At 42.4% G+C, this 122,141-nt stretch overlaps 8 protein-coding genes, 1 non-coding gene and 1 pseudogene across 11 annotated transcripts; all 10 read right to left on the reverse strand.

Annotated features, from left to right (window-relative positions):
- Positions 1-10,240: 10,240 nt before the first annotated feature.
- Positions 10,241-19,557, reverse strand: LOC133005010 (leucine-rich repeat-containing protein 23-like). Its single transcript, XM_061074599.1, has 14 exons — positions 19,360-19,557; positions 14,759-14,846; positions 14,051-14,103; positions 13,845-13,912; positions 13,432-13,578; positions 13,270-13,335; positions 12,556-12,643; positions 11,872-11,981; positions 11,627-11,747; positions 11,358-11,499; positions 10,950-11,080; positions 10,718-10,854; positions 10,365-10,569; positions 10,241-10,267 (listed from the first exon to the last, which is right to left on the reverse strand). The coding sequence occupies exons 1-14, from the start codon at positions 19,555-19,557 to the stop codon at positions 10,241-10,243; spliced, it is 1,581 nt and encodes a 526-aa protein (XP_060930582.1).
- Positions 19,558-24,122: 4,565 nt separating this feature from the next.
- Positions 24,123-29,556, reverse strand: LOC133005011 (transmembrane protein 209-like; annotated as a pseudogene).
- A 1,068-nt stretch (positions 29,557-30,624) lies between these two features.
- LOC133005699 (leucine-rich repeat-containing protein 23-like) lies at positions 30,625-33,482 on the reverse strand. Its single transcript, XM_061075460.1, has 8 exons — positions 33,435-33,482; positions 32,696-32,805; positions 31,899-32,019; positions 31,651-31,792; positions 31,311-31,441; positions 31,079-31,215; positions 30,745-30,949; positions 30,625-30,657 (listed from the first exon to the last, which is right to left on the reverse strand). Exons 1-8 carry the CDS (start codon positions 33,480-33,482, stop codon positions 30,625-30,627), a joined length of 927 nt encoding a protein of 308 aa, XP_060931443.1.
- Positions 33,483-34,151: 669 nt separating this feature from the next.
- On the reverse strand, positions 34,152-44,580 carry rbm10 (RNA binding motif protein 10). The gene is made up of 23 exons (XM_061074411.1): positions 44,493-44,580; positions 43,908-43,966; positions 43,275-43,818; positions 43,012-43,182; positions 42,840-42,909; positions 40,972-41,045; positions 40,016-40,102; positions 39,809-39,869; positions 39,552-39,710; positions 38,980-39,140; positions 38,705-38,802; positions 38,352-38,439; positions 37,998-38,202; positions 37,793-37,902; positions 37,629-37,710; positions 37,065-37,156; positions 36,756-36,947; positions 36,170-36,364; positions 35,913-35,969; positions 35,564-35,758; positions 35,270-35,317; positions 35,123-35,178; positions 34,152-34,869 (listed from the first exon to the last, which is right to left on the reverse strand). The coding sequence occupies exons 2-23, from the start codon at positions 43,922-43,924 to the stop codon at positions 34,779-34,781; spliced, it is 2,853 nt and encodes a 950-aa protein (XP_060930394.1). The 5' UTR covers positions 43,925-43,966; positions 44,493-44,580; the 3' UTR covers positions 34,152-34,778.
- Positions 44,581-45,731: 1,151 nt separating this feature from the next.
- On the reverse strand, positions 45,732-49,472 carry LOC133004875 (rho-related GTP-binding protein RhoA-C-like). Its single transcript, XM_061074416.1, has 5 exons — positions 49,414-49,472; positions 48,681-48,836; positions 47,768-47,888; positions 47,534-47,664; positions 45,732-47,448 (listed from the first exon to the last, which is right to left on the reverse strand). Exons 2-5 carry the CDS (start codon positions 48,834-48,836, stop codon positions 47,275-47,277), a joined length of 582 nt encoding a protein of 193 aa, XP_060930399.1. The 5' UTR covers positions 49,414-49,472; the 3' UTR covers positions 45,732-47,274.
- Positions 49,473-50,522: 1,050 nt separating this feature from the next.
- Positions 50,523-56,425, reverse strand: usp21 (ubiquitin specific peptidase 21). The gene is made up of 11 exons (XM_061074600.1): positions 56,270-56,425; positions 55,457-55,513; positions 55,223-55,340; positions 55,013-55,127; positions 54,424-54,543; positions 54,246-54,310; positions 53,969-54,156; positions 52,563-52,641; positions 52,362-52,469; positions 50,721-50,835; positions 50,523-50,616 (listed from the first exon to the last, which is right to left on the reverse strand). Exons 1-11 carry the CDS (start codon positions 56,423-56,425, stop codon positions 50,523-50,525), a joined length of 1,215 nt encoding a protein of 404 aa, XP_060930583.1.
- Positions 56,426-57,360: 935 nt separating this feature from the next.
- arhgef3l (Rho guanine nucleotide exchange factor (GEF) 3, like) lies at positions 57,361-63,397 on the reverse strand. Of its 2 annotated transcripts, none has more exons than XM_061074414.1 (13): positions 63,211-63,397; positions 62,765-62,813; positions 62,610-62,660; positions 61,968-62,024; positions 61,753-61,860; positions 61,499-61,657; positions 61,050-61,112; positions 60,513-60,609; positions 60,018-60,094; positions 59,557-59,814; positions 58,721-58,891; positions 57,943-58,135; positions 57,361-57,842 (listed from the first exon to the last, which is right to left on the reverse strand). In XM_061074414.1, the coding sequence occupies exons 1-13, from the start codon at positions 63,246-63,248 to the stop codon at positions 57,595-57,597; spliced, it is 1,569 nt and encodes a 522-aa protein (XP_060930397.1). In that variant the 5' UTR covers positions 63,249-63,397; the 3' UTR covers positions 57,361-57,594. The 2 variants fall into 2 exon arrangements, with proteins under 2 accessions (XP_060930397.1, XP_060930396.1); XM_061074413.1 differs by having other exon boundaries at positions 61,962-62,024.
- Positions 63,398-69,207: 5,810 nt separating this feature from the next.
- Positions 69,208-82,451, reverse strand: uba1 (ubiquitin-like modifier activating enzyme 1). 2 transcript variants are annotated; one of them, XM_061074221.1, is made up of 26 exons: positions 82,260-82,451; positions 79,076-79,192; positions 78,935-78,993; positions 78,645-78,813; positions 77,433-77,567; positions 77,234-77,340; positions 77,046-77,136; positions 76,818-76,950; positions 76,633-76,730; positions 76,392-76,538; positions 76,078-76,254; positions 75,799-75,906; positions 75,612-75,692; positions 74,839-74,991; positions 74,126-74,291; positions 73,781-73,977; positions 73,492-73,556; positions 72,855-73,050; positions 72,202-72,276; positions 71,908-72,097; positions 71,644-71,729; positions 71,448-71,540; positions 71,143-71,334; positions 70,629-70,730; positions 70,436-70,536; positions 69,208-70,354 (listed from the first exon to the last, which is right to left on the reverse strand). In XM_061074221.1, the coding sequence occupies exons 2-26, from the start codon at positions 79,190-79,192 to the stop codon at positions 70,219-70,221; spliced, it is 3,174 nt and encodes a 1,057-aa protein (XP_060930204.1). In that variant the 5' UTR covers positions 82,260-82,451; the 3' UTR covers positions 69,208-70,218. The 2 variants fall into 2 exon arrangements, with proteins under 2 accessions (XP_060930204.1, XP_060930203.1); XM_061074220.1 differs by lacking the exon at positions 82,260-82,451 and adding an exon at positions 80,651-80,868.
- Positions 70,910-71,011, reverse strand: LOC133007916 (small nucleolar RNA U6-53/MBII-28). The gene has a single exon (XR_009680207.1). It is a non-coding gene; the product is annotated as a small nucleolar RNA U6-53/MBII-28 (small nucleolar RNA).
- A 2,066-nt stretch (positions 82,452-84,517) lies between the features above and the next one.
- Positions 84,518-92,593, reverse strand: camkvl (CaM kinase-like vesicle-associated, like). Its single transcript, XM_061075446.1, has 11 exons — positions 92,499-92,593; positions 91,134-91,265; positions 90,888-90,962; positions 89,953-90,091; positions 88,850-88,970; positions 88,214-88,289; positions 87,905-88,041; positions 87,646-87,724; positions 87,450-87,537; positions 87,151-87,159; positions 84,518-85,984 (listed from the first exon to the last, which is right to left on the reverse strand). Exons 1-11 carry the CDS (start codon positions 92,591-92,593, stop codon positions 84,518-84,520), a joined length of 2,418 nt encoding a protein of 805 aa, XP_060931429.1.
- Between the last annotated feature and the right edge of the window lie 29,548 nt (positions 92,594-122,141).

The raw sequence follows: 122,141 nt of genomic DNA on the forward strand, positions 1-122,141 counted from the left end.
GTAAAAGGCTTACTTTTTTTTGGCAGTAGGTGGTGCTATCAGGACATACAGATAGATCTGTTCAGGTCAAAACACTCTTGTTTCTCTTCAGATCGTATAAATCTTTCACATTTGCAACAGTTTAAGACATCAAAGGAATCTATGACCACTGGCAATGACATTAGAGCAAACTGACAAAGAACTCTTTGATTAATGAATCCTATGAAGTGTTCTTAAAGCCTGGGTTGAGTTAAATAGTAACTCACAAACAATCATTATTCTTTTATCTTATAATATAAAGTGTGTATTTGTCAGGTTTGATGAAGCAGATGGACCCAGGATGTAGAGTTTAAAACAGGAGTATTTGTAATGGAAATGTCCAACAGAAAAATAAGAATAAACGCAGGAATCTCAGAAAGGCAAAAACTGAACAAAACTAAAAGCATACGGGGGGACAAACATATTGACGGCAAACCGACAAGGAAAAAGGGGAAGCACAGAGACTTATATACACACACAGAGAAGGCAGGGGCAATTGAACACATCTTACCTCAGTTTGGTGACTTTGCAATACAACTACAACTACTAAATCAGAATTTAACAACCAACAGTGAGTGGTGACGACAAGCAGCTGGTGAACATTTGATAAAGCTAACTGCGGGATGGCTAACAAGCGAAAGCTTATATGTGTTTACCCGTTGCTATTGAAACTTAACAGGCGCACAGTTGAGTCCAAACGTGAGAATCAAATACATCAGTTAAAAAAAAACGTGCTCTGCAACGTCAACTTCTGCAGCTGAAGATGTTGCATCAGAAACACAAACCATGAGTTACATCATATTCCTCTTCTTCTTTTTAAAAATCTTGCAAAAACACATTTTGGAAATTTGAAGTTAAAATGTGGAAATGATACATCCGTTTACTGGCTCCACCACCGAAGACATCGTCCATTATGAGCGATAACGATGTAAATGTGTTATTCTTAATGAAACATAATACACACATAAAAAATAAATTTCTGCAGAGAAAAGTATGTATTACATTGTGAATTCATACAGGTGATATAACAAACTGATACTTTTCACCCACACACTAGTGCTAGTGCGACCCTGTGCATTTCACGAGGCCACAGTCTCACAGCTCCCACCGTGGTATAAAAGTGCTCATTCTAAAATGTATGTACACTTTATGCCAAGATCAGTCATTCACTGAATGGCAAGGCATATTACATAAAATTTAAAAAAAAACTATGGTGCATAGACAGTAATATTAGAAAAATGTATGAAAATGTTTCCCAACCACATAAAGCTTGTTAATTAGACACAAGCTCTGAAGCAAGTAAGAACGCAAAACTGCATCATACGGGAATAAAGCTAAAAAAAAAGGTGCATTCTGTACAGTATCCTGACATCCACTGTTACAGGATCAGTTCAGTTCATAATGTATTACCACTGTTGAGGTAACTGTAGAGTCAAACAAAAATGAAGACATGATGATCATGGTGAAGTGTTGCGTGCTAGGCTTTGTCCCTTTGTCCAGGACGTTCCTCTGTCAGGATGTTGAGGATCCAAGCACTAGAACAACAATCTGTATGTAGTCTGTATATCTGTATTTTGTTATATATTTATACTGATGTGCACATTCAATTGAAAAATAAAGCTGAACTAACTAAAGGGAGAATCATCAATGCATCAGTAGCAAAAGCATGGATGATTTGAATGTATGAATGAATAAGTCAATAAATGCACCCACAGTGTGGAGACCTGTAGATAATACCACATCAATGATATGCGGTATGCCCCAAAATATTTGATTTAATTACCTTAAAGGGACTCTTACCTTTGTTGCATTTTTACACTTTTTTTGGATAAGGTTAAATTGGTATTAATAAGGTAATGACACTCTAAAATGCAAGACAGACCCACGAGGAGTAAAAACAAACAATTATTTCACTCTCATAATATTTAGTGAAAACTTCAACCAATAAAATTCTTCGGACCGAAGGACCTTATTGGCCGACAGACCTGTCTGTTTGCTGCATGGACATGCAGGTTTTCCGTCTGCTTCTTGTGGCGCATTCGGGCCCGCGTCATCAAGGCATGTGAATGTAAATGTATATAACTTACCGAATCCATTGCTTTGGTAAACAAAAACTCACGTGCGTGCGCGGAGGCAGTAGATTGTAAGTCTGCTTGTAAATAAAGTTTCTTCAAAAAAACACCGCGGATGGGAACGAGGGGGTGGGGCATTGGAGGAAGGCGGGATGATTTGAATGTGCTGTAATTCTCAAATGCAACAAAGGTAAGAGTCCCTTTAAAGGGACTACCTTTCAGACTTACAATCTACTGCCTCCGCGCACGCACGTGAGTTTTTGTTTACCAAAGCAATGGATTCGGATTCAGAAGCACCGGTAAGTTATATACATTTACATTCACATATGATGACGGGCCCGAATGCGCCACAAGAAGCAGACGGAAAACCTGCATGTCCATGCAGCAAACAGACAGGTCTGTCGGCCAATAAGGTCCTTCGGTCCGAAGAATTTTATTGGTTGAAGTTTTCACTAAATATTATGAGAGTGAAATAATTGTTTGTTTTTACTCCTGGTGGGTCTGTCTTGCATTTTAGAGTGTCATTACCTTATTAATACCAATTTAACCTTATCCAAAAAAAGTGTAAAAATGCAACAAAGGTAAGAGTCCCTTTAATAGTCATTTTTTGCGATTATTCCTAATAATATACGTGACAGTCACGTGGGTTTATGTTTCAGATTGATCAGTAAATGACAGCAGCACCCAGGTGGAACGTTTGGCACGGAGCAGGTGCACCCCGGGCTCTCTGTTTGGGGGTAACTTCCGCCCACGTGTCAGGTGCAGTCTGGATCATGAACTGAATGCTCCGTGTCTCTAGTGCTGCTGCATCATCCTGTCTTCCACAGGTGAGTAGTGGGTGAGAGTCACCGACATGAACTCCTTAAAGCTTAACTTGATCACCACGAGTGTTATTGAGACATATTGATGTTGTTTTGATTATTTTGTTCGACGGTTAAAAAACCCTTTGAAACTCCGCTGGACCGGGAGGCGGTAGACACTGGCGCCACCAGGGGGTTGTTTTACCTGCGCGTAGTCTTGCAGGCAGGTCGCTATAGTTTTAGTGTTTACTTTACACAGTGTGTATCTCAGCCCCGACACACATATTTTATATAAAGTAATGTATTGTTATTTTGCCTTATAAGGACCAGTTATAAGCTAATGTTCAATATGTTTGTATTCTTCCTGAGTATGGTTGCAAATTCCGGGAATTTTCAAAGTTGGAAACTTTCCATGGGAATTAACGGGAATATAGGGGACTATACTAGCCTGACGTTCTCATCTCATCATCTCATCGTCATCCGCTTATCCGGGGTCGGGTCGCGGGGGGAGCAGCTCAAGCAGGGGGCCCCAGACTTCCCTTTCCCGGGCCACATTGACCAGCTCTGACGGGGGGATCCCGAGGCGTTCCCAGGCCAGTGTTGAGATATAATCTCTCCACCTCCTGGGTCTTCCCCGAGGTCTCCTCCCCACTGGACGTGCCTGAAACACCTCCCAAGGGAGGCGCCCAGTGGGCATCCTTACCAGATGCCCGAACCACCTCAGCTGACTCCTTTCTAAGTAAAGGAGCAGCGGCTCTAATCCGAGTCCCTCACGGATGACTGAGCTTCTCACCCTATCTCTAAGGGAGACGCCAGCCACCCTTCTGAGAAAACTCATCTCGGCCGCTTGTACCCGCGATCTCGTCCTTTCGGTCATCACCCAGCCCTCATGACCATAGGTGAGGATAGGAACGAAGATCGACCGGTAGATCGAGAGCTTTGCCTTGCGGCTCAGCTCTCTTTTCGTTACAACGGTGCGGTAAAGCGAACGCAATACCGCCCCCGCTGCTCCGATTCTCCGGCCAATCTCACGCTCCATAGTACCCTCACTCGCGAACAAGACCCCGAGGTACTTGAACTCCTTCACTTGGGCTAAGGACTCATTTCCTACCCGGAGTAAGCAATCCATCGGTTTCCTGCTAAGAGTCATGGCCTCAGATTTAGCGGTGCTGATCCTCATCCCAGCCGCTTCACACTCGGCCGCCAGCCGATCCAGTGAGTGCTGAAGGTCACAAGCCGATGATCCAATGAGGACCACATCATCCGCAAAAAGCAGTGACGAGATCCTCAGACCACCGAACTGCAACCCCTCCCATTCAATGAGTATGACTGCAATGAGTACTCATACTCATTATTCTAGTCAGAATATGAGTCTGAGACCGCTCCATTGGGCTGTGATTATGGGGCGTGTTTCAACGGAACCAGGAAACAAAATGCCTCTTCGCTCAATTGGATAGACCTACAACCAATCAGAGCAACGTAGTATGTGACGTATGTCAAGCGACGCATAGTTGTCAGTTGTCTGTTTCAAGAGTTTGTTCACTCTATAAATAAATCAATGGAAATGCTGCAAATGCCGCTCGTATATCCACCGGAGGCAAAGCCCCCAGGAAGCAGCTGGAGACCAGGGCTGCTCGTGAGAGCCCCGGCCGCCGGCGGCGAGAAGAAGCCTCACCGCACCTTCCCGGTTCCGGGACCGAGGCTCTGAGAGAGATCCGTCGCTACCAGAAATCTACGTAGCTGCTGATCCGCCAGCTGCGCTGCAGAGCTCCGCTGTCATGGCTCTGCAGGAGCCAGCGAGCATACACTTCCTTGTTGCTCCAACATTAACAGCGTCCCAACATGTGTCTTTTGTCTCATATGTGCTGAGGAACGTAGCGCGCCCCCCCCCCCCCCCCCACTCTCTTTTTATTTATATGACTGCTTGTGTGGCTGCAGCATCGGGGCCAGCTGATAAATTAAACTTTTTATGAATCCCGTAGGAGGACGGCAAAAACATCTGTTCGATCTACAAATGCCTTGATCGCGTTCCTCTGTTCCTCTTTCAAAATGAATGCGCTGTCGATGTCTGCTGAAACAGACTCGATGGCATCATCGACACATCTCAGCTCATAGATATAAACACTATATATGTCTAAATATGTCTCAGCTCTCCAGCGGCAGGCAGCGCTCTTTGCTGACGTGGTTGACTACGTCACTGTAGATCATCTGTCAATCATCGTATAAAGCCCGCCCTGACGATCTGATTGGTCCGTACAGCTTCTGTACGAGCATAGTTTCTCCCCAACGGAGCGACTCCAGACCGAACTTCCCGAACAACAAATGTTGTGGGCGGGGCTAAGTTCGTCTGGCACCCAGGCTAGGACTATACAAGAATAAACGGGAATTAACTGGATATGTTGTGGGTAATTTATACTAACTGTATTTACCTTGTCGATTAATTGATCATAAAGAATTTCGTCGAGGACATTATTTTGTCTTCGACGAAATTCTGTATCGTTCACTGCCAACACTGCGAAGCTATACGTCTCCATGAGCGCATGCGTAGGAGGGCAGAATATCCGAGTTGCCTGAACGCAGCACAGTGATGACGTTAGCAGCTGTAGGAAGCAGTCCGGAGTTAAACTCTACAAGCCCGCTGGGGGACCGGCGGCTGGCCGCTTGGAGCTAGCTGGATTTGACGGTTCTCAACGTCTCAGTCCGGTTGTTGTCATGTCATCAATCCCAGAACCTCACCCAGACCCGGGTCTGTACGGGTTCCTTTCCCCGTAGACTGAGGGTCCGTGTGCGGACATTAAGCCGAGCTCCGCAGCTAGCTTTCGAGCTAGCGGAGGCTAGCTCGAAAGCTAGCCTCTTCGGACCCGGACAGGGCCGAGTTTGGTGGAGGGGCTCCGGGAGTGAGAACGTGACAGCGGCCGGAGTAGGAGGTCGAGGGCGGCGGAGTCCAGCTAGTTCTCAGCGGCTAGTTGCTCTCTCAGCGGGGCTGAAGAGTACAGCAGCGTATATTTTCAAGTGTAAAGGCCGCCGCATGCTTCTGCGTTTTCACGGGAACGGAGACGCAGGAGCCCTTCCGGGCCCCTCACGGCCCTTCCTACGTCCTTACGTGCGTCGGCCAATTTTTCTAACTAGACGGCAAAGCCCCGTAAGCGTCACCCGGCCGCGAGGGCTGTGATTGGTCTGCTGACTACATCATTTCCGGAGTCGCATTTCCGGTTCATGCCCGGAAACCACGGAAGATTTAGAAGACCGAATATGGACCAGATAGAAGAGCACTTGGCAGAAGAGATCCGACACTATGTCCACTAGTATAACCCGTCACTAACCGGCGGATTTTTCCGCCAGAAAAAGGCTCTGCGGAGCCGCCGTGGCGATGTAAATAAATCGCTCTTCTTCGTGCAACACACGAAGAAGAGCCGACTTTGACAAAAAACATTACTGCGCCTAGTGTTCTGGTGGGGAATTGCATGGCAACACGCGCAACGGTTGGAGAACCATGAATGAGAACGAGTCCTGCGTTACAGCTGCGTGCCTGCGGGCTCCTGACGACGCAGAAGCATGCGCCGGCCTTAACCATTGAACGATCCCGTTTTACTGCCACAAGAGTTGTTCATCTTGTAATAAAGATCTCAATGAGGAAACACGCTGTGTTTTTTCTATTTTCACTGCATTTAAACAGCCCGTAAATAGTGAATTTTAATATAAAAATATTAATGATTAATCGAAAATTCGTCATTAACTCTCCCGACGATCGATTAAGACAATTTAATCGAATGCCCATCCCTACTTGTCATATACAGACATACATATAAACATTTTGCTTTGTCATTGGCTGATTTGAGCCCTGAGGAAACTTTGGGCACTTGACTATATGCTTCTGCATTGATGTGTCATTCTTAACATAGGTCTTTGCACAGTATTTGCAAATGTACACAGCCTTTCCTTCTACATTGGATGGGGGAAATGTCTCCACACATGAGATAGTGCACGTGGCATTGTTCTATAATTGATGGATAAATGAATGGAAATAGGCTAGATGAACAGATGAACAATCCTCAATCATGCTAATATATTTCCCCCAGTAATATCATAGAAACTTACCTGACTAGTCCTGCTCACTACAGCAGGCCTCAATAGCCCTGCTGTAGTGTGAAGGATGCTGTGAATTATCTGTGCATGTGATGGAAGCATGCACAGTGGAGGGTTGAAATTCAACGTGCAGCGTGTGCTGCATTCCATACATCTTTAAAATTTAGTTTTGAATGATGCTTTTATTGCTCAGCGTTTAATTTGCGTAGTTTTTTTTTTTTTCAAAATAGATATTGTAAGTAAGGAGACGTAATATTTACAACACATTCCATTACAAAGGATAATTGAATGTATGTTTTATGCACTTTAAAATTCAGTTATCAACTATAACAGAGACTGACACTCATAGGAATGCATGTATTTGAAATTGTGTTGAATTTGAATAAGATTCAGTCTGGATTTTGAACTGAATGCTCTCTGTCTTTATTTCTGCAGCATTCATGCTGTATTTTACAGACATACTTTGTTGCTGCTGAAGTACCATCCTGGGATCCGTAACAAATGATGGGGGCTTGTCCGTGATCTCTCTCCATAAGAATCATCAAGGGGAGCAGATCCAGTGATATCAGAACCACGAGGCCAAGGCGAGGTGATTGCAGCCGTGACAACAGCTGGGCGGTTTCCATGAGGGGAGATCAGAGTCCAAGGAGGGTCTTCATTCTTCCAAGGATACCGCACTGCTGTTTCATCACACACATCATGTCCACCGCACGCAAAGAACTTGTATGGAACATCAGGAAGAACTTGTTCAAACTCTCGGGCAGCGACCAATACCAGCTGGAACGGGACATCGCAACTGACAATCAAAGTACACCTGATCTGAAGCCCACAGATGAAAACGTTTGTGTTGATTATATCCTTGACTATATTAACTCTGATTCTTTACTCAGTTCTGAGGATGGGGAAATTAGTCAGTTGTTAATGTTGAACGATTTGGTACGTGAGATAATTAATGATCGTGATACAATTGTCATTGCAATTGGGGTAACTTAGGAACATGAGACACTCACAACTACATCAGATAACATCGTAGATCAAACCCCTGGGTCACATGACGCTACCAGTGATATGTCAAACACTAGACACTATAGTGCTACTCCAGCAGCCACACTCCAGAACATACAGGACACTAACCGTAGCACAGACACCACCAGTCAAAGTGTGCACCAGCTCTAAGTAATGGATGAAGAGCTAGGCAAGAGGCTACAACACTACAAAGATATAGCAAATGCAGAACATCACAGTCCAGGTGAGCCCCATGCCACACCAGCTGCCACGTCATATCCCAGCTACGTTCAATACTGAGAAGATGGTTTCTTTAAAGGACCTGTCCCATCTTCAGCTTTTGGAGTTTAAGTTACATTGGGGGCAGATTGGGTACCAATCAGATATAGCAGTATATGTAAGCAGATAGACGAGGGAGTCAGGGAGGGTTTCACAGGGACAGAAGTGATCCGAGCTGTGCTGAGGATAGTTAAACCAGGTGCCTTCAAAGACATGCTCACCCACAAAGATGACATTACAATCGGTGAACTCAAGGGCTTCCTCAGGCCTGATCTTGGTAAGAAGGCCAGTACGGAACTGTTCCAGGAACTAATGTGTGCCAAACAAAGTGAACAAGAACCGCCTCAACAGTTTCTGTATCGCATGATGGGAACAGAAAATCCTCTTTCAGTCAAAGCAGGCCAACACAGACATTCAATATGACCCGAAAACCATCCAGGAAGTTTTCCTGCACACCATCTACCAGGGCCTGGCGTCTAAACACACGGATAACAGACAACAGTTAAGACCACTCCTGTCGAACAATCAAGTGACTGAGGAAGACACTGTCAGTCAAGTTATGAAGATTCTCAGCGACCAAAATGAGCACCAGCTAGGTTATGGTCTCAGAAGGAACAGAAAGCAACACATTCACACAGTGTGCGAATGTGGATGATAAATGGAAGACTGCGCACAAGAAAGAACACCAGACAATACAGCTCAGTGCTCAGGTTGAGACTCTGACCAACATGGATGCAGCTTTAATGGACCAGCAAACGACAGCTATGCACATAATACACCCAAAGTCCATACCTGTCGGATTGCTTGGTCAAGCACACAGCCCTCTTACATCCATTCCCAGGAAAATTCCTCCCTCCACACCAGGCCTACCCTCTCTCACTGTACCACCTGTCAACACCAGGGCTTAGAGAACTGTAACCACTGTTTTGTATGTGGAGACCCAGGACATCGGACTGTCAGCTGCTTAAAAAGAGCCAGGCAGCAGGGAAACGGGAACTGACTTCGGTTGAGGGACAACCAGATGATGTGACAAAAGAGCTGGTGAAACTTTCCCCCAAGAAACACCAGAAACCCCTGACATGACCATACCCACAGCACCACTGATGGGCAGAAAAAGTTTGCTCAAATGTTTTATCAGTGGCTATGAAGTGTTGTTTGATTCTGGCTCACAAGTAAGCATCATTGACAGGTCGTGGAGAGAGACATTTATCCCCTGTCACCTAGCACGACCACTAGAAGAGCTCCTTGACCAAGCAGAAAGCCTTAATGTATATGCTGCCAATGGACAGTCAATTCCAGGTCAACCTCACTGGAAACGACAATCCAAACCCTGCAATTCAGGTCCCCTTCCTGGTCAGCCAGCTCAGTCTCCCCCAGCCTTTATTAGGAGCTAATGTTCTCCAGGAAAAGAGTCTTCGACTGAAACACAAGCCACTATTATAGGTCTCCTTCGAAGAGTCCTTAGAGTGGAAGAAGAGTTCATTTCATTCAGGCAACATTCAGAGTATGCAGGGAAGATATGACTATCCCAGCTGGAAAACATTATGTGTACGGTGCATGCAGAGTACCATCCAGCTTCGACACCTCTGACTGTTTTCCTATATGAATACCCAGAAGAAAGTACTAGCTTAGAACAGCGAGTTCTAGCTTAGAACAACGGGTTCTAAGCTAGAGTTTAAATCAGTGAAGTGGGAAGTCGACTTCCTGGTTGTGGCAGCAGTGTGATTATGCTGTGTGGAAATGCCACAGACAACTGAATATGCAACTGTGAGTACTTTTCACATCTTTCATGTCACTGTCCCTTTAAACTGCATTTTAACGTTTTATTCTTTCAAATATTGGCTGTAAATATGTGAAAACACGACACAAGCAATTTTATTAATTCATTAATGATGCATCATATAGTTTGCACAATACTTCACGGCCACAGTCACCCATCCACCTGTCTTTTCAGGAAAGGCAAGGATGTCAAACACTTCCTCATTTAGACTGTTCCTCTCGAAGATCCTGAAATGTTACAAATGCATTAGGAAAACCAGAAAAACTTTTTTTTTTTAGGCTTGATCACACCACAAAGAGAAATTAAAAGGTTTTCTAGCTTTACCTTGATGGTCTGCAGGGCGTCAGCCCTCTCCTCGGGGGAGACAGGTTCTTTGTCAATTTGCTCCAGCTGAGGCACAAGAATCAGCACACTTGTTCGGTAGTCTGTGGTTTCCACCAGTGGGTTGTCAGAAAGCACCAGAGTACGCAGGGTTTTTGACATGAGCCCAAGGCCGTGTAGGGTATTCTCATCTGAGATTGAATTGCCTCTAAGGGGACGAGACAGATATTTTGGGGATATATAATCTGGGACAAATCACTTTGTTCACAAATCACTTTAATTGGTGGTTTATGAATTAATAATGAGTGCAATAGGTCACTGGTGTTACCATTGTATCAGGCTGATAAAATGTATACCTGACATTGAGGTATTGAAGACACTTCATTTTGGGGCTGAGACCATCCAGAGATTCCAGTTGGTTCTCTCTCAGATGAAGGGTGGTGAGGTTCTCTAACTTCTCCAATCCCTCCAGACGGTTGATTTCATTTTGGGCCTGAACAGAGACCAAGGATAGTTGCAGGCAACAGTTTTCTGGTTATTACATACATACAAGGGCCATTAACCGAATCATGGTAGGGTTTTTATTACCAGATATAATCGTTTCAGGTTTGGAAGGTTAATGCCATCAGTGGTTTCAAGGAGATTTCCTCTCAGCTCTAGAGTTACCAGGTTGCCAAAACAGCCCATCTGAAGGCTGTTCATTGTCTTCAGAGCGTTACCTGCCAAAGAGATTTCAAAACGCCATGTTACAACCCTTCCAATGATATATATTAGGGAATAGATATTTGATATCTTGCTGGGGAATAAAGAAAGTGTTACAACTACAACTAAATGATAGTAAAACCCCTTCTAATCCAATAATCAGTTATGGTATCTTATTATGACTTCCCGAATATAAAAGGAGAAGCAAACTATTTCTCATTTCCCAGACCACTCTTCAGGATCAGTCCCTTGCATGACATCACCCAAAACAGCACTTCAACTAAAAGAACAAACCTGTAAGATTGAGGGTCTCTAAAGAAGGTCCAACTAGGCCGCCTAGGTCTGTGAGCTGGTTGGCAGCCACACTCAGCAACTGCAGGTACTTTAACTGAATGAAAGGACTTCCTTCCAAGCATGCCAAAGCATTATTGTCAACCTGCAGAAGAAGAGGTGCATTCAGGATTTACCATCACTTATAGTGAACGATAGAGACAGGCCCAGAAATGTTAGTGTCTAAAGTTTAGAGTTTAGGCTCTAAACCAACAAAGACGAGAGCTTCTTGCCTTCAGGGAAATCAGATCCATCAGAGATGCCAGAGGGGTTAGAGCGGTGAGGTGGTTATTGGACAAATCCAGCAAACGAACGTGAACATAGCTGCTAATTGCAGCAATGTCATTCAGTCGTCTGAGGAGAAACACATAAACAAATGGATAAATTGTAAGGAATCAGAAGACAAAAACATGATGACATGAAATTAAAACTACAGGCAAAAGGTAATTTCATTTCACTCGTATCTTTGTCTCCTTACTTGTCTTTTAAGTCTAGTTTGACAAATGCATGCCCAAGTCCATTTGCTGTTCGGCACAGTAACGACAGCCCCTCACCTATGGTTTCCCGGGTCAAATTGCAAACCGTCACCTGTTGAACACAGGGATGATATCAAATAATAATTTCATTATCAAATAACTATAAACCCCAACAAGTCATGGCTATGCGCCTTGAGATAATGTATATTATGATTCGGCGATATACATATAAATTTGAATTTGTATGGGTTCATGTCTCCACACTGCAGCTTAAGGATCAGTTTGTACAGTCCATTCTTTTAATGCTGCTGGTTAAATGTTACCTACGTTACACCTGTAACCTCCACCTAATGGTTTAATCCATTTCATTATATTTGAGGTGGTGGTGTGGGGATGAAGCCAGGTCAACTTTTTTATATATGAAAATAACCACCTGTTAGAACCTTTATCTGATGGTGTAGTTATTATAAAATGAAGTATGGCTTTAGAGTGACTAATTTTGTCCTTTTATTAGTCTTATGCTCTAGTGTTTGTTTGTTTTGTGTGCTACAGGATGCCTAAAATTACCCTTAGGATCACTAAGGTATCCAACCATTTCCCAGAGTCCACCTTCCTGGCAGCATTAACATCCATTTACTAAATGTGTGAAAATTCAGTGCGATTCATTTAATCATTATTACCTTTACCGTCTCATCCTCTTCCTCTCCCACTCCATCTTCCTCATCAATTCCCTCCAACATGACTGTGTCTTCCTCCTTTTGGCAGTAGGTGGTGCTATCAGGACATACAGACTGATAGATCTGTTCAGGTCAATACACTGTCTTGTTTCTCTTCAGATCGTATAAACCTTTCACATTTCCAACAGTCTAAGACATAATAGGAGTCTATGACAACTATCAATGACATTAAAGCAAACTGACAAAGAATTCTTTGATTAATGAATCCTTTGAAGTGTTCTTATATTATGCCTGGGTTGAGTTTAATAGTAACTCACAAACAAGCGTTATTCTTTTATATTATAATATTCAGTGCATTCATCTGAACAACCAAACTCAACAGGAAACTAAATTGAGGAAAAGACCATAATAGCACAACAGCTGATACATTTTCTGCAGCACTTTGCAGAACTGAGGCCAAAATGTAATGACAAGAAGACACAAGCAATTGTTATGTGCACATTTATTAATGATGCATTAAATACTTTACAAATCATTTCACAGTCAACCATCCACCGGTCTTGTCAGGAAAGTCAAGGACGTCAAACACTATCCCATTTAGGCTATTGTTGCTAATCTTAAGGTTCCGCTGTTTCCTCTTCTTCAAGTTCCTGAAATGGTAAACATGCCATTAGAAACACCAGAAAAACAAATTATTATTATTTAAACGTTTTCTAGCTTTACCTTGATTGACTCTTTGGCCTCAGTCCTGTTCTCAGGTGAGACAGGTTCTTGGTCAATTTTCTCCAGCTGAGGCACAAGAAGTAGCACACTTAGTAGGTAGACTTGTTTCGACCAGCGGGTTCTCAGAAAGTACCAGAGTACGCAGTGTTTTTGACACGAGACCAAGGCAGTGTCTCGGCGAATCGGCCACCTTCAGTGCCCACATTACCTCCGCAGTTAGGACTTAATTTCTCGTCACAGCATCGGTTATCGACGCCTGCTTGGTAGCCGAAGAGAGAGATGTGCTGATCCGCGTAGCAGGTGGCGTCGCTGTGGCGAGAAAGCCGGTGATGGGAGTAGCTTTAGCTTCGCTAGCAGAAGCACTCTGATGCTTGCTTCCTTTGGCATGGCTCACTAATGCCGCCTCTCCCATGTTTGAAACATCAAAAGTTTGCCACCACACAACCGGCATTTTGCTCGTCCCAGGTCTTTGTCTGGTGTTACCCATGACATGTATTTGTCCATGTGAAGCCACGCATAGTTGAATCGAAACTTCCCTGGCATCTTGCATTTATCCTGCCCGCTTCCCCACCGACCTTTTCAATTTAAAAGTGAAGCTGTGACAACTCAGGTTTCTCGTCATGTTCTTCGGCTGCAGGACACACTGAAACACAAAAACACACATACAAGGGCCATTAACGGAATCATGGTAGGTTTATTATTACCAGATATAATCGTTGCAGGTTTGGAAGGTTAATGCCATCAATGTTTCAATGAGATTTCCTCTCAGCTCTAAAGTTACCAGGTTGCCAAAACAGCCCATCTGAAGGCTGTTCATTGTCTTAAGAGCGTTACCTGCCAGAGATTTCAAAATGACAGCATCCCTTAAATGACCATGTGGGGTCCTCAGTGTTCCTTTTGTCCTGTCACATGTGTTTTGATTTGATTGTTTCATTGTGTTCACCTGTGAGTTATCTGCCAGCCTTTATAAGTCACCTGATTCTCTTTATGTTTGCCGAGTCTTGGAATTGGCAACCTTGAGTTAAGTACGTGAGTTAATCAGAGAACCTCTTGTTTATATACTATTCCTTTGTTTAACCTTTTTTGTCTTGAGATCTTTTTGTTACCTGTTTTTGGACCTCCTAAGTTTACTCTGTTATTGACCAGACTGTGTTTTTTAGTTGTCTGGTAGTATTCTTAGTTGCTGTTAAAACCAGATGAATGCCTCTGCCTGAACTAAGTAAAGATACCTTTTTTTCCCTACAAACAACTAATCCGTGTCTATCTATGCATCTGAGTCATCACCCCTCATAGCCCAGTGGTAGGCAATCCGCCTCTCACACGGGAGACCCAGGATTGAATCCCGGCGATCCTTACAGTTATGGTATCTTATTATGACGTCCTGAATTAAAAATGAGAAGCAAACTATTCCTCATTTCCCAGACCACTCTTCAGGATCAGTCCCTTTCATGACATCACCCAAAACAGCACTTCAACTAAAAAAACAAACCTGTAAGATTGAGGGTCTCTAAAGAAGGTCCAACTAGGCCGCCTAGGTCTGTGAGCTGGTTGGCAGCCACACTCAGCGACTGCAGGTACTATAACTGAATGAAAGTATAGTGATTAATGTTTGACAATCCTACCTGTAATGATACAACATGTAAACTGCATCAGTTCACATCTTCTTCCTGAGTTCTGTAAAGGATGCATGAAATAATAATGTAAACAAAATAAACATAAATATTACCTGCCTCACATGTCTAACCCATCACAGAGTAAACACAATGACTTAACGTGGGTTCACAAACAACATTTGAAAAGGAACAATGCACTTTACATTCGTTCTATGCAAATCCCAAAAGAGAACTTCATCTCCCATAATGCCGCGGGTCGCTGCGGCGCGAGTCGGCAGCACCTCAGAGGAAAACGATGCAGCGCTAACTCTTGATAGTGAGGGCAACATATGAAAATCTGGGAAGTAAATCCTTACCAAGAAATTTCTTCACAATTGTGTTTAGGAAGGTGTGTAATATCATGTCTTAAAATGTTGAAATTCAACTCCCGTGGGAAACCTCCTAAAAAATTGCTCAAAGTTGGGGTACCTGTAACCGATTTTTGAAAAATCGAAAATGTTAAATTTGGCTTTAAGTAACTTGTGAGGGGTCAAACTAGGGGTTTTTCATGATTCTGAGTTGATTGCAAGCATTAGTTTTTCACCAAAACCACTCCTTAGTGCAAAAACAGCCACCCCCACTTTTCCCACTCACTGCATTTTCAGCCATTATTCACGAATAAAGGGTTCCAAAAACAATAAAAAATTAAAATAAAAATAACCCAGTTAACACCATGAAAAATTCTATCTTTTTTCTATTTGTCTAAAGCAGAGGTCTTCAACAGGGGGTCCGCGACCCCTAAGGGGTCCGCGGAGGTACTGCAGGGGGGTCGCGAAATCTTTGGTTGATTAGACAATTTTAAAAAAAATTATTATTTTTTTTTTTTTTTTCACGAATTTAAATGTCTTTCAATACACATTAACATGCATCCAACATATTGTGAGGCTGATTTGACCCTCTGCCTAACAACCTCCATCCATCCAAGATTAGGTAAGTTGTTTGCTACCCATCAGGGTCCGACATCTCACTAATGTGGGAGTATGTGTGCCATGCACAGATAGCTTGAGGATTCACTGTCTCTTCTACATGTATGTTAAAAATAAAAACATGAATCTGTGAATTACTTGAATAGCTCAGTGTTGTATGCAAGATGTACAGTGGGAACGGAAAGTATTCAGACCCCTTTAAATATTTCACTCTTTGTGTCATTGCAGCAATTTGCAAAAATCAAAAAAGTTCATTTTATTTCTCATTAATGTACACTCAGCACTCCATCTTGACTGAAAAAAAAACAGAAAAGTAGACATTTTTGCTAATTTATTAAAAAAGAAAAACTGAAATATCACATGGTCATAAGTATTCAGACCCTTTGCTGTGACACTCATATTTAAATCACATGCTGTCCATTTCATCTGATCCTCCTTGAGATGGTTCTACTCCTTCATTGGAGTCCAGCTGGGTTTAATTAAACTGATTGGACTTAATTAGGAAAGGCACACACCTGTCTATATAAGACCTTACAGCTCACAGTGCATGTCAGAGCAAATGAGAATCATGAGGTCGAAGGAACTGCCCAAAGAGACAGACAGAATTGTGGCAAGGCACAGATCTGGCCAAGGTTACAAAAGAATTTCTGCAGCACTCAAGGTTCCTAAGAGTACAGTCCTTACATAATCCTTAAATGGAAGAAGTTTGGGACGACCAGAACTCTTCCTAGGCATGGCTGTCCAGCCAAACTGAGCAATCGTGGGAGAAGAGCCTTGGTGAGAGCGGTAAAGAAGAACCCAAAGATCACTGTGGCTGAGCTCCAGAGATGCAGTAGGGAGATGGGAGAAAGTTCCACAAAGTCAACTATCACTGCAGTCCTCCACCAGTCGGGGCTTTATGGCAGAGTGGCCCGACGGAAGCCTCTCCTCAGTGCAAGACATATGAAAGCCCGCATAGAGTTTGCCAAAAAACACATGAAGGACTCCCAGATTATGAGAAATAAGATTCTCTGGTCTGATGAGACCAAGTATGAACTTGTTGGCGTTAATTCTAAGCGGTATGTGTGGAGAAAACCAGGCACTGCTCATCACCTGCCCAATACAATCCCAACAGTGAAACATGGTGGTGGCAGCATCATGCTATGGGGGTGTTTTTCAGCTGCAGGGACAGGACGACTGGTTGCAATTGAAGGAAAGATGAATGCGGCCAAGTACAGAGATATCCTAGAAGAAAACCTCCTCCAGAGTGCTCTGGCCCTCAGACTGGGCCGAAGGTTCACCTTCCAACAAGGCAATGACCCTAAGCAGACAGCTAAAATAACAAAGGAGTGGCTTCGGAACAACTCTGTGACCATTCTTGACTGGCCCAGCCAGAGCCCTGACCTAAACCCAATTGAGCATCTCTGGAGCAGTGTTGGGAGTAACGGCGTTTAAGTATAACGGCGTTACTAACGGAGTTATTTTTCAGTAACGGAGTAATCTAATTAATTACTTTTGTCATCGTTACAACGCCGTTATCGTTATTGATAATGTAAAGTGGCGCGTTACTACAATTTGGTTGAATGAAGCGTGCGGTGTCATATTACACCCCAGCTGCGTGGAGAGAGCAGGGCGTGGGGATGACGACACCGTTGCAAACGCGATGATGATTGGCTGGGTGGGCGCGCGGATGCCCTGCTCACGCTGTCTCACTGCACGCTCTGACTACAGCTCAAGACAGCGACAATGGCGACGAGCCAGGGAAATTCAAACTTCGCTGGCTGCGGTCACAGGAGTTAAAGGATAAGGCTAAGGCAAGTTTGCTGGCAGAGTGCCGTAAAATTGTCCATGAAGAACCACAGCCAGGTACCAGCAGCACATCTTCACATCACACAGATTCAGCCAAAGAGAGCGATTTCTTTGCTCTTGAGGAGGATGAGGACACCTCTTCAGCAGAAAACCAGGTGGCAGACTATGTTAGATCTTCAGAACAAAACTTAAACTCTCTGTGTGGATTTTCTCTCATCAAGAAAATTTCACTACGTTACAATGCTGCTACTCCATCTAGTGCACCTGTTGAGAGACTGTTCAGCCTGGGCAAACTTGTTTTCTCTCCGAAGAGGAACAGGCTGTCGGACAAAAGATTTGAAAAGCTTCTCCTCCTACGTTACAACCACTGGTTTAATTGTTAGATGAGAGGAGTATTTCAGTGTAGATAGATTAATGCATTGATCATTTTCACTGAGAATGAACAACATGTTAAGCTACATTGAGAGTTGGATAGTGCTCTGTTTATTGTGCAATAATATACAGGTTCAGAGAATTGCACTACTTAAAGGTCAAATTTTCGATTGTTTCTTTTACAGAGATTTGCACTATACTTAATGGCCAGATCTTCCTTTGTTACTTTTTACCCAAGTTTACATTTGCGTGTTTTGCACTTGATTGCAAAGTGTGAATAGCTGAATATTATTTATTTTTAACATTTCATTTTGTTACTGTTCTGAATATTTAAGAGTTGGATAGTGTTCTGTTTATTGTGCAATGGTATACAAGTACAGATAATGGCACTACTTAATGGCCAGATTTTCCTTTGTTTCTTTTTACCCAAGTTTACATTTGCACTTGAATTTTATTTTCAATATTTATTTTTATATGTTTTAATTCTATGCATCATTTGATTTTAGCAAATGGCTGCAATGAAACAGAGTGAAAAATGTAAAGGGGTCTGAATACTTTCCGTACCCACTGTATGTTTATAAATGGCAGTGGCATGGCCACCCTGTACCTTGCACATGTTAAAATTAAAAACATGAATATATGTTCCTGTGTATTATTTGAATAGCTTAGTATTGAATGCACAATATCAGGGTAGTTATGTTCATACATGGCACTAGGGCCAATTTAATATAAAACACAATTTTATACAATATATATAGTAGGGGGTCCCTGCTCCATCTCTCCATCTGTTTGGGGGTCCTTGGCCTGAAAAACGTTAAAGACCCCTGGTCTAAAGCAATAGCCTTATGGAAAGGTAATAATTGTCAGGGCAGCATTAGTTTTTCACCAAAACTGCTCCCTTGTGGAAAAACAGACATTTGGATTTTTAAAGTAGCGTTATTCGTTTATTTCAGTATCTTGCAGAGTGCTGTGCAGCTGCACCCTCTGTTGGAGACAGGGTTAGGGTTAGGTTAGGGTTAGGGTTAAAACTTTTAAAGGTTTCCTTGTAAGCAGGCAAAGTTTCGAGTTGCTTCATGAGTTGACAGTACAGCCGTGCCCACTTGGCGTATTGGTGATGCCCCGCAGCTGCAAAGATGTCTAGCATCCTGGTGACAATGCAGGACAGGTGCCCATTGTGGTCTGCAAGCCATTCAGTTCTGATGAAGATCTTGATTACATCTACCATGTAGTGGTACTGCACCCAGAGGCGTTCTTCCTCCTTTGGCAAGTCTTTTAAAGATTTCTTCAAACCCCTGTTCAAACACTATAACAACTGGATCTGTGTGTCTGGCTCCCATTTTCCCATCAGCTACCTTCTCCATCAAGGTCCTCATTTCACCAAGCTCCTCCTCAGTGAAGGCATGTTTCATGATGTGCTGATAGATGGCTGCATCAATTAGGAGGTGAGCACGGATTGCCTTGTCAAAACATCCTCCATCCAGGATGTGGTTGGCTGTCGTACTCCCTGGATAGATCAGCTGGATCAGCTCTAGTAGTCCAGAATCCTCCATGATATTACCCAAGGATCCAAGTTAGGACTTCAGCAGGTGAAATCCACCCAACCGTGGAATGATGGGTAGATTTGCCTGGTTTATGATGTCCACAGCTTTGAGCCAGATTAGGAGATTGAACGTCACTATAGTGACTTTGTCTTCAGAGAGCCGCATGCACTCTTTGAGAGCGGTGAAGATGGTGTTGTGGTCATTAGGGTCACCTTCGATGACTGGGAGGAAGTTGATCAGCGTGCTCTGCTTGGCATCATCTGCATGGATACGTTTCATCCAGCCATTCCAGTTGGACTGTGATAAATCAGGATCCTGTGCTTTGATCACCCACCCTGCTGCCCAGAGTGTATCGCCCGGAGTGAGGAGTGGCTGGTCTTGTGTTACAAAGGAGGAGAGCTCAGCGATGGGAAGAAATGTGATGGTGTTTATTACAGTCTGTTTTCTGTTGGTGAATGGAAGAATCTTCACTTCTTGCAGTGGCTTGCAGACCACAATGGGCACCAGGATGCTAGACATCTTTGCAGCTGCGGGGCATCACCAATACGCCAAGGGGGCACGGCTGTACTGTCAACTCATGAAGCAACTCGAAACTTTGCCTGCTTACAAGGAAACCTTTAAAAGTTTTAACCCTAACCCTAACCTAACCCTGTCTCCAACAGAGGGTGCAGCTGCACAGCACTCTCTCCTTGCATATATACAAACCCGGGACTGGATCCTTCTTAAGAGCATGTCTTTGGACCCTAGTGACTACGGGTGGACACTAGGTGTTCAGGGATATGAGCCAGTTCCAACACTAGACCCCCTGCAATTGCAATGGAGATTGCAGCGACCGCCAGTGCAGCTGCAAAAAGAATGGTGTCAAGTGTATCTCGGCATGTGGAGTTTGCAAAGGCATTACGTGCAAGAATTGTGTTCATGATGATGTTCAGTTTGGAGAAGACTCAGACATTGACACATGAAGCGTGTGGCAGAGTGGATCAGTATTATGCAAGATACTGAAATAAACGAATAACGCTACTTTTCAAATTACAATGTCTGTTTTTCCACTAAGGAGCAGTTTTGGTGAAAAACTAATGCTGCCCTGACAATTATTACCTTTCCATGAGGCTATTGCTTTAGACAAATACAAAAAAGATAGAATTTTTCATGGTGTTAACTGGGTTATTTTTTATTTTTTATTGTTTTTGGGGAGGCGGGGGGGGGGGGGGGGGGGTTTGGAACCCTTTATTCATGAATAATGGCAGAAAATGCAGTGAGTGGGAAAAGTGGGAGTGGCTGTTTTTGCACTAAGGAGTGGTTTTGGTGAAAAACTAATGCTTGCAATCAACTCAGAATCATAAAAAAACCCTAGTTTGACCCCTCACAAGTTACTTAAAGCCAAATTTAACATTTTCGATTTTTCAAAAATCGGTTACAGGTACCCCAACTTTGAGCAATTTTTTAGGAGGTTTCCCACGGGAGTTGAATTTCAACATTTTAAGACATGATATTACACACCTTCCTAAACACAATTGTGAAGAAATTTCTTGGTAAGGATTTACTTCCCAGATTGGTCAAATATCTGCTAAAATGCCCTTACTATGAAATAACTCTTAAAACTCCTGACAGCACAGACCTGCGCTTTACACCTGACAGCTGTCCGATGGAGCGCTTTCAGAAACCAGTCACAGTAACATGCGTTAAACGTTGGAGTGAAACTTAGAAGCGGAACACTCCGTTAACGTACCTGTCTCTCAGCTCCAGATGCAGACAGAGAGACAGGTTACCGTTACTGAGCGGAACGTACCAACGCGCGACAGGGGGGTCTATGGGTGCACAGACCAGAATACTGATACACCGCATATTAACTGGGTTCCTATGGTGATGAAAAACCTCGAAAAGTCATGGAATTGTAAAATGTTTATTTCCAGGCCTGGAAAAGTGTTAGAAAAAAATTAAATCCCAAAAGTTATGGAGAAGTAGTGGAAATTTGTTATGTTCATATTTTCATGGCGTTCATTTACGCTTAGTTTTAAATAATTCATATGCTTTTAAAAGAAATACGCTCAGAATATAAGCAGGCATATACTCACTGCAGGGTTTTTAAAGTTAGCTGGAATATAAAAACACACCATTACATGCATACAAAATAAAATTATTTAATTTCAAAAGGGCTGCCGAAATCCCTGCGACGCTATTAAACAAAATGGCGCCACCATCGTGTAAAATGTATCGCCGTTAAAGTTAAATGACAACATTTACAACAACATATTAACACTCAAACCAGCAGCGCAGTGTACTCGTATTTACAATATGTAATTTTAACCTTTAATCTTTCAAAAGAAATTATAAAATAGCGCGGAGCATTTCCGCAGGTGGCCTTGAAAAGTGCTTGAAAAAAATTAAATCCCAAAACTTTTGGAGTAGTCATGGAAATTTGTTATATTCATATTTTCATGTCGTTCATTTACGCCAAGTTTTAAATAATTCATATGCTTTTAAAAGAATACGCTCAAAATACAAGCAGGCCTAAACTCACTGCAGGGTTTTTAAAGTTAGCTGGAATATAAAAACACACCATTACATGCATACAAAATAAAATTATTTAATTTCAGAAGGGCTGCCGAAATCCCTGGCGCCACCATTGTGTAAAATGTATCGCCGTTAAAGTTAAATGACAACATTTACAACAACATATTAACACTCAAACCAGCAGCGCAGTGTACTCGTATTTACAATATGTAATTTTAACCTTTCATTTTTCAAAAGAGATTATAAAATAGCGCGGAGCATTTCCGCAGGTGACCTACCCTCAGCAACTTTCGGAGGAATACAAAAGGTGATGCACAGCAGGTAACGTTAATAAAATAAAATAACTAATAAAATTCAAAAATACAAATTATAAATAAGAATGAATAAAGTACATTTCTAACTGTTACACCTCTATGTGGAGACAGAAAGACATTTGGGATATATGATCTGGGACAAATCACTTTAATTGGTGGTGTATGAATTTATGAGTGTGTAGAAGAAAAATAACAAAGTGTGTGAAACCTATGTTGTGGTTGAAAAGTAAGTTGTATGACCTATATCTACATACATATACAACATGTCCAAATACTGTATGACCTGAACTGTTTATGACTTGAAAACTGTCAGGGCCTTTTTATCACTTTTTTACTCTCAAAGAACTGAATGTATGTCTGCTTATCTCCAAAGGAAACATATGTAAATCAGTTGTCTGTGTTAAGATTCCTCTCTCAACCTGCGCCTACAGAACCAGTCTGAACTGGCCCAGCAGTTCTCCCATATAAGATCCTTGCATTTGACTGTCCTGCATCTTCACTCTGAAATCCTTGTGACTCTGTGTGAATCATTTCTGAAGAAAGCTCCTATTAAAATGCACAAAGACAAATTTGGTGTTTCCAGCCTCTTGTATTTCCATCCCAATTTGGTGTCAGAAGTGGGATTGCACGTCTGGGCGCATCTTGACTCGGTGTCTCCGGATCTATCTGGTGAGAACTAAATTTCAAGTGGATTTTATACCAGAAACACTGTTACAGAGAAGTGGGATAAGGGGATTGGATCCTCCAGACGGGTGAAAGCCCGGTATATTTTTAACCAAGGTTTAGAAGAAACCTGGAAGTTAGACTGACGAGGTACCTTAAGAAGAGTTTGTTAAACAACACAACCACAGAGAGACATAATACTGAGTTGTATTTGCATTGTGTGAAACAAGACTCCAAAAGCACGCTATGTAGAGAACCTCTTTAAGGCACTATGATTCATGTTAGTCAGGCAGGATATTTGAAAGTGTATTAAAAAAAAAAAAAAAAAAAAGAGATGAATTGAGAAATTAACAGTAACCAAGTAATTACAAGAAGAAACAAGCAAACATGTAAACTTATTAAATTTAATGAATGGCTGATGACAGGTCAGGATAAATGGCTCTCTCAGCTCCTTTGTAAAAGACATGTATCCAGAGGCTTTTCATTTGTTCTCCGTCACAATTAAAATGAACACTAAACATAATAATGTGCACGTACAAAAATTTGTGACAAAGCAAAACTCCAATAATTACTCCAATTTTTACAAGTAACTTCAAGCACATGTGGGGTGTATGTCCATTACTGCAGTCATCATTCTACAACAGATTAGAAAATAAACAAACAAGAAAAAGCTGCATACTAACATTTTACTGATGCTGAAGAACTAAGTCCAAACTCACTGTATTTACATTCAAGCCTTAACCCTTTGCAATCCATCTGTTATGCAGTATATCTTTTTACAAGGCTACAATGCTGGTGCATTCTCAAATAAACAAAATCAGAAAACCAAACAATGTTAAAAATGCAACTATGGATTGTACCATAAGCTCACTGTGGTGTTACAGCATTGCAATGAAAATACATCATGCTACCAATATGTAGATATAAATTGTGAAACTGTCCAAAATTATGCAAGAGAAGCGCTTCCCCACCCCTATGTGTTCCTTACATTCAGGTGGATATTCCAACTAGTGTAGGCAGCGCAGAAAAGAAAAAATAACAACCAATTGCATTTTTCTTTTGTTGCTTGTAAATTACAATGCATCAGTCTTCAAATATCCACAGGATGTTCACACCAGAGAGGCCAAGATTTACTCTCCTGAAGAAAATATGAAAGGTAGTTTAATGATCAATCCTTCAGAAGCCAAGCAAAGTCAAACCAATACTTTCAAATAAAAAGCCAATATGACCTTTTGTTGAAAACAAATCAATATTAAATGATTCCTAACTTTTGGGCAAGCTGGCTATTTATAGGATTTCAGCAGAAGAGTTACTCACCCCAGCATCCCCGACTCCTTGGCCTTGATGACGTAGAGAAACATGAGGATCGTGTGGAACATGTTGTTCCGGCCCTATGATAGAAATCAAAGTGGGTTCAGATTGCCACAGTCAAATTTTTTCTGCAGAGCAACACACCCTGAACTGTTTATGAATGACATGTCTGTTCTAAGATTTACAGCAGTTAAACAGTGCATATGGTTGATAACTTGTGTTGCAATGAGGAGGCAAATAATCTAGACAAAACAGACATTGTTTCAGTGTGGGTTTCAGTTCAGTTTGTTCTTTAGCCAAAAGGCATAAAATCACACTCGTCTGAACGCAAATCTCAAACTGAGACAACTGTGAGACAGACCAAGGTAAAGGCATAACAAAAAACGCTTTCCAAGAGACTGAAAAATAAAGAAATGATTTCAGAATGAGAACACAGAAGGTGCTTTCAGACATGTAAGCAGTGGAATTGTACCATCATGTCCTGCTTCCTTGTTCCAGACATTTTCCAGGTGTTGTGAACGTGTCTGACCCCTGACCATCCCCTGCTGTGTTCATTATATGTGAGAAAGGCTGAGTTCATGTCTGAAAGCAGCTTGAGTGTTTGTCTCTAACCTTGGGTAGACTGTAGATGTGTCCCTTGTAGATGAGCTGGTAGTGAGGAGGAGTGGTGCTGATTTGGTGGACGCAGAAGAGGTTCTCTTCGGTTAGATCTACAAACAGGTATAAAAAGGGCACAAAAACTGAAACCCTGCGAGTAGGTGAAGTATAACATTATGAAAAGCAAGTACATGCGATGTGTCAAAGACAAGAAGCATACACAGGAAATCACAAGTCTCTGATTGTCCTTCCTTCATGTTTGTTTATGTGTATTCACCAGGTTCTTCTGGGGTGAGGCTGAAGTGCTGTGAGGTGAACGTCTTCCCGTCTGGATACTTTGGATGAGGGAGCAGTCTGGAGTCGAAGTATGTGCAGAACATGTGCATGAGAATCTGAGGGAACAGACAAACACAGTGACCTGACTATAGGGGCTAAATATTAGACATGTATGGATCAATGTAAGGTTCTTTACAAGGGAGCCACCCAGACTGTAGATGTAAGAACTGGAGCAGAGACCCCGCAGTCATTGGGTCAATAAAGGTCACAGCGACTTTCAGAGTGTAATGGTCGTTGGTATGCTTTGTTGTCTAATCCCAACCTCCAGAGCCTTGTTTCTTTTTCATATTTGTTTTTGGTCTTTTTTGACCCCAGTCATTGTCCTTCTGTGGACAGGAAAAAATAAGACTTTTTGGATTTTTCACAGTTGCAAGTGAAATTAATAGCTATAAGTAAATAATTCAATTTTATATTCCTGAATCTTGAAAGGAAAAAACATCAAACATCAGCCGAAAGGAATCAACCCAACCAAGCCTCATCCTGTGCATACAACAGAGATACTGAGACCTCTATGCTTAAGAGGAATTCATTGATTAGTTAACCAGCATAACATTTATCAACATTTTGCTAATTGGTTTCAGTTATAAGATGTAGTTGTTATTTTTTGTTTCCTTAGGATCTTATGATGGTAAACTGAGTAAGTTTGAGTTTTCACACAAGGTCAGAAAAAAGAAGGCTTCTAAAGAAATCACCTTGGTCTCTGGAAACTTTCAATTTGAATAATATTAACATTTTAGAGGCCAAACAATCAATTTATCAAGAAAATGATAATAGATCAAGCGATAACAAAAAATAAACCTCAGCTAATCCTGTGTGTGTGTGTGTGTGTGTACTCACAGCACAGTCAGTGGGGAGGTGTGTGTCCCACTTCTTGTTCTTCAGATCTCCACCCCGGTTCCAACAGAAGGAGCTCATGCAGCCGCTGTGAGCCAGCTCTAACAGAACAGAACAGATTAACATACATCCACACACATCAATCTCTTTAATTCATGAACTAACACAGAAACAAACATAAACCTGCACATAAAACATTTAGTCGCCAAATGTCCAAATACATCTGAGCCCGAATAACAAAAAGCAAATGATCTAAGTGCTTGCCGCTTTCACTGTACATAAGAAATAAATGTAACACACATATACACAATTGCACACATGACAACATATTAGTCGAAGGGACTTTAGGCACATCAGCAATCTTTATGGTTAAGCATACCTTTTATCTGTTCCACCAGATATTCCTGGTTGGTTGTGATGTCCAGGTACCGGACAACAGTGCTCATGGAGGGGATGGATGAGGCTTGCATCCCCGCTACCTGTTTCAGGTTGCTTAAACTGGCCTCTGGTAGAGGAAGGGAGTAAAACAAGTGAGACTCCAAAGTAAATAAAATTGTAGGTGTGTAATAGATCTCTAAATAAACTTTGGTGTTCATTTAGATATCCATGCGTTCTGTCTCATTAGAAGAAAACCAATTGCATATCAATTTGTCACGTTGAGTAAATCAGATTTCTGAATGACTACATGGTTTCACACTGATTTTCCTTCTTTGGTCCCGTGTAAACCACACTTCCTGAATGAAGGAAACAGCAGTTTATCATTCAGATATTTGCCAGGATCCATGTTCTCTGCAGATGTTTTACCTCCTATCTGGAGCTCATGAGGGAAGCCCATCCTCCTGAGCTGACTGTTCACAGAGTCTATTTCCTTCACCAGAGGGACCAAGATTGTGTCACTTATCCACTGCAAAACAAACAAATAATTCTTAACACAAATAGAATTTATGCAATATTTCTTTGTGTTTTGAAAGTGACCATGAATTAAGTTTCCTCCACATGTAGTTCTGTACATATGTGTGAAACTCACGTTCCTAAGCCTAGCTGTCCAGCTGTCGATGCGGTCCACTACCAGGCGACTGGTTGTGATTCTGGCCCATACCTTCGTAACAGGAAGGGACACGGATGTTAATTCATGCTAAACATACAAACCACTCTGTCACCAACAGACTTAGACACCAAACGACATTTTTGTTATTAAGATATAACACAGGTTCCCATATGAGGATAGCACAGACCTTCTCTGCAGCGTGTTTGGCACCCAGGTCTATCTCATACTTGCGGGCGCATGGGGCCTGAGGGCGGCAGGATGGCTGGTACAGGTATCTCTTCAGACTCTGAGTATAAGCCCCCGCAGAGTGGTTGTAGTTCCAAAATGTTGGACTGCTGAATGGAGACGCAAATTCTGGACGTCCTACACAGGGCATCAGTAAAACACTTTAGTTGAAAGGTTTCATTTCTTTACGATATAAATCCACATTTGGAGAAAATAACTGGTGGTTATTACTAACTCATATTTAAAAGCAATTCCTTGGTCAGACTCAGATATACCATTGACTCTAGGTACAAAAGACATTTAGTTACTGCAGTGAAGTTCCTACAAAGCTCTACCTAATTCTTTGCGGTGAGCCTTCTCCTCTTCTGTGCTGAGGAACCTCTCCAGACTTTTCAGATCCTCCATGTAGTCCTCCTTGTTTCCTCGGGAGTTAAACACTGAGGGTGAAGTGCGGTATCGAGCCCTCAGTCTGGAGCCCTCTGCTGGACCAATGCTGCTGGGGTGAGGAGAGGAACCAGGGGAAGGGCTGTAGGTCAACACCTGAGACGGAAATGACAGGATATGGAGTTATCGAAATGTACTTGGGATTATCCCACACTCTATATTGGTGCTGTGATGAACGTACACAACTGGGGAAGAACTTGGGGCTGGTGGTGGCTGGTCGAGAGGGGCTGAAACTCTGTATGATCTGCTCCAGCTGGTCTGGAGCCAAGGCCTGAATACCTGCAAACAGCCAGACAACAGTGATGGTACTTAATGAGTCCATGTACATGCATGGAATCGCAATTAAGCCAAAGGACTGAGGTATTAAAGGTCTGTTGGTAAAAGAACAGAGCCTCACTTGTGTTCCTCAGGCCCAGGAGACGATGCTGATAGGGGGACACAGCAATGATGGATGGAGCCATGGTGTATTGGAAATATTTCCAGAAATCAAAAATAGCATTGAGGCTAAAAAGGTAGGCAAGCGCCAGTTCTGCGAAGGAAAAGAGAAAAAAGAAGACACATATCATTGAGTGTCTCCTGTGCAAAAGTATAGTCAGGTGACTTAGTGTCAAGTTAAATTTCAGTGTCTGATTTAAAACACCTTGGATGTGATAGTAGACCTACTCTACTGTTTAAGATTTAAGGTCTGATGATATAAGAGAGTAAACTTTTAGTTAATCATGCTTTTTTTTAATATATTACAACTTATAATAAGATATTTTATGACTTTATACCAACAGCGAACATCCTTATAATAAATGAAAGTGTTGTGGGACCTCACCAATGTACCGAATGGGCCAGTAGGTGATGTTAAAGTATTGGATTAGCAATTTCCCCGACCTGAGAGATAAAAACAAAGACACACATCCATCATCAGACTGAGAGACGAGAGCTGGAGGGACAGTCAAATCTGTGCTACATTACAAACAATCACTTAGTTTGCAACAAAGGACTTTAATGAATGTAAACCAACTAACATTTCTTATCCTTTCAAATGTTTATACAAACATATCAAATAAAATTAACTCCTGACATATTGTAATATTATAATGACATATTTGTTATAAAATTAACAAATGTAAAAATGATAATAAAAAAAAGAATTACCTTAAATACACTTCTATTACATAGATTGTGAAAGACATACTTGGATATTCAAGATTCATCGTCCTCTTTTCATCTATTTCCATCTTTATATTCAAGATTCAGCTTCAATAAACTTTACGTGGACTCATCAAATATGAGATAAATTAATTGACAAAAGGGCCCAGATTATCTAAAGTGTTCCTTGTTTATCTGTGATCCTGTATGTAGTTTATTTTCCAAAAGTAAACACAGAGGTATTTCCTTCAACGAACCGGCCAAGACTTAGTCTAGACTCTGGTTCAACTTCTCCCTGAGGTCCATGTACAATATAAAAGCTGCTACATGGATCTGCAGTGCAGCGGTTAAATATGTTGGAGTGTTGCAGCAGTAATGCAGGACTCACACCGCAGTGAACATCATCCCAGCCTGAGAGCCGTTGAGCAAAGCCCAGGCGAGGACCACCTGTCCAGCCTGCTCCTCTCTCCTCATCCTCAGCGCTATGTCGATCATACTGGGCATCCCCTCCTTCTGTGGGGTCAAGTTTTCATTCAAATAATTCTTACCACGCTGAAGTGAATAACAACTGAAGCGCTGCATAATTTGTATTTAACCGAAAGGTTAAGTCAAGTACAACCATTAAAACAGAATTTAACAACAAACAGTGAGTGGTGAGGCAAGAATCTTGTGCAAACAGTAAACCATTGAGTTACATCATATTCCTCTTTTTTTTTAATCTTTTCACAAACACATTTTGGAAGTTTCAAGTTCAAATGTGAAAATGATAAAAGCGGTTACTGGCTCGCCAGCAGAAAATATTGTTCATTATTAGCATTGATGAGGCTAATGTTTTATTCTTGATTATTTTACAGAAGCTTTATGGAACACATGTTAGCTGGTTTGAATAGACACATAAACTAGGGATGTGAAGCAGCACTGTGCAGGCCGAAGCACATTCGAACTCTGCTCTGTGTTGCGTGCTTCACTTCCTGTGACCCTCACGAAATGTGGAATATTCCATTAATTCGCATTACGGTCCACACCATCAAGTGAAGACCACACAGTGACATTTTTTTATGTAAATCGAATTAAAGTTGTAAAAAAGGCTTACATCTTTTTGGCAGAAGGTGGTGATATCAGGACATACAGACTGATAGATCTGTTCAGGTCAAAACATTCTTGTATCTCTTCAGTTCGTATAAATCTTTCACATTTGAAAGACATCATAGGAATCTATGACCACTAACAATGACATTAGAGCAAACTGACAAAGAATTATTTGATTCATGAATCCTTTGAAGTGTTCTTCTGCCTGGGTTGAGTTAAATAGTAACTCACAAACAACCGTTATTCTTTTAACTTAGAATATTCAGAGTGTATTCACCTGAACTACTAAACTCAACAGGAAACTAAATTGAGGAACAGACCATAATGGCACAACAGAAGAATGACCAATACCTGATTCATTTTCCGCAGCACTTTGCAGAACTGAGGTCAAAATGTAATGAAAAGAAGACACAAGCAATTTGTAATGTAATCAGTAATGTGCACATTTATTAATGATGCATTATATAATTTACAAATTATTTCACAGTCACAGATCCGCCGGTCTTGTCAGGAAAGTCAATTACGTCAAACACGATCCCATTTAGGCTTTTGTTGAAAATCTTAAGGTTCTGCTATTTTCTCTTCTTCAAGTTCCTGAAATGGTAAACATGACATCAGAAACACCAGAAAAAGGAAAAAGATTAAATAAATTATTATTATTTAAATGTTATCTAGCTTTACCTTGATTCTCTCCTGGGCCTCAGTCCTCTCCTCTAGGGAGACCGGTTCTTTGTCAATTTGATCCAGCTGAGGCACAAGAATCAGCACACTTGTTCTGTAGTCTGTGGTTTCCACCAGCGGGTTCTCAGAAAGCACCAGAGTACGCAGGGTTTTTGACACGAGTGTAAGGCCGCGTAGGGTATTCTCATCTGAGATTGCATTGCCTCTAAGTGGAGAGAGGCAGAAATATTTGGGATATATAATCTGGGACAAATCACTTTAATTGGTCGTTTATGAATTCATAATGCATGCACTAGGTCACTGGAGTTACAATGGTGGCTGATAAAATGTATACCTGACATTGAGGTATTGAAGACACTTCATTTTGGGGCTGAGACCATCCAGAGATTCCAATTGGTTGTCTCTCAGATGAAGGGTGGTGAGGTTCTCTAACTTCTCCAATCCCTCCAGACGTTTGATTGCATTTTGGGCCTGAACAGAGACCAAGGATAGTTGCAGTCAGCAGTTTTCTGGTTATTACATACATACAAGGGCCATTAACCAAGTCATGGTAGGTTTATTATTACCAGATATAATCGTTGCAGGTTTGGAAGGTTAATGCCATTAGTGGTTTCAAGGAGATTTCCTCTCAGCTCTAGAGTTACCAGGTTGCCAAAACAGCCCATCTGAAGGCTGTTCATTGTCTTCAGAGCGTTACCTGCCAAAGAGATTTCAAAACGCCATGTTACAACCCTTCCAATAATATACATTAGGGAATACATATTTGATATCTTGCTGGGGAATAAAGAAAGTGTTACACCTAAAACTAAATTATAGTAACACCCCTTCTGATCCAATAATCAGTTACAGTATCTTATTGTGACCTATAGCATCACCCAAAACAGCACTTCAACTAAAAAAACAAACCTGTAAGATTGAGGGTCTCTAAAGAAGGTCCAACTAGGCCACCTAGGTCTGTGAGCTGGTTGGCAGCCACACTCAGCCACTGCAGGTACTTTAAGTGAGTGAAATGACTTCCTTCCATGCATGCCAAAGCATTATTGTCAACCTGCAGAAGAAGAGATTCCTTCAGGATTTACCATCACTTATAGTGAATGATAGTGACAGGCCCAGAAATGTTAGTGTCTAAACCGACAAAGACGAGAGCTTCTTGCCTTTAGCCAAAGCAAATCCGTCAGAGATGCCAGAGGGGTTAGAACGGTGAGGTGGTTATTGGACAAATCCAGAAAACGAACGTGAACGTAGCTGCAAATTGCAGCAATGTCATTCAGTCGTCTGAGGAGAAGCACATAAACAAATAAAATTGTAAGGACTCAGAAGACGTAAACATGATGACATGAAATTAAAACGACAGACGAAAGGCAATTTTATTAAGGCCCCAGCACTGACAGGCACTGACAGACAGTGAGGCCCTATTGAAATTTTAAAGATTATTGTTATTGTTATTATTATTTTTCAGGCAACTGACCTACACCTACCTGAAGTCGTAGTTTTTTTTTATTTATTTTTAATTTTAATTTATTTATGTTATTTATTTTATTTACCTCCTTCCTGCGCAGAAGTGAACCGCGCACCTCCTGCGCAGAAGTGGACTCCGCAGGATTAATTTAATTTAATTAAAAAAAAAAAATTATTTAATTAATTTGTTTTATATTACACATTTATATATATATATATATATATTTTAAATTTAATTAATTAATCAATTTTTTGTTTTTAAATTGACATAGTGTAAGATATTGTGCAATTAATAGGTGGTTGAAATCCTGCCAACACAAAAGCCTGCCAAACGTTAGCAGTTTTATTAACATTAAGCATTGGATTACCTGCTCATTCCCATGAGAAACTAATCACAGGAAGAAGATGGACAAATTATTGTGTGTTTGTGTATCTGTGTCATTCTATGCTGCTTTTGATACACATTTTCTCACTTGTATCTTTGTCTCCTTACTTGTCTTTTAAGTCCAGTTTGACAAATGCATGCCCAAGTCCATTTGCTGTTCGGCAAAGCAATGACAGCCCCTCACCTATAGTTTCCCGGGTCAAATTGCCAACCTGCACCTGTTGAACACAGAGGGATGATATCAAATAATAATTTCATTATCAAATAATGATAAACCCCAACCGGTCGTGGCTATGCGCCTTGAGATAATGTATATTATGATTTGGCGATATATATCAATTTGAATTTAATTGAATTTGTATGGGTTCGTGTCTCCACACTGCAGCTTAAGGATCAGTTTGTACAGTCCATTCTTTTAATCAGTTATTGTAAAATTGAGTATGGCTTAGTCAGTAAGTGACTAATTTTGTCCTTTTATTATTTCTATGCTTTCTATGCTTTAGTGCAGCCATTCCCACACTTAAGAATGCATCTGCTCTATCTTGCTCGACCCAGCAGATGACAGCGTTCTCCCTCACCTATGATTCCCCCGCTAATGATGCGTTCAGGTGTTAATGTGACGGTCGGCAAATACAAGGACACCTGCTAGGTCAGACAAAATAAGAACGTGGAATTTAAATCTCATGGATTTGTTTCATTACCTGTGATACGCTTTTTTTTTAGTCAACCATAAATGTCTTGTGGTAATTTATCTATTTCCTAGAGTCCATCTTCCAGGAGGCGTTTACAGCAATTTACAAAATGTGGGTAAATTCAGTGCGACTCATTTAATCACTGTTAACTTTACCTTCTCGTCCTCTTCCACTCCGTCTTCCTCCCCGTCCACCTCCGACATGACTGTGTCTTCATCCACTTCAGACATGCTGGTCAACTTGGCTTATTTTCACAAAATACAAATCTTCAGTTCACCTGTATTTACGTTAGCTAACTAATAATGAACACAACTGTCCAGGTTTGCTAGGCTAGCAGTACTTTGTGACCGTGGCAAGTAGCAACTACAACTTAGCTCAGTTTAGTGACTTCACAATAAAACTACAACTATCAAATCCGAATGTAACAAGCCACAGTAAGTGGTGACGACAAGAAGCTGGTGTACGTGTGATAAAGCTAACTGCGGGGTTGCTAACAAGCTAAAGGTGATCTGTTTATGCTTGTTGCTATGGAAACTTAACAAACGCAGTTCAGTCTACACGTGAGAATCAAATACATTATTATTATTTTGTTTAAATGAAGTGCTCTGCAACATCAACTTCTGCAGCTGAAGATGTTGCATCAGAAACACAAACCATGAGTTACATCATATTCCTCTTCTTTCTTCTTTTTAAATCTTGCAAAAACACATTTTGGAAATTTGATGTTAAAATGTAGAAATGATGCATCTGTTTACTGGCTCCACCACAGAAGACATCGCCCATTATGAGCGATAACAATGCAAATGACTTATTCTTGATTATTTTACAGAAGCTTAATGAAACACGCTTGAACAAATACTCACATAAAAAAATAATTTCTGCAGAGAAAAGTATGTATTACATTGTGAATTCATACAGGTGATATAACAAACTGACACTTTTCACCCACACACTAGTGTTAGTGCGACCCTGTGCATTTCACGAGGCCACAGTCTCACAGCTCCCACCGTGGTATAAAAGTGCTCATTCTAAAATGTATGTACACTTTATGCCCAGATCAGTCATTCACTGAATGGTAAGGCATATTACATTAAATAAAAAAAAATCTATGGTGCATAGACAGTAATATTAGAAAAATTTAATTTGCTGCCAAATAAAGATCTTCAGCGATCTTTCACGTTCCCACAGCAAATGTTTCCCAACCACATAAGGCTTGTTAATCAGACACAAGCTCTGAAGCAAGTGAGAACGCAAAACTGCATCATACAGGAAGAAAGCAAAAAAAAAGGTGCATTCTGTGCAATATCCTGACATCCACTGCTACAGGATCAGTCCAGTTCATATGTATTACCACTGTTGAGGTAACTGTAGAGTCAAACCAAAATTAAGAGGTTTATAGGTTTATATACGATGATCATAGTGAAATGTTGCGTGCTGGGCTTTGTCCTTTTGTCCGGGACGTTCCTCTGTCAGGATGTGGAGGATTTACGGTGAGGGTCTCACTCTACTTGCATGTTGCGCAGTAGGAAACCCTTTTTCACTCCGCCCTGAAGCATCCTGGCACCAAGACTGGTGCCTGTGATCCCATCACTAAAGGAAGACAAACAACATTTGAGCACACACACACACAAAATAAGATAAAATCACATCCCTCATTGCTGACAAATTTGTTGTATTTGAAAATTATATACAAGAACATCACCCTATAAAGATGAAGTTACAATAGTTATAATAATACAAATAGTTATTCGATCATTACAAGAGGACTCCAACACCAACTGCTAAACAGAAACAACTACAAGACATCACCACAGAGTCAGTCTGTTATCTCACTGCTGCTTACATGGGGCTAAACTTCCTCTTCTTTAGATCAGGAGGTTCAGATCCATCTGCAAGTCTCTGCAACCAAAGAAAGGATAATTAAATTAACAAAAACCGCACTCAACTCAAATTAGCAACAACTATTGTCAGACAATGATGATTGACTAACCTCTTTGCCTGCAGATTCCTGCTGGGCTCTTCTCTGCTCCAAGTTTTGCTGTGGGCCGACAGATGAATAGGTCAAACATAAACCTCATTACAGGGGAAATGTCCTTGGGCTGCACTTTTGTCATTAGGAAATACCCTCTAGATAACAGACAGTGAAGGATGTATGAGATTATTTAAAAAAACCCACAGACAACAAGTTGGTTTTCCAGCCTGGAGTTAACACATGGTCCCAATGCATCATTAATGCAGTGTTTGTGGTGGTGTGAGGTTAAAGTCTCGCTGTTTGTGTAACCACCTTATGTAGCTCCGAGAGCTGCTGGTGCCTGATGAGGGCCTCCTTACTGGGGAATTGTCTCCTGCATAGCAGACAGGCCAGTTTAACCCAGTCTGTCAATCTCCCCTCCTTCTCATCTTTTTCGCCTCCTTCTTCATCACTGTCCGTTTCTCCGCTGTAGGCCGGGACCAGACCTTGCTGCTGAGGAGGAGAACTCTACAGAGGAGGGACGCAAGGGGAAGAACTGATGAACAGACAGATACAGAGATAACTGTATGGTTAAGAAAAGCATATAAAAGTATATGACATCAGAAAAAACTATGAAGACAACAGACTAAAAAAAGATACATCACAGTGTCCATGTCCTTACTTCTGTACTTTGTCTGATCTGGTCCAAAAAAATCTGAGGCCGTTCAGATAGTGCCCCCTGCAGGACAAACATTCAAAAGGATTAACATGTCAGTTAGTAAGAACTTTTTCTAATGCAGACATTCCTTTCTCATTTGCACAAGAGCAGAGTGACGGTTATAGGAGGCTGAACCAGAGTCCACTCTCTCACTATGATCCCCTGCGTGTCTTCAGGACAGTTTCCAGCCAAGCATGCATGTGTTCACAAGGATCATCCACCTTTTTCTCCAGAACTGCATAGCCTGCATCCGCACTCGCAGACTCTCTGCGGTCATCTACGCGACTGTGGCCCGGGGCTCGGGTGTAACCAGGAGGCAGCGCCGTCGAGCCCACGGCAGGGGAGGAGGTGACAGAGCGCATGTTCTCCTTCTGTCTGTTGAGACTCTTAGCCCAGCGCTCCATATCTTTGGCAATCTATTAAGACAAACACCAAGAAGTTTAATTTCGCAAGTTAAAATGATTCAACAGATGAAGATTACAAATTTTAGGTCATATTCAGCAAGTAGCAGAAAACTAAAAATGTTTATGTTGATAACGTCCATGGTGTCATAGTTTGTTCATTTTGGTCACAAATGTATTATACTGTAAGGTATTGATGATTGATCTATCAATAATCAGAGTTTTTACAAATGTTCAATCCAAAAACTGAAGCAAACAAACATAGGTTAGTTTTCTCTATAATAGTGAAGTTCTTAATCTTGCGCAGTAATGCATGTTGTGATTTATTACCATACTAATAAACTGAATTGAAGTCAGTTTGAGTTTTTCTGGAAGTACTTGTGTCCAGTATGTAGAGTACTTGTACCTGTTGAGCAGTTTTACTCTTGGGCTTGTCTCTTTTCTCCTTGCTGCCAGGAGAAGCAAACAGTGAGTCTGACGGGGCCATGCCTTCACTCATTGAAGCTCCGTCTGCGTTCGACGGGCTGGCAGCAGGAATGTAGGTGTGTTTCTCTCCATCCCAGTACATGTAATGCTGACTGTGAGGGTTGAAGTAGTACTGCAAAGACGAAGGACACAAAAAGTAAGAACCAGACTGAAATTAAAGAAGAAGACGACTCATTCAAAAAAGTGCTGGGTGAACGTTCAGATTATGGTGCAATCCATCACTCTTTACCTGGGAGTTAGGATCATAGTAGAGGCCTGTGAATGGGTCGTAATAGTAGGCAGAGCTCTCATCGTACTGGTAGGTGGACACATCTGGCACAGCTACAATCAAAGACACAGGACATTGTTTTTACAATCTAGTCTTCTTAAACTGAACAGCACTAAATTCACTGAACAGCTCATATGAAGCCTTTTATGTCTTGGGTGTCAAAAAAACATTTGGGACACCACTGGCTTAGAGAACAGTGGAAACACGTCTATGCTTTGTTATTTAAGGTCCACGTGACCAAGCAGTGACAATTAAGGAATTTGAATAGCTACAAACAGAGTACCTTGGAGTTTTTTTATTTTTCAGAATGGATTTCTAGTAAAATTGGTGGTAAGATGTGGTATGAACCAAGAATGCATTGAAATTTTAGCATTGAGTGTCATTACTTAAGTCTTGGTTAGAAGGCCTGAGCGAAACATCTATCAGAAAGGTATGCTCCATCTATTCACAGTTTTAAATGAAAATATAAATGTAGTGTTTCTAATTCTTGATCTTAATAATATGACTTGACACAAGAAGCCTTACGGTATTGCTGGAGCTCATGTTCAGTGCCTGGGGTTGCAGGTTGGCTGTGAGAAGCTGGCTGTGGTTTTCCCACTATTTCAACCTGCGGGGAGACAGAGCTCATAAAGCAAGAGGCTAATGGTTAAAATAACACCGGAAAAGGTAAGTAGGTCACGGTACAATACCTGTGTGGCTGAATTGGCGGAAGCTGTGGTGCTGAGAGCAGTTTGTGAGTGACTGAGAGACTGCCGCAGAAGTGTTGATCCCAGTGTCACTGCCTCAGATGAAATGCCAGCTGCACGTGAACAAGCACAAACAAAAAAGTTCAGTACATTGTTACACAGATCACAGGGTCAATATGCTTGGATACTTGGTGTATATAACACCTACCTGGGGCAGCTCCACCCGAGTACGTCCCCACCAGCGATGCTCCTACACTGAGTAAGGCAGGAACCCTGGCATCTGCCTGGGCCTTGAAAGTTGCACCATCTAGTCCAGAGTATTCATGCCCATCCTGATTGTATGTCACTGCTGACCCCTGCTGATACACTCCTGTATCTACACCCTGGCCTCCGCTTGATCCATTTTGAGCAGTCTGAGCATTGAGAGAATTTTTAGAAAATTTAGCAAACATACATATATATAAAAAACAAACAAGACTACACAGTGACAACAGCACATTTTGCAATTAAAGACGTGTTGTGCCGAAACATTTTCTTTGCTTGAGTCATTGAGAAAGTTTACCTGCGTCACAGCCCACTGTGCAGCTGCTATCGCTGTGCTGGCCACTGTAGCAGCACTCACTCTGCTCCCGTCAGTCAGGAACACGTCACTGGTAGAGAACAGAGAGTTTCAGTGAGTTTAGCTGGTGACCTTCATTTTATCATTATACAAACAGTATTACACTAACTTTTTTTTTTAAAGAGAAAATAAATTGTTTTAGGTCATCTCCTAGACAATTATTTCTGATCCAATTATTCACATGATCAATGTGAGTTTTTTTGTGACTAGAAATAACAATATAGTTTGTTGTGCAATATCAATCACATCCGGTGTTTTCTTTGCAGTGAAGTTTGGGTGTGTGTGTGTGTGTTTACCGTTTGGAGCCTTTGGCAAACTCCACCACAATCGCCTTGCCGTCGATAGAGAGAGGTGGCTGGAGAGCCTGTAAGATCTGGAGCAGCTGTGATGCCTCCTGGGAACAACATACAGAGACCTGTGAGTTTAGTGTGGGTGCACGTGTGTCAAATTGCCTGGGTCTATGTAGTTTTAGGATAACATTTACAATATGTTTTATTTATGGATGACTCTAAACTGAATACATATTTAGTTAAAGAGTGAATGGAAAAGCTCATGTACATCCGTTTCTCACCACTATGGTAGAAAGCTGTAGAAAGGCAAACCCCCTGTTGAGATGCGTGTGCTTGTCCTTGATGAGGCGAATATTGGAAGGAGACAGTGTGGCAAATGGAGCCAAGGCAGATAAAATGGCTTCCACTGAAGTATGAGGGCCAAGGTTTCTTAGTATCAGAGCTGTTGAAAGAGAAGGTGAGAGAATATTAGATTTTTAAACCCACGATTTCCAGGTGTGTAGGATTTAGAGGCATTCACTGGTGAGGTTACACGTAGCAACCAACTCTAAATACCCCTCCTTTTTCCGACTCATACAGTGGCCTTCAGGTAACATGAAAGTGTGAAAGGTCCTCTCTAGAAGCAGTGTTTGATTATGAGAGACAGAGAGAGAGAACTTTTTTGCATCAAGTTCCGGGACTATCATACAAAATCCACGCGATTCGTTTATAGAAATCAACCGCTTAGAGGTTTTGCCCCAGGACAAACGTGATCACCATAAGCACTTTCCTCTTTACTTTCTAAAAGGGCAAATAAATCGGTCCTTCGGTAAAATAAACAAGACATTTAAAAAACGGCAGGAGATGGACTTACTGTCATTTGCAACATCTGCCTGCTGTGCAGCTTGTCCTGGGGCGACAGTAGGACCAGAGGAATGGTAGGGTACTGGGAGGGGCAGTAAACCTTGAGCGCCGTCCTTTTGAAGCCCAAGAGGCAAATCCCTCGGCAACTGGGGCAACTTCAGCTCAGCCTCTGGGGAAAGACAACGTGTCATAGTATATTAGTGTGTGGTGGGAGGGAGCTTGTGTGATTGTAAAAGATAGATTAGGAAGCTATTTTTAAAACTCTACCTGATTTAGGAACACTGCATTTGAAGCACTTTTCTCTCCTTTTAAAGTTTTGCACACCGCACTGTTGAAATGATACACAAGCTCTTGTTAGAGGACTTCCTCGAAGAATGATCTGCTACAGTGACTCATAAACGTGCAAGCAAATGAGAATACAAATTTAGATTTCACGCAAAGGTGTAAACACACACACACACACACACACACAACCTTGTTGCAGAGCCAGTCCTCGTTGGCACGCGGCTTTGGGTCGCTGAAGTGCATCGACACCCTCTGCCCCAGAATCATCAGCACTCCCTGAAAGAACGAGAGAGGGAGGAAGGGGAAAACAAAGAATGATTATCAGCGTTAATTAGGCTACTCATGCCAGAGAAAGGCCTCATCTCACAAGAGATGAGAGAGAATGAAAGGGACGAGAGGGACAGAGAGAAAGAGAGAGAGGAGAATTGAGGCTGAATGAGAGAGGACACCAGAGAATTGCAACCTTCAGCTTTAGGAAATTGGGACGGACTGAGATGGTGTATGTGTACTGTATGCGGTTGTGTCCATTTTTAAGGACACAGTGTGTTTTTGTTCAATTGTGTCATCCCTCCCCCCTATAGGGGAACCTTTTCTCATCTTTCCACACATCCCATCCCACTGTGACAACCTTCACCTCCCATATAGACAGTAACTGCTTCCTGCAGACGTAATAATGGTTGAGATGACCCAGATATGAAAAGTTAAAAAACAAGAAAATTAGGTACTGTATTCATTCTGATTCAACATACAATATATCATGTGGAAAATTATATTCCTCCTGTCAATACTGGAGGTGATACTGTAAACTTAGGAGAAGAAGTGAGCACATATTGCTGAAGAAAGGGAAGCTTGTATTGGACGAATGAGTAAATGTGACTGGGAGGGTCCAGTTATGAAAACTATGTAGCTGGGCCCCAGACAGACAAGTGTCATGAATTTACCTTTATGTGTACAAAGTAGAAGGAAAAGGTGAACTTCCCTCTAAGGATACAGATCTATTTCTTTGAAAACATCAAACAGTATTGCATCATGTACATTTCACAGGGCACTATTTTAACTGTGTGTTTGTCCTGATATTAACCATTACGTCCCATTACATGTGTGTATATATATGTGTATGTGTGTATGTGTAGGGGGAGAGTGACCTGGTTGGTCTCCATCCAGCGGGTGGCCTCCTGTATGAGATTAAACTCGACGAAGGCGAATCCTCGGCTCTGACCTGGACACCGCCCAGCGCCATGGTTACCGAACAACAACAACAACAACATAACAACAACGCAGTGAGGGGTTAGTGCTTCAGGTACAGAGGAGAGAGAGACCCTGTATCAGCACTTATAAAATAAGAAATCATTGCTTCCTCTCTCCCTTTGTAATAGCACATCTGACAGCCAGTTGGAGAGCCACTGTCACATTCTCTGCAAAGGTGGGAGGAGGAGTGTCTCAGGGTCAAGGACAGTGGGAGAGGGAGGGAGAGAGAGAGAAAATCATATCCACTCATCAGTTTGAGTCTGAGCTCTTTTGCTGAATTTGAATGAAAACCAGGCACCAACAGAACACACACACAAACACACAGACACACACGTCTATCTGCTACAATGAGAGTCAGAGTAAACTACGTAGCAGAGTGGTGGAATGATTCTTCTTAAAAGCCATTTGTTACTTATGATTGACAACAAACTGTGAAACATATTTAGTTTTACAAATTAATATTGCTTTAAGTTGTTTTTTAAACAACACTGAACATGGAGTGGATTTACAAAAGTCAATATTCAAACATTTCAAACTAAGTGACTTAAGTCTTAAAAACAGGGAGATGGTGATGAAGGAGTGAGAGAGGCAAAGCAGAGCAGGGGACTGTAAGTGTGACCGAGTCAGATACATATTACAGACAACCAGCGAGTTAGCAGTCTGTGTATGTTCAGGCAGGGTTTTTTTTAACTTCTGAATCCAAAAAACAAAAAAATGAACAAACCATATGTCAGAGTAGTAAACCAAGCAGCTTTTACTTTTTTCATTGTCAGAATCAAATGATGAAAAGGAGAAAACCAAATAGTTCCAACTTAATTTTGCCCTTTTGAACTGAAGGATTTAGAAAGGCAAACAGATGACACAGAAGTAATAGGAAGTATTTCAAAAAAATAAAAGCCAAGTGAGTCTATTAAAATATAATATTACATACGCACAGGACAGTGAATTTTTTTGGGATTTCCCCCATTTGATTCTTACAACAAAAAATGAGTTTCCCTTTTTTGGTTTTTAACAAAAAAAATTAAAAAAAAGATGATATTGCAGTTTTTGGTTTCAAAGGCAAGTGAGACTGCGAAAAAAAGACAAGCTTTTCTCAGTGGTATGGATGACGTCCTCATAGCTGAGAGGACGCTGCAGAACTTCTATCCTGATGCTCATACACTCAGAAATAGCTACAACGACAAACACAATCAAACATGTTCTGCTTCTACTGTTCATTTCTCCACTGACACGGTTAGTTTAGACAGAGCAACATCCATGTGGTCAGACACACCTCACTTCAGGATAGATGAGGCAAGAATAGGGATAAAGACAGTAAGAGAGCCAAAGTGAGAAGGGAAATTAAAGCCATGGAGTGACGACCTTTAAAACTATATGCATGCATTCTTCTCTTATCAGCAAATCTAGACAGAGCTCTACTCTAAAGCGTGCATGGATGTTGTGTTGGCCTGAGGTCGAAAGCGAGGTTACAGACACCAGTCGACCAAGGACTCCAGGCAGGAATCTAAGCACCAGCCTGCATTTAGCTCTATAATATGTGTTCTTTGCATCAACTATCTACTCCACTATAGATAAAGAGAGTCAGAGAGAAGGAAAGAGATTGCAAAGACACTTATTAATAAGAGAAAGAAGACAGAGTGGCTAAGATATCATCTGAATTTGAAATGCAAATGATGGAGCAGGTTATGCATGAGTGATATAAAAGAAGAGAGCAGGAGAAGGGGGGAAGAAAAGAAAAAAATCCAAGCAACGAGCAGATTCTCACCTGAAGATTTGTTTCTCATGAGGCGAACCTCTCTTGGCTGAATCCCCTGCTCCTGAAGTTGTGCACGAATCTATGAAAACAGAGGCATTATTACCATTTAAGCCAACAAACAACAACAACACCCCCGCCTCATCAGACCACTGTAGAGACAAACTCTGGGACATGAACAAACCTCATTGGCTGTGGCATTGGGTGGAAGCATACGCAGCATTATGATGTTGCTGGGCCTCTGGTTATGGTCTAGATCTGCACGGTAGTCCTGGTCTCTCTGATCCAACTCTTCAAGGGACAGGTCAAGATCACTGCCCCCACAACCATGCTCCTCTGACCCATCTGGAAAAGCCTGCATAGAAGAGTCACAAATTAACAACAGATGTCAACAACAAAACAAAACTCTAGCAGGTCCATAAAGTGGATGAACTTTCTATAGCTTACCCTCCTCTTCATCCCCCCACGAGAGAATCTGTCCTCGTCTCTCGCTCTTGCCGTATTATAATCCATTTCTTCAGAATGGGCACCACCACGACTCCAGTTGCATTCTTTACTACCCGAGTGAGGGCCACTGTTCTCTGGGAAGCCTCTTCCACCTTTCCCTCTGCCCTTTTGCTGCAGGCCAGTCTGTAGCTGCTCAAACTCCCGCCTGGACCCGTCCTCCTCCCTCTGGAGCAAGGGAAGGGCTAGATCAGGCCGCAGCTGAGAGCAAGGGGGCCATGGGAGCCCCTTCCCCTCGTGAGCAGCGTCCCCTCGCCCATCTCCTCTCTTGTGGAACCCCGGGCGGTCCTGGAGACGCCCTGGTGGGAAGTCAGGGCCGCCCTGTGGTTGCTCGCCACGGCCATACGGTCCAGCTCCCTCTGCTCGGACATCATATCCTGCTCCTGCCTCTTCATCCTCTTGTCCATAGCCTCTGTAGTCCATATCCCGGAAGTTGTGGTCATTGTGGTTGTTGCCGTAGCGACCTATGCGGTCACCTCGTCCGCCCCTGTTGAACCAGTGAAGACGATGTGAGGGACTGGTCTGACACATGTTTGTCAGTAAGAAAGGGTGTGACGGTAAAGATTGTTTACTCACCTCCGCTCATAGTCCATGTCGGCCAACTGACTCTGGTCCCAGTCTCTGACCTCTTCTCTCTGGTTTCAAAGAGAATCAATGATCAGATTGACTGAGCATATTGATTGTGCACATACCTTGTCGCTTAGAAGTCACAAATGAAAGCTGCTTTAATGCAGGAAGTGCAGGTTGCATGGCAGAGACGTGCACTCACAGAGGCGGGTCCTGCAGCCTCCTACCTGTCACCAGGTTTGGTGCATTTCTGGTGCTGCTGCTGCAGACTTCCCTAACTTCGATGGAGTCTGTCGTCACCGCTTTCTGTGCGATTCACCACCGGCGACTGACAAGAGGCCCAGTGTCCCTGCGTCACTACCGGATATGAACTGTGTGTGTGTGTGTGTGATCGAGCTCAAACATACTATCCCCCAAAAAATGGTGTGATCAACAATGACGTATGGCGGTCATCTCTGTTAGCGCACATGCTAAACTAGGCTAACCCGGGGTTGGCTAGCTGCTTCCGTGCTGACTCGCGTCGTCACGACCGTCGGAGTGTTTGTCAACAACAACAACAACAACGTGTGTGCGTGAGGTCAGATATACACTTACCAGCGTGACATGTAACCAGCGGCAGCTCTTTAAATGTCAGCAAGCAGCGCAGGTGAGAAGCCTGTTTGATTTCTCATGGATCCACAGTGTAAAATGGCCACAGCAGGACAACACTTCGGGTGGGCGGGACCTAAGTCTGACTCGGCTTTCTGATTGGTGCATGGACAGGCAACGCAACAATGTGGTCGCTGATTGGACGAGACGAGCAGGCCGGGCCTTCACTAGGAGCGCATGACAGATAGACTGAGGATGATGTGCATATATATATTTGGATGTTGTTGAGATATCTATGTTTTGTTCTCTATCTTATGAATATATTTTACTATATTTTACCTACATTTATATCCTGTGAATCAATATTAGCTGTGTAGTCTATAGAATTAAAAATATTACAACTGTTTTTTTAATTAGAGTGATGTATAACTTCTGGACTCAGATACAGGGTCAGACAGAGAGCGCAACCATCTGAGTGTCAATCTGACTGCAAAGTGCAGCTTGGACAGAAGTGTGAGAAGTAAATTCATCTTGAGATTTGAGATAATGAAAGCACAGATTCCTACAAAGGAGAGAGGATGTTCCAGGACTAACACAAAGAACCATTTCATAAATTATTATGAGAAAAAGATATTAAATCCTCCTCTAAAGTCTAATCTGCTGTGTCTCTCCACTGTGAAAGACTCCCTGCTTGATAAGGGCACAATGGTGGGACACCTGGTGGAGTGGACCTTTCTATCACAGTGGTCTGCTTGCAAAAAACTGCACTTTGAGAGACAGTACACATCTGGCCAATTGCTGAGTGCCCTCAAGAAAAGAACCACCTCTGTGTTGCACTCTGTGTCTTTTACAAATACTGTGGACTTAGAATAAGGGGGGCTTCGTCTCGACATGATCCAGTGACCTGGTGACGTGTCCGGCAGAACCCCAGAGATTCTCTGTAAGTATTGTTCTTATACAATAAACGTATTACTGTGAAACTTTTGAACATTGAACTTGTCTAAATCATTACCTTTCCCATTTGAACCTCGAATCAATGAACACGCTGTCTGGTCCGGATGGGACCGGGCTCAACAATGTGCATGTTGTAATGTTTCTGTTCATTTATCAGATCTAAATAAAACTATTAATTTTGTCCAGTCATTGTATATGTAACATGTAAATTAATGCTAGAAATAAAGGGCAATATTCTTAATTTTAAAAATGAATGAATAGATCAAAGAACAGAGACATCATACAACAGGAAACCCTAATACCGGCTTTATTTGGAAAAAGAGAAATCCAGAAATCCCAATATGTCACAGTACAAAAAAAAAAGCTCTAGCAGCCCACCCCCCAAAACCTTCCAACCTCGCACCCCAAGCTTGACCTTCAATTAATTAAATGAAATAATACTACGGTTACAATTTTATCATTTAACTGACATAAGCTGATAATAACAACGGGATTAAGTAGAATGATTAAAAAATACTAAGAAAAATTAGAGACATCAACAATAAAAAGTTATAGTACAATAATGACAATATCATAAAAGGGACGATGGGAGAGTTGAGTAAAAGGCAAACTTGAAATACACATCATTAAAATGTCCTGGCAAGGCCTTGTAAGACATACAGTACATAATGGACATTATAGTAATGAGATAACCCTATGGTCTATATGAAAGAATATTCAACTTATCGACTACACCACTCGTGATTTGACCCACTGATTAACACAATCAAGTGAATCTCTGGTATACACAAAAAGGTCCTAAGAACTCATAACATGTTTAATCTGATTGTGCCTCTAGCTATAGTACAATGTCTTCCAGTAAAGTGAAGGTTTCTAAATCACTCTGAGTAGCTGTTGATTCCATTACCCGCCAGAGCCAGTAAATGTGGTCATCAGGGGTAACTTTGGCATGGAAACAAGGGGTTAGGTCAGAGACACAGAGGGCTTTTTCCATGCATACAGTACGTAGACACATACAGTATGTTAATACACACGCGCACAAATATACACACATTCACCGCATGCAGACCTGCACTGGAAAAAACAAACCACCATACAGCTGCGCACGCACACAAACACACACTGAAGTCCATGTGAGTAATTCAGTATGGGAAAATATCTTATACAATCTGGTTTAGGCATACCCCTGCATAGCGCCTGAGTCAGAAAATGGGCCTGAAGGAGCCAAGCCAATGAGGGGGAAAGCATTCACAAACCTGAGGACACTACAAATGACTTAATAACACCCCATCCAAGTTATGAATCCCTCCCCCTTAACTTACTCTTCATGACCGCTGCTCTCAAGGCACTACATGTAGGCGATACTGTGTAAAATCCACTTACACATGGTCTTAATTCAAAACTTTTTATATTAATGTCTTTTTTTTTTTAATCTTCTCTCTCTCATGTCCACATTATCTTTGGCCTGGTAAGGACCTTTTTTCTCTCTTCATTCCCATCATGGCACATTTCAACCCATTTACATCTACTCAACTTCAAATCACCCCCCACCCACCCCACCACCTGCCTTAGAGACTTCTAGATCTGAACATTTTTGATAGATGCAAGCAAAACGGCACATAACCTAATAGTATAGACAAAGGACCAATGTGTAGAAGCCTATCGATTCATTTCAGCCCTGCTTTAATTTGCTGAGGATAATTGGCAGATCAGAACTTGAGCATCTGCAAAACTTTTGTGGGCCCTCCCCGATATTCTCCCCCATGTCAAATCTCATTAGAAGCCACCCTCTCCCTCTGTGCTCGAGGTCAGCTCCCTCCTCTTCTCCGAGAGCCTATAACAGAAGGCAGCTGGACTTCTTGCCACGTTTCTTGGCCTGCAGTGCTGCCCGAGTTGCCATCTCAAAGACCTCTCTCACACCATCTTTGGTTTTGGCAGAACACTCCTGGTAGCCATAGGCACTGATGCGGTTTGCCATCTCTTTTCCATCTTCAAGTTTAACTGGTTCCTAAAGACATACGTCAGAGAAGGGTTACATTTTTTCAATATTTACACAGGCAAATGTGTACATCCCCAGCATGCGCTGCACTGACCTGTTTCATTTTGGCAAGCTCTCGTCTGGTGTGCTCATCGTTGCGCAGATCTTTTTTATTGCCCACCAGGATGATGGGAACATTTGGACAGAAGTGTTTCACCTCAGGAGTCCACTTTTCTGGAATATTCTCTATAGTGAGTAGAGGAAAGGAGGGCAGTAATTAGCAACAGGTATCAATTTGACAATCGTAAGGTGTTCAATAACAAGTGGTGTGTGTTGTAAAGACAGTTACCTAAACTGTCAGGGCTGTCTACGGAGAAGCACATGAGGATAACATCAGTGTCAGGGTAGGAGAGAGGCCTCAGTCTGTCATAGTCTTCCTGTCCGGCTGTATCCCAAAGTGCTAGTTCGACCTGAAAAACAGTGATGTAAAGGACATTAGATAATTTAAGTCGCACAGCTATTAACCTGACCCATTTTATATGGTTCTTAGTCTTTATATAGGAAGAGAGCAGAGAATAACAAGGATGCAATTACTTCAGACATTATACACACCCAACCTTTAACTAAAGAAAAACAATCGTTAGCTACAGCCCACTATCGCATTATAATTCAGACGATAAACTTACAAACTCACAATATTATAAAAGGTTATTAAATGAAAAAGGGGCCGTGACTCAACATTAATCTCAGTACAGTTTAACTGCCAACTACTTTTTCTTAAATTTTGTCTTTAAATGTTAGAAAAGAGTAAAGAAAAAGGCCTGTTGTACTTTCCTATAGCTCAAATGTCTCTTTTCGAATGCAGTCCCAACCCCAAAGGCATTCAAAGCATAAGGCATGAGGCATGAAGTAGGTATGAGGAAGAAATTATCATTTTTTCCAATGAAGAATCTACAACCAGAAGAGGTTTGGTATTTTACTAAGTCAATGATTAGTTTCGATAGTTAAATATCTGCTGTTTGATTTTATGCCAATAGAAATGTACGCTTTATTTGACAATGAAAGAAATATCTCAAATTCTTAATTAAAACCTTATGAAATGGATAGATACTTTATTGATCCTGAGGGTAACGCAAAACAGTCAAACACAAAAGTATAAGAACAATAAAAGGTCCAAATTAGTCAAGAATGACTCATTTAGCTGCAGACTCTAACTCCAGGACCCTGAGGGCCTCCAGCCAGTGTTTCACAGTGCGTCTCACCTGTTTGCCATCCACTTCAATGTCTGCCACATAGTTCTCAAACACAGTGGGGACGTACACCTCTGGGAACTGGTCCTTGCTGAAGACGATGAGCAGACAGGTCTTACCACAGGCACCATCCCCAACTATCACCAACTTCTTCCTGATTGCTGCCATCTAGAAAAGTACAAAACAAGGTTATAGATGTCGGACAAACAGTTAACCACCGATCACTGCTAATATTTAGACAATAACAAGGTGTATCAACGGTGCACAGGGCGAGGAAGACTTCCTGCGATGTGTTCAGTGCTGATACAACACGAATGTGTGCTGGGTTTCCTCGACAGTTCCTCCTGTTTAGCAGAAGTAACCCAGATAACGTTGGTGACGCTGGCACACACCGGTTTCCCTTTAGCTTACGTTCCCATTAAAACATCCTGGTGTGTTCTGACTAACTCAAACAAAGCGAAGTCTCTCCGGGCAGACACTCGGAGAGTAAGCGGGTGTAAACACAACATTTCGCCGCTGTGTTCCCGTTCCTGCTCCGCCGCTGTGCGGTGAGTCCGGGGCCTGTCAAAGCAGCTAACAGCAGCTAGCATCGAAGCTAACGGTGTTTCCAGCGGTTTCACTCGCTGTCATTTCACCCAATCTCCCCGGAACTAAACCCCACGCGTTCCCCGCGGGGCTGTGGTAAACATGGGACCCGAACAAACACCGGGTGAAGGTGGAAAAGCTGCTGTTGAGAAAGATTTACCGCTGGATGTTTCTGTGTCCGCCTTTCGCCTCTTCCTGACCGACTGGATGACTCCGCCCACCGCTCATACGCATGTGCGCAATGACGTCACGCGTCATCACAGGCTGTGGCCCGATTACATTACATTACACATTAGATACACATTAATAAAACATCTATTACATTAAAATCACATGTTAAAACGTGAAAGAGAATAAAAAACAGAACATTGCTCATTCAGTCAAGGGAAACTTTGGTAAAATGTAGATTTGTTCCCCACCATGTCTGGATATATAATATATATTATATGGATGATATAAATTATAATATCAATGTAGCAAAGGCAAAAAGTTTGTTCATGGACTTCAACTCTGCTGTTAATGCTATCAACCTTCTCAAGCTGCTCCACAAACTCGAGGACATTTGGGCTCGGCAATATAAGCACTTCTTCTAACACCGAAAACCACGACACAACAATCAACAATCAACAATCAACAATCAACAATCAACAAGTCTTTTTCATTGCTCTTTAATTGACTTTAAAAAAATCAGTAATCCAATAAATACAATATGTACAAATATTTACATAATATTTGTGTAAATGTATTTGATTAGTAGACACAAACGTAAAAAATATAAAATATACATATGAATACATCCATGAAAAATATAATGCATTTGAAGAGGAAAATATAGCTCATTTTAATATTTTAAACTATCAGGGTAAGCTGTCCATCTAGGAGATTTAGATAAAAAAATATAGCCAAACAATTTTGGATTTGGGGGGAGATGTTTATGGTAGCAAGCATAAATCATATTCATTTTACATTAGGAGCATGTGTATGCACACAGCTGTGCACTGCTGCCTGAGAGCTGGGGCACAGAAACTCTTCAGGCTACAGTCTATCTGCGCTGACACTTTAAAAGCATCGGCTGTACAGTGGACACAGCCTCTCTCCTCTTCCTCCTCCTTTTCCTCCTTCTCCTCTTCATCAGAGTTTATTCTAGGGCATGCATCACTGAGATTTAGAAGTTCACAGATGCCAGAGATACAGCTGCCTTTATTTGTTTCTATGGACACTGGAGGTAAAGTCGCTCTGATTGGCTGCACGACTCAGCCAGTCTGAGGCCTATTTCCTGATGGCGGCGGAGCTGTTGCTGCGCTGGTAGAACAGCACATAGGCTTGATTGGTCTGAAGCTGGTTCTCTGACACTGGAGTCACACTGTTGGTGAAAAAGTGGAGATTAACTTTGACAAAAAGCTCCAAGTTTGTACAGGATATGCAGTTAGGGCACCGTAATGATCTGGATGGAGGAGCAAGTTTTACCTGGAGTCATTGTAGAAGCACCAACCATTTCCATCTGAGCAGCAGGCTGTGTAGTGTCCCATGTTCACCGTCCCAGTGTGGTTACATATTGCATATAGATCATACAGAACTGGGCCTGTGGGAGCATGTGTGGATATAGTGACTTACTCATTCTGTTCATCACAACCATGATGCATCAATAGTGATTGCCTCATAGTTCAATGATGCAACTGGTCATTTTAAAACAATACAAACAAATGATAAAAGATTATTAACGGTAAGGGAACAAGCCAACTATCAAGTGTCGAAAACTTTATACAACAAGTAACGGTTTGTTGTCCCTGAGCAAGCTGCACCATATCGTAATGGTAAAACGTTGGATTGATGAGAGTAATCAGTTAGTATGGATGGGAATATAACTATACATAGATATATAAAAACAAAGAACTTACTGCCCCTCTCAGTCCAATTGAGGCTCAATCATAAAACACACCATATCTGAATACGCCTGGCTCTAAAGGGGCTCATCTAATTTTACAGCACTCAAAGAATATCTGGACTTAACTTATTAAATATTTCAAAGTACATGTAGTTATATTCTTCACCTTGGAATAACTCAGCGATAAAATAATAAGAAGAAGAAGGTATTTCTGGTTGTCAGGTGATATTATAAATATAGGTGACCTTGTTACTGACAGAACAATGAAGTCAGTGCACAGCTCAACCTGAAAGATAAATCCGACCTCTGGAAATATTTGAAAATAATACGCAGGGAGTGTAGTTTACTCTGATGACTGGGAAAGAAGAAACATCGCTGTTTTAAATGACCTAAAAATAATAATTCAGCTTCCACCTTTCATAAGATGCTGACTGCGGATAACTGCGGATGCAGCTGTGAGGAGCTCAGGTTTTATCAGGCAGAGGAATTTGGACTCTGATAGGGACTTACGGACAAAGCTAATTTCCAGTGCAGGCTTACAAACGAACTATAAGATCCCTAATGAATATTATTTTACAGATTTAAAATATTAATTTAACTGTGAATTTAAACAGCACCAAGGGACCTTAACCCATGCAATGAGAGAGAAATCAGCTAATTAGTTCAGCGATGCCTCTTGGGGGACAGGTCATGTTTACCCAACATCTCCAAGCCAACATTTGCACTAATGGGTTTTATTTAACTAATGGGTTTTATTAAACTGCTCATCTTTATAAGGAGAAAACAACATGAAAGCCAGTTACAATACTTCTGAGGAATTCATTTTCATTTTGGATGTGCGTCCCATGTTAGTTTAATATTATGAATTTACATTTTTCAGTGAATTTACAAGTAGAAGGAGACGACTCTTGTTTTTTTCTCTGGTTGATACTTTAATCTGAAGAATGGTTCAATAAATTAAATGGTATCATTCCATGGTATTCAATTTGCTTTGCAAATCCTACACGTCTATTGTTTTAACTTAACTGTCAGTTATCAAAATAAAGCAAACAACCCTCTCTTATAACCTCTCCTGCACATTTTTCAACTTTTCACTGCATTCTCAAAATAAATAAAGGACACACACTAACAAACATTGACGAAAACATGCATATGAATATAAAAAGAATATGAGTAAATGTGATAAATCTGAATAAATAGAGAAAAAAGTTTGTTAGAGTTACCACAGTCGACGGGTCCGTAGGGTCTGAGGTCCAAGTTAGTGAGTGGGAAAGAGACGTATACTGTGCTTTTACTGATAGACCACCGGGAAGTGGTAAAACGATTCAGATCTGAGCCGAGGCTGTTAAGCATCATCACAACGTCCTACATGATAACCACTCACACATAATACGAGTAGTGGTAAGAGTTGCTGCCAAGGATACGGATCACAATAACCTGGGGAAACCTCTGGATGGACAGTCGCTTGGTGCACTCTGTACGCCTGTTACACCTCTCACACATCTGAAACACACAAGAAACACACAAACATTTAACACAACAATATGATTCTATTAAAAATTACTTTCATACATCGATGAGGTCCTAAATGGTTGGAATCTACTGCCAAGGATGAAACAGTTTTGGTGTCACAGGAAAGTTTCTATTGTTTGGTCTGTGTCATTTTGATCGGTGCGAGGTGGGTGTGGTTAAACTAGTATGTCTAGTATGCAGCAATCAGAATTTAACAACAGGTGAGTCACAATGTGACGACAGCTGCAAGTTTGTTTGTTGAGGTTTCTACTGTCAGGTATCTATATTTGATGGAACAGAATTTCAATTTTGAGTCGTAATCTCTGAATAACAATAGATTTAAATTTGTTTGTTAATGATTAATTTGTCATTTTATTTAAATTTTTTAATCTTGGAGAGAAATAGTTACAAACTGGATCTGAGGTTTCAGTGGCTTACAAAGAAACTGACTGAAGTAGTTATGACTCATCTGCCCCACGGGAAAATACTTTGCTTACCTAACTATGACGTAAATACTTGTGTGTTCATGACAAAGTCTTTGTTTGTGCCTGATCCTTTTTTAAATCAATTCTCAGACCAAAGGTTAATATTTTTTCGTTCCTTAATAAAAAACCAGCTCATGCCACTTGGACACATCATCAGTAATGAACCAAGGGTCACGGGGTATTTCGGGTCTTCGATCGTCATACATCCTCACATGGGCGCCCCAGCCGGGGGGGGGGGATCAGTCCCTGGTTAGTGTGTGTGCTCACTGCGCCATGGTTCTCCTGATCCACAGCCACCTTGAAGCTTTCTCTGCAGCTTCTGTGATGTTCTTGGTGGCTCTTCTCTTTTGCAACCCTCGGATTCCCAGGAGAAGTGTGCGATGCAGAGACCGGCCCCCTGAGCCCCTCCAGCCCACCCTTGACTTCTGCACTCCTCCACTAGAGTCTTGTCCTTTTAATGTGGTCTGGGAGCTGCAGTAGCCTCCCTGGGTCGAGCTTCAGCTGTCAGACCTGGGCTGTGACTAGCAGCCCATGTGGAGGCCCTTTCTCCCGGTCTGACAATGACCTTTTTTAAATTGCTTCCTTCCTTCCTCCCCCTGCCAACATTGATTGTTGTATTTCATGTTCATTTTCCACTTTACCACAATGTTTTGATTTTGTAAATAGTAACAGAAAGATTTAAACAAAGGTAGCCTCGGCTAATCTTTTTTGTATTTGAGCAGCAGAGTAGACAAATGAGAACAATAATGTAATCGGTGATGCCTCTTCATCTTAGCTTTGACCCACTGATCTATCACAGTCTTAGTGTTTTTTCTGTCTCTGCGTCGACTTACTGGTGAATTCTCCTTGTCCAGTTTCTCCTCCTGAGAGAAGAGATCCAGGCACTCCTTCAGCGTGACCACTCCGGCAATGCTCCTCTTGGGGATGGGCAGCGACAGATCACAGAACACATCGAAGGTGTTGGAGTAGTGCGAACACACCGAGCAGTGCAGCGAGCTCCGCAGCTGGCCCGAGAACAGGTCTGTCGGCAGGGTGAGGTGGAAAGTGTCAAGACATATCTGTGGTAGATTTAAACCATATTAGTGATAGATGAAAGATTTCTCTCCTCACCTACTATCCTGCTGTCATCTCTCTCTAAGTGTGTCTTCCACATGGCAACTGCCTCTTCTGAAAGTCTAATAAGAGGTTAAGAGACGATGGGAATAAAAAAAACAACACAAAAAGTGTTCACAAAAAGGACATTTTAGTTTTTGATGATAGAATCTTTCTAGTATAAACACACACACACCTAATTCTGGCATATTTTTGTTCGGAGTCCTTTCCTGCACGTCGAACGTACGGCCTGCGGTTGATTTCTGTGTGAAGTTTGTCCAACAGGAACCTGAGAAACTCCTGAGCATCCTGTTGACTGCATGAGTCAAACACCGAGAGATTTCATAAGGTCACCGTTGCAGGCAGCTACTTCTATGAAAGTCTCAACTGTGAAAGCATCCCTATACACATATATATAAATAAAAAGCTAGTTACCACCGCAAAGGAGGTATTATTTGATCCCCTGTCTGTTAGTTGGTTTGTTGGTTGGTTTGTTTGTGGCAAGATTATTCAAAATCTGAAGTACTAAATACATTTTTGGTGAGGACATGGTGGATCCAGGATTTTACTTTAACATTGTGAGATTTTTCAACATTCTCATCGATTTCATGGATGAAGAAAATAAGTTATATTTAGGAATATAAATAGTTACCGAATGGACTTTACCTTCATAAATATAAAAAGTAGTTTGTGTTTGCATGCACTGAAGTTATGTTGCCTCCACAAAACTTAACTTAAGGAAGTTAACCTTGAGAAAAAGAAAAACAACTCATTAACATTCTCACCTGTATCCACTGAAATAAGGCACCGCTTCTTTGAAAATATTGTAAAACTGTCGTGGATTTACAACTGTGTCTTCTTCATTTGCATTCCAAAGGCCTGACAGCAACTCAGAGAAAGCTGGAAGACAAAGAGCGGTGAGAAAATGGCAAAAAAAAAATATATTGCATGAAAGCAGGAAGATCAGGAGAGAGCTTGAAGCGACAGGAACCCACCCTCCATGAGCATCGCCTCCTCTTTGGAGAACTTCTCTTGCCTGTGGGACTTGCGGAGGCAGTAGTCCCTGAGGCCACATGTGTGAGACAAACACTGGACGACTGCATTCAGGAAACACTGAGTCAGGGAAAAAGTAAAGGCAGAAGGTGAGGATGATGCTTCAAAAATGTATTCAGGCAAATATGGCGGTACTGTAATACTTTAGGGGGGATTCATCATGCGTCAACACTTACTGTGTTTCCTATGTTTCTAAGACCGATCCTTCCACTTCCTAAGGTGACCTTCTCTTTCTGGAAAATAGAAATATCACAATACACACCAGGTACGTCTGAAAGCATATATATATATATTTATCATTAGGGAGGTTATGCTTTCATCTGTGTTTATTTGATCTGTAGCAGAATTATGAAAAAAGCTGCTGGACGGATTACCACAGAACTTGGTGGACACATGTGGAATTAGTCAAGATAGAACTCAAAACATTTAGCCGAAGATCGTTGATTTTTTCCCCCTTAACTCAACATTGTGTGATAAGGCATTTTTAAAAAAACATTTTCACCCTTTCCCATGAAATAATTAATGGATCTCGTGTGTTTGATTTTGTGTGGCCCAGTGCGGCCTTGGTGGAAGTATTATACTCTATTCTAGTTGTATATGAATTTGTCGACAAAAAAAGCCAAAACATGAACTGTCTGAATGTGTGTCCCCTGGCTGTGTCTGTACACCTTAGTCATGTCTGTCCGCTTTAACACTGTTATGTCAGGGAATGTGTACTATTGGTAGGACAGATTTAGCCTACTTATCCATTAGCATAACAAGAGAGGCTAAAAGGAGGTCAGCCTCAAGCGTTCATCCTATTAGTGACCAAGGAGTGCTGACAGGTGCTAAAACACGTGCATGCTCATATGTACCCTCCGTTAACTCTGTTACATTATTTTACTGTGTGAATGTTTCATAATTCCACACTGAGAACAATCGTTCAAGGCTTTCCACACTTGACAGTTAGAGCCAAGGGTTTTCTACTGTATTGTGTGTGTTCTGCACACCTCGTTGTCAGCGACCAGAAGCAAGCCCATCAGGGAGGTGTAGAGGACGGACTGGGAGATGTCTGCCGTCTCTCTCTGATGGCCGTTCTGAGACACCAGGGTTCGACACAGGGCCTCACACGACCCCTCCACGTTGACCCCACTGGATCCAGGCATCCTTGTTTACCGGTTATCCTCACACGTGTCCACCCAAAAGGGATCCTGGGGCAGATGCGAAAGAATTGCACGCAGATTGTTTTGCAGCTCAGATGGAGTGAGATGCACCACCTTCACTTGCAGGGTCAAAGGTGAGCAGGTCGTGATCGTAGAACTCTGAAAGAGCGGCAGTCCCCTTTTTTTTTTTAAATGAATAACATATGATCACGTGTTTTCCTTTCCTTCCTGAACAATGACGAAGGAGACCATTGGCAACTTAGGGTGAGAGAGCAGGATTCCTTCTTTTAAGGTTAAATCCTCATCTGGAATAGTTCGAGTGGATCCACTCAGGCTCACAATTCTCTCTTGTAATTTCAGCGTGCAGAGCAGAGCAGTTTGGAAACGTCACAAACTGACCTCAGTGAATACAGATACCAACAAATCATACTGAAGGCACATGGCAGATTTTCTAAGTTATTTAAGACTCATGCTCATGATCAAGGTAGGTTCTCAATCGTATCAAAGCCACATCTCTGCTCTATGTTGCAGTTTAGTGCAGGTCGAGAGTAAAATCCTGAAAATATTAGTTTTCACATGACGCCTACAGCAAATAGAATAAAATTAGGAAGCAAACGGAGCAGTTTGGACTCACCTGATCGCTTGGTCACTCTATCTGTGGACATACTGTCCCAACCAAACAGTTCCCATCACCTGCTGAGCTGTTAAAAATGCATAAGGGGACGTCTACTGTTTCACTGTGTCCGTAGGCTTCAGCTAAAAGTCTATGTCTCTCCTGCCCTATCACCAGTGTCAGCAGGAGAGAGGGAGAGAGAGAAGTGGGGGAGAGAAGGAGGATAATCATCTCTAATCTTTTCTCTGGTGATCCTGTTGGCTATTCTTAGACTTTTCTTTGTGTACTTTTGCACGGGGACCTCCACACAACTTAAAGTGTCAGTTTATTAAAAAAAAATTTAAAACATTTTACATTCACATTTACTGTTCAAAAGCTGTACATAACGCATCACCACAATCCATCAGATAAAACACCAGTTAAAATAAATCCAACTTGGAAATTCTATGCGTGTGTCTAAGCACATTCATCTTTCGCAGGCAGTCCCTTTTATTTCCTCTCATTTCAATGTACACATGGACAGAGACGCCCACAGGCATCCTGCTGATCAGTCTGACAGTCAGCGACTGGTGTGGTCTATCATGTCTGAGCCCGAGTTGAGGCTGAGCTCAGCTATGTGATACAGGGCGAGGTCGGCGTGAGGGGAGAGCTGCGACTGTCTGTGCTGGGAGGTCCTGTCCCGGGACTGGATGATGGCCTGGCGCAGGCACGTGATCCACTGCTGCCTGCTGAAGGAGTCGTTGGCCTGCAGGCTGTAGGGGTTGACCTTGGAGCGCCCTCTGCTGCTCACACGGAAACAGTTCTTCACTAGGACACGAGAGAGGGAGACGGAAGGAAATCGAATTGAGGAAAGGTTGAGGGAAAACATGTTTTGGCTGATGGATGTTATGTGTCCTATGTTCTGTACCTTTATCGTTCCCCCCAGTAAAGGCTCCTCTGAAGGTTCCTGCTCCAGCAGCCTCCCCGTCTGGGATCTCTTCCAGATTTAACAAAGCATTGGTCAGAGGCTGTCTGTACACATTGAACACCTGACCTCCATCTTTGTCCTCCGCCGGTCTGCTCAGCACCAGAGCCAGTTCAAACAGGAATACATGCAGCCGCTGACAGAGGGAAACAAATGAGATACAGATTTATGAGATTAATTACCACCATATCCAATCATACATCAGGAAAGTCAAATTGAAATCACCTGTTATTAAAGTTTCAGTGTGTAGAATTCAGTGACATCTAGTGGCGAGGTTGCATGTTGCAGCTGAACACCCCTCACCTCACCCTCCCCTTCCTAACATGAAAGAGGACCTGTGGTGGTCTTCAGTTCTCATAACAACTCAAAAGGTGTTTAGTTTGTCCAATTTGGGCAATTGGAAAAAAGCATGGAGGCCTCCGTAGAGAGGGTCTGCTCCAGATGTAAATATAAATCATTTAAATACAAAGGACCCATTATACAAGTTATTATATATTCAATTTCTGCCAAAAGATCCCTTTCACCTGAAGCGTACACACTGGACCTTTAAGATATTATGATCATAATTTGTATACATATTAAATATTAATTAGAAAATTACGACATCAAGTTGATACAGAGTGCATTTTCAATAATACAGGGTAATGCAATAATGATGAACAAATCAAACATCCCCAGGAGAACCACTCCATGAAGAGTGGAAACATAATGGAGCTTCTACCTGGCCCTTGTTGTTCTTGAGCTCTCCGTGGCAGTAGAGGAAGCGGGACTGCTGGATCTCTGGGAGTCTCTGGCTCTCATCAAGGTAGCTGAGACCTCGTCTGTAGAACTGACACTCAGCCTCGCCTGTCTTCTTGTCCACCTCGGCCACGATACCGTGGATAAGATCCATCTGGGCGGAACAAAGGGTTGAGACACTATCAACACCAAGTAGAGACATTCTGTGTTGAAATGAAAAGTCTCCGTTGGATCTGAACAGACATCACATTACTTACGGCAAATCACAATATCACTGTCTGAATCTTGAGTATCAGAAAACCGTTTCCTCTTGCTGCCATACGGAGTTGACAATGTGCCAAGAAGTGCAGATTTTAGAAAGAAAATATTGGCTGGGAGCAAATCTTTGTTCTTCCCACACTTGCAGACGGATGGATTTCCCAATTTGGAGAAATAACACTGGGTATGCTACTCCTACTTCAGCCACTGTCTAAAAAGCCTTAATGTCCAACATTTATACTGATACTGATTGATATTTAGTTTGCACACATGGAGGACAGTTTAAGAATTTAATTATTTGTATTTGTGTGTTATAATCACCGTATAATCAAATGTTAGTGTTCATGCTCCATCAAAGATTAAAATCAAATAAAATCTAAAAGACCAGACTCTGCACACATAAACTAAAAATGTGGATATAAATTACATTTAAAGTACTGGGTAATGTATTTGGTATTGCCCTGGAAATGAGTGAATTCTGAACCCTCTGTCTAAGGGGTTGATGTTTGATTTATAAATGCTCTTAAATAATATTCATGTATTGTGCGAGTGCATACTCACAGCATCAGGCAGTGTGTCCTCATCAGGGTGGTCTGGAGGTGTGCACTTCTGTATCTCTTTCAGCAGCAGTGGGTATTTGACCAGACGGCTTCGAGGGAGATCCAGGAAGTTCCACAGGTCCAGCTTCCTGCTGAACGAAGACTCCTGGCACAAGCGCAGGAAGTGCTCCACTCTCTTCTCGTGCTTCTTCTGGTCCAACAGGGCTTTGGCCCCCACTTGGTTACAGCAGTATGTAACATAGGCCTCCAGGCAAGGAAACTGCAGAGGGGAGGGGAAGGGTGGGGTGGGTGGGGGGGGGGGGGGGGGGGGCGGCAGTGAGGCAAGAAATTCAAAGTCAGATGAAAGCAGAGATTCACACAGACTGAGCTCTGTGGTTAGAAGATACAGGAACTGGAGAGAGTGAAGACGGGTTGTGCCACCTTCTCTTCTCCTCGCGCCGTGGTCTCCATGGAGATACTCACCCAGTTCAACAGAGTAGGTCCCACTTGTCCGACGGTTTTCTCTGATCCCCTCAGCCGCTCGAGACGACTCAGAAAATCTAACATGACACAGAAACAGAAACTTACCCATCTGTGATAACTGAAAGCCACTGGTCAAAGACAGACTGACACAAAAAACATCACATTTAACTCATCGAACGTCATAGCGTAAAAAAAAAGAAACAAGGTTGTGTGGTGAGCCTGTAACCACAAATGATTGAATGACCTATTTCCTTGTGTGGCTTGACACACTTGCCTCAACAATGTTGTTGACAGTAAAATCATGGCCCCTGATTCAGAAGAATCCTAGATCTACCACCGAACTGGTATAAGATGCAATTATGATTCCACTGAAAGTCAGCCAACGATTATATCAAGCTATTGCACAGCCCAACCTGTGTTATTGGAAAAGGTTCTGCTAAGGCACGAGTGGAGACTGAGGTCACAGGAGATGAGCGGTGCAGAGCGATGCTTTACCTTCATGGAGAGGAATGAGAGAGTCCAGAGTACCAAAGATCTGTCCGAGCTCGCTCTCTGTCATGATGTCCAGCTTCAACATGGGCTCATAGTACACCTTGCAGCACACGGAGAGGAGGAGGCGCAGGTGAGGAGAGAGTAAAGTCAGGTACAGAGACACGTGAAATAAAGTATTTGAGGTTAGGAGAGAAGGGGGGGGAGCGGGTGAAATATATTCAATGTATTCTACTAAGAGGGAGGTGTTAAGAGAAGAAAAGAGAAGACAATAGAAACAGAATCCAGAAAAAATAAGATAAAAATAGAAATGAATGTTTCTATAAATGTGCAATATAAAGACACAAGTTGTGTAATCAGCAATTTGTCCAAAATCTTTGCAATACGCAATATGAAGTATGTGCAGCAGTCTGTGTAGGATTATGGAGTTTTGAGTTAGACTGTGTGTGCTGCTGCGTTGTCCCCAAATTGAGAAAAAGGAACGTGATTGGATAAACTGCCTCAGCTCAGCAGAGAGGTGGTGAGGGGGGGTGGGTGGTGTACCTTCTTTACCAGACTGAGGTCCTCAATAAGTTGTCTCTCTCCCTGAGTCAGCTCATAGATCACCTACAGGAAGAGAAAGGAACCACTTCAAATGTTTTAACCAGACACAAACAATGTGGATGCAAACACACACACACACACACACACACACACACACACACACACACACACACGCACAATGGCATGAATTAGAATACACACAGATGAACAACCCGAGCTGTGGCAGCTGATTGTTCAATGAAGGAAGTTAAGCCTCTGTTGCCAGCTCACATCCTCTTTCATAATCTCTGTGAAGAGCTGCTTCACAGAAACGAACGGGAGTCTCCCCGCCCACGCTGACACCGCAGCCCCACAGCTTGACCCACATACCCTTCCAGTCCAAACCCACATGCTTATTGAACACACAAGCAGAAAGGCCAGTTCTAGCTGCCCCCCCCCCCCCGACGCACCTCCTGGCGTTTGATCTCCTTGGCGGTGAGGTCATGACTCTCCACGGTGTCACTCCAGCACTGGCTGTTGCGGCGGCGTGGAAATGACGAAGCCTTTGTGCGAGGGCGCATGGGAGCCGGGGGCAAAGGTCGAGCCTCTGTACGGAAACTGATGGACCGCTGTGGAGAGAGCACAGTGGATGAATGTCTCCACGCACATGTCATTGATTGCTCTTTTTTTTTTTAAGAGAAGAAATGAGTTTTGTGTTTGTTACCGAGATGGACTGTCCGATCCGTTTCAGCGCAGGGGTCTTGGACGGTGTTATGACACCTGTTAGACTGTTGGACTTCACCACAGGTTTGACCCTTTTATTACTGGGCTCCTGTAATGACATCACCGATAAAACATCTAACCCTAACCAGACTGGATCTTTGATTAATAACAATGCCGGCTGCCCATTAAATGAGTTCAAACAAAACACACCTGCACCTCTGAATCCTTCATGTGGTCTGAAATCGTTTCACCATCCTCCTCCTCCTCTTCATCCTGGTGAAGGAACAGAATGAGTTGGAGAAAGACGAGGTGGGTTCAGTAGCATGGAACCAGAAAAAAACGCTGAGAGGAGTGAGAGATTTCAGGGTGCAGATCTCTCACTTCCTGTGTGACTTTCAAAGAGGAATAAGGCTGAAACTGTGCCTCTGTAGTAAAAGACAAGATGTCAGCCAGGTTTTTGAGTTTTTTTTTACACAAACCATATCAGCTGTACATTCAGTGTTTTGTCTATGTGAGATGTGTTGATTTATCTGCAATGAAAATGTTTTTTGGAATGTATGAACAATAACGATAAAAAGCAAAACAGGTCAATTTGAAAAGTGTAAAAATCCCGATTGGCTGAAATGGCACAAGACGTGAGTGATATCAACAGGATTTAAAGATCTGTGCATGCAGAGAGAGAGACGCTGTGGCTGCACCGCTGAACATCAGCTCTGCACCCAGCTCTGCATGCAGCTCTGCACGCAGCTCTGCGGTCACAAAGGTAAGGTTGACTAACTTCCGCTGTACTTGCAGAGAGACACAGGAAAGTGAAGAGGCAGCGCAGCTCAGAGTTTAATGTCAGATCACCATCCTCACCTCTGTGATCCTGATCACAGGAGCAGGAGCCGGGTCTTGTTTTCTCTTCTTCTAAACAGCAGAGATTAACAGTGGAAGTGAGTTCTTAAGTTTTAGGAGAGAGTTAAGAGATGTTTGAGACAGGAGAGAGTAATAAGACAGGTAGTGTGTCATACCCCAGCATGGTCACAGAGGATGGAGTGCGTCTCTGCTGGTGCCACATACCTAAAAAGGGCAAAGAAGGTGTTAATGAGCACAAAGCAAACAACCTCGACCACAGTTATGTAATTTACCGTGAGATAAAAGAAAGAAACACCATAGTAGCTGAATGCAATAATGATACTTTGGGCTACACTTGTGAATTTGTCAGATTTTACTTTGTGCCCTGGGTACATTATTGAATATTACAGGTTAAGATTTTGCTCTCATTGATTTAGCTATCAATGAGATAACGTAAATATCAAAAGTCACATTTCAACACCATGACGCCAACTTCAAATACCTTCCATGCCTCTAACAAATTTAAGTTTATACTGTTGATCTCAGTCAGTTCTCGGGAGTAACACACGGTACTCGGCACCCCACAGTGTTAACATTTAAAGATGAATGTCAGAAATCATACCAGGAAGTCCTCGCTTCACCAGTGTCCTCCACTTCCATCTTTTCTTTGTCCTCACTGCATCTTCACAGGATCTAGGCAACAGTCTCAAATTTAAAAACTTTTATGTAATGTAAAGATAATCCAACGTTTGACTCAGCTCTTTCCTGTTGCAGTTAGGTACAGCGACTTGTTTGCAGGGAGCTCGTAAAAGTTCTTCCGCGCACTTCTTCCTCATCTCAGACCTGACCACATCCTTTAGCGTTGCACATACTGATGTATCCGCTCTTCTCAGGAAGGACGGTTCAAAACTCTTATAGTAACATGTCGCTCGAACCTGACGACTGGATAGTGGAACTTTTTAACATCAATTACATTAAAAGTCTTGCATACGACACAAGAGGAAGTCAAAGCATATTTGTGACTAGTTTACTATTCATCCAATGCCCTTATGAATACATAAAATAAGTATAGGTGAATTTATTCAATCAATCCGGAAGAGATCATGCATCCTGTTGTTAATCATCCAGTCTCATCGGGGGTTTCATTGAAAGTTGTCAGGTCGGCGTTAAGCTGATTCAGGTTGTTTGCAGATATGCTTTATTATGAAACTTCTGAAGAGCCTGAAGCAGGTCAGACAGGAAACATACGTCTGACAGTTTCATTACAGAGCTACACCAGATGTCATCTTCTCTATAAACGGGTCAAATAACCACACAAATTCAGAAATATCTTTTACATGTTTATTCACTATCACACTAAGTGCTCGGATTTCAAGATACATCTCATTGCCTTGCTTTTACACTGTAATGTCATTTGGAGTTAAAGTAGAAAGAAGACATGATCTAACAAGGTGTTTGTGTGTTTGAAACCTTCGGCCACTCTCACCGCCACAAAAAATAAAATAGAAAAGAACAAAACATCAAAGCACATGAAATATAAAGAGAAAACTGATGCTTGAAAACAGTGCTTTAAACTCAAACTTTCGTGTAGAATTAAGGATTCTGTGATGAAAAATGTTATAATCATACTATAGTATGCATTATCTCGGCTTATGCGTATCATGTGACCTGCCAAGATTTCCGTTGGTGATTTTCTAATGGCAGATTTATAATGACCTTCATCTCCTAGAGTTACCAGGTACCAGTCTCTGAGAAATCGGGACATCTGAGCCACCAGGAATCACTGTGGTGCAATTTCCTCCAATCTTGTCTTCTGGGGTTAAAGGCTCTTATATACTTCTACGTATCCGTTTCTCGGAGAGGTCTCAGCGGAAGACAAAGTGTCTTTTTGATTTTTACTTCTCCGACGACTATCCGTCTAAAAACAATTCCCCGCCAAACCCATAGGTGGCGCAACAGAAGACGAGCTCAGAGAAGTCTACCCCATTTGGGAAGAAGAAGTCCACGTGTCTCTGTTGACATGTTAGCTTGCGTACCACACACTGAACCATGGCAACTAACAGATCTAAATAAAGTGACACCCAGCGGGTCAAAATGCTGATGTAATCGTTTCTTAGCGCAGCGGTTCCCCGGTCTTGTTTCCGAACTGTGTTGCTGATTCCACAGCTTGAATCTGCTTGAGGCTACATGTAGCTAGAAGCTACCCGGACCTAGCTCCCCCCCAGCTTCCACACAGTCAGCAGGGACTCCCGGCACTAACTACTACCCAGTGTTTGCTTCTAACCTGACGGTATTATAGAAACAGTGTCATGATAGAAGTGGAATTAAAGTCGTGACGGCGGGTTCTTGCACTGTTACCACCGCAGTTAGCATGGTGGCTAGCCTAGCCCGCTAGCCTAGCCTGCTAGCGCCGTTTTGAAAGCTCGTTATAACCGTATGTGACCGTGCACACATGCCCTCAGTGCTCGAACGAGCCACCGTCAGCCGGACAACTCCGCTGGCTTAACACACACGTCACATTAATCGTAGAATCATAGTTGTGTTCGTGTTGTTGCTACAAGTAAACAGAAAGTTTGAGGTCCGGAAATACGGAAATGACGTCATACGGAAATGATGTCGTTCGCGGACCAATCACAGCCAAGAGCGGTCCGTCGGGTCTCCAAAATGAAGACGGATAGTTAGAAAAATCAGACGTGTACGAAAAGCTGTCGGGGGCGCTCGGAGAGGACGTTTCACGACGGATAGGGCGGTCTTATCTGTCCGTAATAGAAATAACGGAGAGGCATAAATTGGCCTTTACCTCGCACTCCATTTTCACATGCACACAAATCTGCTTCTTACACACATACATCACCTCTTTCTGCATAAATTTACATTTAATTTAGCTGCCGTTTATCCAAAGCGACTTAAAAGTGCATTCAACCATTAGGGTTGAAACCCAGGGCAAGAATCAAGAAAAAAAAAAAATTCCAGAAAGCCAAACTACAAAGTGCTACATGTATGTGCCATAGAAGTTCTACTACATATGTTTTAATCCAAGCTATAGATGTATAGATGTAAAGATGTTTTTGGAAATACAAAAGGGACACAAACTTGAATTTCAGGGACGCAGGTTGAGTAAAACTTAGTGTTACGTGGGGAGGACTAATTTGTGTTGGTTTTGAATTCTCTTGCATTTTCATTAACCCCAGTTCTTATATCCCTCTTTGTGTGTCTAACTGAACAGAGCTTTATTAGTAACTGAAGAGATAGAGTAACCTCATGGTATGAGAGGGAAAATCCAGTAGTATGTCCTGCTGCTAGCGGTGAAATGAAACTCCCTTTTTTTTTTTCTGTTCATGAAATAAAGTGGATTCACTTGGTCTGACGTTTTCGATCACATCTTTATAAAACACCTCATTAGCTTCACACTACAAACCCTGTGGGGGGGGGAATGTTTTTTGAGAGAGGATTCCAGATTAATTCACTAGACTGACACTCAGTAGAGCTCAACAGAGCCGTACAGGTTCATCTCTGATCCATGCAGCTTCCTTCTAACAAGTTTTGTGGTTATGGGTCCAGTAGTTTATTACATGTTGACTGACAAATCAGAGATGAAAACATAACCTCCTTAGCAGAGGTAATAAAACCTCCACACATTTATCAAGGAAATGTCACCAACAATATTAATAATTAGAAACACAACAGGAAAATAAAAGTAGAATGAAATGTTTCTAGAATATCTAAATAGTTGACGGGTAATTTTCTGTTGGTCGACTTATCAATTAATTTATTAAAAGCTAATTTTCCCCTGCTACTTAGTCTATAGGATTTTTTATATTGTGTTTTATTTACATTGTATATTTTGGTTTATTTTTGTCGTGCACTGGTTGCTGGTTGTACATCAAATTGCCCTTGAATGATAATAAAGATTTTCTGTTATGGACAGCTTTAGTTAATCACAAGCTGCACAAACCAAGCAAGAGCAGCAGAGGAACCCAGCAGCCAGCAGGGGGCAGCCTCAGGACATCACATGGAAACCAGAAGCAGCAGACTGTGATTCTTGTAAGGCGTCAAGTTTGGAAACTACTGGGTTATTCTCTAACAATAGGTTTTAAAAGCATGTTAAATCCTCCAGTATCTAAAATCCAAAAATATAAAAGTAACTTTTAAGTAAAGTAGTAAAGTAGAAAATATTTTTTCTGAAGTGTGTATAAAAAGCAGCAAAGACTGACACGGACACACACACACACGATAATTTGTCCATGGTCTTAGGGTGCTTAGTTCCTCACGGGAGTTTAAACATGTGCAAGGTACAGGGTTGCCATGCCACTGCCATTTATAAACATACAGTGGGTACAGAAAGTATTCAGATCCCCTTAAATTTTGAATTCTGTTTTATTGCAGCCATTTGCTAAAATCAAAAAAGTTCATTTTATTTCTCATCAATGTACACTCAGCACCCCATCTTGACAGATATTTTTGCAAATTTATTATAAAAGAAAAACTGAAATATCACATGGTCATAAGTATTCCATTCAGACCCTTTGCTCAGTATTGAGTAGAAGCACCCTTTTGAGCTAGTACAGCCATGAGTCTTCTTGGGAATGATGCAACAAGTTTTTCACACCTGTATTTGGGGATCCTCTGTCATTCTTCCTTGCAGATCCTCTCCAGTTCCGTCAGGTTGGATGGTGAACGTTGGTGGACAGCCATTTTCAGGTCTCTCCAGAGATGCTCAATTGGGTTTAGGTCAGGGCTCTGGCTGGGCCAGTCAAGAAAGGTCACAGAGTTGTTCCGAAGCAACTCCTTTGTTATTTTAGCTGTCTGCCTAGGGTCATTGCCTTGTTGGAAGGTGAACCTTCGGCCCAGAGCACTCTGGAAGAGGTTTTCTTCCAGGATATCCCTTTACTTGGCCGCATTCATTTTTCCTTCAATTGCAACCAGTCGTCCTGTCCCTGCAGCTGAAAAACACCCCCATAGCATGATGCTGCCACCACCATGTTTCACTGTTGGGATTGTATTGGGCAGGTGATGAGCAGTGCCTGGTTTTCTCCACACATACCGCTTAGAATTAACGTCAACAAGTTGAATCTTGGTCTCATCAGACCAGAGAATCTTATTTCTCATAGTCTGGGAGTCCTTCATGTGTTTTTTGGCAAACTCTATGCGGGCTTTCATATGTCTTGCACTGAGGAGAAGCTTCCGTCGAGGCCACTCTGCCATAAAGCCCCGACTGGTGGAGAACTGCAGTGATAGTTGACTTTGTGGAACTTTCTCCCATCTCCCTACTGCATCTCTGGAGCTCAGCCACAGTGATCTTTGGGTTCTTCTTTACCTCTCTCACCAAGGCTCTTCTCCCACGATTGCTCAGTTTGGCTGGACGGCCAGGTCTAAGAAGAGTTCTGGTCGTCCCAAACTTCTTCCATTTAAGGATTATGGAGGCCACTGTACTCTTAGGAACCTTGAGTGCTGCAGAAATTATTTTGTAACCTTGGCCAGATCTGTGCCTTGCCACAATTCTGTCTCTGAGCTCTTGGGCAGTTCCTTCGACCTCATGATTCTCATTTGCTCTGACCTGCACTGTGAGCTGTAAGGTCTTATATAGACAGATGTGTGCCTTTCCTATCAAGTCCAATCAGTTTAATTAAACACAGCTGGACTCCAATGAAGGAGTAGAACCATCTCACAGAGGATCAGAAGAAATGGACAGCATGTGAGTTAAATGTGAGTGTCACAGCAAAGGGTCTGTGACACTCAAATACTTGTGACCATGCGATATTTCAGTTTTTCTTTTTTAATACATTTGCAAAAATTTCTACTTTTCTGTTTGTTTCTGTCAAGATGGGGTGCTGAGTGTACATTAATGAGAAATAAAATGAACTTCTTTGATTTTTGCAAATTGCTGCAATGAAACAAAGAGTGAAATATTTAAAGGGGTCTGAATACTTTCCATACCCACTGTTCATCTTGCAAACAACACTGAGCTATTAAAGTAATTCACAGATTCATGTTTTTAACATACATGTAGAAGAGACAGTGAATCCTCAAGCTATCTGTGGATGGCACACATACTCCCACATTAGTGAGATGTCTGACCCTGATGGGTAGCACACAACTTATCTAAACTTAGATGGATGGAGGTTGTCAGGCAGAGGGTCAAATCGCCCTCACAATATGTTGGATGCATGTTATTGTTTATTGAAAGACATTTAAATTTGTGAAAAAAAAAAAAATTATAAAAAATTGTCTTATCAACCAAAGATTTTGCGCCCCCCCCCCCCGCAGTACCTCCGCGGATCCCCTAGGGGTCGGAGGAAGTAAAAATGAATTAGTCATTAGTTAACTATTCATCCAATGCCCTTGTGAATAAACTAGTTAAGTATAGATGAATTCATTCAATCAATCCAGAAGAGATCATTTCCTGCATCCTGTTATTAATCATCCATTGTCTCATCAGGGTTTCATTGTAAGTTCTCAGGTCGGCATTAAGCTGATGCAGGTTGTTTGCAGATATTATGAAACTTCTGAAGAGCCTGAAGCAGGTCAGACAGGAAACACATCTGACGCTTTCATTACAGAGCTACACCAGATGCCATCTTCTCTATTAACGGATCAAATAACCACACAAATTCAGAAATATCTTTTACATGTTTATTCACTATCACACTAAGTGCTCGCATTTCAAGATACATCTCATTGCCTTGCTTTTACACTGTAATGTCATTTGGAGTTAAAGTAGAAAGAAGACATGATCTAACAAGGTGTTTGTGTTTGAAACCTTCGGCCACTCACCCCCACAAAAAATAAAATAGAAAAACAACAAAACAACAAAACACATGAAATATAAAGAGAAAACTGATGTCATGTGCAAGAGCCCCTCCAAAGTCAAGAGTGCTGGATGAGGTGGGTGTGTTAAGGGTGCTTCAAACCAGCGAGGGTCCCTATTCTGCTGGCGTGTGATTATTTTTCCAGTAAGGAAATGCCGTCGACTTGGGTTTGACCGAGTCTTTGGGCGTTTCTTAAGCTTTAAACTCAAACTTTCAGGTAGAATTAAGGGGATTCTTAAAAGGATTCTCAATACACGTCACTACTTTGGGGTTTCTTAGCTGAACACCTTTTACTTGCATCTTTCTGGAAAAACAAAACAGTAATGTGGGAGCAGGTCTAAGAGAAACAGGGTTGGAAAAGGAAGAGAGCAAGTAGAGTGGAGGGGAGAGTTGTTAAAAAACCTTTCCTCTAGCAATGAAGCTTAGTTAGAGTGCGAGGGTGTTTCAGAGGGACACTAGTTGGGCTATGGAGTACCATGAGAACATGAAGGCGTGGAATTCAATAGAGCAGAAGGGTTCTGCTACTGAGAAACATCAGGAGGTCCAGTATACATGCTCCCTTCCTCCAGCGACACCCCCTGTTCCCACAGCCGAGCACCAACTGGATCCCTAACACACATACAGGTATCCTTTAAGTCAGCTTACTGGGACTATGTACACTCAGGCACAGGTTTACACAAACCACAGGCCTAACAGAAAACTGATTGATCCAATGGAGCCAACCTGGATCAACCCACCCACCCCAATCCTCAATTATAACAACCACTGCCCACTCGTCCCCCGCAACCCCCACCATCTTGTGGATGGGTATAGTGTGGAGCTCAGCGGATGGTGTATCGGACATAGGGCACTTCCACGTCTTCATCCGTCAGGTCGTTACAGCATAGCTCAAACACCAGGGCTTTCACATGCTTTCCCAGCTTCTTTTTGGACACCTTAGTCACAATCTCAGTCATCCTATGAGACAAAGATAAATACCATTAGAGCAACAGATTAAACACTAGCATTTAACATGACCCATTAAAGTTATCTACTCACGGCAGGTCCAGTCTCTCTCTGAGTTTGGCAGCAGGCATGAAGAAGGAATAGAGCATGGACACTCCCTGAGAAAGCATGGTGATCTCCAGCTTGTGCTCGGTCTAATGAGCGACAGAAGAAAGATGGGGTTTGTTAATTGTAGGCCAGAAATCACATGGCAACAAACTGAGGAGGGGAGTTGATGAGAGCGTACTTTAAAGCAGTCCAAGAACTGTCGGAGTGTCATCTCCTCCCCGTTGGGCTGCACACCTGTGACCTCAAAGCGATCCCACAACGTCCAATCAATTTCATAGTACTGGAAAAACATGAAGTGGGGGGTTATGAGATGCTGATGTCGGTTACACAAAGCTATCACAAAGACACGATGAGCCTTGATTAAGAGAAGCTACTGACTGCTGTCTATGCCAAAATGAAAAATGTAAAGTCATAAAACAGAAAGCTTTTAGAAAATGTATTCTCCTCAGCCCACACTGATCTCATCAGCGTGAGAAGGTGAGTTGAACTCACTTGCACCCAGGCAGGCAAACTGCATCTGCCTGGTGCATCAGTATTAGCATGGCTGGATCATCATCGGAGCTCACAACATGTAATGACCATCTATGGTTACCATTGTAGAGAGGATACTGTGAATAGGAATTTTTTCCCACACAGTGGGGACACATGTGACGGTTTGATATCTTAACAGCTCAAACAAGTAAAATGGCTACCTTGTGTTTGGGAGCAGCAATGGGTTCAGAAAAGGCAAAGAAAGGCAGGGCCAAGTTCATGAAGCCATTCTTGAAAGATTCTAGCTTCTTGTGACCTTGGACAATCTTGATGAGCTCCAGACACACCAGGCCCACCACTGCAGCCGTGGTAGTGGCGATGGCAGGAATGATCTTGCCAGCTATCAGTTTGCTCTGGGTTGGAGGATGAGGAATTAAACAGCAATGAGAACAGGAGACAACTTGCAGTAAAAGATCATTAACCATGGAAGACAATGCCAGGAGTAAAACAAAATGTGAGCCCCCACCTTGTGTCGGTCTGTCGGGGGAATGTCGTAGTTCTCTGCTCTCAGGTTGGATGATGCCACAATGAAGTCCATGTGGAAGTTTGTATCATCATCCTGTTACCGACAGGACAAAGACAATCATTAGTTTTGTTTATGTCTAGCAGCCATGAGGATAATACACAAGCAAAACATATTTATCAGAGGAAAGCCTGTATACCTTCTCAAAGTCGATGGCGCAGAGTTTGAACTGTGAAGTCTCAGGGGAAGGCAGCGTGACCTTTAGCTCCTCCAGTCTACAGTCATCTAATATACCGAGAGATTCTTAGTCACATTCTCTTCAAAGCATCCTTAATGCGGCAGACTATGGCCTTAATTTGCAAACTACTAAAAACCATAAATCATTTCACATAAATCAAGTCTTGTCAAAAAATATTACTTTTGCAAAAACAAACAATGAATTTAAGAGATTTGAGCGTCTTACCAACAGAGGAATTGCTATTCTGCAGGTCCTGATCAGAGACATGGATTTTAACTCCTGAACGAGGGGTAAAGGTCGGCACCTTGACCTCCTGCAAGATCTTGACCACACCTGCACGATCAGTGCTGCCTGGGAGGCCATATGTCTGAGCAAACAGGTTTGCCCCAGCCACAACATAATCCATGTGCAGCTCCTACAATGAAAGCAGTTATGTTACCAACTGGAATCTGAATAGATAAGTTAAAAGCAGATAATGCATCAAGTAGGTGCTCTTAAAAATAATGGACTGATACTTGCATTGCTAGTGCTGAAGTCTAGGTGGTGAGGACACCTCTTTGGGCCTGACCAGAAGGGGGCACCAGAGCTGGTGAGCTGAAAGACAGATGATAAACTTGCCTTACAATAACAGAAATGCGAAAAACTTAAAGAAAAGTAGGCCTTTCGGTTGTTTTAGTCATTTATAAGATTGAGAGAAGAAATAAAAGGAAATTAGGAGATGAAAGGTCAGTAAAATCAGCTCCCTCCATCTGTGCCTTAAATTTGTAGCATTTAATAAAAATGTAATATGGTGTCTTCATTCAATAAGCAACAGTTTAAAAAGCGTATCACATTACCCTCAGATTGGCGAAAGACTTGCACAGATAAGTGTAAGCCAGGGGATTTTAATACAGTGTGTTGAATGCAGGACTGAGATCAACTAATATCTTTGAGGGATGAGCTGAATAAAACTGCAATAAGCCTCTGACCAACACCCTACTCATTTTGTTTGAGTCATACTGCAAGATCAATGTTAACTTGCTGCTTAGAATTAAAGATGTTAGATCTGCAATAAAAAAATTCAACTTAAAACATAAGAAACAAGAAAAATATAATACGGTATTAAGCAAGATTGAGGGAGTGGAAATATTAGACCAGACTTATATCCACCAAGCAGTGATCTCAATGTGTACCTGATCTGGGGGGAAGTTGTGCAGTAGCTGACGGATGTTGTTGCTGTATTGGCACTGCCAGTGGTTGCGTGCCCAGGCTACGCAGTCGGCCCAGCTGTGGGGGCAGTCTGTGACGAGACTCTTGTAGACAGCTTCCAGCACCTCCGCAGGCTGAGCTCCAGGCAGCTTTAGAGTACGCTCCATGAACTTAGGATCTCTGAAAGAACAATGATCATAGATCCAATAAGCTGGAGAAAACCACGTGAGGAGCGGTTACCCTTTGTTGGGATTTTGTTTCCTCCCAGTTTAAATATGGTCAAACGTACCACAAGGAGGCGCATGCTGAGCCCTTTTACAAGATGATTTACAGTATGGTAAGATTAAGATGTTTCAAAAATAAGTAGAGCCAACTTGTAGTGATTCCATTTTATATATAGAAGTGTTTAAGATATCTGCTAAACATTCTGGACAAGCATTTAAAAGCAATGAAGCAATCGATGCATTCCATAACACTTGGAGACATCACCAACTGACAGATATGAAAATAACAAATTCTCGGTTTATTAATGCAAAGAGGAATCACTTTGAGCAAATCCTACATTTAAATAACTACAGTTCTGCCATTAAGTCACTTTTGGATGTAAAGCATGCAACTCACGAGAGGTACTGCAGGGCATTCTCTGGTGGCTGTTTGAATAATCCCTCAAACTCATCACGGGCCCACTGAAGAGATGAAGATATGTACAACAGATCAATATTACAGTCAATTCATAAAGTCAGAAACGCAAGAAACTGTTTAACCCAGAGTAAACAGTAACATCTTTAATCATTTTGAGAATTCTTTTGTGAGAGATATTATGTTTAAATCATTTATAATACTGCAATTTCAAAACATTCACCATGTGTTAATCTTTAACATTGTTATGTGCATCTCTGAGTGTACCGACCTGCAGTGTGTGTTCAATAGCATTTGGGAAGTTCTTCAGGGTACAGATGGGGATGGATTTCTCCGGTGGGTCTTGGCTGGAGCTGTATGACTCTGTGAGGAAGGGGATCACGACCTGGACGTTGCCTTTGGTGCCAAGAGTACCAGACTCCAGTAAGGGTTTACGGTAGTACACACACCTCCGATCCATGTACATGCCTAATGGGCAAAAACACAAGGCAGAGAGCGCAGGTCAAATACAGAGGGAGTGGGAAATCGAAAAATAAGATCCTAATTGTTTTTTTTAAAGGAATTTAACATTCTGAAAAAAAAGATCTAAAATAATTGAAGTTTCCGCGTCACTTACGTGCATCTACATTGTCCAGTGCGTTGGTCACTCCATCGAGGCTTTCAAAGAAGTCGTCGTCATAGACCCTCTCCGTGTCGGGGCCCACTCTGTTCTGGTGACCTGTGATCCTGATGGACGGGTTCATCTGCTTCACTGCCGCTGCTGCAGTATCGCTCTTCATTTTCTATCATCACACATACACACAAATGACATTATAATAGTGACCTTTTCACTTTCTCTTACTAAGAATCGCACAGCAACAGAAGGGGTGGTGGTCGATCTGTTTCTGTAGAAAGTCTATTAACTGTTTATAAAACACTGCATGTTGTTGCTGGTTGAAGGTTCCATCAATAAGCACATTTCTACAATAATTATGGCCAGAAGAATGTCTGTCAGGAGCGGATCCATCCAACCACAATTTGTTTCGAAATGTGTCACCCTTGAATAAACAGGCGGACCACATCATGTAAGAATAATGGTGTTACAGTAACACAGACCTTTGAAAGGTCACTGCATTTCTTTTATCACCACATGATAATCCAATACTATTCTACCACACCCAGAATGAGCCTCCCCACTATCTAATGCTGATATCATCCATCAGCAGCAGTTGCATTAACAAAATCAATTGCAATGAACAGGAAATCCAATGAAATATTAAATTCGATCAATAAAAGGCCAAGTTATGTCCACGACCTCCTTTGTGTCCACCAAAAAAGGTAAATACTGACCGTCACATCTGAGGGTCTGAAGAGGAACTGTCTGTTGAGGTTGGACTTCTCTATGGTGTCCATGTCCGTCACAATGACCTCGCCCTCGCCGGCAGCCAGTCCAATCATCGCAAAGTTTTTCATCAGTTCACAGCCAATGGCCCCAGCTCCAACCTGGGAGGATTACAGGTCACTCAGTAAAGCTACAAAAGCTGTGCTCCATTTTCTCTATGTTCCGACACAATTTAACAAACCTAGTATTAAACCCTTCACTGTAGAAAAATTTAGGTTTTATTTATACATTCCTTAACGCCAGACAAGACTGGCAATAACCCGTTTTCATTATTGCCAAAAGATATCATGAACATTATCTTAACGTTTACACTGAGAAGGGAGATTAAACAGTAAGGGTTCATGTTAGAAAATCATTTTTTAGGATAAGGATGGTGATATTTTGGGGAATATTGTGAACAAATTCCATTAAAAGAACGAGACAATGTTTTTTGGTTTGTTTTGCTAGAAGATTAAGAGGCAATAAAGAAGCATTTTATCTAGTACTACATTATTTACTGATGTTTTTAAGTCTTTAGACAACATAAGATTTATGGAAAAGAGGAATATCTCCCATCAGATTTAGGTTATAGGGAAGTCTAGTTAATAGGATCATGGTTTGGATCTTTTCATGGGATTATGTTGGCAATAAGGAAACGGAACAGCATTATCCTAATCCATTAAATTTCCCTTGGCAACAGTATGTCAGGAGATATTAGAACATTTTCCATTGGGTAACTCACCAGGAAGTAGCGTTGTTTGGCAAGCAAATCCTGCAGCTTGGTGCCAAACACTGCAATCTGCCCATCATAGCGACAGTTCCTCTGGGAGAAAAGCAAAGAGGAAGAAAAGGGTTTAAAATCATGGTTTATCACTCTGGTGTGCGTCCGTCATCAGTATCATTGTGTGTGATTTAATAAGAACACCTACAGGGGCACATTCTTCCTCGGTGAGTGTGACTCCTTCCTCTTCGGCCAAACACTCCAGGGCATCAAAATACAGCCACTGCATTATTGGCATAAATTTTCCTGTGCATGCCTAAAGAAGAGAGAACATGTCAAAAGAAGCATTAGAGGAGGCAAAGAATTCTGTTCAGGGGTGTAAGCAACATAGGCCCAAACATGTCCATCCGTCAATCAACAGAGATTACTAAAAATAAATTCATAAATACATTACAGGAGAAATTTAGTGGCATATCACACCACTGACCTTCATCACTTCCTGCGCTGCCAGACCTCCAATGAAGGCATTAACAGGGGCCAGGTCACCAGCAGAAACATATGACAACTTTTTGATAAGAGCATCATCCAACTGCTCCACTTTGGCGGAGCCGGCCTGGGCAGAGTTCACCTCCTTGGTTAATGTCAATAACTCTTCACCATCAGCCTGGAAAACACAGTTTAGCAGGTTGGACATGTTACAAAATTACAATACCAACTCACTGACTTGTATTGACTGATTGATATTTACTGTTTGCAAGGACAAGCTAACATATTATAAAAACGAATAGGGGTGATATTTACCCGGTTCCAAGGTACAGGAAGGCGGTTGTTTTTCTTCTGGAAGGCGTGGATCGCCTGGAAGCCCACATGAAGCTGCCCTGGACGGTCGAACTTGGCAAAGTCTGTCAATACAAACTCTGGCTCAGCCAAGGAGGAAGAGACGGATTTCTGCATAAGGAAAGAAATGCACGACAGTGAGAAATGAGTCCACATATTTTTTCCCACTGGTCAAAACAGATACACCTGGCAACATGTCACTTACAAAAGCAATCTTCTTGGGCATCTTGACCTGAGAGACAATTCCTCCTCTCACGTAATCCGTAAAACCAGTGGTGTCACAGATACTGAATGTGTAGGGACCTGGACAGAGACAGCAAGTCACGTTATGTGTAACATTCATAAGTGTAGACAAGACATGTCTGGTTCTTAAACCCCAACAGATCTTACCCAGAACTTTGATTTCCACTGGCTGGCAGCCGTTGAGCTCAGTCATACCCTGAACCTCTGTGAAGGTGACAGAGTCGCCGCTCTCAAAGCCATGACGAGTCTCATCCAGACATGTCACAACCGCTTGATTGTCCTGGAGAGAGGAAAAAAAACGTCTTGAAGTCTGATCTTAAAAAGCTCAAACTGCATTGACAAACATCGTCAGACAGACTAACCAGAGGGACTAACCTTGGTGATCATGGAAATCATGGAACTTAGCGGCTGCTCTCCATTGGTGTCAAAGACGACCATCTCGTCACCAAAGTCACAGAAAAGCTGGCTGCAAAACAAAACGCATAATGCACACGAATGTTAGACACTGGCAGACAGAAGTGGTTATAGATTTCATGAGAACAAACAAAGAGTCAGAATCTTACCCAAACAGGCCGCGTGTGTCTGCGATGATCAGCTTGATTCCTTTGCTGTGGCACAAGTCCCCCACTTGCTGCTGCTCTTCCAGATTTGAGTTGGTCAGTACTACCACCTAGAAATGCAAAAATAGACAAATTAAAAATAAAGCTACATTCCTTCTTGAACGCTGAATGAGTCGGGTAAAGGCCTCTACACAATTTATACCTGGAACTTGGTCATGGAGTCTTCAGTGAGTTCTCCAGTGTAGGCGGTCACAGGAACGTAGCTATTGAGTTCAGCCAAACGGTGTTGGCTCACCTCGGCCCTGTTCTTCCCCAGATCTTCCTCCCGGAGGTAGAACTGAACACACAAAATACATAGGTGTTGATTTATAAACTTGTCAATCCAGGTGAATGCATGGTGATAAAGAAGAAATCAACATCACAGTATAACTTTTTTTATTAGACTGTTTATCTTATTTTGTACATAAGAATTTGGCTTGGACTTAAAATAACCAGTAAGAAACTGTGCTGAAATAAATAATAAGCAATCAGAGAATTTGGTGATGGCAGTTCCTCGCAATCCTGCCACACCACAACCAACAATGCAGGAAAACGTTTTCGTTTACAAAAATGTGAATGAGACGATCAGTTCAATCGAGCTACAGCTTCTTGAGGAATCATGAAGAACGATGGTATTTCGTGTAGACGAGGTCTAAGATTAAGTGGTTGATTAAGGCCACTCCCTATAGAAGCTGGACGACATTGTAAGTATTAAGTGACAGATATTCATGTAGACTATTTAACTCAGCTTGAATGAGAGTGGACACTGGGACAAATGCCAGGGGCTGATATAGAAATGTTTGAGCCCAAGGTTAAATTCAAACTGCAGGATCACTGATAGAGCTGACATGCTGATCTAAAAACAACCATGCCAAATACAAAAAGGGGGTCTACCCATTGTAATGATGTTCTAAACAGGCTTTAGATGTCAAGCTGATGGACAAACTTAATATGTATTTATATAATATCATTATTTGTATTGTCTTATTACTGCTATGTTGTGTTCAAATGTTTATTTACTTTTCTTGTTTTGTTGTCAAAGCACTTTGTTAACTGATTTGAAAAATGATAAAGTTTATTATTAATATATAAACAGTCCACCCACTGTAACAATGTTCTAAAACAGGCTTTAGCTCTACTATGATTATGACCCAGGGAAAGGCCACCCACTGATAAATCTGGGTCAGACCATGGGGGGTGGCAGCAGTACTCTTTTTGGATAGCACCAATACAGCAAGTGACTCATAACAAAGGCACAATGGACTTTGATATCAGCCTTAAAAACCTACACCAGTGTCTTTTTGACATCAAATCTGTTTTGAAGATAATGTTGTTGTGCTAATGCAAAATAAGAATATACACACGTGCTTCCCACCTGAGAGGAGAGGTCTCTCCATTCTGCAACTCCTTGGTCGTGTACAGTGACACTTCTTACTCCTGCCAAGATCACGTTCTTGGCAATCTCCACTCCAAGACCTCTCATACCAGAGATAAGGACATTGGAGTTCTGCATGCGCTTCATAGCGTCATGGCCCAACACGTAACTACATGGAGAGAGAAAGTACCATCAGCACAACTCTGCATTTTTAATGTCAAACTATAAATAAAAATAAGTTTGCATGTTTTCCATTGTTTGGACAAGACTTGTACAGAGAGAGGACTTACAGTTGTCTGGAGTACAGGCCTTCGTCAATCTCAGCATCATTGCCATTCTTAGCCATGCCCTAAGGAGAGACAGCAGGAGGTGCAATTAAGTTTGTGTTACAAGTTATATCCAAAGTACACAGCGCATGTGATAGTGCTTACGTTGGCAGGTGTGTGGGACAGATCAGTTCTGACAGAGTTAGAGGAGGAGCAGTGGGATCCCGTCTTCGTCTCTGTTCCTGACAAGCGACGCTTCTTGGACAGCGGCGAGCTGGACATCTGTGCAGCAGCAAAACACAAAAGGAACAACGAGCTGAGTATTGTTGCATCACACCTCCCCTTTACCAATGTATATAAATTAATTAAGAATAGATAGAATGGATAACAGAAGTACTCAAGTTCGACACGCTCAAAAAACAATATCCAGCGTCCACATCGGGCTTTTCGTTGAGGTTTTGAAAAGAAAATTGATTAAAATACAGATGCAGAGTCGCTGGATATATATAATTCATTGCTATGGTTTGATTGAGATGAGTTCCCGAGCTAAAGGCTACCTAATCCCCTTCATGTTGAAGAGAGGATTTCTGGTCTAGAGAGCAGCTGGGCTGGCTGCAGGCCAAAAACAAATCTGCTAGAAAACGAACTAAGCCTGAGAAGAGACGTGAACAACAGCATTATCAATCCCTTTCACGCTCAGAGACAGCGTTGACTTGTTTATGTACTTCCATTGTGTATTGTACCAGAACCATGAACTGCCAGCATTGTTTCAAGAAAAACAGCTGAATCATTAAAACTTCACTGCGGTAAAGTGAACACTACCGCACACTGGCTCGCAGGTGTGGACACAAGGATCACAGTGTTCTATTCGGAACAATCCTCTGACATCGCTGTATTAAAAAGGGAGCGTTTATTAGCGATTATAATATTTTAGGATTAACACCCGAGCATAATAAGATTACGGCAAATTTTGGAGGAAAGCTCATTCAGTTCTGAGAGAAAAATAGGCCGCAGTCTCTGTAACACTCCCACCGCCCGACGATCGGCCACAATTTCCGCATCCAATTCAACCAACTGACATGTCGTCTAGAAATAAACAAACGTTCACCTACTGTAAACCTCTCTGCATTTCATCTTTGAGCAAGTCAACGCTTTAATAATCAGTCAACACATTTTGCTGGTTGTCCCCTGATATATTATACACGGGTGATTTCGCGAAAACGAAAATGAAGGCATCCGGCATGATACAGCAAAGCACCGAGCCTCCCCGCCGCTCACTGTTATGCTAGTTCCTCTGCACAACGACGTTACCGACCGTTTTTAACACGTTAAAGAAAAGATCGGTTGGATGTCAGTTAGCTACACGCAGAGGGTTACCATTAACCAGGTGGACGCTAATTAATTCACTGATTCGCCACATGAATAACCCAGGAGGCAAGAGAACACCACTGTCCGCCCCTGGCCACTGGCTGCTCGGCCTCGGGCCTGCACCAGCCCCGGTGCGGAACACAACTTTACAAGCTAGCAGCTGAAGCTATGCTCGCAATCTGCCCCGCAAACAATAGCGACGGTTGTACTTTTGACACCCGACAACCGCGGCCCGTACTCGGACAGGGCCTCACGATCCGAACGCTAACAGAGGAGATGATATCCAGCTTCATAGCTCGATGGGGGAAAAAAATCCAGGAAAATGAAAGAGTAGCCATTACACTCGTGCCTCATTGATTCCGCCTTCCTTACCAATAATGCTTCTCGGTCCCTTCCCAACGCGAACCCGCTCCTCTCCCGCTGTGTCTGGATGTCAGTGCTTGACGACGACGGGAGATTCGACGGTTAAGTACGGGGAGAAAAAAATGGACGCGGGGTTCCTGGTGAGGACAGTCGGCTGCGATACTGTCGAGTCACTGCGTCGCTGGCTCGGTGTCTCCGGTGTGATTGCGCTGCTGGCTTCGCGACTGCAGACGGGAACAAAACCAAAATGGCAGACGGGGAGGAAGGGGCGGGGGGAGCCGTGACGTAGCACGGCGGGGAGCACGCTGCTCAGCCCAGGCTCAACGCTCATTGGTCGAGAGAGCCTAAGCCAACTCGCCCCCCCCCCCTGCTACCGGAGGATGCATGCCGTGTACAGATAACTGTACAATGAACTGCTGGACCTCCACACATCCGTGCAAGAAACACCTTGCCGGTCTCCTGAACACGCACACGGAGCCTGCGTGGTGTTAATGCAAGATAAGGGGAAGTCACACCCACTGACCACCAGTCATCTTTTCAAAGTTAAATCCGTCTACCACTGCTGAATAGAGTCCATCAGCAAGCAAGCAAGCATCTTGAGAAGTCGTTTGTGGGAGAAGACTGTGAATACAAAAGGTCCCACCACACGGGCCACAATGCACTGTTGAGAACAACCCATCTTTAGAGCAGAGCCATGCTGGATGTGGTCCCACTGCGACCTGCGTAATGGTTTCTTGATTTCTGTTAAACACACGGGTAGTGTCAGCCTGGTGACAGAGACAGGTCCACACATCGGCTAGCTGTGGCGATGCTGGTCGTCTCGAACCCGCAGTCACACCGAGGTTAGGGGTGAGCATTCCTTGCAAAGGAGGAGTATTGGGGGAGGGGGTGCCGAGCAAATGACAAAGGCCCCGGCAAAGAGTGGGCCGCGGATTCTCGGGTACACATGTCGAGGGGATCCCCGTTCTCATATCCGTTCTGCCAAATTATTAAATTAAACACAATTTTCCTCTTGTCTATTGGACCTGAAACCTACATAATCATGGTCACGTTATCAGGCTGCCTGAACTTGGCAATCAGAGAAGAGACACTACTCAATATTACGTTATTGTGGTTTCATCGATTTTCTTGCTGCCGTATTGTTAACCTCACAGAACACAACCAATCGAGAATATACATCTCCAGCAGCTCCTGGGCTTCGTGGTGCAAGTTAGCTTTAGATCATCAGCAAAGCGTCCATCTAATGTTTGTAGCCCACTAGCCTTCCACTTACTGTTTATGACTGAATATTAACACAACATCCACGAGCACGTAAAATGTGCAAATCCTAATTAAACCTTATTAGTTGCGTGGCAGAGGCTTGCTGGCCACGGGTGACGAGGCTGGGAGCTGAAAGGCTTCGGATAGCCGACGACAACTCACATTAAAGCCAGCCTTTAATGCAGCTCAAACGACTGCGTAGTTGTTAGCATGTGGTGCGGCTAGCCGTGGAGCTATCTAGCCACCCAGCGACTTTTCCCCCTTCCAGTGACGCTACGACGGCTACCTAGCTAACGTTAGCCAACTAGCTTCGGGGGGGCGCTAACACAAGCGAGAGCACAAGTGTGTGGGAACTTACCACATCCGATATCACTCGGCCTGATCTGTAGTATCAAAAAAAACGAGTGGGGTGAAAGCAGGGAGGCTGAGAAACAACGTGACGGGATGAGCAGTGCCGCTGGGTGCACGCTGGACAGGGTGTGAGGGTGGCGGGCTGCGTGTGGGGTTTTTTCCGCTGGACGGCTGCCTGCCCGGCTGTTCACGAAACGTTTCCCCTCTCACTCTATTTCAGTTCAAAGCAAAGCAAAGCAGCAACATGTGCACGTTACGGACGAGACCATCGCTGTCCACAGGGGCCAGAGAACACGAAACTGCCACTAATACATTATTTTGACTCGGTTATGATATTAAAACACTGAAATCCCACTGGGTTGTGTACTGGAACACACATTACTACGATATTTAGTCGTTTGTTTATTGTCCACGTGCACGGATATTTGTCATCCCCCCCGTGCTTCCACAAAAGGTGGACCAACCCGAGGTTCACGCAGGGGCCGATGGGACTTGTAGGCATAGCGTGATTTCGGAATGAGTCCGTGGTGACTGGATAACGGTTCTTCCATAGAGGTTCTTCCAGCTCCACGGCCGTCGTTGTATTTCCATTAAAAGCGTCAAACTGAGGAATCATCTCACACTTTTAAGAAACAAGACAACTCCAAATGTTTTTTTTTCTTTAATTGAAAGACTTGCAAACAGAGCACGGTTTACATATAGGGACAGAATAGTGGATGTGTAGACGTGGTGGGGGAAAAAAAGCAGAAACTTGTTTTACATAGATTTAAAAGCAGAATGAAATTCAGAAAGAACTTTTTACACAATTAAAAGTAGCAAATACAGACGGCAATTTCCAATTAACAGAACCAAATGAATGTGTCAACAAAACAAACTTTCTGGTCAGGACCGTAGACTGTATATAAAGATGGACCATAAAATTTAAGCCAAAGTGTCTTGATCGCCACCTGTTGGCCGTCTGTGGGATATGTCATAAACCCCACCTGCTCCATGATAGCAGATCAGACATGGACCACATTCAAAATTCAAAGTACATGTCAAATATATATTTTTTGTGATTTTGGGAAGTTCTTATCATGCTGATGTAGGTTCAAGGGTTAATTGATCTGATAAGTTTGGTTTTAATCGTTATTTGATGCTTATGGGCTGAGATGACATGATTGACAGCTGTGACTGATTCACGATTGGTCAAGTTTGTGTATGGACAGGAACTCACTACCTCATCCCATGAATCCCTACTAAGCAGACTTTGGTCTGCAGGATGGAGGCCTTTGCATCCACTATAATTCTGCTTCTTTTTTCTGATGTAGGGAGAGTAACTGGAGATGCATTTTCCAGCTTTATATACAATCTGTGATCAGGACCTTTGGAGAACTCTGGAAAAAGAAGAGGAAATGTGTGTGTGTGTGTGTGTGTGTGTGTGTGTGTGTGTGTGTGTGTGTGTGTGTGTGTGTGTGTGTGTGTGTGTGTGTGTGTGTGTGTGTGTAGGTGTGTGTGTGTGTGTGTAGGTGTGTCTGTCTGTGTTTTATTGCAAAGCCTTTATACAATAACATCTTGCATCTAAACCTTTCCCCCAGCTCTCCTCCATGTGTGGAGTATCTCAAAAGACTCTGAGTGATGGTTCAAGTTTAAGGACTCTATACAACAAAAGAAATCTTTTTTCAGCAGCCAGTGGAAATCCTTGATCAGTTTAGTTTCACATACTTCTGTACAACGATGTAACTGCGAGCTGATGATATAGCAGCCTCACTGTACAAGGAATAGTTACATACATGAAAAGGAAGGAAAACTTCAATGAAAACGGGTGAGCAGATTTTGAAAAAATAGGTAAAATGTCAGTTTGGATATAAGGAAGGTCACGACGTGAGCAAAGACATAGGAACCCAGGTTTTTATTCACATTTTCTGGGAATAATGCAAACCAAAACACTTGCTCAGCTTATTTACTTGTGTAGCTTTGCGATTTTGAGCTTGGATTTCAATACGAGGTGATTGTGCGGAGTGCATTCATGCACACAATCTGGACTTAAAGTATGAACAAACTTGGTGCGATCTTTGTCTTTGCGGCTGCCACAAAGACAGATAAAGTACTTTACTCCCCTTAGACCCCAGTTTTCTGAGTGTAATAGGGAGATTACTCTAAACGGCCATCTCAGTGTGAATACACAACCAAACCAAACAACACTGTGTATGGTTACTTTTCCTCTGGTGAGCAAACAATATAATACTTCTGGGTGCTTTGTGTTTTACATCATGGACAGCTGCTTTATAGACCCCTGCCCATCCCAGCTCTGGGTGACTGGCTGGGATGTACAGCACCCCTCTGTCCATCCCCGTCTTCCTGCTCTCCTGCCACCTGGGCTGAGGCCTGTGTGGGTGGAGAGGGTGGGGGGTAGGAGGGCGGAGGGATAGTAAGGCGAGGGAGAGATGGCAGGGCGGGCCTGGGAGAGGTGGGAAGAGGTGGCGGGATGGTGGAAGATGCAGTCGAGGAGTGTGCGCGGGAGGTGGCGGGCGAGGCTTGTGTGCTCCGGGCACGTGGCTGTTCGGCCGGGCAGTCGCTGATCTGCTCCATTAGAGAGGGCATGTCTCCCTCAATCTTCTCCAGCACGGCTGCCATTTGCTTTTCTATCTGCTCTATCACGCTATCCATTTGCCAGTCGCTTGTCGAGCTGCTCCCGCCTCCTCCATGCTGTAGCCCTGTTCCATATAACGCCAACCCTCCACCACTTGTATACAGGGAGCTGTATGGACTCACGTAGCTCCCTGCCATCCCCATCCCCATCCCCATCCCAACTTCTGGGTTGTAAGGTGTGGCATGACGGCCCAAGCTAGCAGAACTGCCAACTGTGTAACAACTCTGTCCGGCTATGCTAAACTCAGCACTGTATCTGTCTGTTCTCCTGGCATCCTGATCCCGTCTACCAACTGGGCTAGCATCCCCCCTTAACCTAACTCCTAGTCCTACATCTGCCACAGCTCCGGGCCCTATAGCTGGAGTGACTGCCGCTACCACTGACCTTTCTGCCACAGCCTCTGGTAGTTGTGTCTGACACCAGCTTCCGTCCGTCTCGTCCCTTTGTCCCTTCTGAGGGGCTCCTCTCTTCTCTGGTGAGGCCGCGGCGTCAGCAGACGCTGTGGGCGGAGTGCCATGGAGGGTTGCAGCCATTTTACGTTTGCTGCTGGGATCAGGGGACGTGGATGTGTGTTTTTTGTCAAGATTAGTGCCTGAAGAACCGTCTGACAGCTTGGAGGGGTCATGCGTCGCCTCAGGGGTCGGTTTGGATTCTGGAGGAAATCTATTTTGACCCAAATTGGCGGCCATTTTCCTGGTTCCATCACCTGCTGCCTTCTTTGAACCTATCATATCAGGCTCCTCTTGTGTGAGTTTGGTGGCTGCATGTGTCTGACAGAGAGGTTCCTGAATATCTGATGGGGAAGTTCCCACAGACGGGCCTAAAGTCATGTTTATCTCCTCAAGTTTGTCTTCTAGCTTACTCCTTCCCTCATCCTGATCCATACCTGGTGGCGTGTTTTCAACGGTGACCTCTAAAGACACACTACTTGATGTCACCCCGCCATCACTTGTCCCCTTTTCTCCCTCCTCACTTGTACCCTGAGACACACCGCCCTCGCCGTCTCCTGTCTCTTCGCTGGCCTGACCTTCGGCTGAACTGTCAATTAAAGCCTCTGGGTTCTTCAGTCGTTGCATGAAGGTGGTCACGCGGATCGCTTTCTGCAAAACAGATAGAGGCAGAGAAAAAGGAGAGAAGGATAGCAGGAGGAAGAAAATTAAAGAAAACACAAACCCTTGATACTATAGTTGATTATGGTAAAGCATAAAAAATAAGCTTCCAAGACAAGCGTTGGACAAAAAGCTTGTCTAGGCACCATGATCTAGGACCATCATACTATGAGATATGATTCACATTAAGTGAACAGTGCAGTTAGATTATTGCCAGTTGTTTACTTCCAAAGGGCTATGACATATTGCCCCCTGTTTTAAATCAATCTCAAGACTCACTCTCTCCAAGGAACTCCTTGACTGCTTGTTGGCAGAGTGGAAAAGGCAAATGAGCAGATAAGTGTGAATTTCCTTCCCCTTCACTCATCTCACTCCTTTCAATTTTACAAACACTGAAGGAGTTCAGGGGAATGTGTGATCTCAGAGGTTGTTTCTAAACCAAGGAATTGATTCTCTGGAAGCGAGACAGCCGTTTGGACACAAATATCACGGAATACAACATCGCTTGACGGAGCAGCTTCTGTATATAGTTTCAAGTATGACTTGAATGTAACACTGAGGTACAATATGGGACAATGAGCCAGGATTCACGTAAGAGGAATGACAGAGGGCCTTAACAGTTCAAATCACTGCACTTCAACAGTCCACAGTGGCCTATATCCCATATATCCTTTCCATTTCTCCCTCCTTATCTACACTAATGTAAACCAGGTATATGAGCAGCAAACCCTCCTTCCTGTTGTTGATCATTATCTTGTTTGCACCAGTCTGGTTTTACAAACGAGTGCAGATGAGGAGTAAGAAAGGAGCAGAGCGGGCCACTATGAACATCTGAGCCTATCCAATGAAGACAAGTGGGGCAAAAGTGGATGGATCTCTTCTGGAACAGGCAGAGTGACAGTGGACAGGAACAGAGCTTACGAGAAGAGGTTCACTTTAGCCAAGGCCATGATCAATACATCTCAAAGCAGACTGGGGTTTAACGTTAATGTGTTTTCTCGTTTGGTTAATTATTATTAACTACATAAACCTTTTTTTGGTTCATGAGGGTGTTCAGCCATATGAAAGATGTTGTTTTTATTGAATCATGCCAGACTTAATGTGAGTTTCTGCCCACGCTCCGTCCTTCCACTCTCCCTCAGAATGATCTACAATACCTTCAACTCCTGGGAACCACATGGGGGAAAGAGAGAAGAGGATTATAGCTGTTACTTTTGCTGTTAATTCAGCACTTCCACCACGATTACCTCCTTCTTTGTCTTCAGCTTTCATTTCCCCCATGACACCCTGATGACCATATACAGTATCAGGCAAATTTAAACATGCATCTGCAGAGCTGTATGCGGAACTAAAAGCAGCAGTATCATTACAAATAGGCCAATTATTCTCATATTCATTGAAGCCATTTTCAAACTTAATTCGCTGCAATAGAAAAAAAGGGAAAGCGAATCCGTACCCGCCATTTGGCTTTCGCAAAGTTCTTCTCAAACTGGGCACACACACCATCCTTCAAGTTCTTCTCTGAGGCCCCATTCCCCGCAATCCTGATGCAGGGGACAGACAGCACACAAGTGAGAGAGAGCCCTGAGTGTAAACTATGGTCAGAACAAGGTTTTTGTCCTTGTGAATACAACACATGAACACAGAGTTACCATTCATGCCAGAGTGCATCCTGTGCAGTGATTCTCAGCATCTGGTCCACCTCCATAAGTCGACATACAAGCTCCTTAGCTGAAAGAGAAGGAGCAATGACATATGGTATATGATATATTTGACATATGTGATATATTTTACATATTTGACATCAAATATCTTAATTATCTGCCCTTTGAATAAAGGTGACTGACAGGCAAACATATAGTCAGAACTTCAGCTGGGTGGTCATTATCAGAGGTTGGTGGAGCCATGTACCTGCAGGTGAAATGTCATCCCAGTAAGGGGTATCAAACTCAAAGTCCCCAGCGACAATGCGACAGAAGATGATGCGATTATGCAGATCTGTGTTCTCCTCTTCTGTCTCATCATAAAAAGGAGGGTTACCTGATAAGCTGCAAAAAAGGAAGGAGATAGACGAAGGGAATATAACTCCAAAACCGTAACTATTGGAAACAGCCTTCATAAATAAAGCAAAGCAATTATTCAGCTAAAAGTTTTAGATTGCAGCTGAGTCCTGCAAGATATAGTGAATTATAGCTTTGGTATTTACTAATGGAGACTCACAGTATGAACATTATAACACCCACAGCCCAGCAGTCCACAGGACGACCATATCGGTGCCGAGCCACCACTTCAGGAGCTGAGAAAGAGAAAAGAGGAGAGCAGACATACAGCGAGTGTCAGAGGATTAGATATTGAAATGGCATCAGACAAAATTTATAATTTTACCCTGCAAAGACAATAGCTCCCTTTTTTCACACTCCTTCTCTCATTTTCTCCTGTCATGGCCCTCCATTGGCTTTCCTTATTTATTTGTCTAATTACTCAGCTCAGCATCATGAATAACTGCCCTGGCCTTTCAGCAGAAGGAACCAGGCCAAAGCACAGCTCTGCTCACAGTGCACATGATGTGAGAGGACATGAAAAGAGAGAATGAGTGGGAAAAGGAGGAGGAGGGCAAGAGTTGGATGCTCTTAGTTCTGTGAGTGTTTTACAAAAAAATTATCATTTTCAACAGAACTCAAAAAAGGTAAAGTATGCCCCCAGGCCTGTATTTACATCAGAAGGCAAAGCTGTCAGAAGTAGGAACACTGTGTACGAGGATGGAGGACGGGGAGACCAGTAGTGGTTTGTTGGAGAGGCTGCTTATTTCCCCCCCAAAAACAGCTGTCATCTAATAGTGTTAATCGAGCATCCTACCCAGGTACTCTGGTGTTCCACAAGGCTCCGTGATGGGTCCGTTCTCAAACCTGGACAGGTAGAAATCCCGCAGAACTACTTTGTTGTGGTTGTTTTCTGTGTAGTACATGAGGTTTTCCAGCTAAACAAAAAGAGGAGAAGAAGAAGAATTCTCATACAGATACAAACAAACAGAAGCCTGTCTAATCAATGTTATTAGGGAAAAGGTCATTGAACATGTTCTTTTTATTTATTTATTATTTTATGTTACTCTGTTTAATACAGCGAATATACCATAATAACAACAACAACAACAACAACAATAATAATAATAATAATAATAATAATAATAATAATAATAATAATAATAATAATAATAAAAATGATAATATAATAGTTAGAGTTGTTAAAAGCTAAATGATAACAAGTTCCTAAATCATAAACTTTAAATGGGACCAACAAGTGCATAATAAAATAATGTCATATATAAAAACTAATGGATGACTAGATTCAAAATGACAGCAGTAACACTCTAATGTGCGTTGTAATGTGATCGATGCATCTTGATTTTTACCTCTGCACACATCTCAATAGGTCATTTCTATTGTGTAGATTTAACAGAGTCCAGATCAGACAGACTGGGAGAAGATTCCTGCTTCTACCAGCAGGGGGAGTCTGAAGCTTAAGAGATGCTGTAATTCCATCCTTATGGGGGTGATAATGTGGGATGAAGATATACATCTCTCCTCTCTCTCTCCCTCTGTGTGTGTGTGTGTGTGTGTGTGTGTGTGTGTGTGTGTGTGTGTGAGTGTGTATGTGTGTGTGTGTGTGTGCTTGTGTCACCAGAGACTGCATTAAGCCATAAAGATAGTGTTCACTCCCTTGCTAAAAATGTTATCAAATGTTGAGTCATTAACTTAGATCGCAGTGCAACGCTTTTATGTGTCTCTGTAGAGAATCTGTCGACTAAATACTCTAATTGCTTTCAGGGGTGTGGTGGTGAAGACGGCCACTCTATACTCTATAAATCTTTTTGTTATATATTTCATCTTGTACTTTCATAGAGGCAATAGAAGTGATTAGCCACAATGCAGTGAGGGGAAGAGAAGGAATGAGTAGTGCACCTTCAGGTTCCTGTGAACTATGTTGAGGGAGTGTAGGTAAGCAACGGCCTCGAGGACTTGTCTGATGACATTGGAAGCGTCTCTCTCCGTGTAATTCCCCTGGTCCAGAATCCAATCGAATACATCTCCTCCTGTTGCACTGCAGACAGTTGCACGTGTAAAAACACACAACACGAAAAACATCAGCGCGCACATCGCCAAATGGACTAATAAAAAATGAACGCAACTTGGCGCAACTGTTAACCACATGTTGCAACACGTTAATTCACTTTAAGTGCTGAGTAACACGGTTATCCAAAGCCCTGTGCTCTTGTTTATAGTCCATTGGTAAGGCAATCTGCTTCTGCTGGCCCAAAGCTATCACTGCGGAGCAATTTAAAAAGTATTGGTCATTACTCTGAAAGACTTGGTTAACTTTGGATGGTGCACAAATGATTACCCTCAGCAGCAGAGCTACCACCTGGACCAAAAAGGTGGAGAACAACACAGACAGAGACAGATGCAACCACAGATGTCTGTGGCCACTTCGGTTCGAGTCAGTCGTTCTATGTTTCAGTAGCAGGGAGGAAGCTCCAGTGAATCTTATTGCTTTTAAATGCAGTTGACAAAGCCACAAGTGAAGTGGACGGCTCTGGCGAATTGATCCTGTCGGGAATCTCATACGGCGAACCAGTGTTTCAGGAGCACTGAGTGATGTCGAGTGTTACTAAGAGCAAATATCTCATCAGATCTAACACCTTCCTCTGCTGCTGAGGGGAGAAACAGAGCACACTGTAATAAGAGGATGGGCTCCATCCCTACCCTGCGGCTGATGGAAACATGGAGGCTGATACACAATTATCACACACACGCACGCACACACACATACTTATACACATTGACAGGAATGCCTACATGAGAAAGATAAATGGAGAAACAATAAGAGGAACACTCACAGTTCCTGGATGATGAGGTATTCTTTCCTGGTCTCATACGTGTCAATCAGCTGAAGGATATTTGGGTGATTGACCCTGGAACAGAAAAAAGAAGGGCACCAACCATTCACTGTCTTTTGAATAGTCTCTAAACAAGACTGCGTGGGCACGTAAAATCAAATAACAAAACATTCTCTCATTCTCGCTCTCTCCGCCGCTCTCCATCGCCTGATCATTCATCCGTCTGCAAACAGACTGACTGCGTACAATTTCAGGATCATGATTTCGTTCTTGGCAGCCTTGCGGACTTTCCTGCCGTCCTTCTTGAGGAATTTCTTGCAGACAAACACCTTGTCTGTCTGTCGGTCTTTGGCCAGGCACAGCTCGCAGAACTCCTTCCTACACAAGGAGAGAAAATAGACGGAGAGACAGACACGCTAAGAGAAGGCAAAAAAAAGGCTAATATGATGTTAGAATAAAGAAGACATTTGTAGCTATGTGTTAGAGTTGCTGATAGAGACAAAGAGAAAATGGCCCAAGAGAGAAAAGAACTTAATATTTAAATTGTGGAGGCAAAGCTGTTTGGTGAAATATGATAAAAGAATTTAAATGAAAAGGGTTTATCAGCTGGGTATTCTCTAGTTTTGAGCTTCACTCAAATGGATTTTGAGGAGCTGTGTGATGTAAAATTAAAGTACAACCTTGTCAAAGTTCACATTGAATATTTCATGCCCATTAATACTCTCAGGAAGACATGATGGCATCTTTTATCTTCTAAAATACTTATCATTCTAACAATGAAGAGGAACGGAAGGAACAGTTTTGCCTGAACTGTTGGATTTCTCTATAGGTCTGTAAGGTTTCTCCCTTACTATGCAAAGTGCACACATTAAATTGAATTGAACTGAAATTGATTGAATAACAGCCAGAATAGAAAAAGAAATAAAAAGCAATCATCACACATTTCTTCAACACATTATAATATATACACCTAAATTTGTGTTTATCTACGTGTTACGTAAAAGATGAGCAGAAATCTCTGCAGCCAGATGCGGATGTTGCCATATGGCCTCTTACACTAACATGTGTGTGTGTGTGTGTGTGTGTGTGTGTGTGTGTGTGTGTGTGTGTGTGTGTGTGTGTGTGTGTGTGTGTGTGTGTGTGTGTGTGTGTGTGTGTGTGTGTGTGTGTGTGTGTGTGTGTGTGTGTGTGTGTGTGTGTGTGTCGAAGAGAGGTGTTCAGGGGGAAAAAAGCGGTCAGCATTTGGCCAGTCAAGCAGCAGAGTGATCTCCACAGCTTTCTGCTTTTCCAGCCAGGATAATGCAATATTTAGACTGAATAAATTATAGACCTCCAACAGTGTGTCACATGAACTGTCATGAGCAAAAAATGGTTGGCAAAGATTTAAAAAAACACATGACACATGTAATTCCTTCTGCCATTCTTTTCACTGATACCTTTTGATTTGCCAAACCAAAATCTGCAGAGGAAATGGTTCCAATTCAATTTTGAAATGATTCATGAAGAGGATATAAAAAACAGTTGGGAGGACTGGAAGGAGTCCATGAATTCTGCATGGTTAGGGAAGGAAAAGGCAACAGAGATACATGCATAAGGCTTCATGGGACTTACGCTCGGAGGACCTGTCCAATCTCATATTTCTCCGTGACATCAGACATGCTACTGTACATGCGCCCCTCTCGCAGGGCAAGGCAACCAAATGGCATGACGTCATTCACCTAGGAAATAAAGAGGAAGACATTTCAATCATTGCACTAGAAAGGGGGCGAGTAAACATCAATTATTTTGACGATACCTCGAGGTAACAGAGAGATAAAGGGATTGCAGAGACACATGGACGGGCATGTTAAAGAAGAGGAGGGCACTGATGAAACATCATGAAAGCCTTCAGTGGTTGAAGTCAAAGACACCAAAGGAGATCTGTTACTATCAGCCATGAAAACACACAGTGCAGTGGAGAACCGCGGCTCGAGCCAAGCCTGTTTCTGAACCAGTCTGGATACTGACGCTTCTGGCGGCCTGATTGCGTGCCAACCTTGTCAACAGATACTAAGCTACTCACTAAGCTTCTCTTTACTCTGCTAAAGTCTGCAGATTCTGTGCAACGTCTGTCAAGTTCAAGTTAAACTTTATTTATAAAGGGCAGTGTCCCTGTGTCCCTAAAGCAGCTGGCTTCTCCAGCAATCACGGACAGTACTGGGCTTTAATGACGGGAAAATTAGTTTTTGTTTGTAGCCCGGTCTGCATGTGTGTGTGTGTGTGTGTGTGTGTGTGTGTGTGTGTGTGTGTGTGTGTGTGTGTGTGTGTGTGTGTGTGAGAGCATTGGATTTGCCGTCTGATCTGCAATAGATCAGTAGTTCATGACCCTTTAGTGTTGCAGTGAAAATCACTAAAATGACTTTAAATGTCCTCCCTCACCTTGTAACTCTTACTGTTAACACTGCACATGCCTGAAAACATCTCAACCATTTCTCCATAATAAATACACCACCAGTCAAAGGTTTTTAAAAACCCAAAGCAGAAGCCTGAACAGTTAATGCTTACAATTCCCATAAGTAAACCCTCCGTCTGAGAAAAGACAGTGGTGGAAAAAACTGTAGTTCTCCACCTCTGATTGCAATACAGCCTCCTGTATACTATTGTAAGAATGGTGATAAAAATAGAAGTAACAAAGAAAGACATACTGCTTGGTCAGAGGTGCATCAGTAACATAATGACCCAAAAGTTTAAAATAGAAGAATTAGAGTGTGTTTTCAAATGATGGGTTATCGGAACTGTCTCCAGCTGCTGGATGAGTCAAAATCATAGACTTAATACAAAGATGGCCGACATGACGGCTCCCCAAAAGTGCAGCCAGACTTTCTAGATATGTTTAGTTTTAATTTGTTCTTTGAATTTATAAAAATAGGGGGGGGTCATGATTGACCGCTGAGATTTACTGCCTATAGCTCAAGCATGTGTATGTGTAAATTAAAATAAAAACAGCTGGAAAAACTGGCATTGTTCTCAAACTTTGGCCAGTACTGTAAAGAGGGTCCAAAACTTTCAGACTGTGGCTCCCTGTGTATTTTACCATGAGATTATTCTTATCACGTCCACTCTAAAATAGCTTGTGACCCCGCAGAAGGTCCCAAACGCCCGGGTAGAAAAGGATCTAGAAAGTGAATCAGCAATCGATACGCCATCTCACCACAGTCCTCAGGCAATCCTCACCCACATTCTTTAAACACGTCTATACTGCAGGACACAGATTCCCTGGAAGCTTCAGCCATCCATCCTTCTCCTCCTCCTCCTAAACAATCCACTTTAACCCATTCCTGCGGGATCATTCATTTCTATTATTTCTCTTAGTGGAGATTCCTACACTTTATCTTGTGTCTCTGTCGGGGGCGAAACAAGACGAGTCCATGGAAAGTGACCGATACAGGAAATATGTGATAGGAGGGAATGAGGCATCTGATAGAAACCTTTTATTAATGTGAGTGATTCTGCAGGCAGGTAATGTTGTAGAGATTACTTCAGGGTTGTGTTGTGTGTCTGAGCGAGAGAGAAAGAAATAAGGAACTAAGAAAAATAGGAAACGTGAGGACTTTGAAAGCAGAAAGTTGATAAAAATCCTCGGATGAAAGGACATTTTTGCTGGTGCTAATTTAGGATTAAGAATTGAATATCATGAGAAATCCACTCTGTTCCTTCCTGTGTATGTGCGTGTGAATGTGTGTAGCATCATTACTGTATATGATAGGGGTTAGAGGTTCTTCTGTATACGGTGGAGGCAGGGCTGGAGAGTACTGTGTAATCCCAGCACTGGCCGTAATCTCTAATCTGCACGCCTAATCCAAAGCGCTGCATGGGATACACTGCATGTGTATGTGCGCGCATGCACAAGTGTGTGTATCTGGGAGAGAGAGCAAATGTCGATGCGGCTGTGTCGAATGTGGCAGATGTGAGTTGGAGCAGAGGGTTGTGTGTTTGCTTGCGTGTGCGTGTCGCTCCATATGTGCGTCGCCGTTGGAGTGTAATGCCCCAGTGAAACCGTGGGGACTTTGGCGCTGGATTGAAAAGGCCTAGTTTTGCCAGCAGATTACATAAGAGCAACAACATTCCCTCGACAAGGTCCTGGACGATGGAGGTGATGCTGACTTGATGTGAATGGAGCACATCTGTCGCTGTGGGAACAAAATGTCACCACTAATAACAGATACCCTCACCAATAACTGTTAAAAATGTTTCTCTTTACCTGCAGCATAAATTCCCAAATGTCCACTGTTGATGTTTAAGAGTCTCAACACGCTCTGCAAGGGATTTTGAAAACACAAGCAGTGACCTTGGAACAGCCCTTGGAATTTGCCAGTGAATGTATCTTTATGTTTTCACTGGCCTAAGACTTATTTGAAGCTCTTCCTCCAGTTTCTCTACAGTCAGTTTGGGTTTAACTGGAGCTGACAGTTTCAGTGATGTACTCCTCTTTTTGTTGGTGTACACTAAATTCCCACAGGGCTTTAAATGTACATGTACCTGGATTCTTCTAAAACACCGGTTTACAATCTGCGATTCAAGTGTCAAGGTGCAAATCAGTTTGTGGTCTGAATTGTCTCTTTGTGCACTGGTCTTAAAAAACACCACCACACCCTGAGCTGGTATGAACCTTATGGAAGTTTCAGAGTTGGAGGAGACATGAGAGGAAACGCTGAGAGAAGATGGAGGATAGAGGTGAGAAATGATGGGAGTGGAAATGCGAGAAGGGGAAAGGCTCTGTGATAAAGTGAAAAGGTGGTTGGAGACAATGGAAACCGAACAAAGTGTAAAACAGAGAACTGCAGAGGCAGAGTGAGAGTATACCTCTCACCTTCACAGTTTCACAGCTGTGTGTGTGTGTGTGTGTGTGTGTGTGTGTGTGTGTGTGTGTGTGTGTGTGTGTGTGTGTGAACATTTGCACAAGTAAATCTGTGTGTGTTAACATTGTGTGATAATGTGTGATGTGACTCATGTCTATGAGAGTATGAGGGGCTGTCCCCAAAGTCAGAAAACACTTTGACAGAGCAACACCTCTACAAACGAACTCACGTCCCTCTCCCTCCAGAAGACTTCGCCAGATTTGTGAAGGCAGCACAGGATTAGAGATTAAATGAAGCATTGAAACCCAATGAGACATTTAACCTCCTTGACACTCTCAGCAGCAGCAGATACTGCTGAGAGTGTCACTGAACTTCACCCAATTTTCAGGGTGTTTTCACATTTCAGTGGCAGAAATGATAGAACTTTTAATTAATTTTGTTCAGAAATTGAATATAAAATAATCCTAGTGATGTTTTTACTAGTGTGTTTCATTTAAATTATATGAATTGTTGTTTTCTTTACCCTAGAATGCAACCTTTATAATCGAATACCTTATATTTACTTCAGGAGCGGGCCCTTTCTACGGAGGCCGCCATGTTTTTTACAGAAGCCAAGATTGGACAAACTCAACACCTTTTGAATTTTTATGACAACTGAAGGCTTCAAAAGGTTATTTTTTATGTTTGGAAGTGGATGGTGAGGTTGGGGATATCCAGCTGCAACATGAAGCTTCACCACTAGATGTCACTAATTTCTACACACTGAACCTTTAAAGAATTGCTGTTTTTCATTAGGATTTTTCAGTTTTATTTCACAACTTTCCACATGTTCATTTCATACAAAGATGGTAGCACATCAAGCACTATGTTTGGTAAGTTAACTTCATTATAATGCAGTGAAACACTCTGAATGTCATTGTAGTATTTCAGAAATTATGATTGTCATTTTCATTATGACCAGGTACAGCTTGACAATACTGGACAACATATCTCAGCAATTTGAAGAATTTAATTTGGTAAATTAAAGAGTAAATATTCCTATATGTATTGTGCATCATCACATTTTCGGCTCCCTGGCCATACCCTGCTATACAGGCGGATATATACCCCCAAAAATGAAACGGGGGTGTCTGGGTTTGAACATTGTTGGAAACATTTTGGACGGATGGATGTATAGATACACAAGTTAAAAAGAGATTCAAGTGCTGACACCTATGCAATGGTTTACTGTACTTTTGCCGATGCCTTTGAAATACACAACCTTTAGCACACACAGCCTCAGGTGTGCCCCACCCCCGCGAGACATAGCACTTCGGCTTCAGCACCTTAAATCAATTTCTTTGTGCACTTCTCAGAGGCTGAGGGTGTTTGTGTGCTTGTTCACAAGTGTTGCGTTTAGGCTGCAGCAAGGCAGAAAATGAATCGTATAGGAATAGAATATCCTTTTATCAGCTCAGAGGGGAAATGTTTCAGAGGTTCTCGGCGTCAAGGTTATTCTAAGAAAAAGGAAAAAAGCCCATGCTCAGTCCGGAAAAAAATATCAAACATTCATACCTCATCTTTGAAGGCGAATGGTGGATTTTGCAGCTCGTCATTTAATGCAAACTGACATAATAAAGAAGATCGGTTCTATTCCATTAGGATCTGTGTGACAATCTGCTCTGAGTATGTTATGTATGTTATATAAATATTTTATTTCGGCAACTGTCCGTGTGAGGCGGCTTTTGCAGCTTCTTTCTGTGTTGTCACTCTCGTGGTTACGTGTTTTATTTACTGTGTCCTTGTCGCCGTCAAACAGCTGCAGGGCGGCGATGTTTGTAAATCAACAATGATGCCTTTATCAGCATCGACACGACACAAATCCCGCTATCTGCTCGATGTGATCAAGTGTTGCGGCATCGGCTCAGTGAGGAGGTGACACTAGATCTGCGGCCTGATAAGATAAACAACAACAAGATGCGTATGGGTGTGTGTGTTTGTACAAAAATAAATAAATTTACTAAGTGTGTCAATGTTTCGCCTCAGGAGAAGTGTGAGAGCAGCAGGGTCCCTGGCCGACCTTGGGTTACTTCTGCCGCTGTGAACGAGAGATGACAGGCCTCGCATGTCAGAGTCTGTGTGTGAGCGCAAATCACTTGAGAGATGCACAATGCTGGGCGCACACAAACACACACAGCAGATCCATACACGAAAACACACACATCATACAACATTAACCCTCACATGTTGTGCACTTCACTGTACAACTGTCCTTACGTGACAGAGAAGTGGACTGAATATATCTGTTCCTCATTAGTGTCTGACATGTCACTCTGCCTACATCTCAGCAGCATGGGCACAGGTGTGTGACTCCGAGAAAAACACATTCATCTCTTCCACTCTTTGGATCATTTCGCTGAAAGCTCCTCTCTGGCTTTCTTCGTTTCTGTTTTTCATTCCCTCTCCTGCACCTTTCTCTGCCTCTGCTTGGCTTTCATCTCACCGTTTTTTTGCCCTCGCCCCATCCACACATTTTGAGCAGAACTCTACAGCCAGCAAGGTTTAATCAGGGCAATTCCTCACCGAGGTAGTGGAGAAAAACATCAGGGGCCACGACTCATGTTGCAACCCCCCGATGTTCTAACTGTTCTGCTAATGGGAATAGCAGAGAGGAAGAGTGTGGACGCGTTCACCTTTTCCGCACTTTACAACCACTGATCCTGCTGCAATAAAACCCTGTGTGTGTGTGTGTGTGTGTTGTGTGTGTGTGTGTGTGTGTGTGTGTGTGTGTGTGTGTGTGTTTGTATGCGCACGAGTGGATGTATACAAGCTTACCACAAAATGCAAGGAGATTTTCTGCATCGCAAAAAGCCCTCATAGGTGCAATTAACCATCCACCTTTAATAAGATTAGCAATGATTAGCCCGTATCTGCTCTCCCCTTGATAAACATTTTATGTGTTTCTCGTGCGCAAATCTGTGTGTGTCTCCCAATCTGTGTATAAAAAGTCATGGCAGTTGCAGCGTGTTCCCTATTGATCAATCAACACTTGACTGAACACATTGAAAAGCATCGTCAGAATTGACTTTTAGCACCACATGTGTAGCGCTTGGGGTTTGGAATTCTTCAGAGGAAGTTTAAACAGATTCACGAGCTCATGTAGAAATTGCAGTGGGTGTAATTAGAAAATAATAACGCGATGAATATTCCAGACACAGCTGAGAGCACTCTCATATTGTCATCAATATCATTTTGGCCGGCGAAATGTATTTCCAGTTAGAGTATAATGGTATTAAGTAGAAATTAGTCCACTTATTCCTATTGAGCTCATTGCCCGAGTTGATGAGTGAGTGTTCAATATTGAGCGCAGCAGCGGCAGCCTGAGGTCGGTCCCAGGCTTTTCTGTGACGTGAAAGTGGGACAAATAAAAGAGTTGGGACGTCAAGACTTAGTGCTCAGGAGAGAAGGACTCCGGGCCCTGAAGAGGAGAAGCATGTGAAGGGCTAATTATCAGCATTACTTTGCTTGTTAAAATCAAGTGTACTACAGGGTACAGCAGTGAGGAAGATGGTGAATAGATAATGGATGGATTATCATTCTAAATGCGCACTCATAAAACTAACAGCATAACGGGATACGCATGTATGGATACCATGTAACTTAATGGCTAATGTAAGAGAGCTGCATTAATACGCATTACATTTGCTTTTTGAATTCCCAGTATGGGGTCTTCTCCAAGCTTGTTATAAACACTAATTCCCATATTGCTCACAGAGCGGCTCTCATCTAAGGCCTGTGTGCATGTGTGCAGTGTTTGTGTGTGTAAAGCAAAGAGACAGTGAGAGTGTGTGTGTGTGTCTGTGTGTGTGTGTATGTGTGTGTGTGTGTGTGTGTGTGTGTGTGTGTGTATGACCGCAAGGCATACACAAGGCCAGAAACGGGCTTAATAAGGAAACGCTCTAATGAAAATTCATCACATCTGCCCAGAGAGAGGAACCCACTTCCAAATGCAGACACATACAAAAATCCACATAATTCACATACACACACGCACACTTATATACACACACACACACATGCAAACACAATATGCTCTATTGCCTTCTGAATGAGAGGATTCATCTGTTTCTAAACTTTCCACCACTGTCTGTCTTCTGTTTCCTGTCCCCTCATTAGAAGAAGGGATCTGTGTCTTGCACAGTAAGTGTGTCCTCAGGGAGACGGGCCATGGGCGCCTTTTTGAGACAACTGTCTGTGTGTGTGTGTGTGTGTGTGTGTGTGTGTGTGTGTGTGTGTGTGTGTCTGGAGCCAGGCTGGAGTATACATAGAATGATGCAATATCTGGCTGACAGGCTTGCACTTTCTGACACCAGAATAGCCTGAGGCAAGACCTGCAGGCCCCCCCCCCAACACACACACACTCACACTCACACTCACACTCACACACACAGACGCACACACACACACACACACACACACACACACACACACACACACACACACACACACACACACACACACACACACACACACACACACACACTCACACGTACAAAATACAGACTGAACAAAAGTGTGTGCTTCTTGTAAAAGTGTATATTAATGTAAACTTTTCAACTAAATCTGAGACTGTGTGTATGTGAATGAACAGAAGCATGTACCAGCTAAGTTGTGCTGTTTTAATGTTTTCCTGTCTTGTCTGTCTGAGTCTCACACTGAGTGAAGATCACTGAGTCACCAGCCACAGCTTCTCGGTGAGGCCTTACAAAGGCTAGCCCAAAGATTGTATATAAAGACGGAAGATTCAACAGTTCCTTCTGAAAAACATGCAGCCAAAATTTCTCGGAAATCAACGTGGTGAGGAGCTGAGGTCCCGTCCATACACCTGCTTAACCAATCAAAAGCAAGAACCCCACACGTAAAATGTAAGATTCATTTCGAAAGGTTTTGGAGGATTTTTCTTGTGGGCTCTAAATTAAAATAGAATGGCTATTACACTGCATTGTACAACACTGTGCAAGTGTTACACTTCTTGTGTCCACATCTGGTATATGAACCAAACAACGCCTTCGGGGAATATCACATCTGCATGTAGCAAGGACATAGAGTTTAAATAGTGCCTGTGTACAACAGTGAATTTAATTAAATTAACAATCAATATGCTGCATTGTTTGTAATCTTTTGTAATCACAAGTATAATAGCTCTGCTCTCTTGTGTCCTGCTGAAATGTTAAATGATCCGAGTTCATACCTCTGACTGGAGCAGCTTTGTGCTGTCTCCTGCTGCGGCCTCTTCTTTATTTGTCTTTTTCTTTGACTGTGTTCCCCTTAGTGTAGATGAAATTGAAAACACAAGTGTTTCTCTTCATTTCAATTTTTCTATTCCTCCTAATCTGATATTTTCTATTCCTGGAAACTGGGATTTTCAGAAATGTTCTCCCATGTGGATTTTGTTGATTTGAAATTGCCAGCGCTCTGTAATGAGATGAGGGAAAGGAGCTTTTTGAAAATGCTGATGTACACAGTAATTGTCAGATTGTCAATCCTACACTAGCACAGCCAAAGTACGTCTCCTCCTTTGGTGCAAAAACACATAAAAACTGAGATCGATAGAATTCTTCAGTGGATCAGTCCATGAATTATCATCAACATCATCAAAAACCACTGTTGTACAGTAATTTGAAAACAGATCACTGAATACTAATGGGATGTGTAATGTTATGATTGTTTCTTTTAATTATATTTTCCTTTGATATTTCAGAACGGATAGTAAAAGTTCTGAGATCTAAGCAGAATTTCCAACTTTGTCACTGAAATGGGCTCAACCATGCGTGTGGTTGAATTTCATGTTTTATGTTAATGGCTGTTGATATAATTACAGCACATTTAAATGCAGATAGTAATCCTTACCCTGCGGCTACAGATGATAATCAAATGATGTGGCTGCTATTTGACTAATTCTTTATCACTACACCACAATGAATCCTCTTCCTCCTGTGTTTATTTTATTAGCAGCACAGTTAGGCACAAGAAATGACAGCTGCTCAACTTCACAACTCTCTATTTATGAGTGCGTTTACTACACAGTGTTCGCGGGGTAACAAAAACAAAACTATATTACGCACTTCACTTAATGCATGCAGGTCGGGAGAGACAGACTTCATGCAAAAAGTTTGTGGTGCAGAAAAAATTGCCATGCCAGGCAGACATGAGCGAAGTTGCACATGGCTCACGTGGCAAACATGAAAGCACTGAATTAAACGGCTCCTGTCAGATCCGACACACACGCAGTTCACAGGATTCAACAGGAATGACGGACATGAGAGATGGAACAAAAAAGATGGAGGAAGGACGGAAGTTCGTGATAATGTTTCAGAAATCTGAAGCATTCAGGTGTCATAATACTCAGAGGAACAAACGTGGAAAACCGAAGGCTGTGCCTATGTGTGTGTGTGTGTGTGTGTGTGTGTGTGTGTGTGTGTGTGTGTGTGTGTGTGTGTGTGTGTGTACATCTGAGTGTATTACACTGTACATGTGTGTGTGTGAGAGGGAGGGCCAGTGGAGAGGAACAACATTCCCTGTCAAGCAGTGTCCTCTAGAGAAGTATGCAGCACCAGGTTGAAGAGTTGTGCGTCAGTGTGAGTTTTGTGTGTGTCTGTGTGTCAGTGTGTCTGCACATGAATACATTCAAGTACTAGGGAAACACACAATGTATCAAAGACTTCAAATGCAACTCACGGCTGATACCTTTAACGACTAGCTTAATGTGTGTGAGTGTGTGTGTGTGTGTGGGGGGGGGGGCACTTTTGTTTTATTTATCCTCTTTTGGATGATCGAGAGAAGACAAAGTTCTCTCTCTCTCTATCTCTCTCTCTCTCTCTCTCTCTCTCTCTCTCTCTCTCTCTCTCTCTCTCTCTTACACACTCACACACACACACACAACCACACCTGTTCACTCTGTCAAACACACAGGGACCCACTAATGCACCTTCCCACGATCCACCTACACACAGGGACTCACACACACACTTACAAACGCACACATACATGTTTTAAGCCACTGCCCTCATTGTCAGATTTGTCCTCTATGGAGAATAAATTAAACTTTAAAACCTTCGCTAGCATACATATGTGTGTGTGTGTGTGTGCTCATGTAAATGTGTGCGTGTGCAAATCCATTGATCACGACTGCATTAATTCATTCCTTTTGTAACCAAACATGGCCTTTAGACACACCGCGCAGAGTGCCTCTCCAAAAGCCCAGACTTCAATTGAGAGGCGCAATCCACCCCTCAGTTTGCATGCACACACAGATGCACACACAGATGCACACACAGACGCACACACAGATGCACACACAGACGCGTGTAAACAAAGCCAAAGACAGAGCAAAATGGGGAGAGACACTTTTAGATGCGCACACAATCTAACACACACACGATCTTTCACAGCCCCTGACACACTGTCACACCACAACTCCACCCTCTGTTTCTCCGTCTCTTCCCTGCCTCTCCTCTTGTTCAGTCTGTGGGTCTCACCCTGGTTTGACGCCGTCCTGAAGTTGTATTGTATTTCTGTCTGTTCCTGTTTGTCCTTCAACCCTGTGTCTCTCATTCAGGTGTGCAGAGACTGTTATTGACTGTACAGAGGCAAGCTTCCTTTCGATTGAAATATTCAGCAGGGAATATGTGACTCCATCCCTTTGGCTTTGTTTCCTTTTGTGCCGAGTGCAGACTGTCGGGTTGACTTTTCAGGTTTCAGGTTGAGGGGCTTAATTTCATTCCAGTGACAATTTTGACGCAGAAAAATCCTTTGAATTAAAATCCATTTCCATTTGTTTTCAAATGACGTGCCTGTATAAATGGTTGAATCGAATAACATTAATTATTCTGCATTATGTGTTCTTATTAAAATCCTTGAAAACAGTCACCGATTCACCGCTGGAAAGAAGAAATCCATGCTCTCCAAATTGAGTCTGAACCCAAGGCTGACAGATAATTGAATTTTAAAAGTTTTCCGTACAACCCAAAACAGCCTCAAACATTATTCTGCAGTTTTCTTTTTTTCCTTTGAGCATAATTTAGCTTCTCCTTATCTAATCTCTCCATCGAGTATAGCTTTTGGTTTGGGGGGTCTGAAAGGTCACTACTGGCTGAGTGAGATTTAACATTGTCAATTTGTGAGAGATGGTTGCTTCTGCTTTACCATGTCACATCTGCAATGCTGGGAACCCTAAAGGCTTCAGCTTCACACACACACACACACACACACACACACACACACACACACACACACACACACACACACATTTCTGTTCCAGGACACGGAGAACGAGGGCACAGCTGTACCATCATACCCACTTGTACATATATAATAGAAGAAGAGATATCAGATCGCAGTGGATAATCGTCTGCAACACGCTGAGGCAAGTCAGAGAAAATGCCACACTTTTGTTAAATTAGAAACATTTACAGAGATATTGTTCATTCATAATTCATGCATTTTCATAATATGCAACAACTTTTTTCACAAATTGGACTTTTTTACTCACCAAGCGTGCCTGTGCCTGTGTGTGTGTGTGTGTGTGTGTGTGTGTGTGTGTGTGTGTGTGTGTGTTTGTGTGTGCGTGTGTGCGTGTGTGCGTGAGATGAGAGCAAGTCTGCTCAAGCACAAGTCTTAAGATGAAAATCAGGTCATTTGGTCTCTTGGGAAAGTTAGAGTGGGAGAGACGGAGAGGGGGAAGGTTATAGGATAATGGACAAAAAGATGGTAAAGACAGACAAGAGTGAGAGAGAGAAGCAGAAGGAAAGAAAACGAGTGCGATGGAGGAATGTTTGTTCTCATCCTCTGCCATATTACAACCCTTTGTTTTGAGCATGAATGATAACACAGAGATGGCATGTCCACACACACAGGTCAGAGAATTACTTTGTTTGTACGAGTGGTTTATCCATCACGGCTTCCTGTCAATGAGTCCAAACCCTTCGTCCACTCGTGGCTGAAAGGCATCTCTCCCAGTATGTAGACCGAGGTAGTGAGATATGATATTGGTGTATATTCTAACTTTTTTTGAATAAAGTCCATTGAAAGATGTACTTTTTACTTTTGAATTGAGAAAAAGAATGAACTGGTGAATTTTGCTGCCACTGCAATACCATAATGGATTTACGACCAGCAAATGTATTTTCTTCGTCGTTAAAACAATATATGTTAAAGGATAGTTGTGAACCCTGAGGTCCTAAGACAAGATGACACTGCTGCTTGGGAAAATATCGAACTAAAAATATTGTGCTAAAGAGATTTCTGAACCTTATTTCTATTCTGAATCCACAACCAACATTGTCTAGACTTTCACTTTGACACTGAGAGTGCATACAAAACAATATATACTCAAGTTAAAATGACTCTATAGTCTGCATTCAAATGGCACTTCATTTTCAAATGTCTCCATCTGTTTTGTGTTCCAGTTATCAAATGTCTGATTTGTACACATGCCGTCACAATGAGCTGAAGTTCATCGTCCGGTCTTTGTGGGCGGGGCTTCACCTCTTTTCTGTGAGCGACGCCTCCAAACGACTTGATGAATTTATGCCTCTAGAATTGTGAGGAGTGATTATGATCCGTGAATGGATCAGACCCTCAGAGGCACCGCAAAACACAAGCAGAGAGCAAATGCTGACTAACTAATGAAAAATCTCATTTTTTAGATGTAACGCACATTATTAAAAACTCAACGACACACACACACACACACACACACACACACACACTCACACACACACACACACACACAAACACACACACACACACGCACACACAAAGAGGCTATTAAACAGACTTCTTGTGCATACCACATGAATAATTCATGGAGACATAAAATTCCTTCACTGATGTACTGACAATAAGAATGTGCTAATATTAAAAGTAGGAAGAACATGTCTGATTATTTATGTACTTTGGTGAGCTACACTGCACTGACCGACAACATTTTGTCATTTACGCTGCAGAAGAATAATGGAGTGTTGATTGCAAGGTACTAAATCTTTTTAAGAACTGGGTATTCTAAATTTATTCCCAGAAAAGTCATAATAGGAGATGCCAGAAATCAATATTAGGAGACGGGTGTTAGAAATGAGAAAGATAGCAGCAGAGAGGCTTGGTATAGGGTGAGAATGATTGAGAAGGAGAGAGGAAAGTGAAGAGGAGTGAGGGGTGAGTACTGGTGCCAGACGAAGAGTAACGTTCAGAGGAGAAAACAAGATTGAGATGAAGATGACAGGAAAAGGGAAGAATGAATGATGGAGACAAAGCATGGAAGATGTCAGATGTGAAGAACGCAAGGGGATGAAAGTGAGAACACTTCTCTGAGAAGACAGAGAGAGAGAGAGAGAGAGAGAGAGAGAGAGAGAGAGAGAGAGAGAGAGAGAGAGAGAGAGAGAGAGAGAGAGAGAGAGAGAGAGAGAGAGAGAGAGAATACTTCTGTGAAATATTCAGTGTGATAGAAGACTTATAGCTGCAAAACCCCGTCCCCGGAGAGAGAGATAGGGCGCAGAATAGAAGGGAGGAAGAGGAGGAGAAAGGAGCAGCGATTGAAGTTTTGGATAAGAGTCATAAGGCTTGAGACCAACTCAATGGAGAGGTCTCTGCTGTGGATCTTCGTGTAGGACTGTCAAGGCCCTCTCTATTTTTAAACGGTGTGTGGGTATACATGCTCACACCTTACAGCATCCAGTGTACCTGTGGAGCTCGCTGGAGGTGAGCGCGTAGATTTCTCATCTGGGTTTTAGTGAGAGGGAAAACCGCATCTACTTCAAATAATCAAATAATACAAAATCTGATTTGTTGGGGGGTATTTTGTCTGTCCTTATTCCTTTTGGGAGACAATAGAGTGACGGTGGTCTTTTACCGCTTGCAAATCCTCAACCAAATAAATCCGATATTTGGAAACTGGGTAACTTATATGTTTAAAGAGTAATCAGGTAGTTAGTTAACTTACCCGTCTTGTTATCATTAATTGGTGGCTGCCAGCAGAAGTTGTTCCATTCCTTGGAGTTGATAGGCCTATACCCATAACAAAAAGTCAAAAAAGTTGGATTTGGGCCACTTGAGTCTGCTGTGTGAATGTCGACTAATGTACTAATGTTGTCTACATTGTGTTCATAAGGATTTTTCCAATTCAGTTACTATGACATAACTATACCATAAATATAGTCAAAGGACGGTGGCTGGGAAAGGTGCCCGGGCAAATACAGTGAAACATGGGGCTTTGAAATCAGAGATATAATGCAACTCAAACCGGGGGAGACAGAGACAAAGTCAATGTATTGTCTTGTAATTTTTAAGACATAATTAACACAATTAGCAGCATCCCTAGCAGCTCTAGGGATCGCAATATCGGTCAGTCAGCAAGCCACTTTGTTTTTGGACTTGAATATCTCGGCAGCTTTGGGAAAGATTGGCACAAATTTCTACCAGCCGACAACTTTGAATAAATATTTTACGAGACAGGGTTGAAAAGAGTGGATTCAGTGCAGAGCAGAGTTTAGACAAAAGTGCCGCAGGTGAGAAGGCAGAGAGGGCATTCACGCTGCTAACAGCACTGTGTTAAAACAACACACAGGTGGGGTGCCCTGGTGGAGGCACACGGATGAGGCAATGAAATCTGATCTGAGAACAGATACATGCAGCAGAAATACTCAGATACAGAATCTCTCTTTGAAGCTGAGTACGTTTTGTATTGTACATTGAATACAGACATCGTACATTTGGGACAGTGGAAATATTCTTAACTATATCAAATTCAAGCTTGCTTTGGTAAAAAGCATCTTGTGCTTTTCAGAGGAACTGAGTCATATAATGTTTCCCCAATGATTCCAAAATTCCGCCTCAAGGATTGTAACGTGTTGCATAGCGGGGTTTTAACGTGGGTACTTTTCTTACTTACGGTGATTTTAGACCCCCTGTCCCTGTATGACACAGACTAACGGCACTCGCTCTACAATCAGGACTACATATAAAAAATTACATTCATATACACAGCGGCTTACGCACAATAACACACAGCGAAATGCTCTATAAATACAGTGTGGAGGTAATGTTCATCGTGCAAAGTAGGCGGATTAACTGGAACCAGGTCAGAGCAAAGGCAGAGCATGCTCTAGCTTTTCTCCCATTTCGATGCTTTTCTCCACATTTTTTCTTGACATTGCTTTTCTGGCTCTTTTTTTTTGATGAGGTGGACAAGAGTGGTTATCTCCACCAGTCCCCACACAGCCCTGCTCCCCCACTGCCCCTTGTCTCCATACTTCTCAGTGCCATGTCTCTACAAAGGCAAGCCAGTCTCTATTTTTCAGGGCTTGAGAATTTTCTGACTCGATTTATCCATGACATGTATATATGGTCATTATACTATTATACAAAGACCACAAACCAAGCACTCTGCCCACTGGAAGAGGGCCAATTTGTGATCAATGAGCTTGTAAACTTGTGAGTTATTTCATGAATGAATGAGACCAACAAAACAATCGATATCATAGTGTTCATGAGCATCTGGTTTAATGCACATCTAATAGCGTCAATATCTCTCTCTATCGGCTTGTCGCTTAGATGGCTGCATGAAAGCAACAAATGGGGAGGATGAAGTAATGAAGCAAAGCGAGAAAAAGAGAATGAGAAGAAAGAGGAAATGTGGGGGGACGGGAGAAGGAGAGGGGGGGGAGTCAGAGTATAAAGATTGCACTTCAGTGAAGAAATCTGCCTGCATGCGTTTCTAACCACCTCCGTATTAAACTCATCCATCCTGGGAGACAGAGAGACTGAGGGAATCTGCATCGGCACAGCAGTCATCTTTCACCTGTAGCTATAGCACAGATCTTGGCAGTGCATAATGCAATGTGATGATAAAGCCTCCTTTATGACCAGCTGAGCCAATAAATCCGGATCAGTTCTGACCTCTTTTCTTCTCCCTCCTATATCTCCTCCTCTCTGTGGCTGAGCGGACAGCGGGTTGCAGCTGCTGATCTCTGAAGCGCAGAAAATCATCCTGATTCCTATTTCTGCCTCAAAGCAGCATCACAATAGTATAGACTAGAAGAGCTGTGTCTCAATTCAAGGGCTGCATCCTTCGGTGGCTGCATTTGAAGACTAGTTTATTGCATCACAGAGGTGCCAATGGACAATCGCATTTTGATGGCTCTTTTGAATGCGGCCGACAAATGCGTCCTTCCATCCCTGACAACTGAAGGCTCCCACAGGTGGATCCTTTCAGGCCCAACGTATTCCAGGATTCATCGTGCTTTGATGAAAAACTCTTTTTCAAGGAGGTAATGATGCCAGCAAGCGACAAGACACCCAATGCTTCAATATATCACACTTCAACTCGACAACACACATGTTAAAAAACCAAGGGGTATTAAAACGTTCCCGTCATGTCAAACTATTGGCCCTGTCGCTAAGCAACAGCGGGATGAGCTGGTGACGCCAATCACTGAAATCCTCTGTAGGCCCGACCGTCTCATTTCGGTTGTGGCCCACAAAGGAGGCAAGGTCGACCAAGTCTCCTAAGGATGCAGTCCCTGAATTGAGACAGAACCTGAGTCAACTCTTGAGTCGAGGAAGTGGAGACCCTTGACACTTTCCCCCACAAGAGCAATGAAAGCACTTCAAATGTATCTTTCTTCCCTGAGTTTGTATGATCATCATTTCTAATTGTCTTTGCCGTCTCCCTAAACATTTCTTCTGGTGCAAACTCCCCAACACATTGTTTTCAATTAAAAAAGCAGCAGCCCTTCCGTAGCTTGCCTTAGCTACAGTATATCACTATTTAGGGGACTGTCAAACAGAAGATGAGGGGTTGTAGTTTTGGCAGACGACGATATGATCGGATGGGGAGCAACAGTTGAAGGACTGATAAAGCAATGGCTTGTTGGATCCATCTTTACAACAGCTTGGGGTGTTACGTAAGGGGCGATATAGCCGGGGCTGGTGGAGGAAGAACAAATGATGAATCCCAATGACATATATAACGAGGAAGTTATAACAAGTGATCGCTACACTTAAGTTATAGTTTCCTTTGTGCTTCCATTTTTCGTTTCTCATCATCATTAGATTCCATCACTTGTTCTCTGTGTCCTAACTCTGCTGGCCCAGATTTTACCCCAGTTTCAACACTCTTTCTTTTGCTGAACTCAAAGAAAGACTGATTCTGGACAGCCTATATATGCGCTTCCAGTACAACCCTGTTCAGTGTGAACCCGCACGAGGAAAAAAAAGAAATCAGATTGAAGTGTGTTAGCGTATGCCGCTTGGTCTCTAGGGGGCATTTGGAGGAAGTCAAGCTATGGCAGTCTGGTTTCACCGTCTTCTTTCTCTGTTCCTAATTCCTCTCTAAGCCACTGCAGTCGGTCGCACAGCAGTCTAATGATAGATTAGAAGAGGTGGAGAAAAGATGTGCGAGATGGGCCAAAAGGAGAGAGAGAAAAAGAGGCTGAGAGATGAAGCTGGAAGGAATGCGGAAAAAATACGATCGAAAGAACACTCTTTCTGTCTCCATCTCCATCGCTCTTTCCCTTCCATCTCTCTGTTTATCCCTGTTTCTCTGTCGCTTCCAATCTCCCTTCCTCTCTTTCCTCTTACAGAAGACAGCCATGGGAATAGGAAAGCTCATTACTAATTCATTGTTTCTCGCCACATATGCATTTACACGGCCTTGAATACTAGTTAATTCAGTATCCTACAACAAAACGCAGAAAAACACTTCTTTCATCCGAGCGATTAAGTGACTTCCGAACTCCTGGAGTTGGATCGGAAGATTACGTCACCTGTCTTTTCTACTCTTATAGGTTTCTGTAGAGGAAGTCCTACACGGCTGAGTAAAGGTCGGCAATCAATAGCTATGTTTTCTTATCCGTCTTTCAAGGTAATTTTGAGTTAGCTTTTGACATGCTGTGAAAGAGATTCAGCGTAAAATGGATGTGTGTCTATCATCTGAGGTGAAATGAACAGACTGCATGAATCCTAAATGAATCTATATACTGTACATCTGAACACGCAAAAGGCGAGAGGAAATGAAAGAAGTGTTTACAGCGTTCTATTTATTTCCCGTGCAACAACCTTTCAAGTGGAACGAGAGCAGAATTGCGGGGATTTCACTGACATTTGCTTTTTCTCTTCACTCTCCTCTGAAACACAATGTGCAGGCAAGTAATCGTGTAAAGGCTAATCAAGCAATTATTTGAACCACCAGAGGTTGATTGAGAAATGCACAAACGGAGATGTGATATTTTCAAGACCTGAAACTACATTTAATACTCCAGTTGACTTTTCAGGTGAAACAATTAGATTGTGCACGGTCAGAAAACCGCTCTGCATGATCGGCCCTGACGGTGGGCAAATCGATGACCTACTTATCGACTGCCAGAGCTGGAGGAACCAGGGGGATCACGCTACACAATCTGCACCTATAAACAGGTGAGTATCAGGTAATCATATCACCCATCAGCCATATTCAGGCTATTGATGCCCAGTTAATTTGAACTAAATGTTTCATAATTCAGCCTAATACTTAAAATTGAACTTAAAACTTAAAATAATAAAATATTCATTTTTAAATACCTCCGACAAGGAAGATATGGTTTTGTCTGCTTATGTTTATTTGTTTGACAGTGGGATTGTAAAAGAACTACCATTAAAATACAACCCATTACATTTTGGGCGCAGATCCAGGTTCTCAGTTTTCTCTTTCTTTAACATTGCATTTTTCAACACATTCAATAATCTGTATCCAGTAAAATTGTATGTGGTTTCTGGTAAATGTTGGGCCTTGAGAGAAATGTGTGTTCCCTGAGTGCTTTTCTAGTTTTCAAATCTAAACTCTCAATATACTTGTAGGTACCAGACATTAATAAGACTTTATACTTATAGTTTCCTTTCATTCCTTGTCTCAGTGTGTGCGTCTTTGTGAAGGAGTAGCTGACGTGTGTGTGTGTGTGTTAGTGTAGTAACACATGCTTCAATTCTTTCATTACCTCTGACAGTGAGATTGGTTGGTGCATGTGTTCTCTCCTCTCTTCGTCCCTCTCTCTGCAGAAATATTTCAGAAAGTTACGGGTGAATTTGGCTGAAATTTGCTGAACAGATCTCTGGCTGCGGGATCAGTCGCTTGCGTTTTGGCAGTGACCCGAATCTGGGATTACTGCCATTGTAAATGTTTTGTAGGTTGTGTGGTTTTAACTGTGGGCTAATGCTGTTTTATGTAATACCAGGAATATTCAACGACCGAAAAAACATGCAATGGTAGCCTCGTATGACAATACAGCAATACAATGGCTATATGTTGTTTAGTAGTATTTATAAGTGGAAATGTATTAAGAACTGCTATGTTAAAAATGACATGAGCTACCTTTTGATTCATTAATTTGCTGATTGTTTCTTTCATTTCAACAAACTATAAAACTCATTATCAGCGACTATGCTAACTGTTGCTAGCTCTGTAGGTTACAAGCTTTCACTGGCTGAATTGTTAGAATTTGGTTTCCTCCAAATGACATTGCTGTTGGTGCAACTGAAACAAAAGGTGCAGATAGAGATGCTGCAGCTTTAAAGACTATATTAGAGAATATGTCTTCCTTCCTGCTGCTGTGGCTATAGCCAGCTTTTATTGCGCATTCATTTCTCCCTGTGCTGAGTGTCCCTATAGTCCATCTGTGAGACCATGATGTTTGTCATCAAGATGGTAGATGCTAGACATCTTTCTCTGGGTTACATCATCATTTTGTTTAGATCTAAACTTTGCTTCTAGACATGAGTGTCTAGTCTTTTTGTGATGTCTGCATGTTCTCCCTGTGTCTGGGAGGTTTTCTCCAGGTGCGCTGTCTTCCTCCCTCTTAGGCTAAATATAATGGGGGGATGTTAATATGGTGCATTTGGTGAAGTAAGCAGCCATTTCTGTTTTCTAGGACAATGTGCTACAATTATATATCAAGTGAGTAATTGACATACGAAGTTTATATATAAACTGTTGTTTTTAACTTTACCCGACTTAAAACTTTTTTATTATTATTACTTATTACTTATTTACATACATACTAGTAGATGTGAACATGACATCACATATCATTTTATTTATTTAGTTTTCATCCATTCATTCACTCAAATGGCAAACACTACGTTACACTAGTGATCTTTTTAGTAAGATTGTAGACAGATGGATGGTTAGATAGATAGATAGATAGATAGATAGATAGATAGATAGATAGATAGATAGATAGATAGATAGATAGATAGATAGATAGATAGATAGATAGATAGATAGATAGATAGATAGATAGATAGATAGATAGATAGATAGATAGATAGATAGATAGATAGATAGATAGATAGATAGATAGATAGATAGATAGATAGATAGATAGATAGATAGATAGATAGATAGATAGATAGATAGATAGATAGATAGATAGATAGATAGATAGATAGCGTGTTGTTGGGGTTCAGTAGGGGACAGAGGGAGCAGATGAGAGTTGATGAGAGCAGGAAGGCAGTAGATGAGGAAGGAGGGCAGGAGAAACCTCTGGCACCAAACTCATTTAAGGAGTAAACAAACAAACAGACATATGCTCTGTGTGCAGTTTATCCTGAAGCTCATCCTTATGTAACGTAGGTGACACATGTGGTAAATTATACGAGGAGGGTTTTCTTTACACTCTAGATGATTTCAGAGTGTGCTCATTACGCGCTCTTCTGGTTCATCTCCTTCACCGTATGCTCTTCGGCCAGGGTGATACAGATTTCCTTCATTCCGAATCCTTTACAAAAAACAGCGTTACCTCCGAGCCCCTGGGCCACGTTAGAATCATTCCAGGCCGACAAATAGGTGAACTATAGTACAGAGCGAACTCTCCGTCACACGCAGGGTTCGCAAAGTCATCCTGCTGGATCGATGCACCACTTAATCTCCTGCAACCACCATCTGCAACCCATCGTACCGCTGCTGTAAACTCTCTGTGGTTGTGAACACTGTGTTCGTGAATTGCAGCATAAAGCCTGTTACTCTGAAGAATCTCAGTGGGAAACTTTCAACTTCAACAACTTGAGAATCAGAGGGCGTTTACTCTCATCCACCATTAACATCCATTAAGCCATTAGTTACTGAATATTGAGTACAACCGTAATATCAGGTTTCCTTTCGATGAAATCATAAATCTGTGAACATGGCTCCTATCTGCCGGCTCAGGACAAGAAATGCAGCTCTCTCTCTTTCTCTCTCTCTCTCTCTCTCTCTCGCTCTCTCTCTCTAGTTCCTTCACCCTCTCCTTTCAGTCCGCAGTGAGTCAACTCAGAGAAATATGTGGGCTGATCGATACCACCAATGTTACTGTAAACATGAGCATCACTCATCCCGTCCACATAATCCCTTCTTTATTCAGTGTTTCTCTCATAAAGGCATTATCTGAAACATTATTGTGTTTGACCGGAGTTTTAATAACATTCATCACCTCGACGAAGTGGTCTGATAATCAATATCACTGATGCCGAGCGTCCGGTGTAAAGCCATCAACGCTCGCTCTTCCATTTAATTTCATTCAAAACAGGGGCAGACATGGACTTGGATAGAAACCGAGCTCTTATAGATCTTTTATTATGAGACCACAGAACTGTGTCAGCGTTTTCCTGTTTGTTGAACAGACTCGCCCTGTTTGTAAATTAAAACAACATGAAACTGAGAAGCAAGTCAACTGGAAAGCTTGTTTATTGATGGTCAAGCTGTTCAACAACGTTGCTCAGTGGAGAGTGAATACCTCCACCAAAGCCTCATCTCTTATATATTTGTAATTCTAAAGGTAGAAAATAAATCATGGCCCATGTCTTAAAGCAACTTTACGCCAAAGCGAATAGTTTTTTTATGTCCTATGCTATGATATAAATTTTTCTTTGCTGTCTGTTTGTTGATTGGTTTGTAAGTTTGGTTTTTGGACAAAGGGCCAGGAATTTGTTTTTGCAAGGTGTTAGTTTGTAATAATTATTCATGTCTCTTGATGAAATAAAATCAGGCTATCTATGAGTGTGTGCATTATGGGAGCCTTGATGGAGGTGTGTGCTCTGAGTGCCAGTCTTGGTTCGTCTTTGCTGTTTTCCATTTGGTTGTTTGTTTGTGAACAGGATTACACCAAAACTACTAAATGGATTTCCGGAACACTTAGTGCAAGTCTGGGATATGGGCTGAGACAGAACCTATTAACTTTTGGTGCAGATCCAGACAATGGTGGAAATGATATCTTGGCGGAGGTATTAGCTCCATAGAGTACCATCATAGTTGCTTTTGACAACTGGTTTCCGAATCAGGCAAATTCAGGAGACTTATATCTGAGTGCTGCAATTCGGTTCGGCTTGGTAGAATTTAAGGGGACTGACTGCTTGGCCTCTGGAGGTTTGCATTCTATTGAGTTAATTTCTAGTTTTCTTATATATGTTAATTTGTTTGTTGTTTTTGTTGATCTTTCTGTTAAAAGTCTAACCATGCATCAAACCAAGAAACTGTAGACATTAAGTACAAAAGGCTTCACTCAACAGTTTCAAAACGACACGACCAGGCACACAGATAATATAAAGACATTACATCTCAGTTAGATTTTTCTGTGAGATGATTTACAAATGTATCCGTCTCTCATGTATCCGTCTCGTTGATATACTCCATTCTCCAAATGTTTCTGCCTGATGAGTGCACATCGTTGGTCCCTCAGCTGGAAATCTCCTAAATGAATCCTGCTCTTTAAAAAGGCAGCAGACTGAACTGTGTGGCTGTATAGCTTGAGCTGCATACTCCATTCTCAGCCCCCCCCCACCCCCCCAAAAAACAAAAACAACAACAACATAGTTAGTGACGACAAAACATAAAGTCTGTGCACACCTGAGCAAATACATGCTGCAAATCACTGCAACCACCTTTGTTTGATTGTGTGCTCGGTCTGTGGTCTGTCAGTTATCTAGCTTGTCCAGTGAAAAATAGCAGAAGTTTTTTTGTGTTTTTTTCCCCATGAACAGTGCAGCACACAGGCAAAAAAAAGGCAGACAAATGATTTGAAAGCCTTTTGTCCTTTAGGCTGAGGCCACAAACTCTAAATGAGGTCTTGAGAGAATTTAAAGATAAAATACTGAAACATACAGGTCGGATTATGCGACAGCAGTGCGGAAGAACGGGTGAGAGGATAGATAGAAAGATGGATGGATGGATGGATGGTTGGATGGATGGATGGATGGATGGATGGATGGATGGATGGATGGATGGATGGATGGATGGATGGATGGATGGATGGATAAATAGATAGATAGATAGATAGATAGATGGATGGATGGATAGATAGATAGATAGATAGATAGATAGATAGATAGATAGATAGATAGATAGATAGATAGATAGATAGATAGATAGATAGATAGATAGATAGATAGATAGATAGATAGATAGATAGATAGATAGATAGATAGATAGATAGATAGATAGATAGATAGATAGATAGATAGATAGATAGATAGATAGATAGATAGATAGATAGATAGATAGATAGAAAGTTAGATAGTTGGATAGATGAATGGATGGATGGATGGATGGATTGATATATTAAGGACAGATGGATGGATGATGCATAGATAGACACACAGATAGACAGATATTTTTTAGCAACAACACATTCCCACTTGTTTTTCTCGTCTGCCCCCCCCCCTTGTGTCATCCACAGCCTCTTTTCCTACTTTGTTCACTTTCTAAGCTCTGTAACCTCTTTCAGTCCGTCTCTGGGGTGCAGCAGCCGCCTGAACACACTTTCTTTTCACTGATGTTGTCTCTGCTCTCCCCCTTTGTGAAATCGAACGGGCTCGTATAAAGCAAGTTAACGAGGCCATGGGTGGACAGACCAAAAATGAAATACGAGATACTCTCCGCTGTGGCTTTAATAAACACACAGTCAATTTTGATATATGTGTAGCTATAAAAAGCTTCAATTGTGATTTTAGTCTAGTGCTATATACAGTATGTGCTCTGCTGTTCTACCTCGAAGCAGAACTGTTGCCTCTCTCTCTCTCTCTCTCTCTCTCTCCCTTAACATTTGACCTTATGTGTTATCGGTTCTGTCAAAAGTCCATTTAAAGCCTAAGAGCTTCTGCCTTGGTTCTTCATAAACCCCACAGTCATTATGCTGACCTAGTAAAGTGGTTGGTGCTTCTGGAGCATTTGATGCATAATTAAGATGTGGGGATGCTGAAGCTGGATGCAGCACCTTCACAGAGTCAGACAGAGGTGGGAGAAGGTGCGACGACCGGAAGGTAAACGCCTTGCTTTTGCTTCAAGGAAGACTCAACGACTGCAGACAGATAATCTCAGAGGAAAACTTCTAATTGCTGCAAAACGACTCTCCAGTGTGAACCAACTGTGATGCTGTTGGATTTCAAAAAGACTCTATAGTTGACGAGGAGCTTTGAAAGAGCAAACGTGATGATCCTGAAACCTAAACCTGCCACTTCTGTGAGTGACTAGCCTCATAACACTGCACATTCCTTCTATTTCTAATGAACACCTTGACAGAATAAAAGCATAGGAATAGAGCACCCTGTAGGTCAGTCCTCTTATTAAACCAGGCCCTTATTTTCACACCTAGCAGTCCCCTAAATGTGCTAGATTTTGTCGTCAAGATTCAAGCATTTTCAGAAATCAAAGAAAATGTAAAAAATAACAAATACCCTCCTTATCTGGCAATGTTGAATAAAATGAAAAAGAAAATCCTGGATCCGACCCCTGGTCGGGATCCAAACCTAAATGTATTGGGTTCTCTTCTCTCTACATGCATCCTTAAGGTTTGAACCATCCAGTAGTTGTTTTTGTTGCACAATCCTATTTACAAAAAACAAACAAAGGGGTGAAAACACAACCTCCACCAAAGTTTGCCAAGTGCGTTCAAATCGCTCCATGGATGAATAGTGACTGTTTTTTGCTGCCGACCCCCCCATTCGTTTGACAACACGTAATTCAACAAGTCTGTTCCTACATGTAACTGACTATAACTTTATTTTGGCGCAATGAGCAGCCTCCTGCTCCTCCTGCTCCTGCCGAAGATGAGAGATTTTCATCGCAGCTGCTTTTTACGCACGGCGGCCGCACGCTGCGCGCATCACCCTCAGCATCAGCAGCTGCGGAGATGATGGAGGCAGAAAACACCTCTTCTGTCTCTTTCTGTAGTCGACTCCTCGTTCCCACCAGCATCAGCCTCATTTAATGAAAGAAAGCGAAATGAACGCACCGACCCGCAGAGTGGACTTACCTTGAGTTGTCGCGGCTCCGGAGAAGTGTGGGTGCGCGTGTTCGCAGCTCCCCCTATCCAAAATAAATGGAAACTCTGGTTCCTCCTACTTGGTACCTGGACTCGAAGTGGGAGAAGCAGCAGAAGAAGAAGAAATGTTAATGATACTAATACTTGCTGACGTACAGAGAGCGTCAGAGAGGTGAAGTAACCGCAGCCACGGCTCTGGCACGACTGACTGTTCTTCGGTGAGAATTATAGTTTGCTTGTTTCTGAGTGCCGCCCACCCTCCCTCCCTCCCACTCACTCACTGTCTCCCACCCATGAGAAATAAATAATCTCCCTCTGTGTGTGTGTGTGTGTGTGTGTGTGTACAGCAGGTGGGCATCTTTGAATAATATGAGATTATTATCATTATCAAAGACTGCTTGAGGTGTGTGAAGTGTGTGTCCTGCACCACTTCTACCAACAATGCCTCTTTGGGTTGAACACACAACTAACTCACTGTCTGATCTGTGAGTCTCGGCTGCTCCGGCTGTCCGGTGTGTGCAGGCAGCGGATTGGGAATGGTCGAGATTAAAACCGTGGGATTATACCTCAACGTTCATCATTTCATGTCACACACACACACACATACACACACACACACACACAAACACACACACACAGTGGAGGCACACATGGTGGTCAGTGACATCAGTCTTTGGCAGACGCAGTCGGACCGATTCCTGTGGGTAGGGATGGAGAGAAGGATGGGATAGGAGAAGAGAAAAGGAAAATAAGAAAAAAGGAATATAAAGGGAGTGGAAACCTGGAAGGTCACAGGAAGGGTCACTGTAGGGAGATATTTACTTTTTGGTTAATGCGTGTGGTTGTAGATGGAATGAGGCCTCATACGGTCCTGTGCGTGTGTGTGTGTGTGTGGTGTGTGGTGTGTGTGCGTGTGTGTGTGTGTGTGTGTGTGTGTGTGTGTGTTCTACATAGGCTACACACGGCCAAGTCGGTGTATGTGTGCCTGCATACTGACAGATGGCCACTGTAATGACGCAGGAACTAACTACTGGGTCTCTATGAGCCTGTGAGGTTAGTTGTGCACATGCTTGTTAGTGGGTTTGTGTGTGTGTGTGTGTGTCTGTGTGTGTGTGCGTGTGAGTGAGTGAGGCAGGGAGGGAGGGAGGGGGAAAGAGAGAAAAAGAGAGAGGAGGAGAAAAGTGCATGTGTGTGTGAGAGAGAAAGAGAGACCAAGGTGAGTCTGATGCAACAGATATGGCTTTTCTGTTCATGCAGCCTTTACTGACACACACACACACACACACACACGCACACACACACACACACACACACACACACACACACACACACACACACACACACACACACACACACACACACACACACACACACACACCCTTTTGTTCAAATATACTTTCAGCAAATAGAAGTCAAAGCAGATTCAAGGTCTCTTGGGAATATCTCTGGAAACGACTGTGAGCACCTGGACAAAAAGGCCAAACCAACACGTGTGTGGGTCTGTGTGTGTGTGGGTGTACGTGTTTGTATGTGTGTATGAGGCAGTGAAAGGGTTGAGAGTGAGGAAGAGAAGGCCAGAACAGGAATAATAGAAATAACAGCATAAAGCCTCAGCAGTGAAGGTTTCCCGTTGTCGTGCAGCGGCCTTTACAGTCCATGTTTAGGCTAATTGTAATCACAAGGTTTTTTCTGGCTGTCATTGTGCATAATGATTGTATTGATGATCAGAAATTACCATTAAGTTGCCAGGGTTGCATTGAATTTCATTACACTGTTTGGTCTTACTGTTCTGGTGGCGACCTGGGTACCTGACCGTGGTGGAGGGAGTATTCATGTCTTTCAATAAGTTATTACAATGAAAACATAACTCACATTCTAATTTAAAAGTCTAATTTGTATCCATTGTTGGACTTCAGTTGTGAAGAGCTCTTTCCAATGTTTAGCTCAAACATAAGAACAGAGAGTGAACGTGGTGAAAGTTTCATACCAGTCGTGGTATTGGAAACCATTGGCTTAATCCTTCACAATGTGTTGCATTATAATTGTATATGTTTAAAAAAGGTTAAATCTCCATTTTCTAAGTAAGCAGTATTGTGTAGTATGACTGTGCAGTAAAAGTACAACATTTACCTCAACCAAAGAGGTTGTGTTTCCAACCCTGTCAGTTTGTTGTGAGCAAGATGACAAAAAACTACAAGTGAATCCGGAGGCGGATCCCAGATTTGTTTTCCTTTTCTGTAATATTGCGAAATCGGGTGTTTTCAACATTTTCCCATGAAATAATTCATGGATCTTACTGAAAATAATTTAAAGCACATTTTGAGAACATATGAGAAATTTGGCACAGCTTGATTGAATTTAAGACAAGTGTTGGAGAAGCTGCGGGTTCTACTGAGTGCTAATGGTTTGTTTGTTTGTCAACAGGATGATAGGGAAACCACAACCGAAACTTAGTGGAGGGGTGGGGCCAAGAAAGATCCAGGAATTTATTTTCACCCCTTTGACACTCACATCCATTTCCTCAGGGAATAATTCTTGGATCGTGATGTAGAAAGTTATATTTAGGGAACTAATATGAAATTTTGACCATCGGGCCTTGGGTACTTTAGAAAGTATTCAGTTACTTTGGACAGCTGGTGTCTGAATGCTCAGGTAACAGTCATGGTTGATAACGCTGGCGTGTTCTGAAGGATCTGCTCTAGACCAGCACAGAGGTGGGAGATGACCATCATGTTTTCATTATGAATCATCATCATGAGTCACTGTTTTTGCAATGATGAGCACTGACCTTCACCTCCATGAGTGCATCTAATCCACACTCACTTTGAAAGACCCTCCACAGCTGGCAGAGAGAGGAGCTCCACCAACACTAAACGTTAAAGCCAAACAGAGACACCACCGTTGAGATAGAGGTAAACAAAATAAAAAAATAAAAGCATCATAGATTTGAGGACTAAGAGCAAACCCCGCTGTGCCAAATGTGCCAGTCCGAGCTGGCAGGCTCCGAGGGCGGCAGCCGTCGAGAAGCCGACGCTCAGAACTCTGGCTCTGCCTCACTCACTTTGTCACCTTCTCTCTCTTTACTCACACCTGTTCCATCTCTTCTGCTCCCTCCCCTCTTCCTGCCACACTTGGCCTGAACTCTGTGAATGTGTGTGTGCACGTGTGTGAGTTTAGATTCATAAGTGCTATAACAAATTTAAAAAACTCTCAGGCGTTAACTGATGTGTTTTAATAAACCCCCTCCTGACTCAGGCACACCTCATTGTGGGTGGATGTGTACTCTTCCTCGTGTGAGCTACCCTGGCACCCACTCTGTTGTCTAAACTCGCTGATTTAAACGCTTGTAATTGTTGTGCGTGCACAGAGGAACGCGCGGGTACATGGATTTATATGCAAATTTTCTCCTTACAGGCTTAATTTAGAATTAAATCCCGAACAACCTGCAATCAAACCTCCTAGCTCATATATTTGGCATCAAGTAATATAATGCTATTAGGGCTGTGACCATGTACTGCTTGCACTGCCTTGTTGGTTGCTCACACACACACACACACACACAAACAAACACACACACACACACACACACACACACACGTACTCACTCACCATGTGTTTTACTGGATTGTCTCCCACTTCCTTTTGTCGGAAGCTCACCCTCCCTTTCTCCCTCTGTCATCCTGCTCGCCCCCTATCCTCTCATCAGTCCTGCCCTCTTCTGCTTCATTCCATCATTCATCAGCATCCCGCACTCAGCCACTCTCTTCTTTCTCTATATTCATCTGCTTCTTCATTCTGTTCACCCACTTTTCTTCAGACCGTCTCTTGCTACTTGTCTCGTTTTTCTTCTTCTGTTGTCTTGGCGGTGCTCCACCCTGGCCCTCCTCTATGGGCTGCAGGCCAGTGGGTCAGAGGCAGGTTGTAATTAATTCACTCCTCCTCTGACAGCTATAGTGAATGAACGGAAGGAGGGAAAACAAGAGAAAAACATGTAAGGACAGTAAAAAGACAAAGATAAACAGATTATTTATTCATATAATCAAGGCTTAACTAAACCCTGTGATGCCTTTCCTCTTTTTTTTAACACAAAATGGAAAAACTGAATGTGAATAAGATGC

This window comes from Limanda limanda, chromosome 7 (assembly GCF_963576545.1).
Source record: "Limanda limanda chromosome 7, fLimLim1.1, whole genome shotgun sequence".
Classification (NCBI taxonomy): domain Eukaryota; kingdom Metazoa; phylum Chordata; class Actinopteri; order Pleuronectiformes; family Pleuronectidae; genus Limanda; species Limanda limanda.

What these genes read in the sequence shown, in the direction of transcription:
- LOC133005010 (XM_061074599.1), bottom strand. Translation starts at nt 19,557, where the DNA reads ATGGAGGATTCTGGACTACTAGAGCTGATCCAGCTGATCTATCCAGGG. An exon ending in TTCGCCGAGACACTGCCTTG is followed by an intron (nt 13,336 to 13,431) that starts GTCTCGTGTCAA and finishes CTTGTGCCTCAG; the next exon opens with CTGGAGAAAATTGACCAAGA. An exon ending in ACCTGAAACGATTATATCTG is followed by an intron (nt 10,855 to 10,949) that starts GTAATAAAAACC and finishes GTCTCTGTTCAG; the next exon opens with GCCCAAAATGAAATCAACCG.
- rbm10 (XM_061074411.1), bottom strand. An exon ending in TACAGCTTTCTACCATAGTG is followed by an intron (nt 38,803 to 38,979) that starts GTGAGAAACGGA and finishes TGTTGTTCCCAG; the next exon opens with GAGGCATCACAGCTGCTCCA. An exon ending in AGGAATCTGCAGGCAAAGAG is followed by an intron (nt 35,179 to 35,269) that starts GTTAGTCAATCA and finishes CTTTGGTTGCAG; the next exon opens with AGACTTGCAGATGGATCTGA.
- camkvl (XM_061075446.1), bottom strand. Translation starts at nt 92,593, where the DNA reads ATGCCATTTGGTTGCCTTGCCCTGCGAGAGGGGCGCATGTACAGTAGC. An exon ending in TGGAACACCAGAGTACCTGG is followed by an intron (nt 88,290 to 88,849) that starts GTAGGATGCTCG and finishes TCTCTTTCTCAG; the next exon opens with CTCCTGAAGTGGTGGCTCGG. An exon ending in GGATGACATTTCACCTGCAG is followed by an intron (nt 87,725 to 87,904) that starts GTACATGGCTCC and finishes CTTCTCTTTCAG; the next exon opens with CTAAGGAGCTTGTATGTCGA.
- arhgef3l (XM_061074413.1), bottom strand. Translation starts at nt 63,248, where the DNA reads ATGGAAGTGGAGGACACTGGTGAAGCGAGGACTTCCTG. An exon ending in GGTGAAGCGAGGACTTCCTG is followed by an intron (nt 62,814 to 63,210) that starts GTATGATTTCTG and finishes TGCCCTTTTTAG; the next exon opens with GTATGTGGCACCAGCAGAGA. An exon ending in ACCTCAGTCTGGTAAAGAAG is followed by an intron (nt 60,610 to 61,049) that starts GTACACCACCCA and finishes GTGTGCTGCAAG; the next exon opens with GTGTACTATGAGCCCATGTT.
- usp21 (XM_061074600.1), bottom strand. Translation starts at nt 56,425, where the DNA reads ATGCCTGGATCCAGTGGGGTCAACGTGGAGGGGTCGTGTGAGGCCCTG. An exon ending in AGATGACAGCAGGATAGTAG is followed by an intron (nt 54,157 to 54,245) that starts GTGAGGAGAGAA and finishes CCCTGCCGACAG; the next exon opens with ACCTGTTCTCGGGCCAGCTG. An exon ending in CTACGGACCCGTCGACTGTG is followed by an intron (nt 50,836 to 52,361) that starts GTAACTCTAACA and finishes ATGCTCCCACAG; the next exon opens with GCCCAGTTCTGTATGATCTA.
- uba1 (XM_061074221.1), bottom strand. Translation starts at nt 79,192, where the DNA reads ATGTCCAGCTCGCCGCTGTCCAAGAAGCGTCGCTTGTCAGGAACAGAG. An exon ending in GACACACGCGGCCTGTTTGG is followed by an intron (nt 77,137 to 77,233) that starts GTAAGATTCTGA and finishes TTTGTTTTGCAG; the next exon opens with CCAGCTTTTCTGTGACTTTG. An exon ending in AGTGGAAATCAAAGTTCTGG is followed by an intron (nt 76,731 to 76,817) that starts GTAAGATCTGTT and finishes GTCTCTGTCCAG; the next exon opens with GTCCCTACACATTCAGTATC.
- LOC133004875 (XM_061074416.1), bottom strand. Translation starts at nt 48,836, where the DNA reads ATGGCAGCAATCAGGAAGAAGTTGGTGATAGTTGGGGATGGTGCCTGT. An exon ending in AGACAGCCCTGACAGTTTAG is followed by an intron (nt 47,665 to 47,767) that starts GTAACTGTCTTT and finishes TACTCACTATAG; the next exon opens with AGAATATTCCAGAAAAGTGG. An exon ending in AGCTTGCCAAAATGAAACAG is followed by an intron (nt 47,449 to 47,533) that starts GTCAGTGCAGCG and finishes GTATGTCTTTAG; the next exon opens with GAACCAGTTAAACTTGAAGA.
- LOC133005699 (XM_061075460.1), bottom strand. Translation starts at nt 33,482, where the DNA reads ATGTCGGAGGTGGACGGGGAGGAAGACGGAGTGGAAGAGGACGAGAAG. An exon ending in CGGATTTGCTTTGGCTAAAG is followed by an intron (nt 31,793 to 31,898) that starts GCAAGAAGCTCT and finishes CTTCTTCTGCAG; the next exon opens with GTTGACAATAATGCTTTGGC. An exon ending in ACCTGCAACGATTATATCTG is followed by an intron (nt 31,216 to 31,310) that starts GTAATAATAAAC and finishes GTCTCTGTTCAG; the next exon opens with GCCCAAAATGCAATCAAACG.